Consider the following 123,158-nt stretch of genomic DNA (forward strand, 5'->3'; position numbering starts at 1 on the left):
CAAGAGATGGAATGTGGAGAAACTACTAGACATACCAACAAAGGATATGGTAGTTATGGACATTGAGTAATGTCTTATGGATGTCCTTAAGCTCAAATGGGAAGAGAATTCAAGGAATAGCAAACTAAAGTACTACTACACTCACATTAATCCAATATGTTGGGAAACTTATAAAGGAACATCCAGGTGCACCCAACCACACATTGTCATTCCCAAGACACCAAGGCAAGGCATGCTATCACACTTCTTCACACCTAAGCTCATGATTTTGCCATTCAAAGTGGAGAATGGAGTGTTCTACAAAGAAAACTTTGATGTGAAAATTATGCCATTGTCAAGAAATTGAGGACAAAGAACCCTCCTCCACACTCAGATGTCAAATCTATGCCAACATTAGATTGCCCTTTCCATCATTGATCACCCAATGTACCAATCTATCCCAACTCTTTGAGCTCAGCCATAGTAATCCTCACATCCTAAGGCGCATTTTTATGCCTCTTATTTGAGCATATTATCATGCTAGAAACACATGAGTAAACCCTATGAATCCTCATAGGAGACCGCTATGTAATGCTCTAGCTAGGTCTCACAGGTCTTGTCTCACTGGCCACTCAAGGATGTCTATACATCATCATCATCATTATCTCCTTTCTCCTTTTTCCTTCCCTTACTATCCCAGTCTCTTTTTCTTTCTCACTCCCCTTCCCTTCCCCTCCCCTTCCCCTTCCCTCTCCCTTTCCCTTCTCCTCTCCCCCTTTGCTCTCCCTTTCCCTTTCCCTTCCCCTTCCCTCCCCCTTTCCCTCTCCCCCTCTCCTCTCCCTTTCCCTTTCCCTTTTTTACTTAAATATTTACAAAAAAGTAATATGCAATCTTAATATCAAAATATTTATACATAAAATTACTTCTTAAGAAAACATTTCATTTTCCTCTCGTGCACCAAATTCACATAAATATTCTCTTGAAAATAAATGAATCTCTATCTAACCATACCACTCAATATATACATAGACTATAATCATACAAATAACCTTAATAACATTATTTTTCTTATTAAATTAAAAATGACTTGCCTATTATACCCTAGATCATATACCCTAAGCCCTATAGTTATACCCTAAGTTCTAAACCTTAAAACCTATACCCTAAACCCTATACCCTACATCCTAAACCCTATACCCTATAATGTAAACCCTAAACTCTAAATCTTATTTCCTAAACCCTAAAACCTAAATCGTATCACCCAAAACCTGAATCCTAAATACCCCAAACCCCAAGAGCATCAAATCACAGATAGAATGCTATCGGCAATTGTTGCCTATGGGTGCAATCCAGTGTTGTCTCTTGGTCACAACTCTACATCACACAAGGGCAATAGTGATCCCTCTCAACCGGGCTCCCACTCTAAACATGGCGAGAATTTACCCAAGCATAATCTATGTGTCGACCCTCTACTTGAGCTATCCTGGCATCGAATCTAGGTCCTGAACGTGCCTAGGGCCTATAGGGGGGAGCATGTGTGGTTCACCTAGAAGAACTTCGTGATCATGCTCTGAGAAGAGTCTACCATGGTACGCTCCTCCTATCTCGGTGATTGAAGCATGTGCTCATGATGTTTAACTACCTCATGAATGAACACGGCCAAGCATCTCTGATCTAGAAAAGAGAGGAATCAATGTAGCAACCCAATACTATCTTTGAATAGACAATAGAAATGCCCTCGAATCTCATATCATTCAACCTCCCATAGACCATATAGGGTGCATATGCATCTCTCCCTGGGCAAACCCTCTACTCAGCCACTCTCAATACAGAGTCTATGTGAAGAGACCCAAAACTACCCAATAGAGATCCTCAATAAATGTCAATAAACCCCTCATTTGAGATTTGTAATCATGATCTTTTTCAAAGCTAAGCTTCACTAGGAACTCATTTTGTTCCAACCAATTCTGGAATGTGTGTAGCTATAGAGGATCCTCACAGATGACCTAGTTGACCTCATGATACCGGAGTGGGGAAAGTGGTGCATCAATTCCATACTAGAAGGGAGGAAGTATATCCATGTGGAGCCCTGGTTGCTCAAACAATCTCACTGTGTATATAAACTAGGATTTGATATTGCATTTGATAGTGCCATAGAGGAGGACAATGCTAGCCATGATAATTTGTTGCATCTAAAAGTGTGATCCCCATATGCCCTGACTCGATATACGTAGGTGATGAAATGAAATGGTGCATTGAGATGCAATGGAGATGATTCAAACTCAACTCGGATGATCAAGTGAGGAATTCATGGCTTACTACAAATCATCCATGCTAGCATGAGAACCCTATAGTAGTCGCTCCACATGATCCCACTTAGTATTTAATAGATCCGTCCCCCAACAAGGGCTACCATACATTCCCACTGTTTGCACTAGGAAGTCAAAAAGTAAGCATGTGGTTCAAGGGACCTAGAAGTGAGAGTGGAAGCACTACCTCTTTAACCTAGCTAATGAGGCATACCCTTTGCTCATGCCTGCATTGTCAATGTCATGGTGAAAATAGATCCTAAAAGGATAACCCCCAAGTATGTATATGATGAGACAATATTGACTGATGACCCCATCAAAAGTAAACTACTCCTAATGCATAATGCACCAAGATGTATTGAGTATCATAACCTTGGTTTTACCAAGGTTGACCTTCAAATCATGCGACTCACAAAAAGATTGTAGTGCATCTAAGTGCCTCTAGAGGCCCTCAGTTGAGGATAATAGGAGTACCACATCATCTAGATATATCAAGATATGAATCAAAGTGCTAGCAAGAGAGAAACCAACCCCCCTAGCATCTGTATAACTTTCTCAAGCTGGTTGATGTAGAAACCAAACAAGGTTGGTGATAAAGACACCCTTGTTTGATCCCAATCGTACTCAAAATCTTGTTTGTCCATCCAGATCCTATCCAAACCTTTTGTGAGACTCTCTCGTAAAGTGCTATGACATCCCAGATAATCTCCTAATCATAACCCAAATCCTACAAGTGCCTGAAGAGGTGGGCTCTCAAAACTATATCAAAGGCTTTGTAGAACAAAGCAACAATAAACCCTCTACCTTTGTGCCCTCACCTCCTCAATTATACATTTGAGTGTGAAAATGTGATCCATGGTCCCATGATCATGTCGAAATCTAGCATGTCCATGTTCTCTAATCCCCCACATCTTTGTAAATTTACTAGTCTCATACTCAAGCACTGATGCATAACTCTTGGACATGACATGCCCAATCATAATGGTCCTATAGTTTCTCAAGCTCATGGGAACCCCCACCTTGTGGATCCATGAGATTGTATTAATAGTCTAGGTGCATGAAAAGACAAGGCAAATAGCTTCATTAAAGAGCTTTGCTTGGATCAGGGCTAGGATATTAATCCCATATGCAATGAATTTAGTGCATAGACCATCATGGTCTTTCACACGGCATTATGAAGCTTCTTCTCATAATATCCTTAACACCCCTCTCAGTAAATAGTTTATAGGAAGGGGGATGAGTTGTATGTGAGAGGTTAGGATCTAGTTGATTTGGGACATTGTAAAGTGCAGGTCCATAATCATACTAGACCTTAGTGTCGGTGAGAGGTGAAGGGGACCGTCGCTCTAAAAATCTCTACCAAAAGTCTTTAGAGTTGCTACTAAACAAGGTGTTTAGTAATTCCTCCATGTTTTTACGAATAAATTCCTATTTCTACCTACAAACCAATCAACGATATTCATGTATTGTTTTAGGTTCATTCGAAAGGTTGTGTTTGGTCTTGAATCTGAGTTGATGGCATAGAGCCTTACAGTCATCATCATACTAACTATTGCAGGGGATGGTTCCAAGTGGTGGTGGGTGAGTTGGAATGAGTAGTGTGAGGGAAGGAATGAAGGGCAACATCGTGAAGTGAGATACTAATCAGAGCAGTGCAATCTACTAGTAGTAAGATATGAAATCTATATATTATGTGAGAAGTGTATAAAGGCATGCTGAGTACCTAGGCAAGAGACTATGATAAAAATGTATGTCATGATAGGTGCTATGAGTGATTGGTGGAGTCAAGGGTACTGCAAAGTGAGGTGTGGAGATACGAAAGAAGGGTATGTGTGGTCAACCCTAGGAGAAAGTGGTGCAACAATAAAGTCAGTGATACAAGAGAAGAGGCAAAGGTAAGGGATCCCATGATGTAATTAACAATGTTGGAGCCTCCTCCACGTGGAGAGCAAGCAGAGCCACCCAAGGAAGGACATCTATCAAGATCATTTTAAAGAGTGAGATCATGAATCCTCCGTAGGTCTAAAAATGCATGCCCATGAGATGTGATGGCCCACCTATCAACTAAGACTCATAGAAAACTTGCATGCTCTAGGTCAATGTTTGGTAGCATAATAGAATCATCTCTGAAGTGGAGGAGTGGTATCTAATGTGCCCCTATCCTCATATTGAAGTCCCTAACCAAGAGGACTTCCCCGTGGCTTTAGAAGTTGACGATGTCCATGGTAGTGTCTAAGTCTCCTCTCAAATATGTCGAGCAATGTGTGAGGTCTCGAGGGGGAAGTAGCATAATGCTATCAACAAATCCCAATTGTCTATGTGTTGAATCTAGATCCAGAGAGATATGGAGTGTGAGTCTCTCTTCTCTATTGAGATGGCTCCCAAATGAGAAGACCTATAAAGCATTACAACTCTTTTGGACCCTTGTACTCATCATGTGTCCCTTGTCTCATCCCTATAGATAGACTCCCAAGTGTATACACTAACTATTAGTAGAGGATGCTTTGGACTCTGATGTGCCTCTATATAAAAGACTATATCATAACTTGTGGCAGTGAAGTTTGACCTTATTCTTATGTTGTTTGACTTGGGCTGCATGCTTGTCAGCTAGGGACCCTTAAATGGAGTTCATATGGACTCATGTACCCCAATCACTTATTTGGATTGATGCTAAACCCTTACAAACAAAATGAATTTGTAGTTGTTGGCCGGGACACTTTTTTCACCTAAGGATGAATTGGAATTGAATGCTCCTTGCCTTCACCTATAGTGCCAACTTCCTATTCTCACCTAGACTTCATGCATAAATAATGGGCTTAAGAGTATTGAGACTTGGAGCACCGGGCTTCTCTCTCAAAGCTACGTACTTTCTTAGAGAATCTGTGAAGAGGGTGGAGAGATGCACATTTGCAATATGCATGAATGGCATCATCATCTCATTGGCATCAAATAGCGTAGGTTGGGCATCGTCCTCAATCGATAGTAGAATAGCTTGGAGATCTACATAGACTTGAGGCACTGGTTGACTCTCTATGGTAACTATGAATGTGTTGCGGTTCTCATCTAATGATCATGGCATCAAAGCGGTGGTAAGTTCTTATGGTTCTACCCCATTTTTAGGAGTAGGTTCTTGTATTGCTACCGCATTCATTGCCGATGTTGAGGGGAAAATAGAGGCCATCATGGATAAATGAAACTAGGGAATCCAACAAACCTTGCATTTTCCTTTTATTTGCAATAGAGATTCTTGTGTTACTTACCCCTTTTTAGGGGTAAGTTCTTGCATGACTACCTACTCCTTGTGTAGTTGTTCCTTGTAACATAATCACTCAGGGATGGAAAGGAGCACCCCGTTGTTTTAGCTTATCCATATTTGCTTGATGTCCCCATAGTGGGTTCTTGTGGGGCTACCTCTTTTTTTGAGGTAGTTTCTTGTGGCACTACTCCGGGTTTGGCCATGGACGATATCGAAGGCCGCTTGGCACTACTCCAATTTTGGTCATGGATGACATCAAAGGCCACTTGGCATCAACAAAAGATTTACAAGGGGACCGAGTTGTTATAGATGGAGTTTTAGGCACCCATATGTAATTGTTGCCCTCATAGAAGCCTTTGGCCTATAGCAACCTTTTAGGTATCCATCTTGGGTGGTACTTCTATTTCCTCTTTGTTGTCTTGCATTTTCTTGATCGAACTTTCTTCGGTTGAGTAGCTTGAACTCTTGTGGTGTAGGAAGTGAGTGGAGAGGCAAAGTTGCACAATAACTTTGAGATGTTGATGCTAGAGGTGTACCTTTTGGATCCCAATAGGAGCTCTTCTCTTTGAGTGTATGAGGCATTAAAGGGATTGATGCAGCTTCTATTAATCCATTGTCCATATTTAGATCTGCAAGGGGATCAACCTTTTGCATGGATGTTACTACCATTTGGCTGCTAGCCGAAGTGGATGAGGAAGCTTCTATTAGGGCTAAAGGACTTATGGTCTTCGTGCTAGTCTTCTGGATCACATGAAGTAATGGACCTAAAGTCCCATTGCTGATTGAAATGACTGAGGTGTGACTATCATTGGTTAGAGTAATAGTGCATTCCCGCCAATCGATTTGGTGGTTAACCACCCAACACTAAGTCCTCCTGAGGATAACATGTTCATCCATAGCACCTGCTGGTATAACATAGCATCTACTAGCCATGCGATGGCTATTAATGGATATAGGTAATTCAATACAACATATTGCAGGTGAGATTTTTTCATTCAATTCACGTACCATGACAATAGGTGTAGGTTCAAGGGTTACCTTAAATGTCAGGAGCCAGGTGCACATCTCATGTGAAATTGGGTTATGGCTTGCACCTGGGTCGACAAAGGAATTTGCAGAGCAAAGAATTTCCCTATACAATTGAAAATCCACTTGTACCCTTGTAGAGGCAATGGTGAAATCATCCATGGGGTTTAACCCTTCCATGAATGCTTTGTAGATCGTTAGCCTATCAAGACCTAGCCTCCTCTATCACTTGTTGCTTCATTCGAGCGACTTATTTTGTGATGATAATGGGCCTGGGTTCCTCTTACTAGACTAATTGGTCCCACAAAGTCAATACCCAAGTTTTTGAAAGGTTAATCTATAAGGATTCTAGTCAGAGGCATGGAATCTTAATTGTGGGTATGGACACTCGCTGACAAGGATCATAGCACTTGTTAACTACATTATTTGGTGGCAATGTAGTGGCAAGTCTATAGCACTAGGATTGTGCCTTGGAGCCAAATAGGCCCAAGTTGATTGTTAAGAATGAGGAAACAAAGTGGTATAAAGATATTAGGGTGGCCCTCCCTTCAAAAGGTGACATGTATAAAAGGCCAAGTGGTTGACTTTGGTCTTCATTGTTGGATGCACAAGTTTGGAATACAAGATCCCTCTTCTCTCCAAGAGTGTTTTTGGGTCTTCTCTTATTTCCTTTGTAGTGCCTTTGTGTTTGCCACTCCATCCCCATTCATTCTCCTCTTCTCCTCCCCTTCTCCCTCTCTTCTCCCATCTCCCCTTTCCCACTTTCTCTCGTGGAAACACATTGCAACAATCCAAGAGCCGCTTGAGTGACACTTGTGAACAGCTTGTGCTTTGCTTTGCTCTCACAAGGAGTAGCTTAGAGTGAAGGCTCCATCAGCATTCCTTCAAGATCCCTATGACACGTGGTCCCCGTTGAGACTACACATCTTTGGTGCCGTTGTCGGGGAGTTCAAGGTATGCTTTTGCATTGCACTTGCTTTCTCTCATCATCATCTACCCATTGCTTGCTACTTCAAGCTTAACTAGAAGCATTGATAGTGGAGTTGTAGGAGGAGTGAGTGAAGAAGTGTGAGTTTTGAAAGGAAAAAGAAGCTCGTATCTTTTGTTGGAAAGAATTTTGGATCATTTAGAGCTTGTTGTTGATGTTTTTTTGTGTTTTGAATTGATAGGAAAATAGTTTAGAGGATTGCTTTTCGAAGTGGTTTTGGGAGGAGAAACTCTCACATTTTTCAAACACCCTGTTTGTCATTCAAATGTTGTTGTTTTTTGTATTGAGTAGGTAGACTAGGTAGTTTAGCATCCCCCTATCACAAAAAACTAGAATAGAAACTTCAAAATCATCAAGTTTCTATCCCGCCGACTCGACACCATAGGCTAGCTATCCCGTCAAGTTTCTATCCCGCTGACTCGATGGTAGAACTGCAAGTTTCTATCCCGTCGACTCGACGCCATAGGCCAGCTATCCCATCAACCACTGCCATAGCCCCTATCTCGCCGACTGACATGAGTCAGCCACCTAACCCACCTAGCATATCTATGGTTAGATAGAAGGGTTGACCCAGTGCTATAGCCTGCTATTCCTCGCCCGATGCTATAGCCGTATCCCTCTGATCAATGCCATCCTTGTATCCCACCGATTGAAGCCACACTAATCATCTTGTCAGGTTGGTGCATTAGCACTATACTGCCAGGTTGGTGCTTTAGCTTTATCCCACTGGATCAATGTTTTAGGCCTCTATCCCCTCGTCTAGAGGGATAGCACCAAAAACACAAAAATCAAGAAAAAATAGGGATAAAGGGTAATCAGGGACCTGAAAGTAGGACCTTGACCCCACGTTGAGGCAGACTCAACATAGAATTGGGGCATCAACTGCACAAACTAACACATGAACTTAAGATCAGGAAGAATCCTAGGAGCTAACCTAGAGCACAAAGATAGTATCTCAAATGACATTCTGTCTAGCTACACGTCGAGTTTCACAACGATTCAATCAGGATCCTCAATACTTAGTGCCCACTCAGTGCATGAACCATCCCAAGCTGAATTGTCCAGCTCTGAAGATTCAATGAGCTTTGACGGAGAGATGGGTGAATACATCCTCAATCATCTAGAGTTCAATATGTCCTCAATCACCTAGTTCAATTCAATGAGCTTTGAGTCTAGAGTCTAGTGTCAGTCAAAGCTCATTAACCCACCTCAATCATCTAGAGTTCAATACCTCCTCAATCACGTACTGCTTGCACAACATCTCGAATATGAGACTCATTTATAAACATGCTAGGAAAGTTTGGGCTCAATGACACACCCATAGAAATGGTCAACCCATTTGTTGGGCAAACTAGGGCAACGATAGAGCCTTAAATGCTAGCCCAACCACTAATATCATAATCAATACTCAAGGAACCAAGTCCCATGATACGAGGCAATCAATAGAGCGAGTGAGAAAAAGCGAGCGATAATTAGTTGAAGTGGTTGGAAAATCAAGCAAGCAAAGAAAGAATCTATGTTTTTTATAAAATAATTGCTTGAAGTACAAAGTATTCAAAAAGGTGGTTATGTGTCACAAAATTTATATTCTAATGCACACAAGTTTTTTAGATGTTGCAAATAGGCATGATATTCATCGAAATCATGCCTTGTCATTTGATTTGATATGTAACATTATGCCATTTATATTTGATAATCAAAAGATGCAAGGATGTTAAAAACTCATCTTTTGGGCCAAAACAATCAAATGTTGACATCTTGCCAAAATATAGGGATGTGAAAATGTCCTCTTTTGGGCCAAAACAGGGAGTGCGTTATTTTCACATCCCTGTATCTTTTGATTTACAAGTCCAAACGGGGTCATGTTACATATCAAATCAAATGGCAAGGCGTACTTTAGATGATTATCATGTCTTTGTGCACCATCGAGTAAAATTTAATGCACCAAAATATGAATTTGTGGTCAATTTGCTACATTGGTAAGATTAGTGGGAGGTAAGAATAAATCATTAGGGAAGGATATTTTTGCAGTACCAAAGAAACATGGGTTTTGTTCCAAGAGTGAATAGAGTTAAAACAACTAAGCATTTAGATATACATGGAATCTAGACTAATCCATGTAAGGAGACTTTGAAAAGATGATCTCAATTACTCTAGTGGAAAGAGAGAACTTGATTGCAGTAGGGTTTGTCTTTGATACAAATAATGACTTGGAAATTAAACATACAAACTATCTCATGGATGATGTGAAATTAGTGTTAATGGCTTTCAAGTTAGAGGCATGTTTAACCTTCTAGCATTGAGGGAACATATGCACTTTTGAATAAGTTATTATTTTTTGCTACTAAAATGGGGGATTTATAACTTTTTATTATTTTTTATCGCTCGCTTCTTTTGTCTCGCTCGCTTTTTGTCGCTCGCTTTTTGGTAATCCTCCCATGATACCTACTGGCAATCAACCGCCATTGTACTAATTCTTTGATGATAGACAATCCTATGGGGATGGATTTCGACCCACATTCCCACAAGGGTCCCAAATGCTAGAGCAAAGGGGGCAGAGGAGCAACCTGAAGGCCCACAATTAAGACCCTCCACCTCAAAATCTCCTATGATTACTCCTTGGCAACAAAACATGGGAGATATCCCTACCCAACAACTACCCCTTATAGGCCTATGCCTACAGCATATCCCTAAAGGACCTCCAACCCAACCTGTTAGGCCCAACCCGACCCAAGTCACAATGCAAATTCCTAGTGGCCTTGGATCCTCCCATCCCAACCTTATGCCATCAAATCCATTAAACCCTTCATCAGGACAACCAATGTACAAGACAAGGCCCACCATTCCACAACCTCCTCCTATATCAGAAACGGTCCTTATAGGTGAAGCTATGAGAATCCTAGTGCAAGCACTAGGAAGGGGGGTTACAACACCACCTCTAGCTTTTCCAAGAAGGGATACCATCCCCTCAAGAAGCAAGCATGTCACCAATCTAATCACCAAGTTTGTAGGAGAAGGAGACCCAATCTCCCATGTTGAGAGATTTGAACAAATCTTTGAGACATTTGATGATATGGAGATCTAAAGAAGGTCAATGCTTTTGGTTTGAGTCTTGATGGCAAGGTTCGACAATTGTTTAGAGCCGTAAACCCTGAGGAGAAAATAAATTGGGACATGTTGCGTAAATCTTTCATTGCGGGGTTCGGCCCCAAGTGGGGTCCCAAGTGGATTAACTAGCTTTATGAGGTGAGGCAGAAAGACACTAAGTCCTTAAGAGCCTATATCACCAAGATTAAACATCTGAACTCACCTTGTGAGCCCCACGAGAAGATGAGTGATGCACAGCTTCTGCCACATTTCCTCATAGGGCTAGAAGCTGCATGATCATCTATTTGCTATGAATCCCACATCATTTGAGCTATGCAGCAAGATGGTGATATGCCTAGGGGATAACATGAGGGAGAAGCCCCAAAAGGATAAATCCTCAGCTTCCTTCGAGGTGTCCCAAATGACAAACGACAAAGGTGCTAAACATGGAAGAGTTGGCCACCAATCTATTAAACAAGGTTGAGACAACAATGGACGATAGAAGAATCAAAAGATACCAAGCAACAAAAACCTACATGAGGCAAATCAGGGAATGATAAGGGACTCATCCCATAACCAAGCCACAACACCTAAGGGTGAATATCCCAACCCATGGGTGGAGAAATAATGTCTCATCGAAGTACAGAAATTGGATAAAAGTGCCAAGAGGAATGTGAACAGAGGCTCAATGCAAGCAAGCCTATTGACACAATTCATCCAAGACATGAGATAACCACTCGAGCCTTAGAAGCCTTGAAAATACCTGAAAGGGTAGATGAAGAAGGTGTGTCATGCCCTTGAATAGAGGGATCCACCCAAATGCAATGGATGTTTGAAGAAGACCTTGCCTTACAACAACTAAAGAAGGATGACATGTCCTTATATGGATAGAAGAGTCAGAATCAATAGGCAGGGAACCTCTCATTGGTCCTCAAGACATCACAGGATTAGCCTCATTCTTGTCCACTGAGGTCAAAATGCCCATCACAAAACTATTATGGGGTAATCCTACTCTTTGGAGAGACCTCTAAGATTGGATGAATGAGCAAATAGTGACACCTCCAATCCTTAATCTTGAGAATGTTGAATCTCCCAATCAAGCTCAAGACCTTCCAAGGGTGCCAGTCAACACACTGGGCCAATACTTTGGTTTTGAAGACTCTTGCAGTGCTCTTATAGCTGAGTTAGAAGACTCACTAAAGTGGGTGTGTACACCGGCCCCAATAGATCTACCAAGTACAAAAGGAACTCAATTATGCACCTTGCAATGATAAACCTACTACCATTACACCTTTTTACACCATAAGAGTAGTACTACCTAATCAAGTTGAACCTACAATTGATAATGTTTGATCCTAACAAGATAGATATGAATCCATCTCAACTTTAGGTAGAGCTAACATTAGCAAGTGCAACATGCTGAGTACAAGCCATGGCAGATTGGCGAGAGCAAGCAATAACCTCATCTCCTATGAAACATTAAAACAAGAATGGCAATTACACAAGAACCTATCTCCAAAAAGGAGATAGTAAGAGAAGAAACTGACATCAAAAGAAAAAAATCTACTTTGGGAGCAACCTTCATTAGTACAAATTCGGCATCAAACTTTGTGACAACTATATGTGTCACACCAACCATGCCAAACACAATAAAAGTCACACAAGAACCTTCCAATGAGAATGATGAATTATTTTCACTGGCAACTTTCTCAGAAGCAAGTTGGGCTCAACAGAAGCAAAAGATCTCTAAGACATGATGGTCCTACTCACATTTTCTCTAGAGGACATATATCACCTTATTACGATGAAAGAATAAAAGTTGAATAGGCTAGAGGATGTAATTGACAAGGGCACCAGAAAGATGGGATCAGGAAGGACTACTCCAAGCTCAAAGATCTTATGATGGCAATGTGGATCCCTAAGCATCATCAACATGGAAGCCCACTGTCTTGTGGTGTATCATGGCCAGCTTCACCCCTCTAGAGCCACAAAAATAAGAGGAGAGATCTGAAAGGTTTGAGTCTACAACACTAACCTACTCCTAAAAAGGGAGTTGTAACACAAGAACCTACTGCAAGCTCCACAAGGGACAAGACAATACTAGTTCAAGGCCTCCATCAGTTTTCCCAGGAAGAAATGCAGACCCACTCCTTCAGTACGACATTCAATCAACTCCATTACAGTAGACCCACAGGAAACTACTCATAAAAATGGAGTAGATCTTGAAGAACTTGCTATACAACAAAAGAGACTGGAGCCCTTCACAACACATTGCTACCATGGAAGAAGCTTCTCACCCAACAAAGGTCTGGAGCTAGTCAAAGACACATTAACCCCCAATATCCCAAGGCACTCCTCCACATATAGAACAAGTGATCCTACTCCAACAGCTCTACAGGATGAGTTTGGTTCCAAGGTGACTCTAATGACAAAAAAAAGGGGTTTGTATGAGTTTCTTGTGATCCTCAAAGATTTGTTTCCACTTTCATTTAGTAACCTTTCATTAGCTGACTCTAACTCTCTCTCCTCTTTTTATTTGTTCTTATTATTCTTCTTTTTTATGCTTAACCCTAGTACCCACTTAACTATTTGAGCCTTCCCAATGTCATATCAGTTTTAACTTAGAGGACTTTCCTAGAACCCAAAATGCAATAAACCTCTTCGGCTATAGTCCTCATTTTAGGGGTTTGTATGGTGTATTATCAGATAATCTAAATTTGATGACTCAGACAAAGCCCTCAATTAAATCTAATCCATAAATTTGATTTTTAAAGAACTTCAAAGCAGAGAAGCAAGGAAAAATGTCATGCAAAACTTTAGACTGACAAGCATGGCAGGTCAAAGACATAGTCTGATGAGAATCCAATAAAAGTTCCACTCAAATCAAATATGGCACTTAAGGAGGAGAACGAGAATACATTGTACTTACTATGCTAACCCTAACACCACTAGGATCTTACATCAATCCCTACTAACGCCTTCTCCCTACTAATTAACACCTTAGATTTTTCTCTTTCTTTGAAAGGTCACAAGTACTCATCTATAATCCATCCACCTAATGTCTAACCATTGCAATCAATCAAGCAGTGCCATGCCAATCTACCTGATGCAATATCCATCTTTCTAGCAACAGTTCTGCCTATGAAGTACTGCAAATGGCAAAAATTCACACAGGTACTCACTAGGAATGATATTCACCCGACAACAAACCAACAACCATGACCTTTGCACGATCCATGAGACTAGATCAAGAACAGGAAGGGAGGCATGTTAACTACGTTAGTTGGTGGCAATGTAGTGGCAAGTCCATAGAGCTAAGATTGTGCCTTGGAGCCAAATAGGCCCAAGTTGATTGTAAATAATAAGGAAAGAGAGTGGTATAAAGATATTAGGGTTGGCCCTACCTTCAAAAGGTTACATGTATAAAGGCCAAGTGGTTGACTTTAGTCTTCATTGTTGGATGCACAAGTTTGGAATACAAGCTCCCTCTTCTTGTTTTTGGGTGTTCTGTTGTTTCCTTTGTAGTGCCTTTGTGTTTGCCACTCCATCCCCATTCATTCTCCTCTTCTCCTCCCCTTCTCCCTCTCTTCTCCCCTCTTCCCTTTCCCTCCTTCTCTCATGGAAACTTCATTAAGTCAACATTGAAGAATGGGTTCTTAATAAGCCCAATAGATGGAGAAGACTCAAGGCTAATTGAGTAGGCAACTAAAAAGTGATTCTCAACTATTTCCTCTATCCTAACTCAATTTCCCCTCAAACAAACCAATTAATTAATCAAATTTTTTCAAAAGGGAGAGTCATTCTCCATATTCCAAAAAGGGGGAAATGGCACTAGTGCCACTCTCGATATCCAAAGGGGTGAATGGCACTATTACCATTCTCCATAATCTCAAGTGGAGAATGGCACTATTGCCACTCTCCATATCCTAAAGGGGAGAATGACACTGTTGCCATTCTCCCATTTGGGATATGGAGAATGGAACTAGTACTATTCTCCCTATGAGGTTGGACAAATGCACTAGTGCCATTGCCTCCTTTCAGAGATGAAGAATGGCAATAGTGTCATTATTCTTATGAGTTTAGGGAGAATGGCACTAGTTCCATTCTCCTCGTGGGAATATGGAGAGGCTATGGAGAAATGCACTGGCATTTTGAGAATGGCACTACTGTCATTATTTTTATGAGTTTAGGGAGAATGGCACTAGTTCCATTCTCCTTCAGGGAACATGGAGAGTGGCACTAGATACATTCTAGGGTTTTTGGTTGCCAACCTCTTGCTAGTCCTATCTTCAATCATCTACGATCCCTTCTCTACCCATCTCTAAGCCAGTTAGGACTGCTTTGATATTCTTGTTTCCACCTTTGAAACTCTAAGGCAATAGTTTTCAGCTTAGGCATGTAAGAGATCTTGTGCAAAACTAAATTTGAGTAAAGGGACAGAGTACTACTTAGCTTCCTCCAAGTAATTTCTCCTACAACCAAGGTAATCCAACCAACATGGACGAATCTCAACGTCATACTCTATAATGCCACACTAACACCATGACTCAGGAGACATATAAGGGCCACCTCAACACTCTAGCTGCATTAGCTTGGCAATCCACCTACAACCAAAACATATTTAAAAATGGATAATTGATTGACATTATGTGCTTTGAATTCTCCAAATATGGTTTGGCAAAACATTCATACCTGCATACTAGACGTTGCACAATCATAACAATCTCTAGTTTTGCTTATCATAATTGAAGGAACTCTTCTTTTTGTTTTTTGTCGGCTTTTATTATTAAGGTGGATAAAAACCATTACAACAATATCGGATGACTTACAAGCATACTTCTATGCCCCTCTGCAGCACATTATATCATTGAAACACTCAACTCCCATCACCTACCCCCCACTAGTTGATCCATACAACTCATAGACGTGAACCAAAGTATGAGGGAAACATTTTAACAAGCTCCTAGAGTGACCTCCTCCTTACAGCCTACCCCCACCCCTTCCTTAAAAACCAAATTCTTATGAACCATCTAAATACCAAGGAATGTTGCTGCTAGAGTATACGGCCAGCATGCACACAACATAGAAGGCAACCCCTTAGTTTCCACCAAAAGGACCAACCAACATTTAGCACCTAAGTTGAACTTCCCCATGAGCCCAATTGCCCTTATGGCACCCGCAATCCTGCTCCACACCATTTTTGCAATAACACATGACCTAAATAAATGAGACAACTCTTCAAAAGCATGCCCACATAATGGACAACATGGATTAATATCTTTCCACCTGGCAATTCTGTTTCTGAGGGAAGCCCCATATGCAATGCCTTCCACAACATAAAGCTAGATTTTCCAATCCTACAACCCATCCAAATGTGTCTCACCATGTTTATCCACCATTTAGGTGACCTCCTCATCTTCCATTTAGCATTCAAATGTCCATACATAGTCCTGCCACAGCATCAACCTCCTATAAACACTCCTTGCCAAAATTTTCCTATAAACACTCTTTGCTGAAATTTTCCTCAAAGTAACCTTCTCCACGTACCTTCCAAGACAGAGATAGAACACAGTTAGAGGGCCAACCCTCTAGGATACTAGCCAGCACAGGCATAATCAAAGCCTCCCCCCCTCATTTAACCTGTATTGCTCCACAAGACGCCACACAAGGATCAAGTCTACTACTACTCATCTCCTATCCCACAATTGCATCCATGACATCAACCCTTTGTTGTGCATGCTCCTAGCCCAAGGTAAATCTCGAACATATTTTTTCATACTGTGACATATTCTTCCACATCCCCGCTCCCCTACTCATACCCTTCTCAGCAAACCACTTCACACACTCCACCTACGATGGCCCACCCTCAAAGATTAATGGGCAACCATTTTGATAAAGGAGCACCATTTTTCAAATTTGCATCCCAAACTCCCATCCCACCCCCTACTTTCGAGGCTTTCAGTGCCTCCCACCACGGGACATAATGCCATCTCCTACTCTCCCCATCTACCAACCATAGACATGCCCTAAATGATCTCTCAACCTCCATCTCGTGGGATTTATTAAACCTCCAGATGGATGCTACATAAGTAGTCGACGCAAATAAGATATGACATGCTTCAACATCAATACCCTAGGATTTCAACTAAGCATAGCGCCACCCTACTATTTTAACTTCAACCTGATCTTTTCCTTGAACCAGTCAAAACGCTGCTTGAGTGTGATCCCAACCATAAAACGCCCTTGTGTAATGGAACACAAAAGAACAAACTTTATGGGTCAAAGCAAAAATCACAAGGCAAGCTGAAATCAAGCACACTAAGCATCTTTTTAGCTTCCTTATGTTATGGTTAGTTATTAGCCAATCAAGTATCTGCTCCAATTCGTTAATCTTACCTTCAGCAAGGCCAGTTGTAATAAATTCTTGCCTACCCTAGACTTGGTTGTAAATACAATTGATTAAAAGAGCAACTCACAATGTCCCACTACTATAAACTTGCAAAAATTCTTAAAAGCTAAACTTTGGCCGCTAGCTGGGCAAAATTTTTGGTAGCCAAATCCCATTCAGCACTACCACCGTACATCATTATTGCTACATGAGAGTGCCCATAATCTTGTGCTATTTGTACTAAACTCATGACTCGCACATCATGTAAAGCCTTCAAATATAGCAATGGCAAGTAGCATGAAAATGTGTTCTAGCAATGTCAACTATCAAAGACACCTTTGCTCTAGCAATGTGTGGATGGTTCTTCATACCTTTTCTAGCTCTTTAGATGGATGGGAAGCTACTACTACTTGTTCTATGTGATAGTATCTGCTATCTTGCTTCTACATGAGCCCTTTACAAGCCCAAATAATTACAAATACATGTTGATCTAGAGGGAGAAGTGCATTACAGTATTGACAATAGTCTTACATATTCATATCCCATGCAAGTTGCCAAGAATTCAAGTGAAAGTGCTCTTCAATCACACATGTAGATATTGTCGATGTGGATGATTCAAGTAAAGATGATGAGATTGATCTCCTCACACCACTATAGGACAACACAAATGACAATATTATGATACCATTGGATGCACTTCCAAAGATTTCTATAAAGTTTCTAGATAAAAATGCTCAAGAGAATCCAATATCATTGCAATTATTAAGCTAAAGTATGCATTGACCATTTTAGGGAAGCTGACTACTAGAATCTATAATGACAATTTTGTGTTTGAGCTATTTAGCACCAACTTGACAAGTTGTAGGAATGGAGGGGATGGAGCAAAATATGATGGTCACATCTAGACAAGGGTTGTGACAAGCCATGTTGCATTTGGCAGTGTTGTTTTAGTTTCCTATTACACAGAAGTGTTTGGATGTTGCTTCTTGCCTCAATTTGAATAAGGGCTGTATGAATAATCCTATTTTCAAAAGGTCTCTTATATGAAAAGTGTTTTAGCATGCCATTTTTGCAAGAAAGCTGTCAAATGCATTGGTGCATCTTCATCTTCTATGTATTATGTCATGCCGTTGATACTTTCCTTCACAAGATTGCATGCATGAGGTCTGTTAGATATGCTCAATGCCCCACCCTCCTGGTAACCACCAGTGGTCCAAGGTGCTCAAGTTGTAAGGCCCCCATATGAGGAGAAGCCATGTGTAAGCCCGGGACACTGGATGGATCCTAACTTGCATGTCAGATGAGGTCTATCAATGAGACCGTTGATTGTAGAAAGGTGATTGTGTGGGAGCCTCTTATTCTTGTTAGGGCCTGGGACCAACTAGTCCCCCTAGTGGGGGTTCGGGGGCGAGAGCCCCCGAGGCAATGGTATAGGAAATATTCTCTGAATATTCCATGGACGACTAGTCGGTTCCACTGACTAGGTTGACTGGTCGGCTTCACCGACTAGGTTGACTGGCCGGTTCCACTGACTACGTTGATCCGACTACCACCCTCATAGCTATAAAGAGGCGACCTCCCCAGTCCATTGTACCAGATCAGATCTTCTAGCTAGTAGCTCTTCACCTAGTATCTATCTAGATCGCCATCTAAGCTCCACTATGGAAGTGCACGGGTGGATGGAGCCATCATCTGTACTATATCAGTATTGAAGGAAAATTTTGTTCATCTCCAGTTTGCTATGTACTCTCTATTCTTTGTTCAATTTCTGTTCCGCTGCGTCGTGTAATTTAACAAGGTCCAGGATTGAACGTCTAGATAAAACATGAACAAGGTACATTAGTGGAGCATGTCATAAAGTCAAACAAGAGTAATGGCCTACTTAAAGTTCAAAAAGGCAAATAAGAAGGATCTAATTGAGGACATGGTGCTCAATGAACCTCTTTGGAGAGTGTAACTTCTTGGATGCATTGGTGCCATTAGCACAAACCAAATATAATATTTTAGGAAATATTCATAGTTTTAATTTTTGCTTTTCCTTGTGCTTGTTATTAAAAGCAATGAAAAGCCTCTCATAATCACATGATGAGCATGTTATAATCGCGATATACTCTCATAAAAACATGCACGCAAAAGGAGCAAAGAGACCTCTTAATGAAATATGTAGTGCAAGCTGACCATTGAGGACTGCTCATAATTTCAAACAAGAGTGCAGAGTGCACGTGGGCACCGCCTCCTAGTATAGTGGTAAAGTGGGTGCTTTTGGATGCAAAGATGATTTTTTTAGTGTGTTGGGCAATTAAAAGGCAATTTTAGCCTTGAAGGTAAAAACAATCTCCATGGAAGGTAGGCACAAGTCAATTAACCTTTTAAACATTAGGAGGACTTGAAATTCATGAAGGAGAATCCAATTCTCTAGCATAGAACTACCATTGGCAAGTAGTTTGGTTTTTTCCCACCACACTCTCATGACCCATGTTGCCAGCAACTGCAGGCCAGTCATGAAGGAGAATCGAATTCTCCAACATAAAACTACCATTGGCAAGTACTTTGGCTCATGGCCCATGTTGCTAGGCAACAGCAAACATCCAATGAGATTCCAACAAGGGTAGCTAGCTCAGCTCTACCACTGCTCCTCATAAATGGCAAGTACTCAATAAGAAAGAGAGAATGGATTTTGGAAGTTTCGAGTGAAATTGTCATGTCAGCATTTAGCCGATTCAGGTCCGAAAAGGGAGGGTACAAAGGGAACCAATAAAAAAACGACACGTGCAACTAGATCTTTAACAATTAGTTTAGGCTAAGAAAGCTATGGACCTTTAGGGCAGGCCAAAATATCTAAAGCCGGCATCCAACGGCTGGGCCAGCCCGTCGAGGATCGGACGGCGGAAATGGAGACACGTGCCGCGCGACCATGGTGCAATCTAAGATAGATTTGAAGGCTGGATGAGCCGGTAGAAGATCCAACGGTGGAGAGAGAGAAACGTGCCGAGCTACCGTGGTGCGATCTAAGATAGGTTCGGGGAGGGAAAGGACGGTGGAGATGAAAGGAAGGAGGTTCGGGAGGAGGCTTGGGGAACCGAGCCTGAGGCTTGGGGAGCCGAGCCTGAGGCATGGGCAGTCGTCTTCTTCGCAGGATATACTAAGTGCAAAATTTGAAAGATTTGCTATTGCAAAGCTTCTGCGAGAGCTCGATTTTGGGTGCTTTGATCGATTTTTCTTGCTTGATCGATTTGCTTGTTTGATCGATTGTTCAGTCCCTTCGTTGATCCCTTAGCTCGCTTGCTTTTGTTGCTTCCATTCTTCTCCTTCTCCCTTTTTAGGGTTTCTCAGGTCTGTCTCACATTGCTTGCTTCTCTTTGCCTTCTGCTTATCCTTCTTTCTCTCCCCCATGGCCTCCCCCGCTGCCCTCCCTGTCTTCGATGCCCCTTTCTCTCATGTCGCCCCCAAACCTAGCCCCTGCGGCGACTGGAATTCCCCTAGGCCCGAGATTCTCCACATTAAGGATGCCAGTAAGCGCAAAAGGGTAAGTGCTTCGCCAACGGCCGAGCTTAGCATAGACGATGGACAGAGTAGGTGGAGCGCTTGCATTCTCTCCCGGTTGTCGTTAGAGGAATGGGAAACGAATCGAAACGCTCACGCACAGACTTGGCGTGGTGAAGCAGGTGAACAGGAATGCCAGGCTTAGGCAATGCAAGCTTGATGCGCGTCGGGAGCAATGGCTTTCTCAGGGTGAGTAAAAAAACATGCAAGTCAATCTAGGCAGGCAGCGAGCTTAGATGCATGCGAAAGGGGAACCATCCGGATATCGTTAGGGGTTTACATAGGAAAAACTGTTTTCTGTTCCGTTAGTTGGGATTTGGAATGCAGGAAGATGAATGAGGTGGTTATTTTTGAAAATATGGCATCACATGGAAAGTGTCTGGTGGACGCAGTGACGGGTAAACATGGCAAAGCTGGTCAGGAACCACACGCCGAGGGTTCGCATGCGGAGGAAAACAAGGATAGTCCGGGAGAAGTTTCGCATCCTGATGATCATCTTCTGAGTCCCACAGTTGGGGGGACGGAGTCGAAACTCTTCTGTTTGGACGCTACCGAGAGAATGGATTCTCCATCCCGCTCTCACCTGTGGATCAAACACCCCGATAATTGCGAAATAGAGGATCCCAAGCATGATTTTTTGGGCAAGTCGGAGGATCCAGGCCTTTCCACTGCAAAAAGTTGCTTGTCTGACGGCTGTGGAGGTGACTCGTCGCCGAAATATTGTGATGACAAAAGTCCAAAGAGCAAAGTGACGAGGCTGGGAGGGGATTTTGCAGGAGGCAGAGGCAGGTCCTCGAGTAACCTTGAGAAAGAGTGTTCTAAGACGGGGGGGAAGAGGGAAGAAGGGACAGAGAATGGCAATCCCGCCAGGTCGAGTGGTGCCTCTTGCAGGAACGTAGGGGATGGTCTCGATTCGGAGGATGATTGGGAGGCTGCTGCGGATGCGTTAGAGTTGCATCCCTCGCCAGACAAAGTGTCAAGCACAGGTCGATCTCAATTGCCCGAGGTGGAGGAAGAGGAAAGCCTTAGCTCGCAGCATCTAATTGCCAGTATCCCGGAGCTTAATTCGAAGCCTGATGACAGCCAAAAGCCAAGTCTACAGAAAGGAGTTTCACTCAGTGCCAATGGGAGGGCGTGGAGACTAGATGACGCCTCCCGGCCAGCTTCCCTTCCTAGCCTCAATAAACAGAGCAGCCTTCCTGCATACTCTACTTCTCAACAGCAGTGGTCTCCTCACAAGATTTCACGAGATTCGCCTCCAGTTCCACTACAGTGCCCCATATGTACGGAAGAGCTGGACAGTACGGATTCGTCTTTCAACCCTTGCCCTTGTGGATTCCGGCTCTGTTTGTTCTGTCACCACAGGATTGCTTCCGAGGATGGCCGATGTCCTGGCTGTAGAAAATTTTATAACAATGATTTATCTGCTTCGAAGCCTGCCTCTTCCGCAGGCCGTTATAGCATCGTGTAAAGATATCAGTAGCTTTTTACCTCATAACTTATGCAATCGTTGGATACGGCTCTCTTGATTAAATTTGCAGTAGTATGCTCTCTGTAGGTCGTTAACGCTCAGTTACTCACTTATGTAAATCGTAACGTGGGCTTGTGAACTCGACGGGTGAAGGTGACGTTTTTTTGTTCGGATTATGTTCTGTCATCGGTTGTAGAATTGTTTAACGATAACTACGATCCTATTCTGGACAGAGAGCTCTCGGTTTTTGTTTGTAAAAGACAGGGTCGGGTTGCTTTCCAGGGGAATAATTCCGAGGATATACAGAGGGGGCAAATCATTTTTCGAATTTATCTACAGGCATTTTGTTAAAATTGTTGTGCTTTCGACTTTATGATTTATATTACCGTCAAAAGAAAATTTGGAGCTTGCATGTTTGTCTTTCCTTGCAAGGTCTGCCCTTCCCCTTACAGGAAAATGCGTGCTATTGTATGATGGTTCTCCTCTGTACTGCTAGTAACCATGCCAAAGTCTGCAGTTTACATCTGGAGTTGTATGAATATAAATTGTCTCTGTGTCGTATTGTTATGCATGCAACTTACCCCTACTTTTGGGTGCTGATGTTGTATAGGCTTGGATGTCATGGTTTTGTCACATGGTGAAGTTAATGTTCTGGAATTTGCCTGTTTATCGTAGCAGAGTTTCAGCAGTCAGTCCTCTTGCCATAATAACAGACATGCCATCTTTTTCTTGAGAGAGTTGTCCATATTTTTACCATGGTTGATTTGAAGCGTGCCGTTTGAAGCATTCCGTGCCTTTTGGAACACACCTAAACATAAGGTGCTTCTATAAGGCTACCTTTTTAAAAACCCTAAAAACCTTTCCTGATGACGCCGCAACTCCTTCCACATGGCTTTCAGCGTCTCCTTCCCCGCCTCTAACCTCTCTCGACCCACACTCTCCCTCAGCCCCCTCTTTTCGGCCTTGCCGTCTCTCAGCCCTCTCTTGTCCTCTTAACCATCTCGTAACCCTTGCCCTCTTTTCTGCAGCTCTCTCTCATCCGTCGCCCTCTTTCTGCCTTCTCCCAATCTTTCAGCCTCATTGCCCTTTCAGCCCCACTTTCATTCTCAGACCCCCATTATAAGTTTCTTTCATAGTTTCTCTCTCATGGGTTCTTTGCTCTTGATGACCATTTCTGTATGTGGATGTTGCAGGTCATCTATCTATGTCATGTGCTTCTCTACATGTCATGTAAATGTTTTCCGTCCCTTTCTCCCTTTTTCAAATTTCAAATATAATTTTTTTCAAAATCGCACCTTAAAATTTAATAAGCCTTACGAAGCGCGCACCTTATGTGCCTCCCATGCTACACACCTAAACAATGCCAAGGCATTCTTGTGGCTCCCGAATACATCATCTATGCTATACCACAATGCGAAATATTGTGATGAAGTGGGATGTATTGAGATTGCATCATGTGCCTGGTACATGGCTGAGGTAGTTTTTCTAGTTGCCTGTGGAATGCTGATGACAGACTGTTCAGTGTTCCCCAGCTATTTTGAATGCGTGAAGAAAGGGACCTGCTAACAAATTTCCATGTTCTCGGACAGGAATATCCCTGTTCCTTTTACACAACAGTATATTGCTTGGACCCATCAATGTGGATGTATTAATTTTTCTAACCTGGCTTGTGGGATTTCTATATGATTCAGCTTTGCTGCTCCCACCACTGCTTGCTGCCATCATTGCTTCTGACTGTGGCTGGTTGCTGTTCTTCTCCTGCTGCAGTCCTTTTGTGCCAGTTCCTTACACGCTGCTGCAATTGTGTTTGTTAATCTAAATCACAGGGTCTCTCATTACCAAAGTTTTTTTGGTTTAATGCAGAAGAAAACATGTAGAATAGAGAGCAGGCGGCAGGTATGAACAAAACAGAGAGAGAGAGACAGAGACAGAAATCAGTCTACTAATGCCCGGGGAAGACCAAAAGGTCTATGGTACAGCAAAAAAACCCATCTTAGACACCTGCTTAGGGAGAGCCCATAATATCTGAAAACGACCTCTTGTGTGTGTGTGTGTGTGTGAGAGAGAGAGAGAGAGAGAGAGATGATTGTATTAATCTCCTCGAGACCCTATAGGACTAGCGATCACTATCAACAAATAGTGATCTTTTACATCCGGTGAAAGAAAATGCCGTAGACTTGCTATGTAGCTAGTGCTTGTTGAGCTAGCTTGTGTGCTAGTCCAAGTACCTTATTGAACTTCTTTTATAACTTCTAACTTTGTAGCTGGCTGAATTAATAGATTTTTCAGATTGCGTCTGTCGTCATCATATCTTTCTATGATGTGTGCATAGACTCCTTGGGAGTATGTGCTGTTCATTCTGTGGGGAAGATTCTTTCTTCCCTTGGGACCTGCCCCCTTCCCTTTTCCACTTCTCAGTTTGCAAATTAGATGCCTTTTATAAACATTGATATGTCTTCCCCTAGGTACTTTTGCATCCCATAGTTGACAATTGGATTGATTTCCTCTTTGTAGAACTCCCCTAGATCTTGCCTAGCCCTCTATTCTTATATGCATCCTTTGGCATATCAGCAGCTGTTATACCCCATTGACGCTCATCATTTCCTAGAAGCTCCATTGGGAAATGATGCTTGTGACACATCTTAAGACAGTATGTTCTTGGACACTTCGTTATCACCAAGAGTATTTGCATCACAAGCTTAACTCTACTAGAGCACAGTGTGACAATACGACATGTCCTACCATACCAACAAATTCTCCCCCCCGTATCCTACTACCTACACCTACATCCTTGTAGCCTTCCTCTCATCTTGCTTGACATGAACTGAGAGAGAGATGCACATATTGCGAGTATATGTCATTGGGTGTTGTTCTAATTTTGCAGATTAGATGCCTTTTGAACGTTGATGTCTTCCTCAAGCTTTTTTGCATTCCATAGTTGTCCCCAATGGATGAATTTCCTGTTTGTAGAATTGCATTTCCCCCCCCCCCCCGGGTATGCCATAATTTATTAGCATTTTTTATGTCGCTATCCCCATGATTTCACATGCATCCTTGTTATAACTACATCCATTTCATTCTCTCTATGCCATCCTATGATTAGCGTAGCTTGCATTGCCTTGTGTCGTATCTTGTGGCGTCCATCTTCTTAGCCTTATTGAGGTAAGCCATGAATCGGCATAATGCTCCCCTTCTAGAGGTATCTTGCTCTTTCCCAATAGGTCCTAGAAAGCCCAGGTGCCCAAGTTGGGCATCCATAAAGGATCATTGTTTACAAACTTTCTCATTTCCCAAAACCACAGATTGACCTTCTTGCACTTATTTTGAAAGATGACACACATTGTATTAAAAAGGTACAAAAGACCATGGTTATAAAAGGAAGCACGTTCAAGCATCATTGTTGCCATCACTATCATCCTCAATGATTTTTCTCATTGAGATTTGAAGGCGATACCATCTTCATCCTCATCGTTGTCATGTGCTTTTCTTTATGCATCACAAGTGTGAACTCTCCATTAGGATGCCCGCTCATCTTGAGGTCCTCGAGGACCTAATATTGCAAAACTTATTCACAAATTGGAGGACGTCACAACTATGAAAGCCTCCAATAGGTCCCCACGATGTTCGTAAATTGGTGTTAGTAATCGTGGCTCCCTCGCTCGCGAATAAGTAACATAAGGTATAAAGCCTCACTTTCGAAAAATTAACTCCTTAATCATGCTCGAAGCTTCCATTCTGGAAGCTTGTACAGCGGCCCCTGCCTCTCCCCTCTTCTTGCTCCTACCTCTCCCATCTCCTCGCTCCTACAAGCGTCTCTCCCCTCCCTCCTATATTCTTGACGGTTATACCATGGGTAGGCACAATCTTGCTCAGTGGTAATACAGTCCTTTCCAACATCATTTAGATGTCTATTGGTCACTATTTCACTCTCGCCTCCCATTTCTATGAGTTTGCCCTCCCGCTCACCCTTGTTCCGCATCGGATTAACCTTCTTCACCGTAGAATTAAAGCTTCTTCTGTAGAATTCTCCTTCATCTCGCCCTCAGCCTGCACTATCTCTGTCTGCCTCCCTCTCTCTCTCCCTCCCCTCTTCCTCCCTTCTCTCTCCCCCTTCCCCTGTTTCAGTTTTGGAGAGCCTTCACAGCCTTCAGACTCCCTCGTATATATAGCCACCTGAACATTCTGGAGAAAGAGGCTTCTACAAGAAGCCTCCCCCCCACTCCCCCTTCTTTGTTAATCGCGCCTGTTGAATTCGCCTTTGTTACCCCTTTGTCAATCGAGTCTCTTCCGCACGCTAATTATTTAATAGGCCCAAATTCAATGGGTCCCTATTGGCAAAGCATACATGATAATCAAGAGTGAATTCTCCTAATTGAGTGAGTACACATCCAAAATACACATACAAATGGATACATCAATATGCACATGGAACTCAATTTCCTAGGGCTTCTTTTAGCTTTTGAAGTGGGATCCACACTCCTCATTCCATTCGAAGATAGTGAGCTGTTACATGGGTTTTGTTAGGGTGGAAAAATTAAAGATGAATCTTCAGTAGTACCCACGTTCCATGAGCATTTGTACTCCCTTGTAATTATTATGATATAGTAGTTCTAATATTACTGTAATTTTTTATTCATAAGCCACTATCCCATATTAGAATACAATGTGTGAGAGTACCAAACCGTGAGTTGCAAAGGTAGTGCACATGGCTATCTAGAAAGTCACATGAGCATTAGTGTGCACAAAAGGCATCACTTGTAAGTCAACTTATATGCATGTACTATTAACACTTGGTTGTACCATAGAATCCATATAAGAAGCTATAGACTTCCTTCCTGCGACTCATTCCAACATATACTCTCTAAAGGGTAAGGAATAATGGTCCAATTGTGCCTAAAATGACTTTCGTCAAATTAGCATATCTAATGTGGCCATTATTCTTTAGGACTATGATTATTCGTGACACCCGTTCTGTGCACTTAATTATATAGATGAAGTATGCTTCAATCAACATTTATGATTCTTGCTTCACAAGGCTAGCATACTTTCGGTTCATTAGGGTTATGGTCTTTGTTATACTGGCTTAGGAACCTCATCAGGAAGGCCTTCAACTACATAAACAAGCTTAAGTGATTCATTGGTAAAGCTAGATCCATCATCTCATTTTTGCGAGACCATTGTAGGCTCCTTGCTCAACTTCCTTTGGTCTTCTCTTCGTTCGTGGCAGTGGTATGGTACCATACCCAATCTTGTACTTGGTGAACTACTCAAGGGTATGTTGGATAAGAGGAACATCAAAAATTCATTATCCTCAACTCCTTGGATTCCATTATGAACATGGACAATTCTTTCTTTGGTATGTTTGTTATGTGTATAACTGACAAGGCTCTTAGAACCATCCCAAAGTGATTCTTACCTAGCCCTAGATTGTGACACCATTGAAGCTCATGTTCTTGAAGGACTGCCATAGAATTGGATTCCACTGTAGAGTTTTGCCTCATTCGAATCCTTGAGAAGAACTTCTTCCTTGTCTTAACCAATTGGTATAATTTGGTGGCTCTATCTTTTTTATTTTGAAGACGGGTAAGAGAGAGTGAATGGCTCTTAAGTTCTAGAGGGAGGAAGCTTCTTCTCTAGTCACAGTCGAGTGGAATCTCCTCCATCCACCCTTCACTCAAGGTCCTTAAAAGTAACAAGGTAACCCTTTCGCTGCCTTGAAAGGGTTTTTCTTTTAATGGGCCCTTCTCGTTGGTCTCCTTTCTTGGCTCAAGTGTGAGTAGAGCCACACCAGGTTTAGGACCGGGGATGTTGGAGTATTTTAATGGGGATATGGCACCTCTACTTCTAGTCTGCCCTCTAAATCTCTCTTAGGAGATTTTAAGATCCCATACCCTAGGATCCTTTGATTTGTGATCCCCTACTCTTGCATACGTAGAAAATAGTGATGGGCACTCAACCTTGCAATTAGGGCTGATAGATTCTTGCTTTTCGATAGCCCCCATTCCACATCCTTGTTGAGGGAAAGGAGATGGAGAGCAAGCATCTCCTCTTCTCTCTAAATCTCTTGTTGATTAAATGGGGGCTAGTTTTTTGTATAAATTGTTCTTGCTATGACCATCTCATTGCTTCCATAAAGGAGTGGAAGATTGTAAGGGATGGAGGGGGAAATGGTACAAGATGGGAGTTTACATGGTTAGATCATGCTCGACCATAGACACTAAGAGTAGAGTGCACATGAACACAAGAGTAGAGTGAACACACTACATAAAGACTGTGGAGTGCTTTGTATGATGTAGAAATTATATGTGAGACATGGAACTCTCTCTATAACTATTTTCTCTCTCTAGGAAATTGATGTCGTCCCCAAATTTATCTTGGAATAGACAAAACTTAAATCACAGGTCAAAAGAAGATTTCGAATCAATTCCAAGTAGGACTAGAGTGCACAAGAGATCATACTCTCACTAGACTTATTTTTTTCTCTCTCTAAACTGCACAAGATCTCTCTAGACTAAGTATTTCTCTCTCTAATCTCAAGAGATCTCTCTAAGTGCATAAGAGATCTCTTTCTAGACTTAGTATTTCTCTCTCTAATCTCAAAATACACTTGGGGTTCCAAGGTCTTGATATATAATAAATTCTCCATAGTCAAGAGAGTGAATTCCCATCAAAGAGTTCTCACCCTTTTTTCACTGAGCCTATAGTGAGCAACGTTCTCTTACTAGATCTAGATGAATTTGCAAGTATGTCTAGACTTTGTATAGAGTGTGTTTTCTCTATACGCATATCCTATCAAAATCTATCAATTATACTGGCATAAGCTATTGCAAGCAGTTCTTATGCTGCTATGCAACATACACATTTAAGTTATGATGACTACATTCTCACTATATTTAACTTATGGAAAATCCAGTGTATTCAAGGTTACCAACTCCCCAACTTAATCAGCTTGAACACTAGCACAAAAACTTGTATATCATGTCAAGACAAAGCACATATATGTTAACGAGCATTTCATCAAGGAAGCATGATATCGAGAACATCACATTGCAACATTGTCACATCAAAGAAAATGTTGCAAAAATTGTACAAGGCCAGTTCAAAGATAGAATTCAAAAGTCATTAAAAATCTCTTTAACTTAGGGAAAGAAGACTTTCATTACAATCCTTTCAACCCCAATTTCATCATTTTGACAAAAAGCCGACTTGAGAATGCCAATATCAAGGAAAAATGTTAAGAAATACCAAACTCTATATCATGAGTGTATATTTGTATAGAAGACAATAATACATTGAATGTTTAAAGGCACGAAGGGACCACGACGCCCTAGCAATAACCACGGTTTTGTAGCTATTTACTCTTTACAACAAATACAATGTCAAGTTGGCCATTTTACAATTGTGTGCTCTCCATTTCCCACTTGACTCCTTACCAACTTTAATATGTGCATCAAAACTTCATGGAACAAAAGACCATTGGTAAAACTAGAAGACTTGAGCATCATCACAAAATTTAATTTGCATTTGAGGACACGTTTAGTGATGGGTCTTCCAATGGCTTCAAGAGAGTCTACTATATGACTAAAGTGTCTCGATAAGGTAAAATGAGTTCATATCAAACACCAAGCAGCTACAAAGAGGCCAATATTAGCTATGATAATTTCATCTCAAACAACTGAAAAATGGCTAGGTCATTGAAAATCAAGGATTTTATCAAGAAGCAACCTTTGTCCAAAATCCTATATGCATTATTGAAGCTACTCAAGGAGCAAGATAGATTAAGTAACAACATTATAACAATCGTGGACTATTATGGCATAATGACACATTAATAGAATGCAACAAATAATGGATACTTAATATGATAAGATGAGTAATAATGGTCAACATGCCAATATTGGTCAACACGCCAAGTTCTAGATTGTAGCACAAAAATCATATGCAATATGATGAAGGATTTCACCATGTTTTATCCAACATTATTAACAAATACCTTTCAAGTCATTCTTGAATGCAACAAGAATAGTCAACAAAATATCTTGCAAGTCAATCTTGAATGCAACAAAATGGTGTGCATCAAAATGTATTTTGAACTTAAACCATAAGACATCAAGTTACCTTCTACTTTGTTGTCTTTTAAATAACACATAAACATAGAGGATTGGAGCACATAACAATAAAGACAATGTTTTTCAACATCCTGGCCCACATTCAAGGAGATTTTAGTACTTAGTCCCTTGCTAAGATTTGAGGTGGAGTCATTATCTAATTTTTGATACTACGTCAAATTAATTTATGAAAGCTATAAAATAACTTAAATCCACTTCATTAAAAAAATTCAAGATTTCCTAGAATACTTTAGGTGTTCAAGACACAAGTGAAAAAGAAAATTGGTAAATACATCAAAACACTCAACTACGATAAGGGTGCAAAGGTAAAAATGATTTACTTGGGTTTCATCGGCAAATTAGACCACTATTCTCTTTGTTAGTTCTAAGGTTCAATCGGTCCTCCAATAACTGAGACAATCCTTTACTATTCTCTTTCTTAGTTTTTAACCTTCAATTTTTACTTTTGAGGTTCAATTGGTATTCCAATAACTAAAATGATTAACAAAAGCTGCAGCTTTGAAGTAACTTTGTTGTTCCAAAAGCACTCATTTTCAGCTACAAGCTAATCCAAGCATAGGTTGGCACTAAAGTTTTCCATGTTGGTTGAATATATGGGATGCTTACGTCATTTTCACAACAATGAAAATCATATTTGCACTTCCATCACTTTTAAATGTATTTATCTTTGTCTTTATCTTAATATACTCAGTAACACAAGAACATAGATTGTAAACTAAGATAAAAGGATAGGTGTGGTGTAGATTGCGTCCTTTATTCCGATTGTTAAGAGCACCTAAGAAAATCCCTCACTATATTTGTCTCACTAGAAACTCTACACCCTTAAATGTCTATCAAATGCAAATTATTGAAACGGCCTTGGGCATCATGAAGATGTGTTGCAAAAGGCATATGTGAATTCAAAAAGGAAGCTACCAAGCATTGCTTTCTTTTCACACATCTTAGCTACCTGCTACTAGACCTACCAAATGTCTGCCCCTCAAAATCACAGCACAAAGCAAGCATGTCATACGAAATATCAACATGGTCGGTTTAGCTTAAACTTATGCCAAGCCTTCACAAAAAGAGCAGCACACTTCGTCCAACATGCACGGTATACTAAATCCCTCGGAGAATAGCAGCTTCTACCCAAAGAGGGAAATTAATGAAGCAATTGAAAGAATTGAGAGGCAATCCATCTATTTAGCACTAACAGCTTGTCACAATGGAAACTTCCAGCCGGCTATATTATACAAAGCAAGATTGAACACATCAAATCCTAGACACATCTACAATGAGATGTCTGCATGTGAGCAGATGGAACGTAGAAGTACGCCTGCAGTAAGGAAACTACGAAAAAAAAGGAAAGTAATCGATTGAAGGACAAGCTAATCCTTACAAAATTAGGTTTAGCATTCAGTGGATTGATAACATAAACAGCACAGCAATGAGTGCTAGCTGCAAGAATCAAAGACTGGATGTACACTATGATGTTGCTACACTTCTGGAGATCATGTTCTCTAATCTAACAAGCTTTAGTAAACTTTCGCATGTATTTTTTCAACTTTCTCCAATCAAAATTCACCAGTATAATTTGTCGTGTCCTGCAAAATCTCACAAACATCGTAGCATAATTTGAATGCTCATATGAAGGGCTATGCATCAGCTATAAAAGCTGAAGTTTTAACTTCCATTTACGTTCGCTATGACTAGGTTTGGCACTCCAGTATTGCTGGAATGGACATCTTAAGTCATCACTGTCGTATGCATAATCCTACAAACTTATCGTACATTGTCAAAACAACCCTCTTTCATCTCTTGTTCAAAATTAAGGCACACACACACACACATCCAGGAACATGCCCAAGCTCAACCTTTAAAAGCAACCCCTCAGTTTCAATCTCAAGCCATTCACCCACAAGGTTTAAAACCATAAATCCATCACAGGTAGCAGAAGTCTCACAAATACATATCCATAAAAACATACCAATTGAGCATTCATCTATAAAAAGATCATATTGAGTTCCTGTCAGCATTATTGATGTGAATAACGGACTCACCCAGGACAAGGCTAGCATAAAAAAAGAAGGCTTAGACATGCTATGATGGCCTGTAAAAACTAAAATAATCCAATGTCTCTCTCAAAAGATAGATTGGTGGCAGAGTTACCACAAAATGCATTTTGTATAGTAGAAATGCCTTGAAACATTTCTATGAAGCCCTAGAAATGGTTACGAGAAATGCCAAAACCCCAACTACCCAAAAAAAGCTTCAAACTTGGAGAGAGAGAGAGAGATAAAGAGAGAGAGAGAGAGAGAGAGAGAAGGGGATTTGTGTGTGGGGGGGGGGGTATTTGCAGGACAAGGACAAGGAAATTGCAGGAGTAAAAAAGCGGGAGAAAGCTAAGCTTTTCAGTGCCCAGCGCAGTTCAGACTCTCCTGATTCTCCTTAACTCACAGCTCAACTGATGCTTAACTCACAGCTCAACCGATGGCCTGAACGGAGATGAGAGCAGGAGATCTGATACAGATTCTATCTTTAACAAACTTTCTTGGAACAAGAAAAGGATCACAGCAGTTGGCATAGAGACACTTGGAAAAGCACAAGCAAGATTGGTCCTCAGCACTACTCTCTTCAGGTTGACCTACTCATGAAAGCGAATTCAGTAGCTAAGAATAAGATTTGGGCACATTAACAAGTGCAAAAGTTGAGATGACTCTCAGATGAGCCAATGTATTTACCTGCTGTCTTTAGGCTTCAAGCAGCCTTGATCAAGCTTCCATCTACAAAAACCCCCACAGAGGATTATCTAATCTAAGTTTTCTTCAGAGTTTTGTGAGACCGGATTGGACCTTACGTTCTTCGAGGTCGGTGAGAGGCATGCTGTGTGCAGGACATACCATCTTAAAGCCTCACAACCATACTTGCCACAGCTTCAATGTAGAAAACTGATTTTCCCCCAAAGAAGAGAATCTTCTATCACAAACTTGAGAAAACGATACGGAACAGTAATCCATGGGATGCTTTACTAAAATCAAAAGGGAAGCTGGATGCTATGCAGGCCAACACAGACCTGGTCATGAAACGAGAGAGTGGTCCAAATCCAGTCCCCTCTTGAAAGGGGCAGTAGTTCCTCCCCGATCTCATACTGCGAGAGAGAGAAAAAAAAAAGAAGTATTAATGTCCGCGGGAGGCCTCGCAGGCCTATGGGACAAAGTGCGTAAAAAAAGTAGACTCATACAAGCCTCAGTGGACTGGAGCAAAGGGCCGGCTAGGGCCCTTGCTGAGTACTAATCTATGCTAGCAAATCATAACCATAATCAGAACCAGTCAAGCACAAGTTGAATCAAGTCGATCTCGGAGCTGAGACTCGGAAATCGAAGCCCAGCACAATGATGGCTCTCTGGTGCGCTCTGAAAATATCTCTTATCTGCGTCTGGAGAGAGAGAGAGAGAAAAGAAAGAAAGAAAGATATATTAACGTCCACGGGAGACCTCGCGAGCCTATGGGACAAAGCGCACAGAAAAGCGAACTCATACAAGCCTCAATGGGCTGAAGCAAAGGGTACGCTAGGACCCTTGCACTAATCTATGCTAACAGAATCATAATCATATCATATCAATCAATCTATCCAAGCGCTGGGACAAAACCGAAGCCTGGTACAGTGATGGCTCTCTAGTGGGCTGCGAAAATATCTGCGTCTGTCGAGCTGTCTCAAGCTGTGGCGGGGGGCACGGTCTCCTCGCTCTCTGGACTCTCTCGGCTATGTCTAGAGTGATCCCTCGTCTCTGTCGGTCTCCTCTGAGGAAAGCTGTGATAGGTCGGACCTCAATAGAGTGTACTCTGGGGGCTCTCTGTCGCACATGTGGCCTCTGCGTCCCTCTCTCGACGATACTGTGCCGGCTGCTCATCCAGACGGCTCTCATATCGACTAGCTCCTCTTCCTCCACTCCACTATGTGCGGGGGCTGACTCAAAAGTATAGAAGTCTGTGACGTGCCGCTGTGCCCGATCACCCTCTATGTCCTGTAGTGGTCTGACTAACCCCTGCTGCTCTCTGATCTGTCGTAGAAGCGCCTCCCTGTGTCACCGCATCTCCATCAGATAGAGTCCGATACAGACCTAGTCATGGAAATGGATCAATCGTGACAAAGGACCGAAGCCATTCCCCTCTAGGTAGAGACAGTGGTAGCCTCCTCGAATCTCATAGTAGGCTGGACAAACACAAAGGAAATGCTCCTCTGTCTCAACCGCCCCCAACGTACATAATAGCGTGCAGATCCGCTGCTCTCTAGGTATACCCGCTGCGCTGCTCTCTAGGTATACCCGCTGCTCTCCCTGTCTCAATGCTCAGCTGATGGGATGAAACCCGCATCTAACCAATGGCAATCCTCAGTGCATGAGATACTCCTTTATCCTCGAGATACTGGGGTCTGACCCTCCTCTGATACTCGTAGGAAGTGGTCGCGATAGAGCTGGGTCTTGGTGGGGAGTTCCTGATCCTCCCCCAAGTCCGGGATGTGTGAAGCTAGAGGAGGTCTAACCGTATGATACAGTTGATCTCATCTTGCAGGATCAACTCAAGAGGTGCATCCATGTTGTACTGAAAGGAGGAAAGCCTATCCATATGGATACCGTGCCTAGAAAGCTATGTAGATATGCGTGCATACCATATGTCTGCCCCACTCTCTGCGAGTCATCTGGATGACTATAGGGCCAATCTCGGAAGTCTCCAATGGGGTAAGTTCCACACCCTATGGATGAAAGTCACTGTCTGAAAGATGGCATCAACCTGGAGAAGTGTCATGGCAAACTCTGCCTGTACTATCTCATGTGGAACTAAGGGCTTACATCGGATCATCCTGGATCCCATCGTCACCTGTAGCCACTCAAAGTTCCTCCAATCTGTCCTCGGAAGATCGCACCCCCAAAAAGGTGCTACATACATGACAGTCGGTCGCACTAGTGTGTCGAAAAGCTAGCCCTTTGTTGGTGGATCCTCGAAGTGCACCTGAAAACACTGCCGCTCTAGTCTAGCCAAAGCACTACGCCCTCGTGTGAGTCGTGCTTGGGCTGCATGTTTCATCGTGAAGATGGGTCCTGTGAAGATTGCTCCCAGATTTGTGTATGACTGCACTATCTCCATTGGTTCACCACGATAGGTGAAAGTGAGTCGGTTAGTCACTGCTCTTGAGGTGTTGAAGATCATAACCTTAGTTTTTCCAAGGTCGACCGTTAGATATCTCTCTCTGCAAAACACCTCTAAGGCCACTAGATCTCTCTGTAGCCCCTCCGCTAAAGAGGATAAGAGGACTATATCATCAGCATATAACAATATCTGTATGAGGAGATCCCCTAGTGATGAGCCCTCACCACCTATGCGATCTATGAAAGATGTGATCTCATCAATGTAGAGTCCAAAAAGAGTCGATGAGAGAGGGCAGCTCTGCTTCACCCCAATCGTGCTCTCGATCCACTCCGATAGGCCGCCTGGGGCACGGACCCTGCCTCTGACTGACTCATATAAGCTCATCACACCCCAAATCAGTATCTCTGGAATCTGCATCTCCTGTAGTCTCTTGATCATGCGGGATCGTGGAACAGTGTCGAAAACCTTTCGAAAGTCTACGAAGCATGTGTAGACTTTCTGATGTCTGGACCTCGCCTCCTCAATGATAGCCCTCAGAGTAAAAATGTGGTCCAGAGTAGAGTGCTACCTCTTGAATCCTGCCTACCCTAGTGCTCGTTGCCCCCGTGCCTCTGTGTGACTACTAATCTCTCTCTCTAGCACCGATCCATAGATATTGGCCAGTGTGTGGCCAATCATGAGGGTACGATAGTTCCCGATGTCCATGGGTGGGGTCTCCTGCTTTATGTATCGGTACGATAGTAGTGGTGCTCCATGCTAGTGGGAAGCCGTGGCAAACTGCAAGGTTAAACATATGTGCAAGGATCGGTGCTAGGACCTCCTGCCCATGTGCGAAGTGCGTTCCGAAGGCCTTCGTGATCCTGTGCTTTCAAGTTGTGGAGCCGGCAAAGTGCAGCCCGCACATTCTGCGTAGTGAATAGATGACAAGTAGTGGGCCTGAGCATAGTGGACATGTCTGGCGGTATCTGCCTCGGGACATCATATAAGGAGCATGCATAGGTGTGCCACACGCCCGGATCGGTGATGGGGATGGGTGGCTTTCCCTCCGCGAGGAATCCCCACCCAGTGGTTGGGTCTCCTCCGCGAAATGGTCTGATGACCTCATCCATCCTATGTGTGAGGAAGGCTCATCTCTTGCGGCGTGTCAACCGCTGAAATATTCTGTGTGCCTCATGTGGCGTCAACTAACCCAAGGCTCGCTCCCGTGTGAGATGGGCTCGCATCTCTCTCCACTCATCATCAAACCAAGGGTTCTGAGGCATCTTCCCATCTCGTACCCGTGAAGATTGGGTCATAAGAAAGGATCTGGTGTCAGCATCCTGTATCACTGTGACAAGGGTAGCTGAGGCATGGGCGAGGTCTAGACCAGCCTCCAATAAGGCCGGAAGCTCTCTGGCTAAGTGGCACACATACACTGGATCAAGAGCACGGTCAAAGTGGATCTGGGTACGGGTAGTGGTAGGAACTCTCCCTATGCCTCGTGTAGTAACAAGAACATCAAAGGCCAAGTATGAGTGGTCAGCTCCAAGTTTGGGGGGGGGGGGGGGGGGTATGGTGAGGTCATGTATCCGTGAGACAAAAGCCAATGGGCCCAGTAGGCAGTCCACTGTGCTAGTCCCACCTCCATGTGGGAAGCATGTGAATCCCTCAGATGATGGCCATCTCTGAAGGCCATTCTAGATGATGAGGTCGTGGACAACTCCCAACTCAAGCAGGTGTTGCCCGTATGCTCTCACATGCGAAGTGCAAAGAGTCTCTGAATCCCAAGTTCTACTGCATCTAACTCTGGCAATCTCTCTCATATGTGAAGTCCCCCAGAAGTAGGGTGTCTCCCTGTCTGGAGAACTCTATGATATCCTCATGTATCGTCTCATAAGGGCTGTGTCCCTCTATAGTGACATCATGGGCATATGATGACGTGTGCGGAGGGAAATAGCATACTACAATGAAGATAGGTCGAGCATCTAGTGGCTGCACTCATATCCACATGTGGCGTGCATGTTCCTCTCTCCGTACCACAGATATGAGTGGCCTCAAGTGTGTTCTGAAAAGGACAGCTACACCTCCAGAGCCTCGTACCCTACTATCTCTCCTTATTTCTTTCCTATGAGCAGACTCCCAGGTGTATCCTGTCACTGTGGGCAGCCCTCTCTCTTGGCTCTCATGTGTCTCAGTGTAGAAGACCGATGGGTCTATGAGACTGATAGAAAACTAATACAACAAGCAGAAAGGGTGGAGCTACTAAACGAGCATCATCACCCATGCTGACCGCTAAGTGCTAAGTAGTACATAGTCATATCATCAGTAATAGCATCATCATCATCATCATCATCATCATCATCATCCTCCTCATCATCATCATCATCTTCTAGTCAATCACCATCAATAGCCATCAAGGCTGGCTGGCTCTGGTCAATGCAATGCGCCCCCACAAGGGTATATGTGTGTCAGAAAAGTACTAATATGTATCCAGTGATGGAGCGTTGGCGATTGTCTGTAGGTGCTGCCCGTCTCGATCTCCTAGCAATAACTCTACTCCTAACCACGGCTATCGTAACCCCTGTGGTCGTGTCCCATGGCTGAACATGGATGGGAGGTCGCTCAATGTGATATGCATATCTATCCACTGACAAGTGCGGCGTGTCTCAGGATCTCGATCTCTGATGCGCCTGCTATCAGTGGTTGCGAGGCTCGTGTGATCTAACTAGAAGAACTTCGTGATCCTGATCTGAGAAGGATCATCCATATGCCTGATGATTGTCTCTGCGTCTTGAGTAAGTGCTCCTTGTGGCGGACCGCCTCAATGAAGGCAAAGACTCGCGAGACATCCCTGGTCTTGGCATGAGAGAAGTGTGGATAGTGGCCCAAAACCAGCCCTAAAAAGGCAATGGTATTGACCGTGGATCTCGTAGTACACAGGGAATCTGAATGCGAAGTGCTCCTCTGACTCCACCTCCTGTCGATCACATATATGCATAGGCATCCTCCCTGGGTAACCCCTTTGCTCGTCCGCTCTTGATGCGGAGTCAATGTGATGAGACTCGAAACTATCTGATAGAGATCCTCAGTGAGTGTGGCAAGTGGATCTAAGTGTACTTTGATGGCACAATGAAGCCCTCCTCAGAGATGCAGGCAGTAGACTCTGTAGAAACTAAGCTTCACTGGAAGCTCCCTCGGCTCCAACTAGGTCCTGAATGTGTGCAACTCTATTAGATCCTCTTGAACGACCTAGTTGACCTCATGGTATCCTAGCGGGATAGATGGAGCGTCCAGGCAGCCTCTCTATGTGAAGCCCTAATCTCTCGAACCACCTACGGGTCTGGGCATACCAACTTCTCTCATCCGACTGTTTGCGAGATCCATGGATGAAGACAAAGCCAACCATGGCAACCTACGCCGCTTCGTTGTACTGGACCCGTACTATCTGACGCAGTGTAGATAGGTAATGGTCTGAAATGCCGCATCTAGCTACAGTGGAGACACGCCGAACTCAGCTTAAATGTATATGATGTGGCACGGATGGCTTGCCTCGAATCATCCGTGAGAGCAAGAGGATCTATAGTCGCTCTACCCAAGCCCACTCTATGTCTAAGAGATCCGACGCCCAACAGGGGCTACCGTACATGCCTGCTAGTCGAACCAAGGAGTCAAAGAGAAGAGCCTTGGCCTGCATGTCCTGAAAGTGAGAGTGGAAGCACAGTCTCTCCAAGCAAGCAAGTGAGAAATACCCCCTACTCAAACGGGCTTGCCTCAGACAGTAGAAGAAGAGTCTATTTTTTCTAAGCTGGAAAAGCAGTGGACAGATTTTCTTTTTCACTTTAAGGAATGTTTTTCTAACTCTCCTCCAAAGAAGTTGCCCCCTGAAAGGCCAGAAGACCATAATCCCTGGTAGCAGCCCACCTAACAGACCTCCTTAAAAGGTCAGTACAGCCCAGCAAGAAGAAATTATGAATCACGTCAAGGACCTATTGGAAAAGGAGCTGATTCAGCCCAGCTCTTCACCCTCAATAAAATCACAATTAAGAACAGATTCCCTATACTCAATATAGATGATATTTTGGATAGGTTACAGGAATCCGGAATGTTCAGCCACATTGATCTGAAGAGTGGTCAATGCCAAGAAAAGCGATTTTTTCATGCATGAAATCCATTTTCTCGGACACATCGTTTCCAAGGATGGAGTTAGGATGGAACCCACCAAAGTAGAGGCTATCTGGAATTGGCCACAGCTGAAGATTTTTGGGCTTGTGCTCGTACTATAGAAGATTTATCCAATATTTTGCAGAGATTGCAACACCACTCCATGCCTTGCAGAAGAAAGGGGTCACTTTCAGATGGGGTACCACAGAGGTTGCAATTTGAGAAGCTGAAAGAGAAGCTCTGCTCTGATCTTGCTATCATATTGCCCGATCTTCGCAAGCCCTTCGCTGTCCAAGCTGATGCATGTGGGAACAGCATAGGCGAGTACTTATGCAGGACAGTAGAGCAGTGGCATACGAGGGTAGAGTGCTCCAGCACACTGAAATGAATTTTGGCATCTACGAGAAAGAGATGTTGGCTGTCATACATGCTCTTTCGACCTCGAAGCATTATCTTTTAGTTGCTGATTTTTATGTTCAGACCGATCACCAATCCTTGCGGTACTTTCTCACTCAAAGAAAGCTGTCCGAGAAGCACATGAGGTGGGCCAACCTTTTTCCTATGTTTTATTTTCAGATTGTGCATGTGCTTGGAAAGAAGAATGCGGTTGCAGATGCACTTTCCCGAAAGCCCACCCCAGATGCAGTGTCCATTAAGCCGCAAGTTTCAGCCGTTACCATTGCATATCATGATGAGCTTGATGCCAGGAAGGATCAATATTGATTTTGCACGCATTTATGATCGGTTGGTCGAGGGCCAGAGGCATGAGCACTATACTCTCAAGGAGGGTTTTCTAATGATGCATGGTAGATTGTGTGTCACGCGCCAGTTGAGGCCAAAAGTTGTAACCGAGAATCATGCTCCACCTTATGCAGGACACAGAGGATTTGATGCCACCATCAAAGCTGTGGAGCATTATTTCTTTTGGCCGACATTGAGAAGGGATGTCAAGACATGCATCACCTGCCAGAAGGTGAAATATGACTGACAGAAGCCGATTGGACTGCTACAGCCTTTACCCATTCCCGATCGACCCCGGCAGAGCATTGCCATGGATTTCATCTTCGATCTTCCACGCACATCATCGGGACATGATGGGATATGGACCATTATTTCCAGATTCAACAAGCAAGCCCACTTTATTCCCGTACGGAAGAAGATTACAGAAGACCAGATGGCGTGACTTTTTATGTCTCATGTGTTCAAACATCATGGGATGCCTCAATCGATTATTAGTGATCGAGACCCAGTCTTTTCTGGAGAGGTATCTTTGAGAATATGGGTACCACGCTGAATTTCTCATCCTCTTTCTTGAATCTGATGGACAGTTAGAAGAAGCCAACTCCACTACCCTTGATCTTCTCAAGTGTTATGTTTCGGATCAGTAATCCAAATGGGAGCAATTTCTGCCACTTGTTGAGTTTGCGTACAACACTATACACTCATCTACACAGAAAGCACCCTTCGAATTTGTGGCAGAAGAACGGAAGGTACCTCCCATTCTGCATACGAAAGAGAAGATTTTTGAAGCGGACAGATTTGTGGAAGTCTGGATGTTCCCTATCAGAGGTCGAAAAGGAGAAGCACCAACAGGCTGCAAATAAACATCGCCATGAGCTGCTCTTGAAAGGGGGTGATTGGGTGCTAGTGCGTTTCCAAAAAGCGCGACTCAGGAAGATGAAAGGCAAGGACAAAGTGTACAAAAAGCTGCATATGAGATATTACGGTCCTTTCTAGGTTTTTGAAAGGATTAATTATGTAGCTTACAGGCTGAAGCTACCTGAAATTGGACGATACACAATGCCTTTCATGTGAGTTTACTAAAGCCTTTCCATGGCGATGTGCCTGCTGACCTGCTTCATGAGGATCAGCCCGAGGTTGAAGAGTTGGATGAGATCTTGGTTCCGGAATAGATTTTGGCACATATGGAAAGTAAAGTAAGAGGTAAAGTTTCTCGTCGCTACCTAGTGAAGTTCAAGAACTATTCTGCACTGGAAGCGAAGCGGATGGAGGAGAGTGATCTAGCAAAGTCACCTCGGATTTTGCTCTACTTAGACGCATTTTAGCTTGAGCCCACTACGGTGAAGGCTCCTACACGTTCAGCAGAGCAGATCTCGAGCATTGCCTAGTGCTCGAGAGGAGGGTAGGGCCTCCACTTCCTTGATACAAACTGCTCATGTAATTGGAGATCGCTTGATGACACCGATTGTCTCACCCGAGATGCTACTTTCTGATAGTATTTCTGTCGTGAGGTCTCCATGATGGGTGTTCACGCAACTCCACACAGAGGATGCATTGATGTATGGATGGACTCTCAAGCTCTCCTAGCCCATATTATCATTGCAGGTTGGATCTTACAGATGATGTATATTCTAGTATGGGCTATTTCTGCCTATTTTCATTATTCTTTATTTTTTTGTTAGTAGCAACCTATGTAGTTTGCTGTCTTAAGAGGAGGGCAGCCTTGATACAAACTGCTCATGTAATTGGAGATCGCTTGATGACACCAATTGTCTCACCCAAGATGCTGCTTTCTGATAGTCTTTATGTCGTGAGGTCTCCATGATGGGTGTTCACGAAACTCCACACAGAGGATGCATTGATGTATGGATGGACTCCCAAGCTCTCCTATTATCATTGCAGGTTGGATCTTACAGATGATGTATATTCTGGAATGGGCTATTTCTGCCTATTTTCCTTATTCTTTATTTTTTTGTAAGTTGTCAGAAACAACCTATGTAGTTTGCTGTCTTAAGAGGAGGATATGTCACAAGGACATGAAAAGTCTAATGTATCTCAACCCATGGATAATCCGAGGTTAAATGTGACTAAGTCAAGTAATAGTTTGGCCGTGAGGGACTAGCTAGAGCAAGTGCAAACTTCCTAGAAGTTCCTAGGGGCAAATACTAGGTGTACCCACTAGGTCCTAGGGGCAAGGCAATGGCATTAAAGAGGAGTCTTAAAGTTTGGCCCAAGTACAACCAACGTTGTCCTTGGTATTGTGGTTAGGACTTTAGTGAAGGGCCAAATGGCATGCATGTGAATGCATGTGCTCCCCCCAACCTACCATCTCTCTCTCACCCTCACCCTCTTGGAGGATCCCAGAGCCGCAAAAGGAGTCTAGAGCAGATTTTCAAGCCAGCTGAACACCTTTCCACGCACTTTGTTGTTGGTTGGTTGCTCCTGCACTCGCATTTTCTTGCTGCTACTTCCATTTTTGCTCCTACACACAGGTCGAACCAATCCGTACAGTGCATGGATTGCAAGCGCACGCATCCCAATGCTCCAATTCGGAGCTGTGCGGCTGTCGTATGGACTATACGGACTTCTGGGGTACTTTCAATGCTGGCATACTTCTCGAGGAGGTTCTAGCGTGCAGTTCGAAGAAGACACGCTTCCCGATTATGTTTTTCTAGTACGGATCCCAAGGCGTACACTTGGAGGCAGATCGGCTGGCTACCACGCTTTCTTGTCAGTCTTCCGCTCTCTTTCTCTCTCATTTTCTCTTAAGCCGTAGGCTAGAAGACATCTATACCTTGCTAGGAGCATGGATAGGGGATAGGTGCGAGAGTAGAGCTCGCCCCTCTTCCACAGACAATGGGTACATGGTTATTGTCTTCTTTTTTATTGTCTTTTCCTATGTTTGAAGCTGTTGCAGTGCATTTCGTGTTTAAAGTCCTTTCTGGTTCCCACAGGCTTAAGCAAGCACTCAGAAGCAAGGATGTGCTTGAGAAAGGCCAGTGGACAGTGTTGATGCATGTGAAAGCCTTGAGGCTGCTCTGATGCTTTCAGTTGGGTTAAAACAGAAGTGGATGCCTAAGATTGCCTTGCCAGTTGGATCCTAGTGGTACACGGTGGAATAGATGCCCAGAAGATAGTCAGAGGAATTGCGAGAGGAACAGTGCAGGGATGAGCCCCTGGTGTAAAGCATTTCTCCATTCAGAAAAATTAAATAAATACTGAAAGGGGCACCAAGGCATTTGGGACCAGTGGGTGTCTTGTGTACTGTTTTCTTTGAGCAGGGACATTCTAGCCTCCACACTGTTGTTATTCAGTTTATTTCTAAGTGAAATTAAGTAAAAGTGTTTGGTGTGATGCACTGTGGCTGTATTTGAGGCATTTGACAGTTTAGCAGAGGTTCACTGCCCTTTGGTTACCTGAAGGCTGGTTACACTCAGCCTCTAACTCAAAGTTGGCACCTGCTTAGCTGCAACCTTGCAGACTGATTACGTTTTTGGTCATAACTCCTACCTCCAAAGGCCATGTCTTTCACTGTTTGTTCCAACACATTCACCTTGCAACCCACTTTCATCCTATATAAGAGTTGCTACTCTTTTTCTAGAATGGAAGTAGAGGTCTTCTAGTTGCTTTTGACCTGGCCTAGTGCCTGCAAACTGCTGTGGGTTGAAGATAAACTGTAAATTTAGAGTTGCACACATGTACTTTAGCATTGCTTTTTAATTGGTTGATGTTCTAACCTCTTCTAATCTTGTCAGGATCTCCTTCCTACAAATATTTTGCACATAGCTGGACTGTTCTTTTTGTTTGATGTCCACTTTTGGATTTTTTTGAGGACCAACGGACACTCGTGACATTGTTCTTTGGATCCTTCTTAGAGTCATTATGTCCAAGGTCATAAACCCATATCTCTCTATTTTGTAATAAAGTTACAAGTATTCTAGGAATGGGTTAGGATGGGGTCACTAATCCTAGTGAGGGGATACAGCTTCTTTTGCACCCAATCAGTCTTGTGTGTTTCCTTTTGTTTCTGGTTTCATTTCAGCTTATGCTTGAATGATATACAGAAAATCTATGATTCGCACCCATCAGTTTGGTGCTTTTCCTTCCTTGTTTTGTATTTTCATTTCAGCTTAGGCTTTAATGATGTGTAGAAAATCCATATGAAATTCATGTTGATTATGAGGATGGCTATGGGAACGATGTATTATAAATTTACTTTCCGCTCTTGAAATAAATTCCAGATTTTATTGTGACATTTTGTGTTGAGATCTTACGAACTATTGAAATTCATCGGGCTTTTCCCTAATTTGCACAACTCTAACAAGTTACAAAGACTCCTCCATGACCTACTTCAAGCAGATTTCAAACATCATCTTATGTCCAAATTTTCCATATCCAAGATTTACTACATATTGCAGCAGTTGAATGTTTCATAGATGTTCTCAAACATTGACCTCACGAGTGTACATTGTACCATCAGATCAAGGTCCACAAAGGTTGATATACCAAAGACAGCTTTTGGACCAGAAAACCAATTCGAATATGTGGTCCTGATTTTTTCTTTTATTTCCTTGATAACATTTTGTGTTTTCATGAAATAACAAGGAACATAAGTAAGGTTTGAACAAGGTTTTACAGCTGTTGCAGCAAAATAAAACTGTACATCAAGCAAAACAATCCAAGTTTCCTATCAATGAGGTAAGCACATAGGCTATATTCTGGATGCAACCAGTCTCCACACTACTTGGCAAGATCATGGAGGCCAAAGAGTGGGAAATTCCCACAAACGCACAAAAATTAAAATTTCAGACGTTTATGGGCATTGCCAAGCATAACATGAGCATGTCAAGAGATCTCTCAAAGAGTACAGTGCCATGTGCAGATGTGGAGTCACCTGATAGTGATGACCAAGGAAGCAATTGATTTAATCAAGAGGATGGTCACCACCACACCATGCCTAGTTCTTGCTCCTGTTTTCAATCATTACAGATGTCAATACCTGTCAACATCAGAGGGCGTACTTTAGCAGGGCAGACACCCATAGCTTCTAGTCTTCCCACCATCGCCTGTTTTTTTAATGGTAGTCCTTAATATATATGCCTTTTACCTATTTCAAGCACAGAAAACCATTTATGCATGCATATATATATATATATATATTACGAGCTACATATTAAATAAAGCATGTACCTCATCTTATTGACCATTAGACCGTACAATTGCTGAGAAGGAGCTTATGTCTGAGCTATAAATGGAATCTTCATGCATATTCCAAAAGGTAGATGCTTTGTTCTCCTCCCATTTCAGAATCTCCTTCACATACTGAAAGGCAGCACTCACAGTAGACCTATCACGTGCCCTCAACTGAAATGTGTACAGCTTGCGACCAGTTGTATTGATGCTTTCAAAGTGTTTCTTGAACTTGTGAGCTATGTATGTATATGCTTGCTGTGCTAATGTTTGTGGCGTATTGTTGGATGCCCGTACAGGATCAAAGTCCAAAAACCACTCACAAGTTTTGAGAGGCACAGAATGTACTTTTTCCTCAAAAGAATCATATTTGTTCAACAGTAGGACGAACGGAGTATCTCGAAAACAGGGATGTTTCAGGATATTTTCAAACAGCTCTCGACTCAGCAACATTTTATTTTGAAGAGGAGTACTTCCATCAGTCCACATTAGGTCATATTCATCAATAGCCACACAGAAGATGACAGCCCGTACATCTTCAAACATTTCCAACCATTTACATCCTTCGGTCATGCCCTTTGCATTTATTCTTATGAGATGATACCTGCATGAACGTCAAGTAATTCAGAAAAATGAAGCACTTAAACTAATTAAAGAATTTTTAGAATAGGAAACAGTACACAAACAGTATTGCAAGAAGGAGAACATGCACAAAGGCAATTAAAAGTGAAAAACACCACTCAGAGGTGGAAATATCATTCGAGAGAGAATCGAGAAACTAGAAAAATCCATGTGACTATCAACATCATAGATAGGGTAAGACTTGCCAAATATTTACTTCAGCATCATATAAGGTAGCTTGAAAGCACCTTAAGGTAGCCTGCAAGTGAAAAATAACATCCTTCTGAAAATTTGCTGGACATGTGGAATAAAAACCAGGCTGGGCTCACAACTTAACAGAAGATCTTTTTCAAAATCAAAAAATTCCAACAATTAGAACCAGTTCTCTTTAAACCAAAATTAATATGTGTTTTTAGACTTCTGCAAAATGAAAGAATCACAACTCTTCCAAGCAGGAGTTGCTGCTTAGTCAGGGAAACAATCATGAATGGTGCTTCTCCTGCCCCTTGGTCATCAATTTAAGCCTTTAACTAATCTGTCTCCTATTGAAAGCCAAAAGTACCTCTTTTGGTTAACAACCTGTTCGGGGGAACGTTATATAAACAGTAACATTCTTATAACCTAGATAACTTTGAATTGACTCTAAAAATCACGGTGACTTCAGAGGAGAGTCATGTCATGTTTGATCGCCCTTGAGAAGGCACGTATTATCCCATGATGTAAAATTTGAAGATATGAGTACACCGTCTCCAGCGCATCTTAGTGAGGACGTTCCAGTGACGTAGCCGGATTCGATTCAGATGTTTGCAGATTTGGCAGAAGTAGCAAAGTATATGTCAGTAAAGGTGTGATGTCTCAAAGAAAAGCATGCCCTTAAGTCAACTTCTCTTCCACTGGGACATTCCTGCATGGTCCTCCTCTGTTAAATGTTCTTTGCCTCACAATATGACAATCATTTAAGCCTTCAATCTCAGTTCTCCTTCTGTGACCAGGCAGCATTGACAAAGACTCCCATGAACTCCAGTACATCTTTACAAGTTATAAACGTGTTACATGTTGTATACAACACGGCACTCCTGCTTTAGAAAATGTTCGGTGTCCTGGTTCCTCTTTATGCATGCCAACTGTCAACCAGTTTCCTTTATTGCCAATGTTTTAAAACATGATCCACAGCTGCTCTGTCCCTTCCAAAATGTATGATACTAGCTTTGAATTATCCCGGATAACCTTGGCACTATGTTTATCCATTTATAGATATACAATGCACACCTTGGGAGAGCATATGGCCCAATTAATCTAACTCACAAGTCATTAACTTTCTATTTGATGGACACCACCATTCTAGGCTCTCACATGCGAAGGACCACTTTGTGCCCTAGACTGGAATAACAGTTTCACTGACCTCATGCATTGCTTCTTGCAAGCAATCCATCTGCACAATTTAAATGGACATCTGGTAATAGATCTATGGCAATAAGATCTTACCAGTGCCCGATAGTTGAGAATGTGACTTAATAGGCCATGCTATTAGCAGAGGTGCAGGTCAATGAAAGTGCATCACCCTTCAACATTGTCAAGCTAGGACCTTCGAGCTTTTGTAAACATATAATAATCATCAGTCAAAGCCAATCTTGAGGGCAGCCAGCATGGCTACTCCATTGAAGGACTAAAGGCATAGCCAGCTTGAAGGACTAAAGGCATAGCCCAGTAAGTCCAACTTCAATTCTAGAGAAAGCTGCAGTCAATGTAAAGCCGTCTCAAGCTCCTTTTCCCTTCTTTGAGGCATTCCATGAATCAACACAGCTGAATTTCCTTCAGGCTTAGGAGGATCGGTTCCCTTGATGACTTTCCACATGCTATATTGCATAAGGACGAGGCATACCTTGGTCTGCCAACGCGTAAAGTTTGTACCAGAATTTCTCAATCTGAGAAGCAAGACGGGGAAGTTCCATTGGTGGAGACTGATACTAAGTCCGTGAACTTAAAGTGTCTTCCTCGGCATCAGATAGGGCACCTTCAATAGATGAAATGTCACTCATAGAAGATCAACTAATATGAGTGAATTTTATGCATTCAAAAGCAGATAAGGTGCTCCTAATATGTGCGATAGAACAGCACCAAGGAGGTTGTCCTATGGCAACAACGTTACTCCGTGGCAGCGATAGCCGATTCGTTTCAAGTAGAAGCCCAGAAAGAGCAGTATATTCAGGAAGCCAGTTGGCCCAGTCACAAGGAAATCACCTCCAAACCAGAGTCAACCAAATGGCTGACCAGTAATAAAAACAACCTTAGAAACCTTAAGGATAAGGCTAACAAAGACCTCCCACGTGTCATAAAGTTGAAGGTTGTGAAACCTTATTAAAGATTTTGGAATCTGGACGAGAAAAGAAACGTCCAATACATCGCAGAGAAAGAGATAGATCTTTGTAAGCAGAAATTCATGCAGCAGATGGAAAATTCAGCTATGAGAGAATCCTTCTAATAGCCAAACAGTAGAACAGCAGCAAAGGGGGCTACCAGTGCGGCAAATGGAGTATAATTGACCAAGTAGAATCTCAGTCCAATAGAGGCGACATAACAAAGAACTCTCCATGGACAATCGCAGAAATCTTCAGAAACAGCAATGTCTTTTTCAGCATGGCGGGAGGCAGCGTAGCGCTGTTGTCAAGGACTACCAGAGGAGCGTACAAGATTTGGGCGTCATCTCCAAGAGCGTGTGTGAAAGAGCTAAGAGAGCCAGTTTAGGAGCGGCATCTCTGCTAGAAGATTGTGGGTGCAGCATAGGAAAAAAAACACACATCGTTCAACTGAGTATAGGTCGTGAAAATCAGGAGACCACGAAGCTTTAGCTTTGCCATTTTCTTGATGATGGCTCCATTTCATGCGCAGTAATGCCAGTGATACCGGTGAACAAAGCTCGGCTAGATAGACTCCTCCTTCATGATCAACAGCAGCTCTCTGGAGCTGACGATCAAGTTGCATGTAAACATGGTTAAAAGGAGACAGGCACCTAGTGGGAGTGAGAGTCAAGAGTGAGTACACAAGTGGGCACACAAGCTGAGGCAATGAACTAGAATTTGATGATAGTCATAGATGCAAGTACACCCTCATTTTATAAGCTGAGAGGCCTTCTCTTTGACATCATAGGTGAGGTCATATGGACCTTCCACCTCAGACTCCTACTCAATCACAGCCACTACCACACATGACATGTGGCTCTAAACCTTTGACTCATTCCCATTGAGAGTCTAGTGAGGGACACTCACTCTAGGATTTCTCACACTATGGCTTCGATATCCAACATTAGTGGATATATTTTGTTTAATCAATGTGTCCTATATAAGCACAAAACAAATGACTCACCTTGGTTCGCATGACACCTCTAGAAAGTTGATCGATATGCCTTAGATAAGCACAACACAAATCACTCACCTTGGTCCACATGACATGTCTAGAAAATCAAAGTCATACAGAAAAATGAGTGTTCCTTTCCAAAGAATGTCACCTTGAATGAAACCATTTACGGCATCTAATCACTGAAGGCTAAGAATATTCTCAAAGCTAGGCAACTTTGGAGCACAACTGAGAGAAAAGCGAATTGATCAACAGAAAATGCCTCCGCTATGATGCGAGAAGCCACAAGGCTCGGATTCTCATAGATTTGTGCATTAAAAGCCTAGGGGTTAGTAGATTTGGAATATTGACCTAAAGCATTGAAAATGTTACAAACCACTTATGATGATGATGCATCCTTGGAAGAAAATTCTGGTTTTTTTAGTCCTTTGAGTAATTTATAGCTATGGCTAAGAATGATTATAGATGCAAAGCACAGACTTTGAGAACAGACAGAAAGGGGGAGCACATGTCAGACACCTTCAAACAATTCTTGAAGGAAAGAGATACTTGCATCAATGTGCAGCCCCGTATACAGCTCAACAAAATGACATTGCTGAGAGAAAGAAAAGCTCTCTGATGGAGATGGCTATCTAGATGCATGGTTAAAGGGAAGAGGTTGCCACACACGTTCTGGTTGGAGACAATAATGAGTGCAGCACATTTTCTGAACTGCCTCACCAAGGCCTTGAAAACTATTACACCATTTGATGCATGGTACAATAGAAAACCCATCTCCCAGTTGAGGAGGCATATGCACAGCCCGAAGACTAGCATTGGTGTGTTGTAAAGCGTGTTTTTATATATTTGCAGGGTACTGTCTCTTGGTCTATTCTATGCTAGGGGGAGTAACTCCGACTTGCATGCTTTACATGATTCAGATTGGGCTGGTGGTAGACATTCCACCAGCGGAAATTGTTTCTGTATTGATAGTTCATGCATTTCATGGTTGAGCAAGAAACAATCCATTGTGGCAACTTCATCTTGTGAAGATGAGTCTAGGGCAGCTTTCACAACTACATTTGAATGTGTATGGCTCACGATATTGATGGCAGATCTTCGTAGTGGTTTGCAGCCGTCTACTCCTATACTCACTAACAGTCAGAGCGTTATTATGGAGGCAAGGAATCCTGTGTTTCATGTACATACGAAGCATATTGAAATCTATTATCATTATGTCAGAGAGAGGTTACATGCAGGATTTGTCATGTTGACAGTCCTCTTGTACTCATTTTTGCAGTCTCGTTTGAGCTGAGCTCCACGTTTGTGAGCTCTCCACCTCCACAAACTCACACATTTGTGTATTCTCCAGCAGCCATAGCACAATGTGTCTCTCTATTTATTTTCTCGTCCAAGACATCAGCCCTGGGTGCGGAGCAAGGCAAGACCAAAGAGATAGCCAAGGGGGGAACCCAAAAAAAGGAAAATGTTTCTACTACAACAAACCAGAGAAACTCTGGCAAGGGTTCCAAGGAGGAGAAGACCAACATAGGAAAGAAGAAAGATCTCTGGAGAGGACAAGCAATCTGAAGTTCATGTGGCACACCTGAACAAGCTGCATATCCTTAGGATTAGAATTAGGCTATGGTTAGGGTTAGGGTTAGGGTTGGGATTGCTAGTTGGGGTAAAGGTTGGGATTGTCAAGGTTATAACCTAAGATCCTTTACATATTCAAGTATTGACGCTTCATTGTGGAATGCACTCTTGTCTCTTCCTTCTTGTTCTCGTGTCTTTCAACGTCAAGAAATTTGCCCATTCTTGACTTGTATTTTATCACGTTGTAATGTTGTGTAGTGACTTTAGATGATTTGCCACTAAGTCTGGTAACAACAAGCCATCTGATAGGTGCCCCCTTGCAGCAAAAATAGAAGTATGTATCAAATTGATCCCTTGCTTGAGAAATACAACAAGAGTTTATGTACTATTTTGATGGAAAAACTCACGGTCCTCATAGACTAACGTATGAATTTATTTATTTTTTGACAACGTGAACTTCTATGGACTCTTGAGTATGACCAGAATACATAGAGTTAAGAGAGGATCCTATGATTACCTCATCCTATGATAACCTCATGTAGAAAAGAAATGAGGCTATCATAACCAATCTTGACAGTGAAAGTGCCATGAAGGCCATGTGGTTGAATATGAGAAAAGTAAACCATAATCAACCTCGCATAGGCTCTTGCCCCAAGTGGCCATGAGGGTACCTATAATAACATGCCAAATCGTTGAAAGTGAGTGGGGGGCAATTGTGTAGGTGCTCTTTTTTCTTTTTCTTTTTTTGGCAAAGAAAGGAACCTTCTATTAATGCTTGAAAAACTTCATACAAAACATTGTGTAGGTGCTCTTTGAGGCCTCTATGCATCAAGATCTCAAATCTGCCATGCAATAAGACTAGCAATGATGGATTTTAAAACAGCATCTCCTGTACTTTTTAGTGCCAAAAATGTCTTAAATATGTCCCACATATACATGGCATGTTCAAATGATGCCTAACATGCAGAATTTCCAGTAATACTACCCTCGACCATGTTTCTTTGGGATAGAAACGTTTCGAAACGTTTCTTTCCCAAAGAAATGGGTTTTGTTGTGACTGTTCCAAAGGGAGGCCTCTTGAAACAAGACAGTGTCATCCACAAGCTCAATTTCAAGGAGTCCCTCACCATTCCACATGAGAAGACAAAGTTCCCTCATCGTATATCTCACGGCCGCTCTCTCGATCCATTTGAATACAAGGTCTACTCCCATCTTGGTATATTTCCATCACTGACCAAAATTCCATGCGATTTGTGCATGTTGATGAGTAACACCTGCCACAAGGTAAAAGTCTCTAAGGCTGCTATGAAGCATCATAGATGCCCTAAGGGAGGCCTCTTAAAATAGGATTGTGTCCTCCACGAGCTCATTGTCAAGAAGTTCCTCATTGTTTCAGATGGAAAGACCAAGTCTAGTAATCTGTGCCTTCGAGCAGAGGAAATGATTCTTCCCAAGACTCAAAGCCACCAGGTCATATGCATTCTTAAAGTCAAGCAAAAGAATGGGCGAGGGCAGATGACTCACCTTGGCCCATTTGATTGCTTGTCAACATGAGAAGATGTTATCAAAGATGCTCTTGCCTTGTACAAATCCCATATGAGTATTATATGGGTCAAGTAGGAGTGGCTAAAGTCTAAAGCTTATGGCTTAGACCACGATTTTGTAGGCAGTACCGAATAGCATGATAGGCCCCCATGGAGTCCAAGTGGGTGATGAACAAGGTAGGAGTGTTGCCATCATCTCCTAGGCATTTTGCTTTCACCAAGTCATTTGCATTCTTAAAGTCAAGCAAAAGAATGGGCGAGGGCTGATGACTCACCTTGGCCCATTTGATTGCTTGTCAACATGAGAAGATGTTATCAAAGATGATCTTGCCTTGTACAAATCCCATTTGAGTATTATATGGGTCGAGTAGGAGTGGCTAAAGTCCAAAGCTTACAGCTTTGGCCACGATTTTGTAGGCAGTACCAAATAGGGTAATAGGCCCCATGGAGTCCAAGTGGGTGATGAAGAAGGTTGGAGTGATGCCATCATCTCCTAGGCATTTTGCTTTCAGCAAGGCAAGGATTGTTGTCCAAGCGTGCGCCCAACTCACCTACAGCACTAGTGGGTCCGTCTAAAGGACTCCATAAGGATCTTGAAGCTGCCTGAAACCGTCCTTGCCATGTCTCCGTCCATGATAGAAAAGAAGAGATGGTTACATATTCCCCCAATCTCGGTCCAAAAAGCCTCCCAAGCATGGTGCAGATACTCTGCTCTCTGGTCAAGAAGATGTTGCTTCCCTTGTCATGCAATCATAAGCGACTCATCTATCTATGGGTCTGTAAGGTGCTTCTCATCTCTATTTAAAGAGCAACTAAGATATCTCTCATCGCCTTCTCTTAAAGGAGGACTACCCCTCTCCTCCCTATTCTAACCAATGGTAAAGATCATTGGTAAGATGACGTGCAGTAGTAAGGCCTGTGCAGTGTTTTTTGGCAATGAAATAAAGGCTACTCTAGATATCCACTATCAACTTTGAAAGATCCTCCTATCAAGTCTCTAATGAGGGGGACGACGGAGAGATGTTCGGATGTGGAGATGGTAGCTGAAATGAGTGCACCCTCCTCTGTCCAAAGCCCAATCGTCAATGTAGAAGCAATCGTTCTTGGTATGGATGGTCTCCTATTAGACTAACAGTATCGGTAGAGCCTAGTCTTACAAATCTAGAACTCAACCTTGAACCAATTGTCTATGCCCCTTATTCTAAGGATGAAATCCTCCCATGCCCCCCATCCACTAAGCCCAAGGAATCAAGACCCTGTGTGCGATAACAAGTGGAAGAAAGGCAAATGAAACTAAGAAGCAAACACCACCTCGTAATCCTAGAGCGTAGGAGCTTGCCTATCCTGGCACATTCGTTGTCAATTGGTTTGTGCTCTTAGGATGTCCATCCGCCCATGAGCGACCGAGGCATGAAGTTAGTCCTCAAGGACCTGAGGTGGCGGTTGGGATCCAACCTAGACCTTGAACATTCAAAGTGGCAATGCTCATTGAAGAGGAGGGACCAATGGAAAGCCTAGACCCTGAACATTCCAAGTGACAACCTCATGGAAGAGGAAAGGATCGATGGAAATCCTTACCCATGGTAATCGAAGATGTGGCCTCGAAGTGAGCGTGGAAGGAGGAGCCGTGCCTGGCAAAAAGTAAGGAAAAGGCGAGAACTCCTTTAGAGAATGAAGGATCCAAGGTGACGAGGCCTAATTGAAGGTCGTCCAAGTTGTTGTAGGAGTTTGTGAGTCTGTAATCACAGGTGTGTGAGCTAGAGGAATCCTGGATAGCATCATCCCTTCGATCCTAGACTAGAACCCTAGCCATTCTAAAGATCATCATTGGGGTCTTGAATGGCCTCTCACTTAGCAATTGAACTTTTCCTCCTCCACGAGAGGCCCTCAACCTCTGCAAGGGCTGCAAAGCGGTTCAAGATGCCATCAGTGACATGAGAAAGAGTGGGGGCTGCCATAGGGAAACGTGAGCGTCTACCACCCTCCAAACCTTGGGTCTGATGCGGGCACAAGGAAGGGGCGAGAAGGGGGAAAGCGAGGGAGGGGGGGTCTGGAAAGAAACGATCACTCTGAGAAACCTGCTACCAAATAAACTCCACACTTTGACTCAAAAAATAATGAATTAAATTACTGCTATTGCCAGTCAATAAACAGCGGGCAGCAGCCCATGTTTTTACAGAATGGGGACATACGAGAGAGAATGTCCGACCTTTGCTTTTTACAAGCCAATAACATGTTTACACTTAAGTTGTCAACCCCATTGTTTGATTTACAAAGCAAAAAGAAATTCATAATTGCAGCTTGCCTCCAAAGCCTTTAAAGCAATTTTTTAGTTTTACAATGCTGTATTTGGACAGTTTTAACAAGTTAGTGTTCACCTGACTGCTGAAGATGACTGATCATAATTCTCATTGTACGTCTCTGAGACTGGACTCCTTTCATCCAGGGAAAACTCTATCTCTGCAAGACCTGATCCTTGGGTGACTCCTTCAGCATATAAAAGGTCACGATCGCTAGGCTCATAATCATTTGATGATATATCAACTACCTATTATATGTGGCAATATTAGAAATTCGACTTTGTATAATGCACCATTAAAAACATGAAGCAGTTTCATTTACCGCAACCAAGAGTTTGCAAACAGACTATCTATGTTGATGTTTTACAAACTGGTAGAATTATCAAATGGAGAAATGTCTGCTTCCTTCCCTTTAAAATGGTCAATTAAACAAGACAGTGTATGAAAGAGGCATATATGTTTTTTCCTCCTGCCACCCACTATCATATTGTCTAGACCAATCTAAGGACACTGATACCTCATTATGCAGAGAAAAACAGGTAACTGAAACATTTTAGCTCATGCTCAAGGTACAAACTTTCAATTCCCATATGGCATCAGCACTCGAAGGTGGTGTATCTGTTGTAGAAAGCATGGCCTAAGAACATGCATATGATTTACATGTGGCACGAAGCTGTTTCCATGTGGCACTGGTGGACTGAGTCCAATATGCAAATAGGTGATGCAAATTGTGTGGCACATATCTGCTAGTGGGCACATTGAGTTACTAACCCTGATTCCGTTTTGGGGAATGGGATGCCTCTGGTTAGTGGCTAGGTCACCATATATATCCAGATGAATCCAGGTACATGCCCAAACTCATCCTCTAAAAACACAATATAGTGCAGTTTCAATTTCATGATAGTCACTCATAAGGTCAAAACCATAAACTCCACGCATAGCAGGGACTAGCTATTATGACATCCCCACTGACATCATCAGCGCCCAACAAAGGGTGTTGACCATACACACACCCACACATACTTGAGCATCCATTTATACAAAGTCTTCATACTGAGTTTCTGTCGGCACAGACACTCCAGAGGTGAAGGGCAAACTCAGCCATGACGAGGACTAGATGCATGGCTTCTTCTGGGTCTCTGTCTTAACTAGAGACTAGAGCTTAGGGAGAAGACATTTCATATCTAGTTCAGATTGAATTCATTCAAGCTCACAAACAGTACAGTATGAACCTTAAAGTAGTCTCCCACAGGATTATAAATAATCAGATCCGTCATGCACTGCAAGGATTCACTACTATAAATCACAACCAACCACATCAGTACCCACCAGTGAGTTAGAAAATGTTTAATTATCCACATGCACTATTGAAACACGCACAAATGATGGAACCAGTACAGCGTTCTAGGAGAGGTGAAAAAATATTTTTTAAAGATGGCCACTGTACTACAAGATCAAGGACCACTATTATCGCTTTTAAGCCAGGCTTAGGACTCCTCAATTGATTCACACATCACTCAGACTAGGATAGGCTGCCATCCTCATACTTTGGATGACCTAGCATAGTTAGCCATTCTCCAATCTTTGGCACACCCATGGTTGCAGTCTAGTATCATAGATTTCAAGTGGGCACCTGAGCCAGCGGATTAAAAAAAGGGTGCGACATTCAGCTGCACAAGAACTCAACAGTAGCAAGGGAACTAGGGATGCTACACCGCATATGCTAAAATAGTGACACAACACTCTACATATTAGGAACTGCAGAATTCAGTCTACAGATTGGCCAAAAGTGACCAAACTATGGATTTCCATCAAAGGAGTCAATGGCACTCACATTATTTGCTTCCAAACAGACAGAATATTTACCTTCAATTTACAGACAGAAAAACAAAAAGTAAGCTCTACCCCTTCTCACCTTTTGTCTTTGCATTACTTTCTGGGATATAGAATGCCTACTAGGTCCACAAACCCCATAGCAATGGAGGGCAACCTCAAAAAGGTCATAGGGACGGACACAATTCCCCTTTTTTCATGATGGTACAAGAGGGATTAGGAATTTAGCAAGCTATGCCTTGGTGGACTTTATGCTCATGTTGAAAAGAGAGAATGATGTCATGAAACACCAGTATCAAGTCACTTCAGCTTGGATTGCAAGAAGTCAATCAAGGGGCTCTCAAGGGCTCTCCAGATCCAAATGCATTGAATCCCCAAGGATTTAGAGAACGCAGATCCCAAGAACTGCATTGAGGAGATGATCGAAACCAAGGGGGATGGAAGCCACATTGGAAGCAGCCCACTCCAATGAGACAGCAACATGGGCTATTGTGGTGAGCAAACATGAGACAGTCAAGGAGGAGATCCAAACAAACACAAAACAAGGCTCTCAACCTCAAACCCATGGGGATTAAGGACGAGACTAGCCCTCGGAACATTGTCAAAGTGTTCAAGCTTAAGAAGTTTGGAATTGAGCATTGGCAAATTGATAGTGATTGGCAAGTGAAAAGGATGACACATAGGTGAAACCCTTTATCGTAGGTTCAAATATGCAAGCAAAAGAAATAATGTAATGACACGAGATGGACACGCTCCCTACTGTTGCTCCCACTAGCCCCCTTGCCTCTCCCTTCGAGCCCCACCCAACAGTTCCCTCCACCCTCGCCTTCACCTCCTCCACTGCAATCTGCCTGCCCCTCCCGCTTCCCCTCTTATCATGTCACCCTTCCCTCCCCAATTATTCCCACCTTCCGGTCTCCTCCTCTTAGTACTATAATGCCATAAGAGGATGAGATCATACAAGCCTTTGCAAGCTGAGAGTGCCCTTCAAGGAGATGGAGGGACTCTTTCACATAACCATCAAAAACTTTAAAGCCTCTGATACCTTGTGTTGAGATGCATGCCAGTAGCACACCCATCGCTTCCCCTCTATCATGCCACCCTTCCCTCCCCGATTATTCCCACCTTCCGGCCTCCTCCTCTTAGTCCTATAATGCCATAAGAGGATGAGATCTTACACGCCTTTGCAAGCTGAGAGTTCCCTTCAAGGGGATGGAGGGACTCTTTCACATAACCATCAAAAACTTTAAAGCCTCTGATACCATGTGTTGAGATGCATGCCAAGTATCATACCCATCGGATATACTTTGGATGCTCAAATTCACCACAAACCCCATTTTTCACCAAGTGTTATGCACACTCATCAAAAAACACGCTCTGAGGTATGTTTTTAGAACATGCACCTAACCGTTGGGAACGATACTTTGTGCACACGTCAAATCAGCCTATTTTGAGGCATGTGCCAATTATCGTGCACATCGGATATGTTTTGGATGGTCGAAGTCACCATAAACCCCATTTTTTACCAAGTGTTATGCACACCCATCAAAAGACACACTCTGAGGTGTGTTATTCGAACGCACGCATACTCAATGGGAATGTTACTTTGCATATGCATGAATCTCACTTATTTTAAAACATGTGTAAAGTATCGTGCCCATCGGGTATGCTTTGGATGGTCAAAGTCACCAAAAACCCCGTTTTCACCAAGTGTACCGTCAAAAAACGGACTCTGAGGTGTGTTATTCGAACGTGCACATACCTGATGGGCAAGATCCTTTGCACATGCATGAATTCCACATCTCACAAACTTAATCCACAACAGCACACCTCAAAGAGTGAAAGGCTTAATCAAATAAGGTGACTGTTCATAGCCTGCAGGCTGAGGGCATGGATTCTGGAACTCCTTTTAGCATCAACTCTTTTCACTTTCATAAGGTTGCATACACTTGATGCTCTGCGTGTCTCAAGTCTCAAAAATCAGGATCAGAAAAGGCTATATCTCTGTACCCCCATATACCCTTAAACCCCTTCTTCTTGGCATCAATATTCTGTTCAATTCTATGCTAACCAGGTAGCCATCTTCTTGACATTAATTTTTTGTTCAATTCTATGATAACCAGCCATGGCCAAGTAGCTTGCACCTGGCTGATGCCAACCAAGTTAGGAAGAAGGTAATGTTCAATAGTGAGCCAAGCTGAGCTATTAGAGCTTAGGGTAGTAATCTTGATAGACCACATTAGGCGGGCTTTGTCCCAGGGGCCAGAAGTTAAGATTGTAAAGCTGGAACAGACAAATGGGAGATAATTGAACCTAATATGTCATTTGCTCAGATATATGATTTGACAATCGGAATTACACAAACTATGAGCTTTGCATGAAATACTAGTAAACATCAGTTTTCAGCTTCATTTTTTTCCTGAACTGAGAATTTTATACCGTGCAGTCCATAGACAAATATTAATCTTAAGAACTGGTAATTATATCAAGCATTCGACTGCCTGGGGTTTCTTGATAACTTCCCAGACTATGCATGCTAAACAGAGATCTTAATTTCACAATTCAATTGATTTCACAATAAGATGGATTGAAAAACGCATAGAACATTGCATAGAAGTCTTCCTCTGTGTAAAAGTAGATAATCCCAAATATCTTCTTTTTAACAGAGTATCCACATGCAAAAAAATTAACAGGAGAAAGGCACAAACCCTTTCAAGGAAGTACTCTGCAACATCAGGTAGCATATGCAGCTCAGCCTTTCTTCTGTACGTAGCCTGGATTGCAGGGTCCCTCCACATTTCTTCAACCAAAGGGGCATACTCCCGGGTAGCTGCTGGAAAATAGGCATCCAAGTGCCCATTTGCCATGATCTCCAAGATCCAGTCTGCTTGACCCTTCAACCTGGCGTTGATTGCGTATGGATTCTTCCTTCTTAGTTCATTGTTTTCTCTGGTCTCTCCTGGGAACCGGCGTCAAAGAAATATAAGCACTACACCAAGCAAGACCCAGAAAATATTCAACAAAGAAATAAATAGTCATGCACAAAGCACCTATCAGACCAAAAGGCCCTCTCTTTCCCAATACTGTCCCTGTGCTGCCCCCATCCAATCCTTCCTCTTTCCTGCCCCTCTGTTACCCTCCCCTTTTCTCTTTACATGCCCTGCCTCCTCTTCCATGGCCCTCTCTCCTCTGCTTGCTGCTCACATTCCTCTCTACGTCTTCTATCACAAACCTACCTTATTCTCTAGACTTCCTCATAAATACTCACCACCCCCTCCCTGCTAGCTACATCTTCTTCATTTCTTCTCTCCTGTGCCAGCCATAAACTAACTATAACCCAATATGCCAATTTCTTACAAGAAAGAACATTACCAAAATATCCTATACGAATCGGAATACCTGATCCTGGAGATGAAAGCCCTGAGGTTTCAACATCAGCAACATCAGAAAAATAAGGTTTCCTTTGAAGCCCATTAGATTCATCTCGACTTGCCTTGGCTGCCTCTTCTTCATCCTCAAAGCGTTCACGCCCTTCGAGCAGTATGCTGATGTACTTGTAAATGTTGCTTTGTATCATCAGTTTTACACTTTGCAACTCCTCTTGTGTAAAGCACAGATCTTTGTATAGGAATTTTGCCTGTTCATGAGCAAATCAATGTGCAGATGGTTCAAAAAACCCAGAGTTGATAATGAAAAGGAAAAAATAAAGAAAAAGATCTGAATTCTTCAGTTTCAGACATTTCTGGAAGCCACAAACCAGACAAACTCATGCTTTTTTTGGGTGAAATTTTTTACGCTTTATATTACAAAGAAGCTTCCCCTGAATGGCGGTCTCAACAATACATCGGCAAAAGATCTCAATATATGACAAGTATACATTGTAGTCTATATAATGAGTTTGCAGAAACCAAAGATAGATTGCTGCAAAGAGTGTCAGCAAAAAGGGACAGTGGAAAAAGTAGGATCAATCAAAAAACAATGTGGAGACCAAAGGACATCCTTTGAACCTGCCATAAGAAAATCCCACTGAGTTAGCTGCCAATATCCAAAAGCAAAGGTGGTGAGTTGCAAAAGCAAATAGCGCATCATGGCAGCCCAAGGTTGATCTCCTTGCAGAAATTGCAGCATCATTTTCCCCTTCTGGGCAAGGATATGCACATGAAAGCCCCCATGCACCTTTGACGAATAGAGACGTTCCACTGAAAGTAATCTCAAACTTTTTCGGCCATGTTTAGAACGCCAAAAAGTTTCCATATTGGCTGACATAAAGTATGTAGACCCCCCACCCACACACACACTTACAAAAGCTATCAAAATGAAGAAGGAATATACTGGGTACAGTGGTACCTCCTAGACTAAAAGGACAGTCCAGAGGGACCATGCCTATGAAAGCTATCTCACCCTGATAATCCCTCTTGCCCTCCAAAAAAATGCATATTATTCTCACATTGTGCGATCTAAATAACTTGTTAGAGTCACTACTACTCCATTTGGCTAGGTCCAGCTTAGAGAAGAGAGAATTTTATATTATTTCCAACATGATATTCCTTTATTAGAAAGACTTGGGGATATTTGTTTTTCTGTACTCAGAGAAAGCGACAGCATAAAATCACAAAACTATACATCATGGTGCTGAACGTATAATCTAAAATCACCTTACTTGGCTTACTATAATCATAGAATCTAGTTTGTGCTTCTGGATTTTAAAAATATCAATGGGTCCCCTGAGACCCTAGGATGCAACGAGAAAGAAGCGTGGCATTAGTTCCCAGATCTAGTGATGGAAGCATCTTCTCTCTTTGAGCCTATCCTAGCATAAGTGAGGGGTGGGAAGTTTACTGGAAAAAGGATGATATCATGCGGTCTCGTTGTCACGGGGACATGGTGGTGATGGTGAAGTGTCTAAACTAACTGTCACTAAATTTGGCCTAGGGTACCAGGCTAGGGGCCTTAGTTAATGCCCAAAAGGTACCTATGATTTTATGTGCAACAAGTGCAACTCCTGGTGCTATTAGAGTGGTTTCATTTTCTAAGGTCATTGGTTTGGTTCAGTGGGGTCATCCTTTAAAAACTGACCCCCTAGAGATCCTTCAAAATAGGGTCATTGGTTCCCTTGCACTAGGGTCATGGTGTGCCATCTGACCCCCTGGGGGCATTAAAAATCCCACGCCTCATTTTTCTTAGGTGTCTGTTGGTGGCCTATCTGCTTGCCTTGTGTTACCTTTGGAAGCCCCTGGAAGGCCCTGGATCCCTTCCTTGGCTTTCCTTTTTGTTTTGAGACTTCATCCCTACCAGAGCAACCTCATTCTCTTCATGGCGGATTTCTGCAGCTCTCCCTTTGCTTGCTGAACTGGAATTTCATGCTTTCTTCGCGACAATTCTTCTCCCCTTGGTGCCCTCTGTTGTTGGCATGCTTCTGGGACTTGGACGCCTTCATTCTGGGCCACTTTTGAAGCTGTTTCTGACTTTCTTCGCGACAGTTCTTCTTTTCTGCATCTGAAGCCATATTCACGGGTGCCTCTCTTCCTGCTCCTGCCTGGTGCAAGGCGCACTGAAAACGGAGCTGTTTGTGGGCTGTAAACTCTGTTCTGGTGGACGCATTCTTGGCTGATCTACTACAGCTTGCTGGACGCACTTCTCTCTGATATTTTCTGGCATTGGAAGACACTCCTAGGCAGCTCTCTCCTACCAGAGTTTGCTGTCCGCTTCTCATCCTACTTCTGGACCTGTTTCGGGCTGAAACAGGCTCTTTCTGTTGGCTGAATTCTCATCTTCCTTTCACACTCTTTGCTACAGCCATTCCTACTGAGTTCCTGCTAGGTTGGATACCTTGCCGTTGGCCCAAGAGAGGATTGGGGCACTGGTAGTGATACTCTCTTCCTGGGGTTGCAGTGGTTGGCCTTGGGCTCGCGGTAATGGTTTGGAAATGGGTAATGCATTGCTTGGCATGCTGTCAGACTAGTCTACTTGAAATTATGCATGTCTGCTGAAAGGAACCAAGGTAACAGCACTGGGAGTTGGTCACTAGCACAACCACGAGTTGGCGTTGTGCTGGGTTGCACCTACGGGTGAGCTCTAGAAGGGAGTCCCTTTGTATCTTTGAGCTAACCAGTTTAAATAAATACCGCAAGGGGCGCCAAGTGTTGGGGCCAACAGGTGTCACTCTCTATGTTTCTAGCCTCCCTTGGCTTGAATGGTTCCATGATGCTGTGCAGTGAAGTTCTATGCTTTGAGTTTGGTTTGTGAACAAAGGCAATCAATTAAATTGGCTGTATTTTCATTTTTGTGAGATAGTAGAGACAAATACACTACCCTTAGTGTTCTAAGGCCAGTTACACTCGTGCTATTCGGAGTCAATGCCCTCTCCAAATGAGCTGAAGTATCAATAAAAGTGGACGCCACGAGCTCACAAAAGTCTCCAGAATCATCCAAAAGAGTAAAAGAATTGCTCCACCTGAGCTGAAAGAGACGTGGAGCCCTCAAAAGCAGTGAGCATTGCTTACAACAATCTGTTAGATGTGATGAAAGATCAATATGTTAATGATGCTGATTTTTCAACTATTTATGATCAGCTTTCTCATGGTCAAAGGCATGATCACTATATGTTGAAAGAGGGTTTCATTTTGATGCATGGATGACTCTGTGTCACTGAACAAATGCGACAGAAAGTCATAATGGAAAGTCATGCTCCTCCATATGCAGGACATAGAGGAATTACAGCAGTGGAGCAACACTTTTATTGGCCATCTTTGAGGAAAGATGTGAAAGGATATGTGAGAACATGCATGGTTTGTCAGAAAGTAAAGTTTGACACGCAAAAGGCACCTGGGTTGTTACACCCTTTGCCAATTCCGGATAGACCATGGCAAAGCATAGCTATGGATTTTGTGTTTGATCTTCCACGTACTCCTACTGAACATGATGGATTGTGGACAATAATTTGCAGGTTTAGCAAACAAGCCCACTTTGTGCCAGTCAGAAAGAAAATTACAGCAGATCAAATGGCCAAATTGTTTCCATCACTTGATGCGAAATGGATGGAGGAAGGTGAACTGGCAGATTCACCTGGGATATTGCAGCTTTACCTTGATGCTTTCCAATTAGAGCCCCGGGCTCCTACAGGTAGTTCAGCAGAGCGAGCGTCTGGAGCATTACCTGATGTTCGAGAGGGGGGTAGCACCTCCACTCCCTCAGTATAGACGGGCTCACCGTGATTTCATGAGGTCGCTTGATGACACTGTATGTTTCATCCGAGATACTAAGCTGACAATATTTCTGCTGTGAGACTTCATGATATTGATGCATCTTGACTATTGATCGCCGAGGATCACATGGATTTTGAGCAGTGTATATGGATGGATGCATGCCTCTCCTAGCCATATTTTCACTATCTCTGTATACTATAGCTGCGGCTTTCTTGTATACTCTTTTATGCTATATTTCATGCTTACTCTTGTGTTTTGGGACAGCAAACTGTGGTTTGCTATTTCAAGAGAGAGGTATGTCACGGGGGCGTGAAATTCTAAGTACTTTAATGTACTACAAGACCGTGACAACTTTTGAAAGTCCAAGCATGGGCTTAATAATGTGTAATTAAACGCGTCATGGTGCCTAGCACATAAGCATAATTAATCCCTAGGCCCAAAGGCATTCCAAGAAATTAAAGAGTGGTTGTTAGGAAATGATGATGTGGCATTTTTAATGGGCCCCCTAGAGAGCCGTGTACCTTCAGTGGCCCCCCCTAGAGTTCCAGGGGACTCTAGTGCCTTCTACATGCTCCTTTGCCATTCCTGGACCTTCCTGGGCCTTCTAAACTTCACATGTGTGGTTTTCTCTCTCATCTTCTCCCTTTGTTGAGATTTTGGACTGGTTTTTCAGCCTCCTTCAGCTTAATTCCGTTTTTCTTCATAACTCCTCACCCATTTGGATTCCTCGACTTCTGTTTGGCCCGATGGCTTCCCCTCTGCCTCCCCTTCGCAGTGATATGCTTTTCTCTCCGTGCATTTGGTAGAACGGGCAGAGCTAAGCACTTCTTTTGCTGGTCGAATTTGCAAAAGTGGCTTTTTCTGGATTTTTGCTTCTACCGCCTCCTGGGCCTCTCCTCTTGCAAAGCTACAGCTTTCTGTTGAATTTCGAGTGGTCCCATGCGCTGGTTGACTGGTTTTTCTCAGTTTTGGAGGACTTTCCGGCGATGAAACTTCTCCAAAACCTTCTCAATGCATTCCTCTCTGAAGCACGCTTCTTTTGAGCCCAAGAACTCCCATTTCTTCGCGACAGAAGTGCTTCTTTTCACATTTTTCAGTGGAATTCTTGCTGGTCGGCTCTTGTAAATGCTCTTTCATGCCTTTGAACTCCTCTTTGGCTGAGAATGCAATTGGGCATTGGCTACTATGTCCTCTTGGTGATTGAGGACTTGGTTCGGGTTTTTAGGACTTGGTGAGTTGTGATTTTGCTGCTGCAATTTCTTTTTGCCATAAGCTATTGGTTGGCCTCGTGTGCCGTCTCTTTCTTGGCTCACAGGTGCCCAGGCAGTGCTACATGAGTCATTCTTTGGTTGGGTACTTTGCTGATTTTATTTTGGAGCTTTGAAAAGCTTTGTGAATGCCATCTGGAAACCACTCAAAGAGAGTGCAGCTGGGGTGCAGTGTGATTGCATCTGGACAGCCAATGGAATTGCACTCGGAAAAGAGAATGCCTTTGGGTTGAGCCTATGGGTTAAGTGCACTTATGTGATGGTGTTCTATGCTTGAAAGCCTTGCGAAGGCTTAGTGAATTGGGGCTGTGTGCTCAGTTGCAGGGAAGGTCTCCCAGATGCAACTTGTAATCATTTCACTGTGAAATATAAAGAAATACCGAAAGGGGCGCCACGGTGTTTGGGGCCAATCGGGTGCACTTGTCTATGTTTGTTGAGCAGGGGCATTCTAGCCTCCATCCCTTTTTCAGTGGTTTTGTTTGTGAACAAATGGGTAAATGCCAAATGGTGATCATGCAATGGTTAATGGTTGTGATATATGCTTTGTGAGCTGTAAATAAGTGCTGAAGTGATTAAAGGTTTAGTTCCACTGCCCTCTGAGTGATTAGAGGCCGGTTTCAGAAGGCTTAAGAAGTCTCCTAGGAATAGAAAAAACACCATTTTCATTTGGCTTTCTATTCATGGAGAAATTGCAGTAAACCAATGGAGGTCCAAATTTGAAACTACCTCCTCTTGCCTGCCATGCTTCTCAGATAGGCCACGGTTGTTTGGAAGGAAATCGCAAGACTTGTGGGTAGCTTTGTTCCCTCCCCAATTTTCATCACTTGGGGTTCAATGGCTTGGCTCTCTCTTACTGAACCTTCAATTTTTTATACCATGCATATATCCTCATGGGTTTTCTCGATTCGATGGCATTTGGTTGAGGCCTACCGTTTGGCTCATGTTCCATTCTCTCACTACAAACACACATAATGGACACTTGTTGGGGGATCATAGTGAGCATATATCAGCTTGGGATATTTTGGAGTTCCAGATGCACAAAGGCACTTGAAGGCTCCCAAGTCCACCCATCTCATATCTTGGCCAGTAAATGGACGAACACGGTACATATATTGATGGCCACCTAGTTGAGTATGAAAAGATCTTCTAGTTGCTATTGCTAGAAGAACTATTTCCCTCAAGAAATAGAGAGACTAACATTTTTTCTCTTAGGTCTCTACAAGCTTGGGGTGGCATTTTCTGCGTCAATCTTGGCTCTTTCATTTGAGTTAGGCTTGACCCTTGTAAAAATTACCATACGGTGCATGGTGTATTCGATCATCAAGACTTTGCTCTTTGGCGTTTTTTCAGCACTTTGCTCTTTGGCATTTTTTCAAAGTTAATAGAAGTCTTTTTTATGGAAAAAAAAATCCAAAACTACTAGATCTTGTAATGGAACAAGCTCATGCATGAAACTAGATTATCAGTCTCGCCTAATTTCTCCTTTAGGCGACTTACATGAAAAACCAGATGTACCTTTACTTACAAGCTGTAATTCCTACTTTTTCATTTGAGTTGTGCTTGAGCCTCGTAGGCTTTCTCATATAGTGCATGGTGTATCTGATGCCTTGAACACTTTGCTCTATGGCGTTTTTTCATAACCCTTTTCCATGGAAAAAAAAAATCCAAAACTCTTTCTAGTTCATGAAGAATATATAATGGCAGATATTGTAATGAAACAAGCTAATCTACTAAAACAAGATTATCAATCTCGCCTAATTTCTCCTTTAGGCGACTTAGATGGAAAACCGGATGTACCTTTACATCAGGCAGTAGTTCCAACTCATAAGCTACGTTATTGATTATACAAATAACCTTGAAAGGTCCACAATAATGAACTGAAAGCTTGTAAACTTCACCAATTCGTAAATCCCACGAATGTTATTGGATTATGAGATAAACAAATTTGACCTTCGTAAAAACTTGAGGCAAGTGCTTCTGATTTACATAAGACTAAGCTCTATCCTAAGCTGTGCAAGCGTTTTCCTTCGCAAACTGCAACATGTCTTGCTGCAATTGCAGAAAATCAGCTGCCGCTCGTACCTTTATGTTCTATAGACCAACGGTCCATAGAGCCTTAGGCTAGTATCCATACATAATACAAATGGACTGAGCTTAGTGGGTGTACATTTTGCACCATTATATGCAAACTTAGCCATGGGAAGATACTCTTCCCAACCGGATCGCATGAGATAGCTGTAAAATCAGATTTAATGAAACAAACATGAGAGCACTAGCTCATTCATCATTAAATTGACATCCATAGAGTTAAAGATAAGAAAGATGTAGAAGCATCATGAAGTGATAATTGCCTATCTTTATTAACAAGCTGTAGATTACAAAATTCAGCCATGGTGCCATTGAGGTCAACTTCCAAAGTTATATGCTGACCTTGTATACAAAAAGTAATAGTGTGGCCCACATAATTCACATAAAGCTTCTGTTGGAATCGGAGTCCTAGTGTGTGTGGTCCTAGTGGTCCTAGAGTCCTAAGAGTGTCCTACACTTGTGTGAGTGTGAAGAGTCTTGAGGCCACTTGTGCCACCTCATGTGGTAGGTGTGATTCCTCTCCTAGATTATAGGATCTAGATTCTCTTGTGTGTGACCTCATCTATGAGGTATCAGTGTGGGAAGATAAGGCTTGCCCAGCCTATAAAAGAGGCAATGTACTTGCTGTGATATACTCTATCTATCTATCAACATCACTTCGTGCCTCAGCTCTTGCCTCCAATCATGTGTCTCTCACCCTCTCCCCATTTTCAACAGTTGGTATCAGAGTCACCTTGAAGCTCCTGCCTGATGGCATTCCTCTCCTCGTGAGCTCCTCTTGTAGCTACTTGTGATTTCCTCTTCTCCTTAGCCTCTCCTTGAGGTGATGAGCTTCATCAACGTGGAGCTGCACACCTACCTTCCATAGCTGCGTATGAAGGGGAGCGAAAGCAAAGGGGAGGCACTCGTCATGGAGGAAGCGTCCTGCCCATCCTTCGTTGCCACACTTGCGCCACTCTTCTGCTGCCTCTACTTACGCTCGATGCACCACCAGATCTGGAGAAGCTGCCGACCAGCAACAGATTGAAGCAGTCGGTCTCCCTCGCAATCTGCTCACACCTTGCACATTGCTGCTACCGCCTCTCCGCTATCTTCCCTGATGCTGCACCATTCTGCCCGTCATCTTGCGGATCTTGTACCTGCTCAAGCCTGCTGAGTGCCCGTACACCCACGCTACTTCTAGTTGCCCACGCAACTTCTCCTATTGCCCACGTAGCTAGACCTGCGACAGCTCCTACGAAGGTGTCAAAATCCGTCGATGATTTGGCAGCGTCTCGCATGTACTGCCAACTGACGTTCTGAGGGCCGTGGCCATCGACTCGCACGTCAACGCAACTCTTACTGACCCGAAGCTGCCCACGCTGCTGCTCCAACTCTTGCCCACGCTACAGCTCCTGCCCACGCAACTGCTGCTCTACGCTGCACCTCTCTGCCCACGTTGCAGCTCCCCTTTCGTAATTCCCTCAGTCGGAATGGATCACATGCTGCAGCAATTCAGTCGTCATTTTGACTGCCACAGGCCCTGTTGGTGACCAATTTCCTGCCCAAAACCCTAATTTTCGCCCCTTTACAATTTATGCTCAACTTCTCGAATTTTTTGGGTGTTTTCATGATGTGAGGGTTCCCAACCGTTGAACGAGAACTCTTCTGTCAGAAATTTAGAAAAGCCCCAATTTTCTGCAAACCCTAATTTTGCAGCAACCCTAACCCAAAAATTTAGGGCTTTTATGTCTTGTGTCTTCCTTTGGCATAATTGAAGCTTCTACCATGTAAAATTTGGGCCTTTTTTTGAAATCTGAGTAAACATTGTAAGGGATTTAGACACTGGCTGTAATAACAGCTAAGACCTTCCCACCAATGGATAGCATAAAAAACTCCTCTTTCATCGAGAAATTCTCAGGGAGCAATTTCCCAGCTTGGCAAACAAAACTCCGGCTTCTTCTTATGCGAGAAGGCATATGGAATATCACCAATGGCAAGGAGCCAAAACCCCAAGGTGATGATGCTAGAATCAGTTGGTGGGAGAACCAAAATGATAAAGCAATGGCTATCATTGGCCTAGCTTTAGCTGACAACCTTATCCACCATGTGGATTTTGATAAGACAGCAAATGACGTTTGGGAAAAATTAGAGAATTTGTTTGGAAATAAGATCAATAATTCCAAAGTATTTCTCAAACAAAAACTCTTCCGATGAAGGAAACTGAAACCCTCAATGAACACTTGAGCAATCTTGGGTCAATTCTCCAACAATTATCTGCCATCCGAGCCATTGTTGAAGATGATGATCAAGTTGCTGTACTTCTCTCAAGTATTAAAGACATTTCCAAGTACAATGAGATCCTTGCTGTCCTAAGAGTCAGCGGCAATATGAGCTTTAAGGATATGGTAGCTCATCTCATTGATGAGGACCGTAGGCTTACAGAGAAAGCAGAATCTTCCTTCGAATCTGGCAAAGCATTCTTTCTCAAGAATAAGCCCACGAAGAAAGGAAAACCTCTTAAATGTAATTACTGTCAGAAACTTGGCCATCCAGAGGATCGTTGCTTCAAGAAAATGGCAAAGGTACAAGCCAAAGAACATGCCAATCTGGTTGCGGAGCAGAGCGAGGACGAAGATGATGAAGCTACACCTTCTGGACCTGAGGAACAAGCCTGCACTGCTGCTATTTCTGGTCTATCCCTCCATGAGGTGATAGATGAAGAGTGGGCTTTCTAGAGTCATGTGTGTTAGGTACTCTGCCTTGGGTAGTCCCCCTAAAATGATGTAATAATTTGTCATTTTTGTGTGCCTTGTCCTATAAAGGGCTCCACTTATTTCCATGTACCCAATTAGGAGACAGGGGAGTTGTTATGTCTTTCCTTTATCAGGCCTGGCCAAGTTCCAAGATGTTGGTGTACTCCCTAGACCTATGGGTTGGTCATGCATCCATGCTCAGATTTGAGTCTCTGATCACGTTGACACCTAAGCCATGAGAGTGCTTGGTTCAACCTCTGAATTATGCTCAGTTGTTAACCTCTGAGATTGCCTGGGATGCACAGTCTGGATGATGTCATAGTTTTTCACCCTAGCTCCGAAGGGGGGTTTGTTGGAATCGGAGTCCTAGTGTGTGTGGTCCTAGTGGTCCTACAGTCCTAGGAGTGTCCTACACTTGTGTGAGTGTGAAGAGTCTTGAGGCCACTTGTGCCACCTCATGTGGTAGGTGTGATTCCTCCCCTAGATTATAGGATCTAGATTCTCTTGTGTGTGACCTCATCTATGAGGTATCAGTGTGGGAAGATAAGGCTTGCCCAGCCTATAAAAGAGGCAATGTACTTGCTGTGATATACAATCTATCTATCTATCAACATCACTTCGTGCCTCAGATCTTGTCTCCAATCATGTGTCTCTCACCCTCTCCCCATTTTCAACAGGTTCTACCGAAAGAACCACACTTTGCCAACCAATACATCCTATGCGGTCCATCTTCGAAATATGAAAAGAGAGACTCTCCTCATATTATTCCTGAGTTCGTAATTGAACCGCAGGTACACTATGATCTCAAACCTCGCAATCACCCTGGGCAAACTTCACAATATATGAGTGGTTACTGCCCACCATAGGCAGGTTCAACTCTCACATAAGAGACATTTCGATAAGTTGTGAGTAGCTGCATTATAAAAAAGAACATTCAGTCACATATGTTTATGGCCGCACGCATGATTAAAAGATCATGTGGGACCAAACATCAATGAAACAAATCACAACTCTCACAAGTCTTGCTAGAAGTAAATAAACCAATGCTAGAAATTTCAATGGACATCATCGGTATGGAAACTTATGCCACATGAACTACTTTACCATTCTCCCATAACTACTTTGACTCATTATGTTCTTCTTGGAGCAATAATGGTACAATTCTTGGCAATGAGACTAACTTTGTGAAACTTGAAATAGAAGGAATGCTCCGTGTCCTTCACTCGTTTTCCTCAATCCTTTCGCTATTGCTTTCAAGGAAAGTTTGCCATAGGACTCTTACTGGTGCAGAGCCTTTGCTAGGTGATTATTCTTTTGACAAAGGCCTTTGAAACTACCAACTAACGACCACCAAGAGCATATTTGTCGCCTCACAACACAATGATATCATCACAGGTCTTCGTAAAACAAACTACATCCTCCAATGGTGTAAGTTTATAGTGGCAACCTCATTCTAATAGTCTCTTGGGAGACCACTACAATAGAGCAACCGCCATACCTAGTTAGAAAAGGTAGAACATAAATTTGTTGTTGTACACGATAGTTCTTTCCCCATCATGATAGCCTTTTGAGTTTGAACAAATTCTCAAACCATCAGGTTCCTTTAAAACTTCTCAATGAATTTAATTCTAAACTTTGCCCAAAAGAAAGGTGCTTGAAATGTCCTCTTCAACTCTTGGAACCAAATACACGTGTTATAACTTGTCACGCAAGTATGCTCCCACAACAGTTACACAATGAACTTCTTGATAGTTTCACCAAACTGAAATGTGTGCCAAGACTACACATATTCAGGCTTTTTCTTCTTCTTGTCCTAACAAAGGAATCACAAGAAACGGTGGATGCCCGTGGCACACTCTGCTATAAATACTGCTGTTGTAGATATGTAACCATCTAGTTCATATAACTCAGCCAAGACATTGATGGCTCACAACATCAAATCTTCATGCAAATGAGGATTAGTGCCCATATTCTAGCGACTGAGTGGCTCTCATGCCAACTGAAATGGGCACCCTAGGCAAGCGTCACCCAAGCCCAAGCCTGGGTGTAATCCAAGTTCCACTCTGATGCCAAGACCTACATAGCTTAGGAAGACTATATATGTGAAGCTAGCAAGCTCGCCACCAAGCCATAGATCCTATATAAAGGATCACCCTTGAAACCCGAGGTTAGTCAAGCACTGTGCCACGTCCATGACCACAACCGCGTGTCCCATACCACAGGATTCCACCAGTCCAAGTGTTCGATCAGACTAAGCATAGGCCTACTCAAGATCCCAATATCCCAAGGAGTCCATCCACCCATAGCTCATATCTTAGAATTACCCCCAAGTGTCCTTATCCTAAGGGCACCCGTATATTGGTATACTAACTGACCTATTCTAAAGGGTCCAACACTTGGACCTAACCCCATCATTAATGCCAGCTCATGCTACACCCTTAGAGTCATAGCAACAACATGAAGGGGGCAGAAACGGGAGGTAGAGAGGCAGAAACAGGAGGTAGATAATCGAGATCAATGACCCCACCTATGAGCCCCCGATTGGAGGGGATAAAAACGCATTAGTTCATAGGGGTTTGGGGGGATCACAGCTCAAGGACAAAGGCTGTGTGGAGGCGCCTCCAGAAGCAGATTTGGGGGCTGCATATGCGCATCAAATCAGAATCCAAAAGGGCCCCGCAGGAGGACCTTTTATAGGCCAACTAGGGCAGGTCAGGAGCCAACTAAACAGGTCGGCCCACAGGCTGCACAGGCCGGTGAATAGGGTAGGGGGTCGGCCCCCTGCTGGTCGGTTTACAGCCCTGCTCCAGGGGCTATATAAAGCCCCCTCTACTCCCTCATTCTCCGTCCAAGTTTTCTGAAGCCTTCTACCACAGGCAGTGCATCCAGCAGTAGTAGAGAGAGTTCTCAGCTTGGTTTATCCCCTTGCTGGATGTTTTGTAGTGCTGTGGAGCCTGTTTTTCCCACAGATAAGTGGATGAGAATACTTTGAGTTCTCTCCTTTCCTTTGCTATTCCTTGTGCTGTGTTTTCTGAGTGAGGTGAGCATCATTGTGATCAAGAGAGTTAGTCTACTTGGAGTTGAAGCTTATCCTGAGGATTGAGTGATTCTATCTTCTATTTCCAACAGTAGAGAGGCAAAAACAGGAGTGGAGTTGGGCAAAACTGGGAGGCAACGAGCTGAGGAGAAAGGCAAAGAAGCTAGGAAGAGGGCGACATCAAGGGTGCAAGGGGAGAGGTACAAAATGGGGCAGAGAAGCTAGAGAGCAGGTCAAGCAGCAATGGAAGAAACAGCATGAAAAATCTAACCTTATTGCTATGAAGGCTTGGTAATGCGAATAGAAGGTCATGCAATGATATGCCAGGGACTTCCCAAGCGGAGGCAGACATCAAATCTTGGACTAGCATACTATCAGGGGCAATAAATTATGACCTTCCTCTTTCATTATTACTTGCAACAAGCAGAAAGCTTTTTCAGACAATTGCACACAAAGGCCATAACTTGCTTGCACATCTTTGGAGTGTACGTTTACATTAGTACCCATTATGAGTCACGACACAAGCATCAAGAGGCAAAACATTACTACATACATAATAGAGCAAGGCATAAATCAAGACAATGGAAATCAAAGCCATTTTGGGTGGAGAGCAACATAGTGTAATGCCAAAATCTCCAAGTGTAAAAAGAAACTCATGCATAGAAGTTGATTTGCTACCATGAGACGAACCTAACATATAGTCAGTTCTTCAAAATAGGAAACAGATCTAACCATAAGTCTGAAAGAGATGCATGTCGACATCTTGCCTTCCAATTGCATTAAGCGTCAAGCCTAGCAATCCTCGCCCATTTGATATGTCTTTTGGAACGGTGGGTGGGCAGCCCAAAAAAACCTACGCCAGCGACACCGACATCCAAGAGCCAAGAAAAATAGCCGAGACAGGGAAACCATATTGCTAGCCATAATATAGTCCCAACCATGCAACTACTCTCGTAGAGGATTAAGTGACCTGTAAAGAACCAACTTAGTCGAATAACATCAAGCCAAACCAAGGTCCCCACTCACGTCCACAAACAATGGTTGAGGTTTTTGGATCCATGCACAATCATGACAAATAGATGAATGAAGGAGTTACTCAGGCTTAGTTCATAGTCATGTTTAATGGGTCAAAGTAAGGTAAGTTAAGAAGTAATAAAGATCATAAATTCCTTTCGGTGATATTTTCACAAGTGGTGCACCAACCTTACTAGAAGTGATACTCCATTCTCTAGGATTGGCACCTTAAAATTAAACCTCCCTATACAAAGGCTCGAATCACGTTTTACAATTTATCTTGTCACATGTCAACTACTTGAAAAGTCCATACCAATCAATCCCCTAGTCTAGTAATCTAGAAACTGACACCATTCAATTGTATGTGAGACCTTTATCACTATTAACACCTCCTAGATTATTCGTGCATGTGTAACAGATCCAGAGAAGACTATGATCCACTCCATAGTTGTGGTCTCTCAACGAAGTGTTATGCAAGCTTTCTCATGGGAGTTTAGGCCCCCATTGAGGTCCTATGGTATGCTGCCCCATTGAAGAGCCCTTACCCAAAGTGGTGGTGTACGACAAGATATGTATGGTAGCTTGCAACAAGTTTTGTATTCATATTTTCATCTAAGGTCAAGCAACATTGAAGTTTGAGGGAGTGTTTGGACACAAGAATGCAAAGAAAAGAAGAAAGCAAAGTTGGAGCATGTTTGGAGCACATAAATGCAAAGGAAACGAGAAAGTGACCAACTTCCATTGATTAAACTCTCCCAGTCAAAGAGGGACAGCCTAAATATGTGTGTGAGAAAAATAACATAAGACAACTAATATAGACCAATGCAATACAAAATCCTAGATGATGTAGCCATGCCACATGATAGGCTAAAAAATTTTACATGCCCAATACATAGACAAGCTGCCCTTGCTCAATTTACTAATGTCGAAATTTCAAAACAACAGTTTTTCGTCTAGAAATGGCTAAGTAGCACATAAACCAAATATCACCTTTTTAACACTCTCCCTTAATATATGCCTTTCTAAGACTAGAATATATCCAATCGTACAAATTCCGACTTTTGTTGTTCAAAAGTTTTATATTCAACAACCTAAGCATGTCCCTTCACCAAGGGTTTTTGTTAAAATGTAAACTACCTACTAAATTATGGTGCAAAATATGAGATCCACTTCTTGCGTTGCCACCTTTTCCTTTATAAAGTGGAACTCGGCTTCATGAAAGAAAGAAAGAAAGTTTATTAAAGTCTTCTGAAGACCGATGGGTCTATGAGCCTGTGAGAATCATGATACAAGCAAACTGTGAGGGTGGAGGTACTACACGAGCATCCAGAATGCAAAAAGCTAGTGCTAAGTACAACATCATCATGTAAGAGTGATCGACTACACATCAGTATCATCATCATCGTCATCATCCTCATCATCAACATCATCATCAGGTCATCCAGGTGGATGAGACAATGGAAGCATGAAGTCGGCGATAGAGTGTCGTTAGCTGCTGGCGTGTGTGATCCTGTGTCATCTCCTAGTCATATCTCTGCGCCTAACAAGGGCTGCAGTGACCCCTATCGATAGTGCTAAGTATAACATAGTCATGTCAGAGTGATCGACTACACATCAGTATCATCATCATCGTCATCATTATCATCATCCTCATCATCAACATCATCATCAAGTCATCCAAGTGGATGAGACAGCGGAAGCATGAAGTCGGTGATATAGTGTCGTCGACTGCTCGCGGGCATGGTCCTGTGTCATCTCTTGGTCATAGCTCTACGCCTAACAAGGGCTACAAAGACCCCTGTCGGAACAGCCCCGACTTTGAACAGAGAGAGGATATTCCTAAGAGTAATATGTGCGTCAACCCTCACTCTAAACTATCGTGTCACTGGCCCTAGATCCCAATCATGTCGGGGCCTCGTAGTATGGGGGTCCATATGCTTTGGCTAGAAGAACTCCGTGATCAAGCTCTGAGAAGGGTCTACCAAGGAGGAGGTCTCCTCCTATCTCTGTGATCGAAGTAGACGCTCGCGGTGCTTGACTGCCAAGCAGTTCTAGGCAAGAAATCAAAACAACATGCCAGAACTATCTCTAAAGAGGAAGTAAAAGCGCTCTCGGATCTCGTAGTAAACTGGGCACTTGAAAATGAAATGCTCCTCCGACTCGACCTCATGTGTGTCACATAATGTGCATATGCGCCTCTCCCGACGTAGACCCTCTGCCTTGCCACTCTCAATGTGTAGTCTATGTGAAGAGACCCAAAACTGCCCAATAGAAATCCTCAGTGAGTGAGGTAAGTAAATCCACGTATATCCTGGTGGGTCAATGAAAACCTCCTCCATGATATGTAAACAACGATCCCTGTAGAAGCAGACTTCACTGGAAGCTCAGTCAGTCCCAACTAGGTTCGGAATGTGTGTAGCTGTAAAAGATCCTCGCGGATGACTTGGTTGACCTCGTGTCACAAGAGAGGAGAGAACAGCGTATCAATGCTATACTAGAAGGGAGGGAGTCTATCCATGTGGAGCCCCACTCGCTCAAACCATCTCTTTGTGCATGCATACCAGCATCTCTCGTCACCTGCCACCACTAATAGTGCCATAGAAGAGGACAATGCTAGCCATGGTAATCTGTTGCACCTAGAAGTGCAATCCACGTACCCCCTGACCCGGTAAACATAGGTGACAACCTGAAATACTGCATCCAGCTGTAGCAATGAAGCGTATCCCTTGCTCAGGCAGGCCTGCAGCACGGGTCTCATAGTGAAGATAGGTCCAGAGAAGATAACCCCAAGGTATGTATATGACGAAACAATCTCAACAGGCGACCCGTCAAACGTGAACATGAATTGCTGCCGGTGCATAACGGCTCGAGATGTATTGAAGATCATAACCTTGGTTTTACCGAGGTTGACCTTCAAATCATGGGACTCACAAAAGGACTGACAAAGCAATATCCGATTCAGCATGCCAACTAGAGAGCACCCATCTCCTCCCAATGTCTGCATAATTGTCTCAAGCTCGTCAATGTAGAGGCCAAACAGGGTGGGTGATAAAGGACACCCTTGTTTGATCCCAATAGTGCTCCTAATCTCCTCTATCCGGACTCTGCCTGGGACACTCTCGTAAAGTGCCATGACGGCCCAGATTATCTCCTGATCATACCCCAAATCTTGTAGGCGTCCGAGGAGGCGGGCTCTCGGAACCGTATCAAACTATGTCTTGCTTTTTAGCAATTCCCATGCAATTGGGAATCTTCTCTACTTAGCAAGTCGAAGTTCCTCACAATAGATTTCTCTTATCGTCACTCATACATCTAATTATTGCTAGTTTGGCTACTCCAACTCTCGTGAAGGGACATTGCTCCCAATGTGCCATGCCTTGGAGGATAATGTCATCTCTGCTAACGAGTCCATAGCATCAAGGTTTCCAAAACTAGATTCGTACCCTTCATCATATATGGGGGAGAGATCAAAGTGACTCTCAAGCAGCTCAAGGCTTTTTCTCTGACTTAAATTTGTCTCTTCCATACCCGACACAAAGTATGGCTCATAGTATTGGCCTCTTACATAGTTTCTCCCTAGTTAGGGTTGTTATTGTTAGAGTTAGGTATCTCATAGTGAGAGAGGGCTTTATTGTGGATGTGCCCGCCTGGAAAGGATAGGATAGGTAGGCCTAGTTTAGTTGGCAGTTAGGGCTGAGTTTTGGGAGCCCAAACTAGGTCCCCACCCCGATGGGTCGACGACCTGCATGGGGTGAACCCGACCCAACCAGGGCCAATCAGCTAACCTGGCTGGTTGGGTCAGGACTCAATGGCCAGCCAATGCTAGCTGACCAGGTTGGCTAGGGGGGCTTCATGGTTTCTCCCTGGTTAGGGTTGTTATTGTTAGAGTTGGGCATCTCATAGTGAGAGAGGGCTTTATTGTGGGTGTGCCTACTTGGAAAGGATAGGAAGGTAGGCCTAGTTTAGCTGGCAGTTAGGGCTGAGTTTTGGGAGCCCAAACTAGGTCCCAACCAAGGTGGGTCAACGACCTACATGGTCGGGTGAGCCCGACCCAACTAGGGTCAGTCAGCTGACCTAGCTGGCTAGGTCAAGACTACTAGGGGGGCTATAAAGGCTACTCATTTTCAACTCATTGTTTCACATCGGGGCCTCTCCTTGGAGCATTCTCTCACACTTGACCAGCCCCCTTGTCTACGGTTGTACTAGGAATATACAGATGCAATTGCCTATCTCTTGTGTCGATTTCTCTCTTTCTCTTTCATACGCTTCCGCACATGCATAACTCTAAGAACTATTTCCTTCAACAATTTCTTTAAGATATCTTAGGTAACCTTGACATTTTTATTTTTATTTTTTTTCAAAGAAAGGAACCTTCTATTAATGCTTGAAAGATTACATACAAGACAGCAGCCCCGGTCAGTATGGAAAAAACCGGAAAAGGCTGAAAGAAAGAAACCAACCTGTTCCAGAGAAACCCAGCTCACTGCCTAGGGGATCTTTGGAACTGCGGCTAGCACCCAAGTGGGGGGAGTAACCTTGACATTTAGGCTAGTTTTGTGCGACCAATGTTCTCGATATGTCGCTCAAGTGACGAGACTTGCCATGAAGATTTTTCTTTTTTCTTTTTTTTCCTTTTTAAAGAAAATTTCATTTTCTTACCCTGCCTCCTTACAAAAAAGCATTGTGAAGCCTCAAATCATTCTGATCAATGTCTCAAAATACAAATCCCTTGTGGAAACTAGAAGGTGCTCTCATTCAATACATAAACTTCTCGTAATCTTTATAGGGCATTCCCTTTCTTCGATGACCTATCATTTAGTTCGGTAAGGAACTACCATTTCCCATTACTAAGTTCTATTCTAGTTGCAACCAAATCTTTGTACAATAAGCGTTAAACCTCTAGCCGTTAGTGCAGCACTCACCAATAAAAAACAGTGTGTAGACAAGCACTATTTAAGTTCCCTTCATAGAAGTTTTCAACTCCTTTTCCCTTATAACACTTGTACAAGCAATAAAGCATGTTCAACACCAACTAGGATCTTCATAAAATACCATCACGCTTCCCTTGCCCTTGGCGATCTTAAGCATGATTAAAAAATAACATTTATTGTTTCCTTTTGTCTTATACCATCAACATTTCAACAACTATCGAGTAGGGCCAACTGCATGCGTGTCTCTGTGTGTGCGCGCATGTGTGTGTATGGTTGTGTGTGTGCACACGCGCGCATGTGCACGTGCATGCATGAGGTGTAGTACATTACATAAAAGCAGTGCACAATAAAGAAATGACCCAAAATATCACAAAATGTTAAAAAATTTCAAATACGCTTCTAAAGGGAAAAAAGCTACTACGTTGTTTTATTACCTGTTTAAAGATGGTGCTTGTTCCGGAACCTTCATGGCCTAAAAGAAGTAGCTTGTAAGTCTTCTTTTGCTCAAGGTATGCAGGCACAGATTTCATGCTGCTGAATGAGTCTCTAGATCTAACGTTGCCGCTGTTTGGAGTTGGCAATGAGAATAATGGATATAAAAACCTTGTTGTGGCCTGCCTAGCAATCATCATGAAGCAAGCACAACTAGGTTACTAGATGGTACAAAAGGAATTCATATATACCTCCATGGACTAGAATATATCCAATCTTATAAATTAAATTTAACAAGCGAAAGAAAAAAGGAAAGAAGGGAGTTTGTAAGCAACTTTAAATCAAATTAAGAGTAAATGAGAAAAACAGCACTTAGTAAGAAAAGCTACGCTTATGTACTCACTAGTACCCAAGTATAAGCTTTTAAAAGATTCCCAGAACCTCTTGGGTATAAAAGAAATATATTGCCAAATATATGTCCCTCTTGGGCAAACAAAATAGACATCATGATATGCTAAGCTACTGCAAGCTACCCACATCATTAACACTACATACAGCTAGCATCGCGAGACATCTACTTTATTCTCACCAGCGTGTTAGGTTTATCTCACTTAGCAACACACACACACACACGCACACACGCATAGAGAGCGAGAGAGGCACAGAGAGAGAGAGAGAGAGAGAAAGAAAGTTTATTGATGTCTATGAAAGACCAAAGGGTTATGAGACTAAAAAAAGCGAACGGTCCTTTTTTCAGAAAAAGGCAAAGTCTTCATGCCAGATGCCACGACATGAGCAAGAAAGTCCTTTTTGAATGTCACGACAAGTCAAACAAGATTCTTATTTGTTAAAGATACTAGTATCAAACGTTATGTTCGAGTGTTAACAATGTCAAGTTAATAAGGCAAAACATCTAAAACAACGTGGATTGATGCATCCATTGGGGATTCCACATAAGAAATGGGAAAGTATCTCCATAGACTTTATTGCTGATTACCAAGAACCAACCAAGGGCATGATGGCATTTGAGTAGTGATGGATACACTGACCAAGATGGCCATGTGTATTCCAAGAAAGATTATAACTTTTACTCCACAACTAGCATAGCTGTTTGTGAAGTAATGGTTTAGTCTTTATGGTTTACCAGCCAAGATTGTCACCGATCGTGATCCAAAGTTCACAAGTCATTTTTTGGTGAGAAGTGTTTAAAAAATTGAACACTAATTTGAGTATGACATCATCTAAACATTATGAGTCGGATCGCCAAATGAAGCATATTAATCACATTCAATGAGGATATGCTTCGTTCATATGTCTCATAGAAGAACTCTGATTGGAAAGAATTCTTCCCATGGCTGAGTTTGCATATAATAGAACAAAACACTGAGCCACTAAGCTGAGTTCATTTGTTTTTATGTATGGGTTCCAGCCTAACACTCCTTGGACTATTGGTCTGCAAAACATAAAGGTTCGAGAGGCTGCTGATATTCTACAGTTGCAGCAGGATCAGCAGGATATAATGCAATTTGCGAAGGAGAATACTTGCACAGCTCAAGATAGAGCTCAGTTTTAAGCAAACCGGAAGCGCTCACCTTGAGTGTTTGCAAAGGGCCAGTTAGTCTCCCACAGAAACCAACCCAAAAGATTTTGGGGCTTTGAACACTGGTGAAGTTTATAAGTTGTCAGCTCGTTATCATGATCCATTTGGGATATTCTGCGTGATTAATAAGTTATAACATAGCTTACAAACTGGAGTTATCTCGCGATGTGAGGGTACCTTCAATTTTCCATGTTAGTTGCCTAAAAGAGATGTTAGGTGCAGCGGATATCTTAGTTTCTGTTGAGGAGCTTGTACATTTGCACGATCTGTCAGTGTATATCCTTCATGAGCCAGAAAAAGTTATGGATTATAGGGAGAGACCGCAGGGTAGTTCCTGAGTTTCTCATCAAAGGAAGGACAAATCATGCAATAAAAACACTTGGAAAGTGTGGCATCTGTGCAATGCTACTGCACGCCTAGGAGCATATTTCAACGTGGGTCCCCAACAGTATTGCAGAAGAGAAGGCCAATACCTCTGCTAAAGAGGAAGGGTCAAGATGATGTGGTGGCAAGTACTCAGGAAAAACAGATGGTGAATTTGGGGAAAAAGAAGTCGATGCCAAGTCCTTTGGCTTTGATAATGCATTATATGCTCTATAGAATGTGGAGCTAGATGAAAAAACGGTTTCTCAGGATACACATGAGCAAAGAGACACTTCAGAAGATGGAAGAAAATATGATCAATAAGGGGTGAAGTAAACAATTTGAAATCAGGGGGATGCAATTAACAAACAAGACGAAAATGAGTTAGAAGAAATGCTTGATAAGGTGCAACTTCAAGCCATTAAGATGCAGAAATATACCTTTGTTTTGGTCAGTAAGGCTGAGAGTATAAGAGAAAAAAGTGGGGACACCTGACCAGTTGGAGAGCAAAAGCCTAAGACAAACAAATTAAGATAAAATGTTAAGTATAACATATACCTAGATGAATTCAGGAGCATTCCCAAACTCATCCTCTAAAAACACGACATAGTGCAGTTTCAATCTCACGATAGTCACTCATAAGATTGAAAACCATAAACTCCATCACGCATAGCAGGGACTAGCTACTATGACATCCCCACTGACGTCATCAGCGCCCAACAGTGGGTGTAGACCATAGTATAAAGATATGCTTTCACACATACAAATCCACACACCCACACATACTCGAGCATCCATTTATACAAAGTCTTCTAATTGAGTTTCTGTCAGCACTCCGGAGGTGAAGGGCAGACTCAGCCATGACGAAGGCTATCACTAAAGGAGAAGGCTAATCAAAAAGTAGTCCAAAATCTCTTCATTCAAGCTACAACTGCTTGTGAAGTCTAAACGATTTCATTTTAGTCTCTTCCAAACGAGCATCTAAATCTAGCTGATAGGGCAACGCACCATTTAAGATAGAAAGAATTATTGCAGTACCAACATGCCGCAACTAGGATATATCGAATCTCACAAATTAATTTTTTGATAAAACAAGAGAAAAAAACAAAGGAAAGAAGGGAGTTAGTACGTGACTTTAAACAAAATTAAGAGTATATAAGGAACATAAAAATAAAAATAACTTAGTAAGCAAAGCTACGCTTATGTTCTCATCTCTACCCAAGCATAAGCTGCCATCTGGGCTTTGAAAGATTCCTAACAGATCATAATCATTGGAGCTTGCTAAATGGTTGAGGGATAATAGTTCTCTCTCCAAGAAGTATGCTAGCACGAGGTTTGCATTCATAGAGTCATGTCCAAACCTTTTCTTCTCAAAAGATCAATCAGGCCGGGCTCCCCATTGCTTCTTGCAATTGCTGTTGATTCCCTTCGTTGTGCTCATTCAGCACCATGTGGATGCAAGGCTGCTTACTGGCATCCATCTTCTTAGTAGCAAAATTATGGTCAATTAGAAAATTTGTTGATGACATCAATCTCGATTCTCACCCCTAGAAACATCACTCACGATGTTGCTGCAATTTTGGAATGTTTGGACACCTTCTGCTTGGCTTGTAGCTCTATTTAGACCACTCCAAAACAGGGTACTGCACCCTCACCAACGAACAGCAAATTTTGGCAGACAAGGGTTGCTCCAGCTCAAGAAAGGAATTGTGTTCAGGCTGCTAAGTCTTCCTATAGGGTTTTAGGTCTCTATGAAAGATTTCTCAAAATATTCCAGGGCCATCTTTTACTTACTCTGTTCTACCCTTCTCGGAAGGGCCTCAAAAGGTTTTCTTGTGGGGTGGGAACTCAGGCAAAAGAAAATCGACAATGGTAAAGTGGTCTTGCTGCACTAGAGCTAAAGAGGATGCAGGACTGGGAGTAGTTGACATTCAACAGGCTGCTTACAGGCTAGCAGCTTCTTGGATTTTCAAAGCAGCAATCAACTCAAATGTGCTGAACTTCTGGACTCCATTACACCATTCAGAGCCTCATCTGCCCTATGTAATCTAGTAACCATGCACAACCACAGGGAGCTCCCTGTTCAAACTCTTTTAAGCCTTTGAACTCCATCAGGGTGTCAATTATTAACAGTAAAACCATGCTATCCCGTGAAGCACTAATTACAGCCTGACAGCTGTTCAAAAAAAGGTTTGCAGTCCTGGGAACAAATTTGGAACAGGAGGGAGTTAAATTGGAAGATCTGGCCTGAAATAAGAACTGAGTTTAGGCTCCCTAACAACGACAAGACCTAATACACAAAAGACTATACCTGTGAGAAGGTAAAACTTGGTGGAACGGAGGTTGGCCAGGCAGCCCCTGACTTGAGGGTCCGACCCCAAGGTTGCTGATCATCGGCACAGCAAACCGTTCAAGAGATCTTCCACATGGATGGAGAAAGAAGCGGCTACGAGCAAAGTAGGAGGTTCAAGTGCAACAGCGCGAGCCAGCTCTACAATGGAGGAATAGAAGGTAATTGTCATTGGATCATGTTCAAGGCCATCTCCTTTATGAAAAGAAAATTGGTTGGGTTGGGAGCTCCAAGCTTTGTTCAGCCTGACCCAGGTGGGCTTATTTGGGTCCTTCACCACAAATGCTAAAGGGCTTGCAGCCCTTTTGTCTGGCAGAAGAGGTTTATTGCTTTGTGGCGAAAGTAAATTCGTACCAAAACGTCTACACTCATGTGTCTCATCATGATAAGGCTATGTGGGCCAATGTCAGAGCACAGCAGACAGGAAAATGAGATGGGAATTGCAAGAGATACGCACATTTATTTCCATCAGTTAATGGCCTGTCCTGCTGCTAGAAAAACATAGGAGTCGTTTCAGCTGAGAACTGGAGAACCTACTTACTAGGTCACCGTCCGCTGACAGATGCTAAAAAGCTGAAGAGGGAGCAATGAGCACCTTCGAGAGCACGTGCCCTTTGGGTTGCTAATTACTAGGTCACCATCCGCTGACGGATGCTAATAAGCTGAAGAGGGAGCAATGAGCACCTTAGAGAGCATGGCCCTTTGGTTTATTTGTGTTTCAACAAATAATTTTCAGTTTAACAATGTCATCACTCATGCTGAAAATTTGTTCTTACATTGGGTCAGTGAGACAGGAAAAAATAATGTATCAGATACACAAAGTTAATGGGCAGCTTGCCAAGTCAATGCAGTAGGACCTCCAGCATCCAGCGGATCAGATTGTTGTCAGGCGAGGAGAGGGCCAAGATGCCATGATTCTACTCTTGTCCTGATGTTGTCTATCAGAATCAACCTTATGCTGTTTGTTTTTCACTCTCTGAAGGAGGGTGTTGTTTGGTACAAGAGGATACACTATGTAAAAAACCCTTGAAATAGTTGCCAGTGGCACGTCTGCTGTGTCCTAATCAATCTCATTAGTTTGATTCCATGTTGTATGCGGCTCCAGGGTGGACTGTCTCTCCGTTGTCTCCCTGACAGATGTTGAAAAATAGGAGGGAATGAATCACTCAAACCTCCAGCCAAGATCTCTCCCGCTCTTCTTGACACTCAACTCAGATAACTGATCACAGATGCAATAAACACTCACTCAAAGATAACTTAAACAGAGAGAGAGAATATATTCATCCACCGGATGGTGGGCAGAAAACTGGCTCCAGGGGAGCAATACAAAACTCAGCCAAGTGCTGAGGAGAACTGATGGAACTCTCTCTGTCAGACTAGACCAACTCTGGGTGCACAGCACAGCCTATGACTGAGGCTTTCTGTCCTGCACTGGATGCTGGATTGAAGGAAAGAGTGGGCCTTTTATAGGCACTGCCCAGGCCTTCTGGACTGGCCGACCAGCAGGGTCGGTCCCCTGACTGGTGGCTGACCAGAATGTTCTGGAAATCCGACCAGGGTCGGCCCCGGTCGGTGGCCCTGGTTGGGCCGACTGGCCCTGCCACAGGCCCCTATAAAAGGGCTTCAGAATTTCTCTGCAATATTTCTCCTGTGAAATGAAGATCCTGTCTTTGGCCTGCTTTACTTCAATCCCAAGGAAGTAATGTAATAACCCAAGGTCAGTCATCTCAAACTAAGACATGAGTAGCTCCTTAACCTGTGAAATCTTCTTGACATGATCACCTGTCAAGATAAGATCATCAACATACAGGATGAGTACCAGTCGCAATCCCTTCTCAAAGAACAAGTAAAGGTTTGCCTCAGAAGAACTCCGACTGAGCCCTATCTTCTGAAAGAATATATCAATCCTTTGGTACCAAGCTCTGGGGGCCTGTTTCAGCCCGTATAACGCCTTCTTCAACCTGCAGACCTTTAATGGGGACCCTGGATCTTGAAAGCCCGGTGGCTGCTCCACGTATACCTCCTCCTCCAGGGTTCCATTAAGGAATGCGGACTTCACATCCATTTGAAAAATAGGCCACTGGAATTGGGCAGCAAGAGCAATCACTGTCCGGATAGTAACCATGCGGGCAGTGGGAGCAAAAGTTTCATCAAAATCCATGCCTTCAGTTTGAGCAAAACCTTTCACTACTAGCCTTGCTTTATACTTATCCAAGCTGCAGTCGGATTTGTATTTAAGTTTGTATACCCACTTAGTGCCAATGACTTTCCGTCGCAGGGGCCTGGCCACTAAGTCCCATGTATTGTTCTTCAGGATAGCATCCATCTCTGCCTTCATGGCAGCCTGCCATTCCGGATTGTCCTTCGCCTCCTCGAAGGTCCTTGGCTCATCAAGATGAGCCACCAAAGCAAAATTCACGGATGGGGCCTTTTGAAGACGTTGAGACCGACGCAATCCGGACCTGCTACTCTCAGGTAATGCGGTGACCCGAGACTCTTCCAATGTCCGTAGGTACCATTGGGGCAATCTTTTCTGCTTCTCTGTGGGAGGAGGAACGGGAACTTCTTCTGGAACATCCTGCTCTTCCTGAGTATCTTGTGGAACATCAGCTTCTGATTTTGCCACCTCTTGGATGGTCAACCTGGGACGGGGTGGGTTTGGGGGTTGAACAATCTTCTCCTCCTCAATCTGAGGCTCCTCCTGGGGTTCAGGTTCCTTTTCCGCGAAGACAACATCCCGACTGATAAGTATTTGCTTGTTTACTGGGTCGAAGAGGCGGTAGGCCTTGGATTCTTCACTATACTCAACAAAGATACATTTTCTGCTCCGGGAATCAAGCTTGGTCCTGTCTTCCTTGTGCACATGCACCCATGCGTTAGAACCAAAAATGCGAAGATGAGTGATAGAGGGCTTCTTACCATAAAATGCCTCATATGGAGTCTTGTCCTTGACGGCCTTCGTCTTGGTCCAGTTGAGAATGTGTACGGCTGTATTGATAGCTTCACTCCAATAGACTTTAGAAAGATTCCTCCCTCGGAGCATAGCAAACCCTGTCTCTGTGGTGGTTCTATGCTTCCTCTCGGCTATCCCGTTTTGCTGAGAAGTATGGGCCGTGGTGAGTTGTCGCTTGATCCCATGCTGGCGACAAAATGTATTGAACTCACTTGAGGTGAATTCTCCCCCCCCTGTCTGTGCAGAATGTCTTGACATCCTCCCCTGTCTCCTTTTCAACTCTGGCCTTCCAGTCTTTGAATTTCTCGAAAGCCTGAGACTTTTTAGCCAAACAATATACCCAAGTCATTCTACTGAAATCATCCACAAAGAGAAGTGAGTACCTGGATCCTGCCCACGATGCTGTAGACATTGGACCACAAATGTCGGCGTGAACCAACTCAAGTGGTTTGTTGGCCCGAAACGAGGCCTCTTGTGGGAACTTATCCCCGTGTTGCTTGCCTTCTAGACAAGCCCTACAGACATCATCCTTGCCTGTAATTGGTGGAAGTCCATCCACCATCTTCGACTTTGACATTTCAGCCAAGATTCCATAGCTGACATGACCGAAGCGCTCATGCCAAAGTTTGGACTTTCCGTTGTCTTCATGAACCAACATTGCACTGAGACGGTACAATCCATTCTCTTCAACACCTTGAGCCACCAGTTGCCCATTACCTTTGGATGTTACGGTGACCTTGCCATCTTGAAAGAGAACTGCCATGTTGTTTTTGTCCATCTGACTTACAGACAGTAAATTCTTGCAAAGGTTGGGTACATAAAGTACTCCAAAGATATCCTTCTCCTCACCCGCCGTTGTAATGAAAGGAATGCTACCGATGCCCTTCACAGGACATGTCCGGCTATCCCCGACAGAAACTTTGGAATCCGGGTGTGTACTTTCCATGGTTTTGAACCAAGTCCTTCTGTTGGACATGTGCTTGGAAGCACCGCTATCAACATACCACCCCTCTTTACCTTCACTGACTGCATATGCTGAACAATGTTCACTGAGTAAAAATAACTGTCCAATCGTCACATTGGTAGAATCATTCTTAGGCTCTTCTTTGTTCTTGGCTTCTCTCTTCCGCTTTTGATCCGCCTTCTTCTTTCGGCATTCTTTGGCGGAGTGGCCAAGCTTTTCACAGTAAAGCACTTCATTTTCTTCTTGCGTTCAGCATCCTCTGATTTCTTGGAATCCTTTGGCTTGCCTTTTCCAGGCTTGTCTTTGGCAACTAATGCCTTCTCGTCGGTTTGCGTAAAGAGTCTCTCTCGAGCCTCCTCCTGAAGCAGGAGTGGACCAAGCTCCTCAAAGATGATTGGCTTAGTCCGTTGACCCGCAGTGACCGTAGTCACAAAACTTTTGAAACTCCGTGGCAATTTGTGGAGTGTGAGCAATGCCAATTGACTCGTGTCCACCTTCTGACCAACCAATGCGAGCTGGTCCCGCACAACTTTCACCTTTGTCAGATGATCATGCACACTATCACCCTCATTCATATCAAGATTATAAAGCTGATGCTGAAGTGTAATGATACGAGCTGTATTATCGGTTTCATACAGCTCCTTCAGTATGGCCCACGCCTTTGAAGACGTCTCTACCAACTGGATATGAAGAATCACAGCATCTGCTGTCGTGCCTATAAGCATTGCTAAGGCTTGAGCATCCCTCTCCTCCCATGCACAGAGTTCATCCGCATCTGCTTCAACTAAAACTTCACCTTTTTTGTCCACAAGATCCTCCGGCTTCTCTTCGGTCCCATTCACAATCTTCCACAACCTCCGTGCCAACAGATGGCTTCGGGTCTTGACTTTCCAGATTGGAAAGTTCGTTCCATCGAGCTTTCCAGCTTCACCAAAATTGGGGATAAATGAAGAAGGAAGATGACTGGAGAAGGAGGAAGGACGAGCAATGGATGTAGAGGCTTCTGAACGCTGATCCATCTCGGTGAATAGCAAAACTGAATAACTGAAACAGAAATAAATGTACTGACCTTCTGTACTAGCCTGAGCTGAAAACAGAGTCGCCTTACTGCCAAGGGACTCCTTCCTTCAGAGAGTGCTTTGATGAGGAAGAGTCAAGAGCCTATGGCTCTAATACCATGTTGAAAAATAGGAGAGAATGAATCACTCAAACCTCCAGCCAAGATCTCTCCCGCTCTTCTTAACACTCAACTCAGATAACTGATCACAGATGCAATAAACACTCACTCAGAGATAACTTAAACAGAGAGAGAGAATATATTCATCCACCGGATGGTGGGCAGAAAACTGGCTCCAGGGGAGCAATACAAAACTCAGCCAAGTGCTGAGGAGAACTGATGGAACTCTCTCTGTCAGACTAGACCAGCTCTGAGTGCACAGCACAGCCTATGACTGAGGCTTTCTGTCCTGCACTGGATGTTGGATTGAAGAAAAGAGTGGGCCTTTTATAGGCACTGCCCAAGCCTTCTGGACTGGCCGACCAGCAGGGTCGGTCCCCTGACTGGTGGCCGACCAGAATGTTCTGGAAATCCGACCAGGGTCGGCCCTGGTCGATGGCCCTGGTTGGGCCGACTGGCCCTGCCACAGGCCCCTATAAAAGGGTGCCCTGTGCAGCCAGTCCATGGGACTGTTGATGCTTCCAGGGAGGCACAGGGCCCCCCCCTAATTCTCTGCTGTTTATAGACAGCAACCAGCCCGTGTGCTGGTTGCCTATGATGTCTGCCTGGGTCTCTCTTTCCCAGCCCTCCTACCTCTCACTGCCCCTTGTCCCCTCAAAACGGGGGCTCACAGGTGGGCACAGTGAGTCTCTAACAACAGACTCCTCTTGAACTTCCTTGTTTGTTTCCCCTGTGCCCCTGGTATCAACTGCTATATTCTCACTATCTTTCCCTCCTGCTGTGGCCTCTTGACAACCTAGTGAGGCTTAAGTATGGGGAGGAAAAGACTGAGTGTCGGGGTTGTTGGGAGAGGTTGGAAGAGTGAGAGGGGCTCGTCCAAATGCAGTAACTGGAGGGCATCACAGTAGTGGAGGGAGGAGGAAGTGGGTTCTCCAGAGTAGGAGTCAGAATTTGTCTATGTAGGTGGGCAGTGGTGGAGCAGTTTTGCATATGAATCTCGAGACCCGGGGAGGTTTTTTTGCTCTTATTGCTTTTTCTATGATGCTGCCTCTTAGTGGATCCCCACTAGTAAAGGCAATTGCTGTGTTTTGTTTTCCCCCAACTAGTGCTTCTTTAACTAAATTCTAGAAGAACAACAAAATCATCCACAAGACCAATAACTCATCCCGCAACACATGTGGTCCCTATAGGGACAGTTGAGTTCTATATGCTAAGACAAATATAAACCCCCTCCCCCAGGAAAAAAATGGCAATATCTGGCCTCCATTTGGACTAAGCTCTACATGGAAATTACTGCATCCAGCCAAATATGTGCAAGGAATAGGTCCAGGAGCAACGAGGGAGCAGGCAGTAGTCTGTAGGAGAATCGATGTCTCCTAACGAGTGTGAGTGATTTAAATCTAGTGGTACCACAGTATAGAGCTGTCTAGAGAAGGAGCAAGGCAGCAGATATCAATCAGCCATGGCCAGAGACTCTCCTCCAAAGAGAATATACATATACCTTCATAATGCTAAAATATCCAATCTTACATATTAAATTTTTTATAAACAAGAGAACAAACAAAGGAAAGAAGGGGGTAGACAAAATTAAGAGTCAATCACAAAAAAAAAATTTAAAAGAGCTTAGTAAGCAAAGCTACCCTTATGTTCTCATCAGCACCTAGGCATAAATTGCCATCTGGGTTTCAAAAGATTCCAGAATCAATGAAAAACTCTCCTAGGCCAACGAACTCTCTAAGCACCCTAAGGAAGCCCCGAGTCATAAGAGAATTGAGATAAAGTCCTTGACTGAGATGCTGGAAGAACCAGAAAAAGAAGCCTGGGCATCACTGAAGAAATCATAATGCTGCCCTGATAGCAAAAATACACACCACATCTGAAGATAACGAATCACAAAGTCAGAATCATACATGACTTGCCACAAGCAATGTGCCGCTCATGTGAGAGAGATGAAACTACAGTAGCCAGGTCTATGATATGACTGGCCATTTTTCGGGGGGGAGGGGGCGGCAGATGGGGGTTTGGCGTTAATATGATATGATATGATTTTGTTATGGCCATTGATGATTGGAGACCCAACATGATCTATGGGAAGCCTTGCACAAGCAAGTGAAAAAGATGCAGGCCAAAGCTACCGCAAGCTTCTGAAAAACTGCTTTTAAGGTTAAAATAGAGCAGACTGTTGGAATGTGCAGGTCATTTCCTTACTTGTGAGCCCCCATATGAGGACTTGGGGAAGCATGACATACCCTGAGAGAATGAAAGGAGAGGATAGAATGAGAGTTGCCATGTGAGCAGCACATTGGCTGCCACATGGGCAGCACCTACATTCTCTGGTAGAACAAGTCCAGAAGGCTGCGACTGGTACAGCAGGTGGTGGTGATGTACAGCAGCAGCAGGTACGGAAGGAGGTATGGAGGCTGCATCAGGTTGCAGTAGACTGCGCAAGTACAGCTGCAAAATGGAGCAGCGGGGTCGGGGCAGCCAGAAGGCTGTGCAGAAGCAGCATAGGTCAAGGGGCAGCAAAGGCGCCTGCAAACACAGGCCTATCTATAAGCTGACAGGTAAGTCGGCTGAACAGACGGGAGACAGACTGGGTTGGCCCAGTCTGTGGACTGTTTGGTTGGCTGACAGACTCATCGGCCACTCTGTAACAGGTCAGCCAGTCTGTAGGGGGGACCCAGCCCCTAAAAAAGGCCTCCCCCGGAGGCAGCTCAAGTGTTCTTTGGAGCTTATATTGGGCTGCATCCAGAGCAGCCAGGAGAAGCCTAAAGAGTCTACTCACTTCGCAATAGTGGAGAGTAGTGGGAGCACCCTCTACCCAGGAGTGTACTTGCAGGGCAGAAGTCTAGGAGTCTTCAGCGCACCTAGGTGCAGACCTACTGAGAGTGCTATCAATGGAAGCAAGAACGGAAGAGGAGAGAGAGAAACAAAGAGCCACACAAGTTTTGGTGGGTGCAAAACACCCTAATCTTCTTTTTCATTCATTTATATATATGTTTGAGTATTGTACATAACCGGGGTAAAGGCACAGTGACCTTTAATCCCCACAACCTCCCACTTAAAGGACAGACAATGTACCTTTAAGGGAGAACAGCCAGGGAGCATACTATCCAATGCCCATCAATACATGACAGTACTCAAACCGCTGACTAGATAGACTCTTCGTCAGCATATCTCCAAGGTTATCATCTGTATAAACCTTGACAAGCTCTATGCGCTTGTCCTCAAGTACCTCCCTGATGAAATGGTACCTGACCTCAATGTGTTTGGTCTTTGCATGAAAGACCAGATTCCGTGCTAGCTGAATAGCACTCATAGAATCACTATGCAATGTCGATACACCTGTATGAATCCCCAAATCTCCCACTAGCCGATCAAGCCATATAGCCTCCTTACAACCCTCTGTAGCTGCAACATACTCAGCCTCTGTGGTAGACAAAGCAACCCACTTCTGTGCACGAGACATCCACGACACTGTACCACCTGTAAAGGTGAACACATAACCAGAAGTGGATCTCCTACTATCCACATGCCCTGCATAGTTTGAATCTGTGTACCCAAGTACACGCATGTCTCCTCTACCAAAGCAGATGCACATCTCTTTGGTACCCTTCATGTATCTCATGATGCACTTAACTGCCTCCCAATACCTCTTTCCAAGATTAGCCCTATATCGGCTAACAACTCCCACTACAAATACAATGTCTGGTCTAGTAGCTATCATAGCATACATAAGACTCCCAACCGCTGATGCATAAGAAACCTTGGCCATCATAGCCCTCTTCTCATCTGATTTGGGACTATCTGTATGACTCAGTTTCACATATGAAGGCAATGGAGTACTCACTGCCTTCCCCCTCTCCATATTGAAACGCTGCAATACTTTTGTAGCATACTCCTCCTGTGAAAGCCAAAGGAGTTTCCTACTCCGATCACGCGTGATGCGCATACCAAGAATATGACCTGCAAGTCCCAAATCCTTCATATCAAAGGCCTCATGCAACTTGGCCTTTAATGCATCTAGCTCATAAGTATTCTTGCTAGCCAATAGCATATCATCCACATTTAGTGCCAAGATTATCAAGCTATTATCCTTAGCTCTTTTAGTGTAGATGCAGTGATCAATTTCACTCCTTCTAAAACCCTGGGACCGAATGAAAGCATCAAACTTCCAATACCATTCTCTAGATGCTTGCTTAAGACCATAGAGACTCTTCTTCAGCTTGCAAACTAAATGCTCTTTGCCCTTTTCTTCAAAGCCTTCCGACTGCACCATGTAAATTTTCTCATGCAAATCCCCATGCAAGAAAGCTGTCTTGACATCCATCTGCATAAGCTCCATATCCTCTGCTGCCACTAGTCCAAGAATGCATCTAAGTATGGTCATCTTCACAACCAGAGAGAATATCTCATCAAAGTCAACACCCTTCTCTTGCTTGAACCCTTTAGCGACCAAACGGGCCTTATACTTAGGCACATCATCACCTGTGACCTTCATCTTATAGACCCATTTACATGGTATGCTTTCTTTCCATGTGGCAAAGAAACCAAGTCCCAAGTCTTATTCTTCATAAGTGAACTCATCTCTAATTGCATAGCATACTCCCACTTGCGTTGATCCTCGCGCATCAGTCTCTTTGTAGCAAGAAGGCTCCCCGCAATCAATAAGCATCACATAGTCTACCTCTAAAACAAACCTATCAGGAGGTCTAGAGACTCTAGATGATCTTCTCAAGGGCATTTCAGCTTGCTATCCCACCTGCATATCAACCACATTTGGCTCATCATTTCCACCAATAGATGATCCATCATCTATCCTTGATTGTATACCTATGGAAGTACTTGGTAGTACCATTTCTTGCACATTCGGTGCATGGACAGCTTGCTATCTATCAACATATGCAAGTGGATTGACATCCTGGAAAGTGATTCTCCTCATTTCCACATCCCTCATGGGTGCCTTATGCATCTTCTTTTCATTGAAGACTACATCATGGCTGCGTATGATCTTCTTTGCTTCTGGATCCCAGAGACGATAGCCCATCTCTCCACTTTCACCATGGCCTAGAAAAATGCATTTCCTAAACTTAGGATCTAGCTTTTTTCGAATCTCTTTTGGCACATGTGCATATGCCTCACACCCAAATATATGCAAATGAGAGTAAGAGGGCTTCTTGCCACTCCATGCTTTTTCAAGAATACCAACATCCAAACTCTTACTAGATGATCTATTGATCACATGCACTGCAGTCTTCATTGCCTTAGCCCAAAAACCACCAGAAAGACTTACATTGAAAAGCATGCATTGCAACCTTTCTTGAATGGTACGGTTCATCTTTTCTGCAACTGAATTTTGCTCTAGAGTACGAGAAAAAGTGAGCTCCCTCTTAATCCCACGTGTATCACAGAAATGCTGAAAGTCATAAAAGAGAGACTCTCCACCGTTGTCAATCCATAGGCATTTAAGCGTTTTACCTGACTGATTCTCAACCAAGGTCAGCCATTTCTGAAATACCTGGAACACATCACTCTTTCGAGCTATAGCATAAGCCCACACTTTCCTAGTTGCATCATCAATGAATGTCATAGTATTCAGTCCCGCCTAATAACTATGTAGGCATGGGACCACATACGTCTGAATGCACCAAATCAAGCTTTTCAAACTCTTTCTTTCCCTTTCTTTTATTGGTTGATTTAGTCTGCTTTCCATAGAGATAATGCTCACAAAATTTAAAATCAGAGAAACTCAAATACGGTACATAACTCAAACAACATAAGAGTTTCATTCCAGTCTAGCTCATGTGTCCCAACCTGTAATGCCACAAAGAAGTACTTGGCTGCTCGGTTATTGCAATAACATGATCAAACACCCCTGATACATGTAAGGGATACAAAGTCCCACACTTGGCACCCCTGGCCAAAAGCATAGAGCCCTTCTGAATTTTTCAACTCCCAAAAACCCAAAGTTAGTCTGAAAACCAGCATCATCTAGCTGACCCGTTGAAATGAGACTCTTGGTCAGCTTAGACACATGTCTCACATTTTTCAAAATAAATGCAGACCCATTTGCAAAAGAAAACTTTGTCACATGCATAGTCATTTCCAAGATGCACACAACCTGTCTTTCCACTGTCATAAGTGGAGAATCATTCCCTATGAAGAGTAACATGAAATGAAGCACCAGAATCCAAAATCCAATCCTGAGAATATGCATTATCTGAAGTGGTAAGCAACTCTGCAAATAAACTAGACATGAAGAAAATGTCATTGTCACTATCATGTGTGACTGCATTGATCTCCTCAATCTTTACTTTTCCTTTGTCCTCCCTTAGACTCTCTTCCTTCTGATTTACACCCCAATTTGCATTCTTTTTCTTATTATTTTGCTCTCTTTTCAGCTTATAGCAATCCTTTTTCGTATGATCCTTCTTGCCACAGTGATAACACTCAATGTTCCATGCCCTGAATTTACTACGAGACTTCCCTCTTTCTTGGGACTTCCCACTGAACTGTGATCTATCTCTTTGCACATTTAAGACTACATATTTCTTGGGACTTCCCACTGAACTGTGATCTATCTCTTTGTACATTTATGACTGCATCCTGCTTGTTGTCGTCCATAGACTTCTGTCTAATCTCCTCAACCAACAAGCTACCCACAACATCATCAAATTGTAGTACTCCACAAGGTGAAGAGTTACTGACAGCTGTACGGAAGGTATTCCATGAGAATGACAATGAACATAAGAGAAATATTGCCTTAATCTACGCATCAAAATTCATCTTCTGAGCCTGAAGCTCGTTGAAAATAATATTAAATTCATGCAAGTGTGAATTCATGCAAGTGAGAAGCAATGGAGACCCCTTCCTTCATCTGCAGCTCAAACAACCTCTTCATGAGGTAAACTTTATTAAAGGCAGTTTCCTTCTCATAAGTGACACACAATTTCTTCCACAAATCTTCCGTACTCTACTCATTTACTACTATGAAATAAACTGACTCTACAAGATGAAGCCTGATAGTAGACTTTGCTAATACATCCAACTCATTCCAATCATCCTCAGACATATCTGTAGGCTTAGCTTCAATCCCTGCCAAGGGTTTAATCTGCTTCTTTTGAATAAGCACATTCATTATCTGTTCTTTCCACAAAGAAACGTACTCTACTCATTTACTACTATGAAATAAACTGACTCTACAAGATGAAGTCTAATAGTAGACTTTGCTGATGCATCCAACTCATTCCAATCATCCTCAGACATATCTGTAGGCTTAGCTTCAATTCCTGCCAAGGGTTTAATCTGCTTCTTTTGAATAAACACATCCCTTATCTGTTCTTTCCACAAAGAAAAGTTTGTCCCATCAAACTTTTTAATGCTAAAAAACTCCTTTTCAGACATGGAAGAGGATGCCATGATACAAATGAAGCAAAATCCCAAATGCTAGTACCTGCAAGAGAGAATCACACCAAATACCAGATGCACCTAAATGTGTATGTCACAATAGAGTGAAATATCACCAAAACTCAAAGCTCAAAGCATCAAAAGATACAACTGACTCATGTGCATGTACTATGCATCCATATGAGCAAATATGGCCCAAAAGAAAATGTCAACTGCAATGGCAATCCAAAATGCCAATAAGTGCCAAATAGCTCAAGCATAAACACCGTCCATGAACATATGCATTACCAATGTCTCATCCAAGAGAGCATAACACTATCAACGCATCACCTGCAATGTATCAAAGTTGTCCCTCAACATAAAATAGCATCCATGTGCAAAGTGTCCATAAAAATAACATCCCATAAGGCAATTTGGGCCTATCAACGCATCCAATAAAGATTGCAATGCATCCAAATGGCCTATAAATCATCCACTGCAACCCAATGCACACCACGAATGAGCGCACACGGCTCAAACTGCAACCAAAGTGATCTGCATAAGGTATGCTCAAGAAATCATGGTCCCACGGCAATGACTGCTACTGAAAATAAAACCTAAGATGCCTCAAAACATAGGCGCCATTGCATAATTGGACTCAGCAAGAAAATCTGCAAATCTCTCTTTTGCTAGAACTCCAAAATCCCAACCGATAAGTGAGAAATGGGAGTCAACACTTATCTACTGCCATGTGACATAAATCTAAGTTCAAAACCTTAGAATGAATGGTCTCAATCACTGGGTCCAACACACGGACTGAAAAACGTTTTTGAAAACAGAATTATTTGTAAACTCCACCGACGTTTTTGAAAACATAACTATTTGTAAACTCCACCGGAGTGTGAATGATGAGCAACATAAAAGTTTTAGGACCTCCTAAGTCCACCGGAACTGACAGATTTGCAAATGGTTGCTCCAAACTTGAGTTCCAACACCCAGACAAAAAAACGTAGAAACTGACACAGTGAGTCAAAAATTCAATGAAATGATCCCAAATTCAAGAATGAAGGTGTTTCCAAGCTCCTGTAGTGAAACGGACACCAAAAGCAAGCAATAGTTGCCTCTACAAGTCAATACGGAGTCTTTGTCGTCGAACAGAACAGGAAAAAGCTTAAAAAACGACTTTTTCTTTGAAAATACATAACAGGCTCTCAAAACCACTTCGCAAAACCAAAGTGACTTTCCAAAGGTTCCTTCAAGATCTCTGCATACTCGGATGTAAGTAGAGTCACCCACAAAGCTTCCCACAGAGCTTCTCCTTCCTCCCACAGAGCTGCTGAGCTCCCAAGCATTCACGCACGCTCAGCTAGATCACCCGAGCTCTGATACCAATTAAGAGTGCTATCAACGGAAGCAAAAACAAAAGAGGGAAAGAGAGAAACAGAGAGCCACACAAGTTTTGGTGAGTGCAAAACACCTTAATCTTCTTTTTCATTCATTTATATAAATATATATGTTTGAGTATTGTACATAACCGGGGTAAAGACATAGTGACCTTTAACTCTCACACCTACACCTTGTAGGAAAGCATAAGGTGGTGCAACGGAATGAGCTTTGTGTGCAGTACATAGCAGAGCAGAACTTTGCAGGAGTGCTCAGCCCTGAAGTCTACACAGAGACACATGGCAGTAAAGGAGTAATTTCCGTCAGAGGGTGGAGCAAAAAGAGCCCAGTTTGTTGCCATATCTCAGGAATTGTTTCAAGAGGTGTTGGTACATATTTTGGCAAGTTTTTGTACATGGTTTCTACCTTTTTATCTACACTGTTTTGGCTGTACATCTGAGCTCTCTGCCAGATCTGATTATCCTCTTTAACCACATGTATTTGAGTTGTGTTTCCATTTTCTATCTTGTGATCTCGGGGTGCATCTTCCACCACATGAGTGTTGGCCCTAAGCAAGCAAAGTACATCTGGTTTTCTAACAGCAACCCTAACAGTCAGGCACAATGACTCCTTGTTTTGGGAAGCTAATTTGCAGTTAATTGTCATGGCAATGCAAAAATATATCATTTGCTTCCACACTTCATTGTCATCACAAAGGATGCAAACATACCACACCATTGTAAGTCTTGAAACTATTCTATTGGATTATGACTCTGATCACGCCATCACAGGAGAGAATGCAAACGACATGTTCAAAAGCTAGCCAGCGATTTATTTGGGGGATAATTCCAACAAGTCCGTGTAAGCTATATGTTGAATATCTTGCCTTGATAATGGAGTTTCTTCAAATGTTTGGGGTCCTGATTCAAGACTAAAGACAGCCTACCGAGACATGGATAAAAGACCTAAGGCTTCCACTGTTCGCTGTAGATGAAACCATTTAAATTCCCAAGCATAATACATGTTGTCAGCAGTAGAGCTTCTCTACATATATGCATAGTATCTTGGAAAAGAAAGTAAACAAAGCACTAGCCTTAAAATGAGAAAAATCCACTCGCAAAACTTTACCTTTCCCCAGATATTCCCAGGGGAGTTGTTCTGGCCCTCTTCCTGATAGGTCCCATCAGGATAAACCCACAAGTGTGTACCAGGTGGGCACTGCACCCCTGCAAACTGTAAGTAGGAAAGCAAGGGTTCAGCAAAATTCAGCGGCAGTGAATGGACAGAGAGTCAAAATCAGAATAGACTTTACCAGATCTGGACAGGAACAGACTTCAGTACAGCAGGTCATGAACGCCTACCTTCAGCATTTTTAACTCTATTTTAGTTATCTCCCGGCCGTTCATGTACACGTCTGTACATCCGGCACTGGCCTTCTCTTGTAATGCACCGCCAACATTCAGCTCTGCAGTGATGATTTTGTCAGGTTTTTCACCTTCCTACAAGGAAATCCCGTTGTTAGCGACAGAATTCCCAAGCACTGAACTAGGTTTTTAGCCAGGCACTTGACAAGATCACACACCTTCCCCCAATGTCCAGATTGCTTGTCATACCAGTACCTCCCTGGCTTCAACTTCGAGGGCGGATTGCTACATCCTAGCAACTCTGCTAGCTCTTGAGCTCTAAGCTGTTTTCCATTCACCCATAGCTGTTCTGGACGGAGTTGATTAGCTGAACATTCTCTTTCCGCCTTCATTATCTGCTGCACTTCTAATGGATTTAAAAGACGGTTTAACAGTCTCGATGGCTTTCCTAAATTAGGCCGTTTGGATTCGTCGATGGGTTGGCTAATGCATCCAACACATTTTCGACCTTCTGGCATTGAGCCCATAGCTTTCAGCACGCAGCTCCTGCAATACTTTGCATTGCAAACCAGGCACATCTCTTTCTCCTGCAGCCTGTTGCCCTTTGAACATACATGGCATTCTCCTTTTCTTCTTTGCTGGTTGTTCGAGGAACGAGAATCTGCTAAAGTTTTATCTCGTATCTCTCGAGAGAACCCATTGGGACCGTCGGAGTGAGTCGAATGTGGACCTGAGAACCTGAATTCCGAATGTACTGAAGCCCGATCATCTTGCCCAACGTTCGATTCTACGTGAAACGATGCAAACCTGCCTCCCGCAGCGATTGCTCTGGGCGAACATGCGAAAGAAGGGCAACCTGATAAAGGAGGTGACATTTCTGCATCTGGCTCATCCGCTTCTGAAGACGAACGATTGCGAGAGGCCGAAGGCAAAAGGTTTGACAATCTTTCGGATGTGACAGAACTCGTCGATACAGCTGTGTCAGGAGAATCAGACTCAAGAGTTGGTCTGGTCATATCTACAGAGCTCCTCTCTGGATCGACAGCCGGCATATGATCGACAATCGCCGCGCTGCTCTGCTTACTGGGCAACCCAAGGTTGCTCTGAGAAGGAGGAGCTAACGAAGACACATCCTGGCAAGCCAAATCTACTGAAGGTGTAGCAGACAACCGTGACTCTGAGGATTGCGTGCTTTCAACAGCTTCAAGCTCCCGCCTTCGGGGTCTTGGAGAAGGGGTACGCCTGCTCTCCAAAGGCTCCGCCTTGGGCACCTCAAATGCAGGACGAGGACCTTCATACACAGCTGCGAATGAGTAGTCCAGACGCTCGCCGTCGGGAAGGGGCATTCCGGGAGGAAGCATGCTCGCCAGCGTAGCCCGCCATGACTCTTCTTCTTCGCTACTGGCCTTGTTAGTCATGGCGCGCGACAGACTGCTAGCAAATGGGTGCAGAGGCGATCGTCGCCTTGGCTCTGCGATCGAAGCCCTACGTACAAAGGAACAGTGATTTTGCCTGCATCGCGCTCCAACGGATTGCTACTCCATTCCAGGAGCATAGCCTTGTTTTGCTGCTGCAAGGCTGCAATCTCGAGCCTCGAGGATCTCGACTCTCGACACTATGTTGCCGTCTGAAAAAACCTGCAAGCGGCGAGCGGAAGCTCGGCGTTCGGGTCAGCAATCCTCGAAATCGGTGTCGTCTGTCGCGTCCAACCTGCCGTCTGCTGGAGTGCGGGGAACACTAACATGAAATCGCACGCATTTTGATGAGTACGCGCGCTGTCTCTCTCTCCCCGTCCGCTTGTGCTTCTTGCGACAGCAGTGCACCTCCGAGAAGAGGAGCCAGCTAAAATGTTATCCTTCCCGCCATATTTGCTTCCCCTGCGGAGCTTCCGAGCTGCGTCGATGCTGGCTGATTCACTCGTTCGAGCTTTAGTCGAGAAGCGGGCGGGCGATCACTCTCCCTGCTACCGAGCGCCATCGCTACTGTGTGAATGGAATCGTTTGGAGCTGCGATGGGATGAGGTCGCGGGAGATGAACGTCCCTCGAAATCAAAGGTTTATGACTCCGGAGGCATGTTCCACACGGCGTTGTTCCAAAAAGGCTTTCCTGGTGGAGACGATGACAATAACTGCGCAGTTACTGCCCACATTTGCTCATCCACTGTGACGTGGCATACCATCGTACAAATAATGCTTCCGCACCACAGTTGCCGCCTAATTTCATTCCAATATCACATGCCAAGCCACATTTCAGGACCTCAGAGCAGCTCCCCACTTCGCGCCTCGCGCTCGGACAAACCATGTCCTCCCATGTCGGACCGCCAAGCCTCCCCAAGGAAGGCTCACAGATGCCCCATCTGCAACCCGTTGGGCCTATAGCACCCACATTGTAGAAAGGTTGGAGTGGTGGCAACTTTTGCAGTAAAGGCTTCATTGAGTCGGCTCAACCAGTCCAGCATTCCACTGATAGGTTGGAGCTTGGTGCCAGGTCGACAATCCATCGCCAAGGAAAGAGAGGTGGCACTTAGTAGTCAGGACTCATAAACCATCGTGCTAGTAGCGTTGGTCCAACGCCACTGGCCGACATGGGGAGCTGCTCTAAAGCCAAAGTGTGCCCAAGTATAGCCCAACTGTGGGCACCCAAAAAGAGTCCTCCGCGGTTTGGAATGGATGCACTAGCTGCCCGGGTTTTAAAAAGTTGAATGCCCCCTTTACACACCACCCCAACGGCCGCCCAACAAGGGTTTTGTAATTTGAAAACAAATGTGATTGGAAAATTTTAAAGGGTGCCCATCGTTGGGCAACCAAGATTGGCTACCCACGGAAGGGCTTGGAAAGGATAGGACATGGAGTGCACATAGGACTGAAAGGTTTGGTCATGTGTAACAAGATGCCCACCCGTTGTTAAAAAACTCACCTCCTATTGGTTCAAACAACTGCCCAACTAGAATGCTTGGCCAAGTCATATGCGGCGTGTGCATGAGTCGTATTGAGTTTAATAGACATGTAGTATGTAAACATGTAGAACTCTATTCGTGTGATTCTAAGTTTTGATGTGCATGATAATTGACATGATGAATACAATCTCATTTGATGTCTCTTTTCTAATTGTTGCATAGGTATAACTCTCACGAGAAACTTCACGCAATTTTTTGTCAATCCTCCTAGGTGGACATGAGTTGGTATAAGATCTTTTAATGCGCAATGAAAGCCCTCTAAAAAATGCTTCAGAGTGTTTGAATTGAGACCTCCACGTTTCCATGTTTTTATACTACAATTTTGGTGTTTGGATGCTTGATGCAAGCTTAAAAGAGTGTTAAATATGATTTATTGACAATCAATTTTCAGTTGGTAATGATTGTTCACAATGCCTAGCTCTTGTTGCTCTTCTGATGCTTCATATGTGAAAGCAAAAGGGAAGAAGAAAAAGAAGCACCTAGATATGTCAATAGAAAAGTGACAAAGCTTGTGAAGAAAAAGCCATATTATTATTCTGATGCAAAAAGGCTAGGATTATCTTATTTCATTACTTGCAATATGCACTTGTATGGTTGAGATTTATAGCCATTTGTATGAGATCAAGCATGCCTAATCATAAAGGTAAGACCATCTCATGGCTACCTTTAAAATAGACAAATTCAATGGCCAAGGCTTCCATACTTGGCAAATGAAATTGAAATTTGTGCTTATGAAGGAGAATTTGTGGGATTTAGCCAAGCCAGGGAATTAGTCATTACAAGAGCGTCAATCCACCACAACCAAAGGAAAGGGAAGGCAAGTGACTCCACTTCAACAACACCAGCAGGTGCTAAAAGGCTACAGAAAGCCTATGCAATTATTGCATTAGGTTTGGGAGATGACTATGTGCATCATATTTCAGATTTATGAGGCTTAGCATAAGTTAGACGTACTATTTGGTGCTAGCTCTCATAACTCTAAGTTGACTTTGAAGGTTAAGTTCTTAGAACTAAAGATGGATGGAGACTCTGTTGCAGCTCATGTCAACACTATGAGGAGTCTTATGACACAATTGGCCTCAGTCAACTCCCCAGTCACACTGAAGATGATGCAATGGATGTGCTCTTGAAGAGTATGCCTCAGGATTTTGACTATGTTGTGACTACTTTGAAGAATCTTCCCCAACCAACACTAGAAAGCATCATCAGTGCTCTACAAGAAGAAGAGAGAAATAAGAATTCAAGGAAGGTAGAAGATCAAACTGAAGCACTTATAGTGAAGCTCTCATAAAAGGACAAGTACAAAGAATGCAAGCATTGTAGAAAGACAAATCATCTTGACAAAGATTGCTATAGGATTAATCCTTGCACTTATTGTAGCAAAAACAATCACTCTGAGAAGTTTAGTAATGAGAAGAAGAAAGTCAAGGAAAATATGGTTGAAGAAAGAACTCCATCAACAAATGAAGTAATAACTTTTGTGGTAGAGAAAGATAAAATTGGACCTTCTAAACTCCAACATCTTTGAACTTTTGTCATCACTTGGTCATGTAGTCAATTTTGAGGTTCTCTACCTGGAGTAGTACTCCAAAAGGAATGTTATGTGTTTTTAGTCCTTATAGTCTTTGTAAATCACCTCTGGTCACTATATGATGTAGGCCATGTGATACGTGTTTGCCTCCATGGTACCTCTTGCAGACATGAGAAACTAGGTCCACACAAAGGCCTGAGATTAATCCTTGTACATGCAAGGGAGATAACCATTTGAGGGGGATCTATCCCATATTTGTAACCTTGACTCTTGGGCACTCTTGCTAGCATGAGATCCTAGCCATAGGTTTATCCTTGACCACCATGAGATGACATAGCATGAGGCAAACCCTTGAGGGGGGGTATGTTGGGATATTTGTGGTTAAGGGCTTGCTCTAAGGTGCATGTGTGCATCTAGTAGTAGTCACATGTGTGTGTGTGTGTGTGTGTGTGTGTGTGTGTGTGTGTAGTGAAGCACACTTAGTGCTATGAGGTATCTGGACCATGACACAAGTTATGATGTAATGCAAGGTCCCCCTCTTCAGCAGCTTCCTATGATATAGGAGTGATCTCCTTTGACGTAGGAGAGGTGCTTTGATTTAGGCCAACCTCCCACACACTCTATAAAAGAGAGTTACCTCTCTCACAATGAAGGGAACACCAGTTTGGCTTCATCTTGTGTTCTCATATCTTGAGTCATCATGCATCTATTCTCTTCCACCGATTCCCAACAAGTAGGCACATTCTAAAGGTTGGACATCGAGGTGTTTAAGTTCCTAGCAGTGTGTTCTATGATTATTTCTACACATGTACTAGTAAAATGCTTCTCCTTTGGCACCTACAAGTATAGCATGATGCATTTGGCCTAAGTTATTTAGTAGCCACATTCTAAAGGTTGGTCATTAAGGTGCTTTAGCTCCTAGACTGTGCTCTATAAATATTTATTTGCATAGATTAGTAAAATGTGCTTTCTTGGCATTACAAGGATTGCTCCTTGGCCATGTTGTGTACTGATCCATATAAGGTGGAATTAATAGTAAGGTTCCTCACAATTAAAGGAAATTCAAATCATTCTTAAGCATACCGACTTTTATAGGGATAGAATGCTTTGCCATTTGAGCTTTTGAAGGGTTTACCAAAAGCAACCATCTCGAGGCAAACCAATTCAACACATTTGCACTTCCATGTTCATATTATCACACAAGTCATAATTGCCATCGATGATGTATCGATGCAACCAGATGAAAACCATAAAGTCAACTAGCCATTCCCCAACCCTCAGAATGTAGACAATAATTAGCATAACCATATGTTCAACAATGTTGTTTTTCCTAATGCATGTGCTAAATACTATGTCTCTTCCCTCAATTAGGATTCCACCTTTAGCAACCAATAGATAGCATGGGCACAATTAGTGAGAGAGTGGATCGTGACAATAAGTCTCGACTACTTTCCATTTCCCTTCATGGATAAATGCTTGGAGATAGGGCCGACAATTCTTTCATAGGCAAATATAGTAGTTTTAGAATCAAGTATGGGCACATCAACATACGACAAAGTTTGTCAATCCCTTGGGCACTTACAAGTATAACATGATGCATTTTGGCCTGAATAATTTAGGAGCCATATTCTTAAGGGTGGTACAACACTGTGGTGTTTCATATCCTAGAGGTGGTTCCATGATTATTTCTCTACACAATCTAGTGAAATGCTTTTTAACTAGTTCCATTGGTTCACATAGATTAGCCAATCAAGTAGATTTAATGCAAAGAGGTTTCACCCCTTGACCTGCATAAATGTGCTTCCTTGGCATTACAAGGATTTCTCCTTGGCCATGTTGTAACAACAATTAGAATGGCTATTGATCCATTCAAGGTGGAATTAATAGTAAGGACTCGCAAAAATCAAAGAAATACAAATCATTCTTAAGCATATGGACTTTTGTAGGGATATTATGTTGTGTCTACAATTAGAATGGTTATTGATCCATCCAAGGTGAAAAAGTCACGAGGTCCCTCACAAGTCAAGGAAAATCAAATCCTTCTTAAGCATATAGACCTTTAAAGGGAGTGTACCAAAATGTTGAGGCAAGAGCTATCATTTAATTGGGTAATCACTTGGTAAAAGCCATTTGATCTTTTGAAGGGTATGCTAAAAAGCAACTATTTACAGGCAAACTGAATTGGTAGACTTTAACTTCCATGTTCATATTGTTGCAATCATTTGCCATCAATGATGTATCAATGCAATCAAATGAAAACCATGAAGTCAACTTGGCAGTCTCTTTGCTAGAGCCAGTTTGCTAAGCAAAACTACAACACAACAAAAGGGAGCTTGGCCATGGTTTGTGCACATGATAGAAGCCACAAACTTTTAGTGGGTGGCTTCTTTGTCTCAAGAGATTGAGTTTGAGATGCTAGTCCACCTTTCTAGGCTCATGAACAATAAAGCATCTAAAATTATAGGGAGATTGCATCATTTAGTGAACCACCATTCCAGGCTCATGGATAGGGAAGGGACTACAAGTGTGAAATTTAGGATTAGTGTAATTGCACTATTCTAGAGGGGACTATAAGGGGATAGAGACAAACCCTATCCTAGGAAACTATATAGATTCATGTTCTTCTTCCTTTTAATGTAGTATACAATTAGTATGTGCATGCACTCCTCTCCTCTTCTTATGTCGTTAGTATGTGTGTGCACTTGTCTTGTCTCCTCTCCTCTCCTCTTCCTATGTAGTTAGTATGTGTGTGCACTTGTCTTGTCTTACTTTTTCCCATCTCAATTCTCATGTTGCCATCATGTAGCTTGAGGGCTAGACTTTTGCTTTTCATGGCATCTTGTTCTAAGCTCTCTAGCTAAACATATGTTGGTTTGAAACCTTTAGCTCCTTTTTTTTTGTTGGTGAGACCTCATGGAGTTTCCCCTTTTTTGGAGCTTCAATGGTACATTTAAGGCCATAATTGGGCATTTGGAACTCGTAAAAGGGGATTTTCTTATATGAAGACGATACAATCCTCGTATTCTCTTTAGCAATAGGCCTACAGAGGGACCTAGATGCCTTAGAGGTGTTTTGCATGAGAGACACTTGACAACCAACCTTGGCAAGACCAAGGATATGATTCTCAACACCTCGTGAGTTGTACTCAAGCCACTAGGGAGCATGCAGTCCTATAGCCCTAGGAGTAGCCTTCATGGGATCAATGTTCATGATGATTCATGTAGTTAGGGCACAACTTAGATTAGGTAAGGGATCTCTAGCCCAATTAGAGTGACAATGCTCCTAGGCACACTTCCAAGACACCCCTAAGAAGAGATGACTATTTGATGCACTAGAGGCTGATAGCCATGTATTTAGAACCCTTCTACTCTCAACATGACTGACTAGAGGAGATCAACTAAAAATGATTATGTGGTACCAGATGATTCAGAGCAAGCCTTGAGGTCCTTGTAAGATAGTACAAGAAATATTCACCATGACACCACTCCAAATTGATGCTCCTTTGATGCTATCCTCTACACGATTACATTACTTCATAGGGTTTGGGACTTGCCTAGCTATAGATGTCAGGGTTGGCACTATATCTAGGATACTAGAAGATAAAGGGGTTAGCATGGCATGGTATTCCAGATGGTTCACCACTCAGGGTATTTAGATGGACCGACTCCCCCCCTTTCAATACATCATGGATGAATTGTCCCTTGTGAGATCACAAGATGAGATCAACCATATCATATCATTGGATCTACTCTAGCTCCATATTTCATAGTCTTGGTTGGGGAGCCAAGAGGTTCCCACCAAGATCTAGTTCTACCATGACTAGTTATCAAAAGTATCCAAGATCATCAAAACCTAGTACCTATGGGATGGAGGAGTTTCACATGCACTGGGAATATCCATTGGATAAGTGTGGGTCTCATCCCATCAATTGAAGTGGTGGAGATAGAGGATCCTTTCCTATGTACTTGTCTAGTCTATTATTAAGTATGAGGGTGATATCATTGCCTCTTTGAACAACGGCATGGCTTTGGACCACTCTCTTAGTTGATCCACTTCCATGACCAAGTCTACATTGCCCTCTATCTGATTGAGATGTGGTAGCATATAGATACTCTATTGAGGCCAATCGAGAAACAAGAGTTGATAGCACCTCCGAGAGATGCGGATAGATCTAGCACAGTGACATGTCATAGACTTCTACATGTTTGAGTCAACCCCAGGACATAGTGGACTAGAGGAGGAGGAGCTAGCTGACATGAGGTAGAGTGTACCCATGAGAAGAGATGACATGGAGCCAGAGACACAGGTATCACAAAGGTTAACCAAAGCATGCACGATGGAGGGCCAAGCCAACCTATCTCATCTCTCCTCGGCATAGATCGTTAGAGCCAAGTTGTCACTCTTGATATGGCTCACCAAATACAAAGATTACAATAAGAGAAAATTCGATAGAGAAAGATACGAGATGCCTTGCATCCCACCGAAGAGCCACCATGGCACTTGATTGTATTTTCATTCTAGTTTTGAGTTTTGACCTTTCAAGGTTCTCAACTTAGCACTCAGCAAGGGCACTAGTAAGCCCTTTTCCTCAGCCCACAGTGGTTATTTGAGTTACTCTTTTGATTGTACTTTGTCTCATAGGCCTGTGAGACCTCCCCAAGACATTAATACTTCCCGCCCCCCCCCTCTCTCTCTCTCCCTCTCTCCCTCTCTCCCTCTCTCTAACCTGAATTTTCATTGCTCAAATTACATCATTGACTACTAAAAAATCAATAATGTCTTTTCCAAATCAAGCGTAAATTATCTACAACTCAAAAACTAGTAATCTCTAATCCATATCATGCCCAAATCATTTGCTACAATAATTTTTTCACTTTTCTAGCTTATATGGGTAGGATCCCCCTTCTGTCCATCACCTATTTGTTGTAGCTAGCCATTGCAGGCCCCCCAAGCCCTATCACACTCCTTCAGACAATAGAAAGTGTGAAGGGTTGTGTGCCTTTTCCCCCTCCATAAACTTAAGCAAAGAGTATTCACTACAAAGAAAAAGACAAAAGAAATAGGAGAAAGAGAAATAGCAAAAGGGGATAAAGGGGAGAAGGAGAAAGAGAGATAGCAAAAGGGGATAAAAGGGAGAAGGAGAAAGAGAAACCTAAGAAGGAGAAGAGGCAATAGAAACAACTCAAGATCAATGATGTGAAATAAAGAGAAACCCAAGAAGGAGGAGAAGCAATAGAAACAACTCAAGATCGATGATGTCAAAAAATACTACACTAACTTCCAAGTTGATAGCATTGCCACACAGAAGGCAACTAGCACAACCTCCACCTAAATAGCTTTAGCCACCGTGACATAAATCTCTACATCATCATCGATATTGATATTCACTATATATTGTCCTCGAACATGACACCACCATATCCATGGATGTGATAGCATGACCTCTACCTAAATAGGTTCAGTCATGACATAAATCTCTACATCATCATCAATATTAACATTCACTATACCATCCTCGGACATGACACCACCATATCCATGGATGCGATACCATCATTATCAATATTGATATTCACTATACCACCTCGGACATGACACCACCATATCCATGGATGTGATACCATCATCATCAAAATTGATATTCACTATACCATCCTTGGACATGACACTACCATATCCATGGATGTGATGGCACCAGCACTAGAATTAATAGCATCATCATCATTGTTGTGATTTTAAAAATATAAAATAAAATAAAAGATAAAATAATTATTGGGATTAGGGGCAATGTCGACATGCCTGGCTAGCCTGACTCTTTATGCCTCACCATAGTATGCCTTATTTTTTTCACCCTTTGCTAGCCATCATTCCCCTCCTTAGTCGAACTCACCACATGCACATTATAGATCTCCACTCACCACTCTCAGTCTCTTGCCCCCGTGTCCTCAGCCTCTATCACACCATATCGATACCCATCCCTTCATGTCACACAATCCATTTTGACACTTATGAGCACCTTCTCATGGAGGTATACTACGTTTGTACACAAGAGATGGAGCAAAACTACCTCATAAATTGTGACATGATATGTCACCTCCGTAAGGAGGTGGTAGCCATAGTGATAGTCCCAAGCAGCTAGCCAGTAGTTGACATAGCAGAGGCCCAAATAGCTAGCATGCAATTGGACATTATAAAGACTTCCAAATGGATGGGTGTTGCAAATTGGAGTGTCTAAAGGGCACTATTTCAACCACCATTTTGGAGCAATACTAGAGAGCCAATAACCTCTTAATGTCATAGTACAAGGAATTCCTTTCGCACCTACGACTCCCATTGATGATGTGGCTAGCTTTGTGACTTCTGCCTTGGGAGTCCACGAGCATGGGATTAGTTTTTAGGGTGGTATCCCAATTGAGATTAGCCTCTCATCATCCTCTTCAAGGATGCCCAAGCATGCCTTATGGTACTGTGTAAATGATTGGCTTTTTGTGGCCACCCAGATGTGTACTTGCATGAGGACCTTACACCTTTATAGGTTGAGGAGAGACATACCCACATACAACAGTGAGATGTTGCCCATAATGAGGGGCAATAGGCAGTAGTTTGAGAAGGGTGGCTCTTAATAAGACACAACAAGCATTTGGTGGCTTCCTTACATAGGAAAGTGGGGTCTGTGAGATTCAAGTATTGAGACCTTAACCTGTATTGTTTGAAACTATAACAGTAACTTATTGTCAACATACTCGCATATAGTAGTGAGAGGTTACTCACAAGGAGGCGCAATGGGTAGTAGTTTGAGAGGGACATCTCTTGATAGAACATCACAGGCATTTGGTGGCTTCCTTATATAGGAATGCGTGGTCTATGAGATTCAGAGTATCGAGACCCTAACCTGTATTGTTTGGAATTGTAAGGTACCTAATTGTCAAATCTAGGGTTTTCTTGGAGTCTTATATAGGTTGAGACATAACTTTTTACACAAAGACAGATCATTAGAGTCTAGAGCACCCTTTTCAATGACAAGCAACACTCATTTGGTCAGAAGAAGGAGTCTAATCCCAAGATGATTCCAGAAAAAGCTAAAGTGGGTATCATAAGGGGCTACTTACAGCATGATGAATAGTAACAGTAACATGTAGACCATTGCTGTTTCAATTGCCATCACATTGTGGGCATGGGAAGAAAGATTGCCCAAATGTTGGCCAACAAGGTTGCAAAAGCATTACCTTAGACCATCACCTCTCTGGTAGCTCTTCTAGCCTCACTAGCATCAGGTACAAATTCAATATTGTCTTGAACACCATCCATCAGTGGTCTTGGAATGTAAGAAAGAGGGTGACCTTGATAAACAAAAGAAGACTCTTATCACCATCGGTGGTCTTTGACGGTAAAAAAGACGTCTATGAAAAAAAGAGCCTCTTATCAGAGCATATGGCATAGCTAAAGGGAATCATTTTGTTGTCTTGTTCAACAAGGGGAGATCCAAAGATGCTATCTTCCCACAACTAGCCAAGATGATGGGGCGCACTTTGGTACCTCACGAGCTTGCAGTGGATAGGGATCATTAAACTCACAGATCATGTATAAGGCCACTGAGTTTTCTTTCTCAGTATAGAAGGCCTCATTCTAGTAAAATTTCATCCTTACACCTTAGTTGGTATCGGAGATCTAGTGGTTTTGTGGGGGCACTCACCTGTTCTTGATTGGCGAGATGTAATTTTTTCACTATAGTCAAAGGATTACTTCAGTCGACCATTATCCATAGGGATGTGAGTATTCTAGGGATACCATTGATTTTTCTTATTTAGATAGGTCATGCTATCTGTGCAAGGTCACATTATATGTGCTTGTTTACATCTACTACAATCAAAATGCAGTTCAATCAGCTCCTCCCTTGGGGCAAGTCATGATCAATCTCATCCAAGGCATCAACAAGTACATGCAATACTTAGTGTTTAACTTTTGTTGTTTAGTAAGTTTTGCATGCTTTGTGCATGGATATATCTGACATGTGCTTCAGGCATAAGTCTTATACATATGTGAAGTGCAAAATGTGATTGTTACATTACGTATCACACTCTCTATTAGTAAGTTCCCAAAGTCCAACCAGTGGACACAATGATGATTGCCCATGCATCTTACTGATGCTGAGGAAGTATAGCATCTAATGTTGCAAAATTTGTTTAATACCATTGACTAGATGGGAACTACATACATCTAGGCTATTGGGGTAGATTTCTTTAGAGCTATAAGGAAAAAATACCTCTCCCATGCATAGTCAATTAATACATTATTTGTAGATCAAAAGCAATCAAGAAGAGTAGAGGCCATGACCTAAGGAGAAATAGAGCATCACTACTTGTGACCAGAAGCAAAATTTCCAAGGCCTAAGAGGGGCAGGGTCCATGATGAGAGAGGGCACCTCTTGATTTTCAATTGATGGAGGGCAGACACTGAGTCGAACCCATCTATGGGTAGAAGGGACAGCTAGTGCCAGGTGAGTGGATCAATGCTAGACATGCAATCAGTGTCACAATAGGAGGAAGTGTTGGAGAAGCAATTTGTCAAGGTCATGGGGGAGCTGTACTAGAGGGCATTTTAGGCCTCTTCTTTGTCCTTAGGCAATTCCTAGAAAAATGTCCATTGGTCCTACAAATCTTGCACTAGTCCTGTCTGCCTAACAATTTTGACTCTCTGTTGAAAGAGAGAACCATCAAGGCACTGGAGCATGATGTGATCATCTAAAATGTTAGGGTTGGAGACATTGACCCTAGTTGTGGTAGATGGATAACTAGGGAGGGGAGGATCTCTTTGATCACTCCAAAAGAGGCTCCAATCATGGTGCAGAGACGATGATAAATCTAGGGAGGCCAACGTACATGATAAAAACGATGTGATGTGGCTGTCCTCCTCCATAGGATCAAATCCCAAAGTAAATAGTGTCAAAAAGATCTTCTTGGGCCCCAAAGTAAGTGGGCTAGCTTTGAGAACAGTGCTCACAACCTCTAGATATAGCCATAAGCATCTAATCCCTAGCTTGTAACCTGGAAGGATGGGATCCACTAATGTGTGCAAAAAGAGTAGTGGAGCTCCTAAACTCCACATCCTTCTGAATCTACAACAACTCATCTTTAGAAAGAATCATTGTTCTAATGGCCAGTGGAAGTGGGCAAGGATTAACTAAGTGGATAGATGCCATTCATCAAGCAAGGGTGGAAGGTTGAATATAAATAAATAAAGATCCATCTGTCTCCAATAAAGAAAGAGAAGATCGAGGGAGAGGGAAAGAGAGGATAGGAAGGGAGCAAGAGAGGCAAAGGGGACTAAGGGATAGGGAGAGGGAGGAATGGCAGAGGGTAGGGAGGGAGGGCTATGAAGGGGCCAAAAGGAAGAGGGGATGTGGGGGAGGGTTGAGGGCATGTCGGGGGGGCTAAGAGGGAAGTAAGGGAGCGGGGGGTTGAGAGTAGGTGAGGGGGGCTGAGAGGGGTGCAAGGGGGATGGGAAGGGAGGAAAAGGGCCTCAAAATCAGTGCAAGGGTTGAGAGGATGACTTATCGAGAAAAAGTCCCTCAAAATTTGTTAAGAAATTCTAGATTTAGAGCTGATTATGTCCATAAATTGATGACCAAGCGGATTGTTGCCCTAAATATGGCCTAAAGTTATACTTACTCATATCTAGTTTTGTTTGTAAGTAGAGGGTTGCCTAGGGTTGTAGTAAGTTTGGTTGAGGAAAGAGGCCATTTGCCTTAATTTTGAGGCAAAAAGCCCTTCCAGGAAGGCGAAATTTGCAGATTCTATTTATTTCTTATGTCTATTCTGTAAACCAGTGAATTCCAGCTTCTATTGGCATTCTCTTACACATTGTCTTTTCTATGCATGGATTGGTAGAATTGTTGAACCAAGGTTAAAATATGGCAATTTGGCTCAAAACATTCTGAATTGTAATACAATTCAATTTTCATGCCCTATTTGCAATGCAGTGTACTTGTAGGTTGAACAACACCTTTATGATATATATAGTGTAGTCATAGACTAAAGACATAGTGTCGTACCAAGTAATCACAAGCCAACTCTACTACATGGGAAAAGATGGCATTATGCGTAGATGCGTGTGCGAGCATGAGTATGTGGATGTGCTCAAGCAAGCACATTTGGGAAGAGAGGGTGATCACACTTTGCGGCCGACATTACAACACACAAGGTGCTATAGGAGGTAGGCATTTGGTGGCCTACCCTCTTCAGGAATACAGATCGAGTTTGTCACATGATGTGATGCCTACCAAAGAGTGAAAGTTTCCCATAATGCGGGTATGATACCCCTAATGGGAATATTAGTCGATAAGCCTTTTGAGAAAGGAGGCATGGATTTCATTGGTCTTATAAGTCTAGTAGCTAATGGAACGGGGGCTAGGTACATCATCCTGGCTACCAATTATTTCACCAAATGGGTGGAGGGCCAAGCCACAAAGAAGGTTCATGCGTGGTCCACAACTAGGCTTTTATATGAACAAGTAATCACATGGTTTGGATGTCCCTTATTTGTTAGAACTAGTAAGTGATCGAGGGATCCTGACTAGCGAATTCATGATTGTACATAGGAAATCTATGCCATGTTATCCTAGAGCAAATGGCCTAGCCGAAAGCTCAAACAAGATGTGTTGCTGATTATAACTTGTATAGTTGAAGCCACTGGTACCAATTGGGAGCATAAGCTCATCACAACACTATGGGCCTATCGAATGTCTTACAAAGTGGTGACAAACTGCACCTGCTTTAGCTTAGCCTTCAGGGTGGAGGCAGTTATGCCGATGGATTATGTAGTGCCCAGCCTTCGTATCACAGTCAAGGAAAGACTCACTCAAAATGCCTTAGCCAAGCATCTGGCCGATCTTGAATGGCTAGATGAGACCAGATTGCATGCAATGTATTGCCTTCGAGTGGAGAAGGCGAGGCATAGAGAATGGTTTGACCTCAACCTCAAGAACAAGGACCTTGAAGAGGGGGACCTAGCACTACTTTATATCATTCACAACACCAAGGACAAACTTAGATATAGGGGCATAGGTCCCTACCATGTAGTGGAGATAACTCCACAAGGTGCATGTCAAATAGCCACCCTAGATGGAGTCGAGATGGATGGCTACCTCAATGGTAGCGAATTGAAAAGATATTATGGTCTACTCACTCTACAGACCCTTTAGGACATATACTAAGACAAGCAGCTCAAGGCCGAAGTAGCATGGATAAAACACCAGGCCATCAAAGAAGCCAAGATATGTAATGCCAAAATCAAACAAAGAAAACAAATGGCTTTGTTTAAGGCTACAATAGAACACTTAGGCCCACCAACTGTGAACTAAGGGTAGATTTGGCTAGGTTGAGTGTCCAATTGTAGGGCTCGAGTACAAGCGTCAAGGCACTTGTGGATCCAAGAGCAAGCCATAACTTCATCATGCGTGAGGTATGGGAAGCGTTAAAGGTACCCCTAAACCTTCATGTTGCTTTAGTTTGGGTTATTAAAACGATCAAATCCCTTGCTTTTATCTGTAAAAGGAGATCCATCCCAATGGTGCTCAAAGTCCTAGTTGTAATCACAATAAAGGCAAACCTTTTTCGTAAACTACTTTCTTGCCTCTACTTCCCATGCACATTGCCATGAGCAAGACCCAAAGTTTTTGCGAAAAATGGGTGTGCAAGGCCATCCTTCGTGCACAATGCTACTAAAAAAGAGGACCACAACCTTGGATGCCCAAAGCTGTGGAAGTATTTTTGACGACTCCTCACTCTGTGCCAACACAGCTAGTTGAATTAAAAAACAGGGTCTAACGACATTGATCGCCTTGCCAGCAAGTACAAATTCCAATACTCCACAAGTAGAAGATTCACAAGCATTGGGTTGCAACAAAGCTCATGAAAGCCCAAGGATACTATCAAGGCAAGCGATATGTTTCGGTCCCAAAGCTTCCAACAACACAGAATACACAAACTCACACCACTAGGATTTGTAATGTAGTAACACAAGAACCTCCATCAACTCCTAAGGTAGTCCCACAAGAGCTCTTAAGGTAGTCCCAAAAGAACCTACCCTCGAGCCCAACACGATGAACCATTCTAAAGCTGCAAAACCTACCCCTGCTTGGCATACAGCCACAGAACCCGCACGTTTTATTTCGAACGAGGTCCATCAACATGAACACAACAGTGCCAATCCACACCTGACGATCAGGATGATGAACAAAATCAGCACATGATCTACTTGGCTGATGATGAAGTATGCTACTGTTTGGAATTAAACTCCACTACATTCCACATAATTGACCCTTCATCAGGTGCACGATCATCAAGTCGAGGTCAAGCTAGGCATATCACCCACTTGCACTAGCAGGTCATAAGTCCTTGGTAACCACAACGCACCCACCCAATATCTCGGTAAGTATTAGGTGAATACGATCAACACATTTTGCATTTTTTGCATCCTTGCATTCCCATTTTCAAGCCTAACTGGTACCCCGTTGCCTTAGCCTACCATCTTGTCGGATCATCTCGCCATACTGTGATCTCACTGGATCGTCACCATGTTGCCGTCTCATCGTATCGTCATCATATTGCCATCCCATCGGATCATCGCCATACTGCCTTATTGCTGGTGGATTGTCACCTTAGCATGCCATCCCACCGGATCATTGCCAAACTACCATCCTGCTGGGTCATTGCCTTACTTCTATCCCATTGGTGGATCGTCGCCCTGTCACGAAACCACTAACTAGTTCAATACTTGCAAGCCTCCAACTCGTTGTCTTAGTCATCCTACTAGGTCCTTGCCATAACGCTACCCCCCCGGTCGGTGAGATACTAAAAACTATAAAATGTTCCCTTATCCCCTTGGATCATGGAGCTTTGCCGCTACTTTACACACACCTTTTGTGCTACTTAAGTCCATGTTGTAGAGACAACATACCCCTGGATCCATTTTATTACCCGTCCTTGAGTTATGAATTATTGTGATCACGGAGTTGGGATGCCATGCGCGTAACTAGTAGGCTGTGGAGCTTGTGGCATGCCAATCGATCCTACTATAGTGTTGCACCATACAATTTTTGCTTTGTTGTTAGGAAGCGTATATCCACCATTTCTTTGAATAGATATATGTGGCATGCTTCTAATAAGACAACTCTTTGAAAAATTTTACTTGTAGTTTGAGCATCGACCCATCCATTGGGATCAAAACTGAGTGTAGGCAAATGGTTTTTTTTGTTCCATTCTACACTAGTGCCTGTTGCCTTTTTTGTCTTATTCAACAAGGGGAGATCCAAAGATGCTATATTCCCATAGCTAGCCAAAAGGATGGGGTGCACTTTGGTACCTCACGAGCTTGCAGTGGATGGGATCATGCCTAGATTAAACTTATAGTATCATGTATAAGGCCACTGAGTTTTCTTTCTCAGTATAGAAGGCCTCATTCTAGCAAAATTTGATCCTTACACCTTAGTTGGTATAAAAAATCTAGTGGTTTTGTGGGCACTCACCTATTCTTGGTTGGCCAGACATAATTCTTTCTTTATAGTCAAAGGATTACTTGAGTCGACCATTATCCACAGGGATGTGAGTATTCTAGGGATACCATTGATTTTTCTTATTTAGATAGGTCATGCTATCTGTGCAAGGTCACATTATATGTGCTTGTTTACATCTACTACAATCAGAATGCAGTTCAACTAGCTCCTCCATTGGGGCAAGTCATGATCAATCTCATCCAAGGATCGACAATTACATGCAATACTTAGTGTTTAACTATTTTCATTTAGTAAATTTTCCCTGCTTTGTGCATGGATATATCTGACGTGTGCTTTAGGCATAAGTCTTATACATATGTGATAAGTGCAAAATGTGATTGTTACATTATGTATCACACTCTCTATTAGTAAGTTAACAAAGTCCAACTAGTGGACACAATGATCATTGCCCATGCATCTTACTGATGCTGAGGAAGTATAGCGTCTAATGATGCAAAATTTGTTTAATACCATTGACTAGATGGGAACTACATACATCTAGTCTATTGGGGTAGATTTCCTAGAGCTATAAGGAAAAAATACCTCTGCAATGTATAGTCAATTGATACATTGTTTGTAGATCGAAAGCAATCAAGAAGAGTAGAGGCCATGACCTAAGGAGAAGCAGAGCGTCACTACTTGCAACCAAAAGCAAAATTTCCAAGGCCTGAGAGGGGCAGGGTCCATGATGAGAGAGGGCACCTCTTGATTTTCGGCAGTTATGTCGATGGAGTATGTAGTGCCCAGCCTTCGTATCAGAGTTAAGGGAAGACTCACTCAAAATGCCTTAGCCAAGCATCTAGCTGATCTTGAATGGCTAGATGAGACCAGATTGCATGCAATGTATTGCCTTTGAGTGGAGAAGGCGAGGCATAGAGAATGGTTTGACCTCAACCTCAAGAACAAGGACCTTGAAAAGGGGGACCTAGCACTCCTTTATATCATTCACAACACCAAGGACAAACTTAGATATAGGGGCATAGGTCCCTATCATGGTGTGGAGATTACTCCACAAGGTGCATGTCAAATGGCCACCCTAGATGGAGTCGAGATGGATGGCTACCTCAATGGTAGCAAATTGAAAAGATATTATGGTCTACTCACTCTATAGACCCTTTAGGACATATACTAAGACAAGAAGCTCAAGGCTGAAGTAGCTTGGATAAAACACCAGGCCATCCAAGAAGCCAAGATACGTAATGCCAAAATCAAACAAAGAAAACAAATGGCTTTGTTTAAGGCTATAGTAGAACACTTAGGCCCAACTGTGAATTAAGGGTAAATCTGGCTAGGTTGAGTGTCCAATTGTAGGGCCAGAGTACAAGCGTCAAGGCACTTGTGGATCCAAGAGCAAGCCATAACTTCATCATGCATGAGGTATGGGAAGCATTAAAGGTACCCCTAAACCTTCATGTTGCTTTAGTTCAGGTTATTAATGATCAAATCTTGAGTATATTGGGGTATGTAGACTTGAAACTAACCATTGTCCGTTAGGTGGTAGAGACTCATTTTTATATTCTTTCCACAGAGATGACCGACGAATTGATGATCTTGGGGAGGTCTTGGTGCTATGCCATAAATTGCCAAATTGACTAGAGAAAGGGAACTGCCACTTGCCTATGGTGGAAAAACCTCAATAATTGCACTCTGTGTAAATAGCATTCCGCTCCCCCTACAGTGTGACCACCTTCAATAGGCAAGTAAGTTTTAAAGGAAGGTAGAGCTCCAGAGACCTCCTGCACCCCTTGGTTTGGTCCCCAAAAGGAGATCCATCCCAATGGCACTCAAAGTCCTAGCCATAATCACAATAAAGGCAAACCTTTGCCGTAAACTACTCTCCTACCTCTACTTCCCACGCCCATTGCCATGAGCAAGACCCAGAGTTTCCGCAAACAATGGGTGTGCAAGGCCATCCTTCGTGCACAATACTACCACAACCTTGGATGCCTAAAGTCGTGGAAGGGTTTTTGACTCCTCCTCGCTTTATGCCAACACCGGCGGTTCAATAAAAAAGTAGGGTCCAACAACATTGATCGCCTTGCGAGCAGCAAGGACAAATTCCAATACTCCACGAGTAGAAGATTCACAAGCATTGGGTTGCAGCAAAGCTCCTGAAAGCCCAAGGCTACTATCAAGGCAAGCGATATGTTTGGGTCCCAAAGCTTCCAACAACATAGAATACACAAACTCACACCACTAGGTTTTGTAAGGTAGTAACACAAGAACCTACGTCAACTCCTGAGGCAGTCCCAAAAGAGCTCTTGAGGTAGTCCCACAAGAACCTACCCTCGAGCCCAACATGATGGACCATTCTAAAGCTGCAAAACCTACCCCCTCTTGACATACAACCACACAAGAACCCGCATGCCTTATTTTGAATGAGGTCCACCAACATGAATGCAACAGTGCCAATCCACACCTAACGACCAGGATGATGAACAAAATCAGCACATGCTCTACCTGGCTGATGATGAGGTATGCTGCTGTTTGGAATTAAACTCCACTACATTCCACATAATTGACCCTTCACCAAGTGCACGATCATCAAGTCTAGGTCTAGGTAGGCATATCACCCACTTGCACCAGTAGCTCACAAGTCCTTAGTAACCACAACACACCCACCCAAATTCCCAGTCAGTATTAGGTGAATACGATCAATACATTTTGCATTTTTTGCATCCTTGCATTCCCATTTTCAAGCGTAACTGATACTCCGTTGCCTTAGCCTACCATCCTGCCTGATCATATTGCCATCTCATTGGATCGTCACCATGTTGTCGCCCCATCGGATCGTCACCATATTGCCTTCTCGCCAAATCATCGCCATACTAACTTATTGCTAGTGGATCATCACCTTAGAATGCCATCTCACCGGATCATTGCCATACTACCATCCCGTTGGGTCATTGCCTTACCTCTATCCCACTGGCAGATCGTCGCCATGTCATCACCAAACCAGTGACCAGTTCAATACTTGCAAGCCTCTAATTCATCATCTTAGTCATCCTACTGTGTTGTTGCCATAACACTATCCCCCCAGTTGGTGGGATACTAAAAAATATAAAAGGATCCATTATCCCTTTAGATCGTGGAGCTTTGCTGCTGCTACTCTACACACACCTTTTGTGCTACTTAAGTCCATGTTGGCATAGAGACAACATACCCCTGGATCCATTTTATTAACCATCCTCAAGTTATGGATTATTGTGATCACGGAGTTGGGATGCCATGCGTGTAACCTAGTGGTAGAGCTTGTGGCATGCTAGTCGGTCCTACTATAGTGCCTTTGCACCTTACAATTTTTGCTCTGTTGTTAGGAAGTAGGCAAATATCCACCATTTGTTTGAATAGAGATATGTGGCATGCTTCTAATAAGATGACTCTTTGATAAAGTCTGCTTGTAGTCTGAGCATTGATCCATTCATTGGGATTGAAACTGAGTGTAGGCAAATGGTTTCTTTTCTCATGCTATTGAAGTGCTCGGATTAGTGTTTTGGATGTTCCATTCTACACTAGAGTATGGTTCAATAATTGGACAATTAATGGTGTGATCCTCACCCAAAGTGTGTATGTTGGCCTCCCATCTGTGCCATCGTGGAGCTGATAGAACTTAGGATGGGTTCTGAGGCATGGAGGTGCACAAAGGTATTCTTTCAAGAAGATTACATCAAGGAGCTTGGGTCAGCGCCAATCAAGTTGGGGATCCAACTTGCTGATCCAAGCTTCACTAATTTGGTGGTGACAAAGATTGGTAGGGACGTTGTCTAGGGTCCACCTTGAGTTTTCATATCAGGATATTTGTTATAGAAATCTTGGATGGGGTTACTGGGAAGTGGAATTACATCAAAATCCTACCCATCATTGGAATTTGGCATGGGAATGCGAATTGGATTATTTGGATCTTGATATTCAAAATCAAATATTGGGTCATTTTTTGTTGATGGCAGCACAAGTAGTGTCAGCAGCGGTGATGGTGGGGCATGGAGAGAATCTAGGGACATGGGGGAGTAATATGAAAAAGTGTTAGTTATGGGAGGGGAATCAGAGGGAGGGAGGGAAGAACTGGGCAAATGGTTTCAGCATCTTGGTAATCGTTGTGGGTAGGATTAGCAAGGGAAGGTAAGAAGTTAGGTATGAGGGGCTGGTAAGTTTGCAACTGTTGGGTTAGTTAAAAGTGGTGAGAGGCATGAGCAAAGAGATAATGAAGGGAGTAGATATTTGGCTAGAGCTGAGGAAAGGTTGAGAGGGTGGTAGCAGGAAGGGTAAGTGAGGGTACGCGATTGGCAATAGAGTGGTTAGATATGGTAAGCTAGATGTGAGATATGGTAAGCTAGATGAGATATAGAGTGGTGAGATATGGTAAGTTAGATGTGAGAGAGGTTGTTTATCCTCTGATATGGCTTTTTGTTGGTGCGATGGGCTCATTAGCTGCAAGGGTGGGATGTTGATTATGTCATCATGCCCTGTAGATAATAGTGATGGATTTTGTAGCAATGGCGACAAAGCACCAATGACACTGAGGGGAGGACTGCCCATGAGGCATACATGTGCGATGAAAGCATCTGTCTTGAGTGCAGTAAACTTGGCATGTATAGACATGTAGAATATTTTTTTTCATCTTCAGACAAGTATTGGCAAATCTTGCGTAGAGTTTTTGCCCCTATGGAACATTCCCATTTGATGTTTGGATGAGCAGATATGATCTTGAGTTGGAATTGTTTCCATTGGATAAGCACTCATGCTTTTAGATGATCTTTTGCTTGTAGAGCACCCAGAAGCTCTTGGTACACCACTGTCATGCATTGTAGTGGAACTTCATTTGTGGTGTCTTCCATTGCCTCATTGTTTTGTACTAGCAATTGGGGTTCAAGCTTTGAGATGGTTATCTTTTGGGATTGTATCTCATCCATTTTTTCCTTATACTTATGGTAGATGGATGTATTAGATAAAGGATTCATCTACGAGAGATAGAGCACACTGATTGGGTTTCACCCATCATCATCGTGCCTAAACACAACAAGAAGATACGGATATGTGTTTACTTAAAGAATGTGAATGCCGCACAATCACAGATCACTATCCCCCCAGGGGGTTCATTAGGGTTTATCGTATGGTACCATGTGAGTGTAAGGGAAGGAGGTTATATAAGGGAAGGAAGGTACATTTTATAAGGTAAGGTCCTATAAATAGGGGGTAGATAAGGGGAATTTTCATATATTTATTGCACACAGGTGATGTCTCCTTATTACTACTAGTGAATCCCCCATGACTATCCCCTACCCTTAATAGAAACAGTGCTGGAAAAGGTGGCTAGATCAGTGATTTATAGCTTCTTGGATGGCTTTAGTGGCTATAACCAATGCAAATTTCTCTTGCCAACTAATAAAAAATAGTATTTGCTACAAAATGGGGCATATTGGCCTATAGAGTCATGCCCTTTGGCCTATGTAGTGCCCCGGCCACATTCTAGAGAGTCATGTTCACCGCTTTCAAGTCATTTCTGAATAGGTTCCTACAGGTATTCTTGGATGATTTATGCATCCACTCCCAACAAGCAAGACCACTTAAATTGTCTTGAAGTAGTTTTAATCAAACGCAAGGAGTATGGCATCTCCCTAAATCCAACAAAATGCCAGTTCATGGTCACCCACGAAGTTGTTTTGGGACACATCATTTCTCAACATGGGATTGCAAACTGACATGGACAAAATCAAAATCATCATGGAATTGCCTCCTCCTAAAAATTCCAAAGGTGTACAAGCGACTGCTCATGCATTATGTTTTAAAGGTTCAAACATTTCAAGGATATGTTGATTTAGATATGGCAGGTGTGTTGTCTGGTAGAGATACACGTGTCATGGGGATGCTAGAAGTGTGCTGATGGAGCTCCACACTCCCGTGCTACTCCTTGTTGGAGCATTGTGTAGTAAAGCCTTCACTCATGTCACGCGAGTGCCTACTAGATCATTGCAATGGGGTTTCCACCGAGAAGAAGGGGGTGAGAAAGAGAGAGGGGAGGGGGAGGGAAGAAGGAAAGGGGATGGAGAAGGAGAAGAAGGTCAAGGGGGATCATGGCAAATACCAAAGGCAAACAAGGAGAGCAAGCAAACCTCAATCTCAACACATGAGCAAGAAGAGAGCTTGTATTTTTCAAAAGTTGCATACAATAATGAAGACCAAAGTCAACCACTTGGCCTTTTATACATGTCACCTTTTGAAGGGAGGGCCAACCCTATTCCTTGTAGTACTCTCTCTCTTTTGTTACACT

The 123,158-nt window shown here is 43.1% G+C and overlaps 2 protein-coding genes across 6 annotated transcripts; one reads left to right on the plus strand and one right to left on the minus strand.

The window, feature by feature from the left end:
* Positions 1-20,212: 20,212 nt before the first annotated feature.
* On the plus strand, positions 20,213-22,110 carry LOC147886759 (uncharacterized). Its single transcript, XM_087395825.1, has 3 exons — positions 20,213-20,559; positions 20,699-20,765; positions 20,969-22,110. The coding sequence occupies exons 1-3, from the start codon at positions 20,425-20,427 to the stop codon at positions 22,045-22,047; spliced, it is 1,281 nt and encodes a 426-aa protein (XP_087251951.1). The 5' UTR covers positions 20,213-20,424; the 3' UTR covers positions 22,048-22,110.
* Positions 22,111-31,263: 9,153 nt separating this feature from the next.
* LOC147886760 (extra-large guanine nucleotide-binding protein 3-like) lies at positions 31,264-100,926 on the minus strand. Of its 5 annotated transcripts, none has more exons than XR_015543351.1 (10): positions 99,070-100,926; positions 98,849-98,986; positions 98,616-98,720; positions 79,314-79,493; positions 60,001-60,238; positions 59,310-59,560; positions 54,847-55,016; positions 45,375-45,978; positions 45,079-45,154; positions 31,264-31,759 (listed from the first exon to the last, which is right to left on the minus strand). XR_015543351.1 is itself a non-coding variant. In XM_087395962.1 (9 exons), exons 1-8 carry the CDS (start codon positions 100,267-100,269, stop codon positions 45,381-45,383), a joined length of 2,880 nt encoding a protein of 959 aa, XP_087252088.1. In that variant the 5' UTR covers positions 100,270-100,926; the 3' UTR covers positions 44,799-45,154; positions 45,375-45,380. The 5 variants fall into 5 exon arrangements, 2 of the variants coding, with proteins under 2 accessions (XP_087252088.1, XP_087252087.1); XR_015543350.1 differs by having other exon boundaries at positions 45,079-45,183; XR_015543352.1 differs by having other exon boundaries at positions 45,079-45,175; positions 45,368-45,978.
* Between the last annotated feature and the right edge of the window lie 22,232 nt (positions 100,927-123,158).

The sequence above is a fragment of the Dipteris shenzhenensis genome, chromosome 24 (genome assembly GCF_047967505.1).
Source record: "Dipteris shenzhenensis isolate YYH24624 ecotype China chromosome 24, Dip_SZ_1.0, whole genome shotgun sequence".
NCBI classification, from domain to species: domain Eukaryota; kingdom Viridiplantae; phylum Streptophyta; class Polypodiopsida; order Gleicheniales; family Dipteridaceae; genus Dipteris; species Dipteris shenzhenensis.

Coding starts and splice junctions, on each gene's coding strand:
- LOC147886760 (XM_087395962.1), bottom strand. CDS start 100,269: ATGACTAACAAGGCCAGTAGCGAAGAAGAAGAGTCATGGCGGGCTACG. Junction 98,987..99,069: donor AATCTGGACATTGGGGGAAG/GTGTGTGATCTT, acceptor ATTTCCTTGTAG/GAAGGTGAAAAACCTGACAA. Junction 79,494..98,615: donor CTGGGAATATCTGGGGAAAG/GTAAAGTTTTGC, acceptor ATTGCTAGGCAG/GCCACAACAAGGTTTTTATA.
- LOC147886759 (XM_087395825.1), top strand. CDS start 20,425: ATGGCCTCCCCCGCTGCCCTCCCTGTCTTCGATGCCCCTTTCTCTCAT. Junction 20,560..20,698: donor ATGCCAGTAAGCGCAAAAGG/GTAAGTGCTTCG, acceptor GTGGTGAAGCAG/GTGAACAGGAATGCCAGGCT. Junction 20,766..20,968: donor GGAGCAATGGCTTTCTCAGG/GTGAGTAAAAAA, acceptor TGGTGGACGCAG/TGACGGGTAAACATGGCAAA.